General features: G+C 46.0%; 13 protein-coding genes, 1 long non-coding RNA gene, 1 other non-coding gene and 2 pseudogenes across 26 annotated transcripts; 10 read left to right on the forward strand and 7 right to left on the reverse strand.

The window, feature by feature from the left end:
• Nucleotides 1-7,609: 7,609 nt before the first annotated feature.
• Nucleotides 7,610-8,740, forward strand: LOC112892809 (annotated as a pseudogene).
• Nucleotides 8,741-11,055: 2,315 nt separating this feature from the next.
• LOC112894987 (AP2/ERF and B3 domain-containing protein Os01g0141000-like) lies at nt 11,056-12,627 on the forward strand. Its single transcript, XM_025962842.1, has one exon. The coding sequence runs from the start codon at nt 11,443-11,445 to the stop codon at nt 12,364-12,366; it is 924 nt and encodes a 307-aa protein (XP_025818627.1). The 5' UTR covers nt 11,056-11,442; the 3' UTR covers nt 12,367-12,627.
• Nucleotides 12,628-33,838: 21,211 nt separating this feature from the next.
• LOC112891635 (AP2/ERF and B3 domain-containing protein Os01g0141000-like) lies at nt 33,839-35,609 on the forward strand. Its single transcript, XM_025958542.1, has one exon. It carries the CDS (start codon nt 34,212-34,214, stop codon nt 35,325-35,327), a length of 1,116 nt encoding a protein of 371 aa, XP_025814327.1. The 5' UTR covers nt 33,839-34,211; the 3' UTR covers nt 35,328-35,609.
• Nucleotides 35,610-44,249: 8,640 nt separating this feature from the next.
• LOC112893564 (protein SUPPRESSOR OF K(+) TRANSPORT GROWTH DEFECT 1) lies at nt 44,250-50,004 on the reverse strand. The gene is made up of 8 exons (XM_025960965.1): nt 49,299-50,004; nt 48,396-48,501; nt 46,453-46,651; nt 45,404-45,472; nt 45,212-45,286; nt 45,018-45,116; nt 44,786-44,941; nt 44,250-44,698 (listed from the first exon to the last, which is right to left on the reverse strand). Exons 1-8 carry the CDS (start codon nt 49,774-49,776, stop codon nt 44,573-44,575), a joined length of 1,308 nt encoding a protein of 435 aa, XP_025816750.1. The 5' UTR covers nt 49,777-50,004; the 3' UTR covers nt 44,250-44,572.
• A 3,187-nt stretch (nt 50,005-53,191) lies between these two features.
• Nucleotides 53,192-54,454, reverse strand: LOC112891855 (protein SGT1 homolog). Its single transcript, XM_025958844.1, has one exon. It carries the CDS (start codon nt 54,359-54,361, stop codon nt 53,303-53,305), a length of 1,059 nt encoding a protein of 352 aa, XP_025814629.1. The 5' UTR covers nt 54,362-54,454; the 3' UTR covers nt 53,192-53,302.
• A 293-nt stretch (nt 54,455-54,747) lies between these two features.
• LOC112891854 (protein root UVB sensitive 5) lies at nt 54,748-59,885 on the forward strand. 2 transcript variants are annotated; one of them, XM_025958842.1, is made up of 15 exons: nt 54,748-54,953; nt 55,048-55,098; nt 55,255-55,394; nt 55,835-55,935; nt 56,403-56,461; nt 56,769-56,815; nt 56,887-56,965; nt 57,074-57,146; nt 57,230-57,331; nt 57,633-57,692; nt 57,839-57,952; nt 58,137-58,197; nt 58,299-58,417; nt 59,120-59,215; nt 59,299-59,885. In XM_025958842.1, exons 1-15 carry the CDS (start codon nt 54,829-54,831, stop codon nt 59,536-59,538), a joined length of 1,467 nt encoding a protein of 488 aa, XP_025814627.1. In that variant the 5' UTR covers nt 54,748-54,828; the 3' UTR covers nt 59,539-59,885. The 2 variants fall into 2 exon arrangements, with proteins under 2 accessions (XP_025814627.1, XP_025814628.1); XM_025958843.1 differs by having other exon boundaries at nt 54,752-54,953; nt 57,242-57,331.
• Nucleotides 59,886-60,195: 310 nt separating this feature from the next.
• Nucleotides 60,196-64,418, reverse strand: LOC112891853 (DNA damage-binding protein 2). 2 transcript variants are annotated; one of them, XM_025958841.1, is made up of 12 exons: nt 63,982-64,112; nt 63,406-63,496; nt 63,284-63,327; nt 62,792-62,919; nt 62,545-62,667; nt 62,320-62,408; nt 62,118-62,238; nt 61,841-61,932; nt 61,451-61,580; nt 61,123-61,371; nt 60,830-61,026; nt 60,196-60,745 (listed from the first exon to the last, which is right to left on the reverse strand). In XM_025958841.1, the coding sequence occupies exons 1-12, from the start codon at nt 63,986-63,988 to the stop codon at nt 60,517-60,519; spliced, it is 1,500 nt and encodes a 499-aa protein (XP_025814626.1). In that variant the 5' UTR covers nt 63,989-64,112; the 3' UTR covers nt 60,196-60,516. The 2 variants fall into 2 exon arrangements, with proteins under 2 accessions (XP_025814626.1, XP_025814624.1); XM_025958839.1 differs by lacking the exon at nt 63,284-63,327 and having other exon boundaries at nt 63,982-64,418.
• Nucleotides 64,419-69,365: 4,947 nt separating this feature from the next.
• LOC112893533 (uncharacterized serine-rich protein C215.13) lies at nt 69,366-74,219 on the forward strand. 2 transcript variants are annotated; one of them, XM_025960917.1, is made up of 5 exons: nt 69,369-69,923; nt 70,047-70,155; nt 71,838-71,952; nt 72,448-73,581; nt 73,668-74,005. In XM_025960917.1, exons 1-5 carry the CDS (start codon nt 69,716-69,718, stop codon nt 73,908-73,910), a joined length of 1,809 nt encoding a protein of 602 aa, XP_025816702.1. In that variant the 5' UTR covers nt 69,369-69,715; the 3' UTR covers nt 73,911-74,005. The 2 variants fall into 2 exon arrangements, with proteins under 2 accessions (XP_025816701.1, XP_025816702.1); XM_025960916.1 differs by having other exon boundaries at nt 69,366-70,155; nt 73,668-74,219.
• A 159-nt stretch (nt 74,220-74,378) lies between these two features.
• LOC112893534 (probable zinc metalloprotease EGY2, chloroplastic) lies at nt 74,379-78,755 on the reverse strand. Of its 5 annotated transcripts, none has more exons than XM_025960922.1 (13): nt 78,539-78,755; nt 78,382-78,451; nt 78,067-78,162; nt 77,694-77,783; nt 77,550-77,603; nt 77,228-77,335; nt 76,897-76,971; nt 76,699-76,804; nt 76,524-76,617; nt 75,943-76,096; nt 75,385-75,592; nt 75,036-75,196; nt 74,379-74,923 (listed from the first exon to the last, which is right to left on the reverse strand). In XM_025960922.1, the coding sequence occupies exons 1-13, from the start codon at nt 78,694-78,696 to the stop codon at nt 74,663-74,665; spliced, it is 1,635 nt and encodes a 544-aa protein (XP_025816707.1). In that variant the 5' UTR covers nt 78,697-78,755; the 3' UTR covers nt 74,379-74,662. The 5 variants fall into 5 exon arrangements, with proteins under 5 accessions (XP_025816707.1, XP_025816706.1, XP_025816704.1 ...); XM_025960921.1 differs by having other exon boundaries at nt 77,694-77,786; XM_025960919.1 differs by having other exon boundaries at nt 77,977-78,162.
• An 87-nt stretch (nt 78,756-78,842) lies between these two features.
• Nucleotides 78,843-81,266, forward strand: LOC112893537 (EKC/KEOPS complex subunit TPRKB). Its single transcript, XM_025960924.1, has 6 exons — nt 78,843-79,052; nt 79,208-79,274; nt 79,388-79,510; nt 79,602-79,685; nt 80,679-80,765; nt 80,865-81,266. Exons 1-6 carry the CDS (start codon nt 78,982-78,984, stop codon nt 80,949-80,951), a joined length of 519 nt encoding a protein of 172 aa, XP_025816709.1. The 5' UTR covers nt 78,843-78,981; the 3' UTR covers nt 80,952-81,266.
• A 2,226-nt stretch (nt 81,267-83,492) lies between these two features.
• Nucleotides 83,493-87,642, forward strand: LOC112893536 (sulfoquinovosyl transferase SQD2-like). Its single transcript, XM_025960923.1, has 11 exons — nt 83,493-84,159; nt 84,651-84,717; nt 84,849-84,919; nt 85,433-85,550; nt 85,639-85,712; nt 85,803-85,858; nt 85,960-86,043; nt 86,148-86,235; nt 86,358-86,435; nt 86,602-86,658; nt 86,841-87,642. The coding sequence occupies exons 1-11, from the start codon at nt 84,044-84,046 to the stop codon at nt 87,343-87,345; spliced, it is 1,314 nt and encodes a 437-aa protein (XP_025816708.1). The 5' UTR covers nt 83,493-84,043; the 3' UTR covers nt 87,346-87,642.
• LOC112892810 lies at nt 87,616-89,301 on the reverse strand (annotated as a pseudogene).
• Nucleotides 89,302-90,199: 898 nt separating this feature from the next.
• TRNAD-GUC lies at nt 90,200-90,271 on the forward strand. The gene has a single exon. It is a non-coding gene; the product is annotated as a tRNA-Asp (tRNA).
• A 5,379-nt stretch (nt 90,272-95,650) lies between these two features.
• Nucleotides 95,651-98,191, reverse strand: LOC112894354 (transcription factor DIVARICATA-like). The gene is made up of 3 exons (XM_025962037.1): nt 97,951-98,191; nt 96,942-97,435; nt 95,651-96,592 (listed from the first exon to the last, which is right to left on the reverse strand). Exons 2-3 carry the CDS (start codon nt 97,388-97,390, stop codon nt 96,154-96,156), a joined length of 888 nt encoding a protein of 295 aa, XP_025817822.1. The 5' UTR covers nt 97,391-97,435; nt 97,951-98,191; the 3' UTR covers nt 95,651-96,153.
• Nucleotides 98,192-103,307: 5,116 nt separating this feature from the next.
• Nucleotides 103,308-108,160, forward strand: LOC112894401 (protein NRT1/ PTR FAMILY 8.1-like). Of its 5 annotated transcripts, none has more exons than XM_025962097.1 (4): nt 103,308-103,430; nt 105,924-106,085; nt 106,193-106,410; nt 106,514-108,160. In XM_025962097.1, exons 2-4 carry the CDS (start codon nt 105,977-105,979, stop codon nt 107,921-107,923), a joined length of 1,737 nt encoding a protein of 578 aa, XP_025817882.1. In that variant the 5' UTR covers nt 103,308-103,430; nt 105,924-105,976; the 3' UTR covers nt 107,924-108,160. The 5 variants fall into 5 exon arrangements, with proteins under 5 accessions (XP_025817882.1, XP_025817886.1, XP_025817884.1 ...); XM_025962101.1 differs by having other exon boundaries at nt 103,313-103,430; nt 105,929-106,085; XM_025962099.1 differs by lacking the exon at nt 103,308-103,430 and adding an exon at nt 104,853-105,306 and having other exon boundaries at nt 105,905-106,085.
• Nucleotides 108,161-115,741: 7,581 nt separating this feature from the next.
• On the reverse strand, nt 115,742-117,322 carry LOC112894603. The gene is made up of 2 exons (XR_003229010.1): nt 116,216-117,322; nt 115,742-116,105 (listed from the first exon to the last, which is right to left on the reverse strand). It is a non-coding gene; the product is annotated as an uncharacterized LOC112894603 (long non-coding RNA).
• A 3,846-nt stretch (nt 117,323-121,168) lies between these two features.
• LOC112892811 (classical arabinogalactan protein 9-like) lies at nt 121,169-121,690 on the forward strand. Its single transcript, XM_025959919.1, has one exon. It carries the CDS (start codon nt 121,169-121,171, stop codon nt 121,688-121,690), a length of 522 nt encoding a protein of 173 aa, XP_025815704.1.
• Nucleotides 121,691-121,994: the final 304 nt, after the last annotated feature.

Raw genomic sequence — 121,994 nt, forward strand, 5'->3', positions numbered from 1 at the left:
CAGCCACGAGTAGTTTTGCTAGCTCTTTCTTGATGGCCTCACTCTTGCCGAGGGTGAAGCGTCGTAGTCATCGGTTCTTCGGAGTGGCTTTAGGATCGACTTTTAGGCAATATTCAATAAACTCCTTGGGCAGCCCTGGCATATCCGCTGGTTTACACGGGAATATGTCTCAGTTGGCCCTAAGGAAGTTGATGAGCGTGCTTTCCTATTTGTCGCCTAAGCCGCCTCCGATCAAAGCAGTTTAGGATGGGTCGCCCTCTTGCAGCTGGATGGCCTTGATGCTGACGTCTCTAGGGTTTGGTTTAACCCTCAATTGGCTAGGACGCTGGCTGGAGATCTCCATCTCTGTGTTGGTCAGCTTCAATGCGGCCGCGAGTACTTCTGCAGATAGCTCTGGCACGCGTGAAGTCATGGCGTACTCGATCGCCTCCTAGTCGCAGTCGTATGACTTCTTCAGGTCACCACGTAGTGTGAGTATGCCTATCTTACTTGGCATCTTGAGTAGTAGGTAGACGTAGTGGGGCATGACCATAAATTTGGCTAGTGCCGGTCTGCCAAGGATGGCATGGTACGACGAATCGTAGTTCGCCACCTCAAATTTGATGTACTCGGTGCGGTAGTTGTCTTTTGTCCCAAAGGTGACTAGCAGAACCACTGAACCGAGTGGCGTAGCCGCAATACCCGGGACAATTATGTAGAAAGGAGCTTTGCTGGGAGTGAGCATCTTGGAGATGTCCAGTCCCATCTTCTTCAGAGTACTCGCGAAAAGCAGGTTGAGACCGCTCCCGCTAGCGATGGGTACTCTGGTGAGCTATGAGCCCACCACGACAGGGTCTAGGACGAGCGGGAATTTTCCCAGCTCGAAAAAGTTGGTCCATTGATGGTTCCTGGAAAAGGAGATCAAAACCTCGCTGTATCTCAGAGGCCTTGTCGTGGCCGGCTCCATGAAGAGTATTTTGCGCAAAGTTAGCTTCTGCGCGCGCTTGGAGGGGAATCCGCTGTCTCCGCCGAAGATGACATTAACGACGTTCTTCGGATCCTGAAATTCTTGAGCCCCCGACTTGTTACCTCCTTCATCATCCTCCTTGTCTTTTCGCTTTCCTTCTTGAGGGACGGGTGGTGCATTGAGTGATTTGCAGATGGTGATATAGTCGAAGAGCGTGTGCCGCGACTTTGGGTGTATCGGGCATTGTCTGGGCATGACTTTCTCATATTTCGAGTCGTTGTTCCCCGACTTCTTGCCACGCGGGTTGTGCTCGACAGCCGCGACTTCATGGTCTGGCTTGCACTTTTGGGTATTCTCCGATTAGTTCTGCTGGCTTTTGTCGAAGTGGCTGTTGCCATTGCCTTGCTTGTCGTGGTTACACTTGGGGAAGCGGTCGTTTTCCTCATCCTCCTGGTCAGCCCACCGTGCCATCATGCCACGCAGCTCCACGGCAGTAGTCGGACGGTTACGACCGAAGTTGTGGTACGTGTTCTTCGAGAAGAGGCCGTTTTGGAAGCAACGAATGATGTCCTCGTCGGTAATGTTGGCGATGGTGCCGCGCATCTCGAAGAAATATCATGTGTAGGACCTCAGGATCTCGTTCATCTCTAACTTCACCTAGGACAGGTCGTGGCGAGTGCCTGCCCTGATCATGGATCCCTGGAAGTTGTCGATGACGGCCTGCTTGAGGTCCTCCCACGAGTCGATGGAGTTTGGCTTGAGCCTTTTAAGCCACTTGAGGGGTGTGGACTCCAAAGCCACCGGAAAGTAGAGAGCTTTTATAGAGTTGGTTCCCCCTGAAACTTAAATGGCGATGGAGTAGCAACGAATCCACTAGCGTGAATCCACTGGCACGCGCCAGCTGTCGGTAATACCGCCACGCCCATCGAGGGATACCCCCGAGGTGGTGAGTTTGTAGGTAGTGTGTCGCTGAGATCAACAAGTCGAAGGTGCAAAGGAACACAAGGTTTTAGACAGGTTCGGACCGCTGAGTGCGTAATACCCTACGTCCTGTGTGGTTTGTATTGCCTTTGATGATGATTCTTCCTGAGGGGGTCCTGTCCACCCTTATATAATCTGAGGGATAGGTTTATATGGAAGTTCTAGTCGGGTACAAACTCACGATTCCTACCCGAGTACTTCTCGGGTAGTTTCCTACCGTGTCCGACTAGTCTAACTACTGTACGAGTAATCCTATTGCATTACGAATATTTACAACAGATGTAGGGCGTGTGCCATATCCCATCCCATATCCTAGTAGAAGTGTGCCACGTGGGCAGTCCCGTGTACCCGGGTTTGACAGCTAGGCTCTGACCATTCGTCAGCTAAGGCTGTGGAGAAGCAGCACCGCCAGCAGGATAATCATAATCTGAAGGAGGAAGAAGGACTTCATGTTTTTAAGCTGCCTCACGAGCTAAACGAGCCAGCTCAAGCTGGCAAACGAGCCGAGCCGAGCTCAACTTCTAGCTCGTTGCAATAATGAGCCGAGCCAAGCCAGCTCGCAATCTTATCGAGCCATCTCGAGCTGAGCCGAGCCGACCCAAGCTGGCTCGATATCCAGCCCTAGCCGGGGGTTGCTCGGGGTCGCAGGCGCGACTGCGACCGAGCGTGTCACAGAAGGCCCACCTGCGGGCCACGAGCAGCTCGCCCTCACCGCCGCCGGATCGGCCGCCAACCAACCGCCTCCGACGGCTTCTCACGCTCCCCCACCCAGTGCCTGGCCCACCAGTTATCTTTCCGACCACCGATGGCTGTGGCTTCTGCCGCCTCGCCGCGCCGCCCTCTCAACCCGCCACCGCCAGTCCGGCCACCCCCGACCTTCTTCTATGTCCGGCGGTGCCGGACTCCACACCCCCCGGCAGCCCCCTTCCCGAACCCGGTGGTTGTCGCGAGGAGGAAGATAAACACTGGTGTGGGGTCCACCTGCAGCGACGGGTGGACGCCTTCTGCGACGACTTCGCTGGCACCCACGCGCGTGACTCCCAGTATTTGCGCCCTAGCCTGCGAGCTGCGGCCCTCCCTTGTCTACACGCACGTGCTTCGCCCAAGGAACGCACATGGTGCACCGGCAGCTAGGCCCGTCGTCCGGGCTCGGAAGCATGAGCAGTAATACCATTTCTGTTTGACCTGAAACCCAGCCCATCCCAACCTAGCGCTGTTTGTCCGAGCCGGAACGCTCTGGCTCGTAGGCAGACATGCCTGTGGCGCGCGGCCCCTCCGGCTAGCTAGACAAGGTATGTGCCCTGCATCCTCGTGCCGGCCGGGCCCCCAGCCGCTGCGGCGCACGGGGCGCTATCAAATCTCCCTGCTGCCGGCCGGCACGGTGGCAGTGGGCAGGCACGTACACGGCGGCCGGCGATCAGGCCGGCCCACATGCTGCTCCGATCCTCTGTCAGTGTATGTATACACATGACACGCATCTGCGTGCTAGATCCTTTAGAGCATGGCTAATAAGCCAGCCGACCGCCGGCTGAGAACTTCTGCTACGTCACATGTAGCCTGTGAATATAACAAATTGGTTGAGAGGTTGGCTGTATCAAACATTAATATTTAATGTTTTGCATATGAACGGGAGATCGAGAAGGGAGAGAGGTGGGGAGCTGAGCGTCGATCTTATTGCCCGCAACCGGCTGGGAACGGGCGGTGTGGTGCGTCTCAGCCACCGGACGAAGAGTTTAGCGTCGGCCCATTCTCTCTCTTCTATTCTCTTGCTGCCACATCATCTTTTCTTTCAACGTGAACTCTATTTGGCCGGTTGAGTACTCTTATTTGGATTCTCATCGTCACTCCACTAGAACACGTAGGACACTGTCTACTGACTACAGTACGGTACAGTAAATCGTACGAGTCGTCGTCCAGAGGCCACGCAGGTGCAACTTGTTTCTGCTCTCAGCGAATCCTAGCTGACCATCGCCAGCGCAATCACGCGTAGCTGTGCAGGGACACTGCATCGATCACGTTACGTGTTGATTGATTGGCGTCATGCTCAGGGCCGGCCGGGACGTACCCTGACTCCCTGAGGATTTGGAACAGCCCCAGCCCGTACTAAATTCAGAGTTGGGTAGACGACTTTACTATACTTTGGGCTGGTTAATTGAAACTAGATCTCCGTTAATTACTGGCGTTATTCTGGCTGTTTAGTTATTGGTGGTTTGATTATTCGAAGCATGGACCAACTAACTTGCCCTAATTAAACAGATCGGCTCGTCACGCACGACATCAGATTGCCTTGTCATCTTCATTCCACTGAGATGATGGCACCATCCTGTTTATAGCAGGAACAACAAGGGTGAGGACGAGCATCCTATTCAGACCAAACACAAGCATACAGTTGGAGGAGCCAGCAAGTGGATAGCCACTTGGCTGTCCCGTCGATGGAGGGGGGCAGGAAAGCCATGGGCGACCTACGAGCTCAATGAATCGGAGGCAGCGAGCTAAGCTTACTATTAGTGCTAGTCCCTTAATGAGGACGATCGCTGTGACTGTGAGCCTGTGACCGTGCAGTGAGTGAGGCTGTGAGACCGGCCAGCTGCTAGCCGTACGGATCGGAGCGCCTCGAAAGCTACTCCGGCTACACCGCGGCGAGAAGATGCATGAACTGCGAGCGTGAAGGACCGCGCCGGCCATTAACGTCCCGATCTGCTCATTGGCCATCTGCCCGCAATTGGGTGCCGTAGTCACTGTGCGTGAGCGTCCCTGCCGAGACGACGGACGAGTGGAGGGGACGACAGCCCTGATCCCCGCTGGCCATTGGGGAGAAAGCAGCAGCAGGGTCATCATTTGTTAATGCTGTCAAATCGCCTGAAGGTTAGTTTTTAGGGCACGTACAACCCACGTCAATATGGCGTCTCTTAAGCCATCTACAGGGGGTTATTTGCAAAAAAACACAAGAGCCGTCTGCGGACGGAGCGACGTCTCTGGCTCTTTACCCAAGTAACAAGCGACGACACCCGTCTCCAATTGTACGATTTTACCGTCTGTTCTGGGATCCGGTGTTCCATCCTTTCTCCTCCCGATCGATCGCCTCCCTTTCTCCTCCGCCCCTCGTCCCTCCCTCCTCCATCGGGACATGGAACCGAAGAAGAACCAGGGCGGCACCCGTTCCTCCCATGGCGCCCATCGCCCCTCCGTCGGCCTTGCCCGGCCCTCCACCGGCGGTCGCATATCAACCGCGGCCGAAATCGATGGCGCCACCAGGATCCCCTATGCGATGTCCTCCCCTGGCAGCGGTGCAGTACCATCGGCCACCAGGTTCTCCACCGAACGGAGCTCTTCCCCTCGCAGCGGAGCGGTTCCCTCGGCCACTCGATTTGGCGCCGGCGCCCATATCCCATTCGGCAGTGCAGGTCGAAGCTCCTCCCCTGGCGGCATTGCTGCCTTTGCCTCATCCCCTGGCAGCACCCCACCCTTGTTTTCAGACTTGCTGCAAAGGTACTTTCTGAACCATGTCCGTGGAATCGATGCCGCCTAGCGTTAGTTCCTAATGCATTTGTCCTGATGCTTTTGTCTTGAACCATGTCCGTGGAATCGTCCTGAGATGAGAACTGGCTGGTACACTCCTACCACTAATCTAGAGCGGCAAGCAGGTCCTGATGCTTTGTCCTGTGGCTAGAGAAGCTAGTGAAAGCCAGTATAACTACTACTTGTTTACCGAGTTTTTTTTTAATCTGAACCATCGATTCTTTGTTGAGGAGTCACCCATTATTGAAATTAGACGTGCAGACTTAAAGTGTAAACACAAATTAAAATCACTTTGTACTAGTAAATTTAGTTTGATATAACTGAAGAATGACGAAATTTGTTGTTAAACTGAATTATTGTGTACTAGTAAAATCACTTTGTACTAGTAAATTTGCATGCCCATCTATGTTTTTTACTTCTGGAATCAATATTTCCTTGTTCTAAATTATCGTGCATGCCCATTTCAATAGGAGCAGTGATATATGTATTCATTCTTCTTTTTCAGCTCTGATAGTTTTATGAACTACATGGTGGGCTAGCAAGGTAATCTACCTGAGAATTCGTATTTTATGGGAAGAACATCACATTGCGCACCCGTGGACGAAGAACCTCACGTTGCACGCAACAACCCGGTTGACATCGATGGTGATGATGAAACTGAAGAAGTTAGGACCGAGGCAAGGTTAATATGGAAACCTGAAGAAGATGGGAGAGTGGTATTTCCGTAAACTATTTCCATGTACAATTGCATAGGTTGATTAAACTATTCACCGTCTTTTTATTTTTGAGCAGATGAGTGCTTGGCTCAAACATTCAATCGACTCAATTTCTGGAAATAATAAGAAGTCTGAGAAGTATTGGTTAAATGTGCAGAAAGAGTACAACCAAAGTACTCCAAAAATTAGATGGAGGACCACAAAGCAAGTTAAAGATAGTTGGCACAAGATCAATAGATTCACAAACTCGTTCAACGATTGTTGGTTGAAGGCTAGGAGGGTTTTCACGAGTGGATATTCAGATGAAATGTGGTTAGAAAAAGCGCATAAATTCTACGAGGAAGACAACCAGGGATCACGTTTTCAGCTTATGAATGTTTAGTACATGGTCCGTAATGAGGCGAAGTGGATGTGTTACAATGATCAGCTCCAGGGCAAGAACCAAAGCAAGAGAAAGGAGATGGACAGTACAGCTACACAAGGAGGAGGACTAGACGATATTGACCTTCCACGGCCAATGGGACAGAAGGCAGCTAAAAGGGCTGGATATGAAGGTAAAGGAAAATCTAAAGATAGTGCGATACATGTTGACGAGCTTGATAGATTTGAAAAAATTCAGAACAATGTCCAGGCCAATCGTCTTAAAGCTCTTGAAATGCAAGGAAAGATTAGCAATGACAAGATAAAGGCTTCTAAGATTGCTCTGCAAGCAGCTAAGGAAGAGAAGGAGGCTAAAATGTTTGAAACATATTCAAATCTACTCAAGCTAGATGTATCAGAAATGCCTGAAGATATTAGAGCTGAGCATGTTGCAGCTCTAAAATGTTTGAGGAGCAAATTGTTTCCAGTCTAACTATGCGTAATGCACTATGTGCTGGAACAAACTTTATTATAAACTATGTGTAATGAACTATGAAATATGTGGTGCCATTGTTCTGTCTATATGTTCTGTCGTGTTCCCTTGCTGCCGTGTGAAGTGATTTTATTCCCTTGCTGCCGTGTGAAATGATCAAGTTGCTGCCATGTGAAATGATCAAGTTACTGCCGTGTGAATGCCGCCTTGCTGTGTGAACTGAATGCCTATGCCGTGTGAACTGATCATAAACTTCCCTTGCTGCTGTGCCTATATATGTATAGAGACCACTTGATGTACCTCTCAATATACTCTCTCAATCCACCCTAAAATGGACGAGCCAAGTTCACCAGAAATGCAGGAGGATGACGAAGATGTGTACTGTGTAGATGACATGCTTGGAGAAGATGGTGAACTGCATCAGGATGATGAAGATGTGTACAGTGTAGATGGCATGCTAACTGAAGATGAGTTCCTCGATGGCTATCTTGGTCGCATTGGGGAGAACATCCTAGCCAATTTGGAAGCCCAATCGAGACAACATCGGTTCTTTCGTAGAAGGTATATTCCCAGGCCCGTGAAATCGCACATCAAGATCTATATGCTTGCTATTTTACCGAACCCCCAATCTACACCGACGAGATGTTTCGTCGGAGGTACCGGATGAGGCGACCGCTTTTCTTGCGGATCGTTGAAAAACTTCGTGAATGGTCAACTTACTTTGAACCCACAACCGACTGCTTTTAAAGACAGAGTCTGTCAGATATCCAAAAATGTACTGCTGCAATTCGTATGCTAGCATATGGTACTCTAGCTGACGAACTTGATGAGAACTTGAAACTTGCAGCAAGCACAGCTTTGGAGTGCCTATGAAAATTTACTGAATGAATTATTGAAGTTTTCGGTGAAGAATACTTACAGCCTCCAACGTGTGAAGAAGTGGATAAACTCCTTCAAATCGGAGAAGCTTGTGGTTTCCCTGGTATGCTTGGAAGTATAGATTGCATGCATTGGCAGTGGGAGAAATGCCCTATTGCATGGAGAGGCCAGTTCACCCGTGGAGACAAAGGTGTACCCACTATGATCCTTGAGGCGGTAGCATCAAAAGATCTTCGGATATGGCATGCTTTTTTTGGAACTGCTGGGTCAAACAATGACATTAATGTCTTAAATAGATCACCTTTGTTCATCCAAAAATTGAGAGGTGAAGCTCCTCAAGTCCAATATGTTGTGAATGGAAAGCCGTACAGTACGGGCTATTATCTTGCTGATGGAATTTATCCAGATTGGGCTGCCCTTATGAAATCAATACCAAGTCCCCTAAATGATAAAGATAGATATTTTGCAAAACGTCAAGAAAAAGAAAGGAAGGTTGTGGAGTGCTCATTTGGTGTGCTACAATCTAGATTTAATATCATTCGTTGGCTGGCACGCTTGTGGAAAAGAAAGGACGTGGTTAATATAATGATGGCATGTGTTATCTTGCACAACATGATAGTTGAAGATGAAAAAGAAGACGTTCAAGTCCATATTGACTTGAATGCTAACCCAGGAGTGTCCATTGCGCTGCCACCCGAAGTTAGCACAGAAGCTAATCCATGCTTTGCTGCCGTACTTCGAAGAAATAAAGAAATCCGGAGTAACTCAAAGCATAACGAGCTCAAGAAAGATTTGATTGAGCATATATGGCAGCGATATGGTAGAGAATTTCAAGCTCAAGAATAATTTAACATATTATATGCCTTATATATATTATATTTCATATAATATTATGAGTTTGTATTTCATATAAATATTATGAGTTTGAAGTTCATCAAAGTATTGTATATATGAATACAAAGTATGTACACACATTTGATCCAGCTTATGTTTAATTCAGCTACATTTATGCATTTATTAACGGACAGATGCTCACAAACACTCCATTGTATCAAACTGTCTCTTAGCTGTCTACTGTACTTGGAGAACCGTCCCGCTGTCTAAGGGTTGTACATGCCCTTACACGCACGAGACCCACTGCCACGCCCCCGTATTTGTTAACATTGCGTATATGAACCCATGCAAGTGCTCTAATCTAGGGTACGGGGCGATTTGTTTAACCCTGCTTGCATGATCAAGTGGCCCGGGACATTTGTCCTGGCTGCCTCTGGTTACTGTTTATTCATAGACGTTTCTGACCACCTTTGCCCCATTGTTCGTCCCCACATTAAACCTTCGTTTATTCTTCGCTTGAGGGCCTCTTTGAAACAAGATATTAATTGAGAAACACATGAATTGGAAATGCCGGCAATTAGGGTGTCTTAGCATATGCACCTCGAATCCTATGGAAATAAACATATAGTGAAACTCAGAAATGACCATTTTAATAGGGCAGGGGGGAATCAAAAGTGAGAGATAGTACAAAGAATTTTTTTCAAGAGGTTGGATATCATTTTACAATGCAAATATTCTAACTCCTATGTATGGAACAAGCATTCCGTAAGAGTTTAATTTAGAGGTTCAACATTTTGTTCCAAAGGTCTCAATTTGTTTTTGTAAATTATTCAAATCCTATGAAATCCCTCCATCTTTTACTTTGGTATAGAAAGGCCTAAATTTATGTAAAAAAAGTATATACAAAAATATCAAATGTATAAGACTATCTATTGCCCAATCAGCCGAATTCGCGATTGATTCTTAATCAAATAAACAACTCAATGCCCAAGCCACACCAACCCCAAACTTGATCTCTCGCCCTAGACAAGCAAACAATGCTGAAAGTACAAGCACATGTAAAGTTATATGGAAAAACATATGTTTGTCTGTAAAACTAACCTCCCACATGTTGGAATTTTCTCCATCCTATAATTTATTTTTAATTTATAGACCATCTTGCAAAACTAAATTCTGGTTCAATGATGAGAATGAAATGTGGCGCATGTTGGGTTATTTTTTCGCCCAACCAAATAACAACAACATTAACAAATAAAAAAAAACTGTGGCACATTACATGAACTATATAATTTTTTTGAACCCTGAAATGTAGGACTTACTAATTTAATTTTATGTAGAAGTTTTCCTGCACTATATTTAAATATACCAAATTGTAACTAGAAAATATCCAAAATTGGTACTCGAAGATAATCGCAGCTGGGTGAGGAGGCCAATTTAGGGGGATGAACCTAGTTGTTTTGTCCGGTCATTCTCATGCTCCCCACAGCATGCATCAATCTGCCGCCACTTGGCTAGCCATCTTTCTCGATCAGCATTTATGTGTACGCGCTCCATACCTCCACATGGAGAAGTAACATTAGTACAGTAAGAGCATTATGTAAAGTAAACAGTTAGTCAATTACCGTAACTATCTTAGATAACTCGACAACAAGAAGATGGGATCCAATCCAGATGAGCTTACACAAGAAACTTATGGACAAGTTGTTTGTATGAAATGAAGTCGAGATCTAGTTATAGGTTACACCGAAAGCCACAGCGTCGGGGTCAACAACAATTGGGGCTTTATTTTAAAGTTTTCTCCACACCGAAGGCTCTGAATTTGTCTATTTTTTTATTTCACATGCATCAAACACCTGTTTCAATAAAAGTACTAGCTATTTCCGCAAGAAGACATGCAGAAGTATATTCCCTTGGCGTCGACAAATTGGACTTCTCTTTGGTCACGTGCAAAACAGTTGAACTCACGCATACTATTTTGCGTTGATAATGTCACACTGAAAATGTATTATATATTCCACAAGCTGAACAAGGAAAAAATGCATCACCTCCAGAACTGTCAAACAAACAGAATCATTTGTATTTATGTCATGCATGGTCTGCACACTTGCGTATATATGGAGTGGTGTCAAGACATGTGGATGTGTGACTAGCTAGAACATAATGCATATAGTAGCCTTAAAGAGTACAAAATAAATATATATGTATTGTTAAAAAAAGAAATTTATGTTTATAAATATATATATATATATATATGAAAAAGGAGTAAGAACATATACTCCAATTACTCTACAAGTCTCCAAGAAACCAAGATACAGATGGAACCGATCGAAACAAAACTGCAGATATGTATACTGGAATTTGAGCAAGTACCAATGCAAGCAGTACTACCCAAATATCAAAGTCAATGCTGATGAAACAAAATCTCACAACATTAATTCAAATGCCAAATTGAAGGCCCCAATTAGCATGAAATACCAGTCCCTGCATCGATCTCTGTAAAATGCAAACACAGCGGTACCATAAATAAACACAAACAAACAAAGACGCAGTTCAAAAATAGAAACACCAATCTACTGAATATAAGCACACACAACCACCAAGCTAGACTCCATACAGAAGATAGAGATACCAAAATAGTAGAAACCATAAGCAGCATCCCGGTATAACCTTCTAGCGGAACTCCGCCGCGACGTTGACCGGCAAGCCAACACACGATGGATTATTCCGGCACCGAGGTGGCGCTCGCCGCCCCAATCTCGTCACAGCTGCAGTCAGGCGCCGACGAGCTGGCGGCGCTGCACCTGCTATCGCGCCAATCCTCGAGGTTCAAGGGCGTCGTGCCGCAGCCGAACGGGCGCTGGGGCGCGCAGATCTACGACCGCCACGCCCGGGTGTGGCTCGGCACGTTCCCCGACGAGGAGATCGCCGCGCGCGCCTACGACGTGGCCGCTGTCCGCTACCGCGGCCGCGAAGCCACCACCAACTTCCCGGGGGAGCGTGCGTCCGCGGGCGAGCTCGCCTTCCTGGCGGCGCACTCCAAGTCGGAGATCGTCGACATGCTCCGGAAGCACACCTACGCCGCCGAGCTGCGCCAGGGCCTGCGCCGCGGCCGCGGCATGGGCGCCCGCGCGCAGCCCACGCCGCTGTGGGCTCGGAAGCCGCTCTTCGAGAAGGTCGTGACGCCGAGCGACGTCGGCAAGCTCAACCGCCTCGTCGTGCCCAAGCAGCACGCGGAGAGGCACTTCCCGCTGAGGCGCGCGCCGGAGGAGACGGCCACCGGCAAGGGCGTGCTCCTCAACTTCGAGGACGACGAGGGCAAGGTGTGGCGGTTCCGGTACTCGTACTGGAACAGCAGCCAGAGCTACGTGCTGAGCAAGGGCTGGAGCCGCTTCGTCCGGGAGAAGGGCCTCCGAGCCGGCGACACCGTGGCTTTCTCCCAGTCAGTGTATGGGCAGGACAACAATCAGCTGCTCATCAACTACAGGAAGGCACCAAGGAAGCAGGGCGAAGGCCCGGACGACGCGAATCACGCGATTGCCGCTGAGGCCCGTAGCATCATCAAGCTGTTCGGCGTTGACATTGCCGGCGGAGGGCGAGAGGCTGGCGCCGAAGGGCACGGCGGATTCTTGGAGAGATAGCCCATGATGAACGAAGATGACAACTTCAGCGCCTTCTTGATCTTCCCTAGCTAGCTAGCTCTAGTGTGATCATGTATATATGGTATCTTCTCCAACTTTATTTTCTTGTTTCTTATCGATCCGGCCATTTGATGTTAACTTCAATTCTCCGCCATGTCATCAGCCTAGCTAGCTTATCTATCCTGCTAATAACATCAACTGCCATCTAGCTAGTGGATGATATATATATTGTGCTTGTTGTTGTCCTCAAAACTATGATTCCATCAAGGTTGATGTTCTACATACAGTGTGTACAGCTAGTTCCTATACCTGTTTGTGTTCCTTGCATTGTGAGCTCTGAAGCTCACCAAAGCAATAACTAATAGATAATTTTGCAGTATGGAGCGACCTATACCCGTAGGCATATGCTACATATGTAATTCACTTTTTTTTTTGCTTGGGCTGACCAAGCACATTTCAGTGCGAATCAGACTTCTCTGCACATTTTTGCTTCCGGCCGGATGCAAATGGGCTACCAATCCTGCCAACCTGAGCATTCAGGGAGGAGGTGAAGCAGCCCAATGCCATCTCTTCAGTTCCCTCTTCAGCAGGTATAGGACGAGCGAGATTGCGGAGCCTATTACAATTGGATGGGCAGGCTTCTCAGAGTTGAGAACCGAAAAGGCAATGCAAGTCTCTCCTATTCTAGATAGAATACGCTACTTATATCCTGAAGTCTTTCTTCCTCATCCGTGATAGGGTTCCTTGGCGCATATTCATTCTAGAATCCAGGCCCTCGTCGATGACGGGACGCCTCCTTTCAGGTATCCGTCAATGGTTAAACCCCCCCGGAGAGATTTAGGTATATGATGATATAGTTTGTTATATACTAGTACTAAGTTATAATTATAATATATTTAAAAAATAGGGGTGCTTTTGAAATTTTTGTATATATCATTTTGAAGTACCTTAGAAAGAATTAGTATACTTAAAGTGATAAATGAGTATGCAAACATACGCATAGTGGTATACTGATGGTGAGAATAACTGCACCCGCGTGTAGAATGTATTTTTTATATATATATACACACATCATGAGATCCATTGTACACGCGCTTGTAGCTAATCCTACATGTGTATCTCATGATGTAGGGCGTATCTGACCCAACAAAAATTATGTATGAGGTATATATGAGCATACTAGACCATCTATGATGGTACATAATGTGACCATACATGGAGTATATGGACATACTCATTTTTATATACTAGTACATGATATATTTAAAAAATAGAGATGCTTTTGAAATTTTTCGTACATATCCCTTTAAAATATCTTAAATATCTTAGAATTAGTATATCAACATACTCAAAGTGATAAATGAATATGTGGATATACGCACGGTGATATACTGATGGTAAAAGTAGCTACACACGAGCATAGATAAAACTCATCCTATATATGTATATATATATATACACACACACAATGGTACCATTGGTGGGCTGCCGGTGCTTGCGTCGTGCTGGTGAGTATATATATTAGCTTATTTTGTGGTTTAGTTACTTGGTGTTCACTATATATATGTTGTATGCAGCTTATTCTGAGGCCGTCGTCGGTGCTTGTGATTTACTAGTGAAATTTGAAAATATTTTTTTATATATTTACTGCTGATTTAATCTTACTAATTGGAGGCTCTTTTCGAAACCTCCACATAAAGCCACCTAGAATCTTAGATGGACACTCTAAAAAAAATTCTCATAAAAATTAGAAATATCCGGCCACATCAATCCGACAACTCTCTAATTATAATGGTTATGGCATCTATTATCTTTCCTAATAAATTATCCACCTCTACCTTTATGAAAATAGATTAAAGTAACCCCTCAAACATGTATCTAAATTACCCACCTCTAAATTACCACCTCTACCATTATAAAAAATCTAAAGTAACCCCCTAATCTTCGTATAAAATCACCGACCTATACCATTATAAAAATAATGCAAATAACCCCTTATTATTAAAAGTTAAAGTAACGCCTAAATTTGGATCTAAATTATATAATTATAACAAAATATTGAAGTGCACCAATATAAAATTCAAAATTACTATTTCTATCATTATTAATATATTATTTATATTATTGTTTATATAAAATACTACCCACGATATGTGTCGTTATGTATTCATGTATGATGGAAGAGATAGCAATACCAATTCACAGATAAATGCTTCAATTAAATATATATATCAAACACATATGGAGGTGTGATGCAAAATGAAATCTATTTCAACTAGATATGTATTTTAACTAGATAATAATAATTATGTATTTTAGAATACGTGTTAGAATATTTAATAGATGAAATCATGATACATCATACATGTACGGGACTTACGAACAGTCAGGCCAGTCTCAATGGGAGTTTTATGAAGAGTTTCATAGCATTAAATTCTATGTCACATCATCAATTTTGCTGACATGGCGAGGAGAGAGGAGCAGAAAGTTTCATAGAATGTGAGAGAAATTTCATTACCTAGTTTCCAGTTTTGATAATTGTACTATAAAACTATGCACTTGACACTGGTACGAAGGATGAGCCTTTGTTGTGTAGCACCGAATGTAGCACACGATCGACTAAAGCAACCACTTTCGTTTCCTAGCTTGGTGGCTAGAGGATCATAAGCAAGCACGGTACCATAGCAGTAGCAGGGTTCTGGATCCGTTTTATCGAGACCCGCATACACATTGGAGTGGACATCACATTACTATGGAAATTTTCATTTCAGAAAAAAAAATATTACTATGGAAATCGTTGTTCGTGGAGTCCTTTGCGTGATGTATGCATGACGCCAGTGTTTGCTGCGATGTTGCAGCCATCGTGGTCTCTTGATTCTCCAGCTTTTGTGGGTACATTAGGAGTTGCTCGACCTGCGGATGGGTACATTAGGAGCTTTTGTGGGTCCATGATTACCGGGCACACCCCCGCATATAAGGCTAATTACAATGGAGGGTTTCAAAGCTAACCAGTGTAATTAAATGCTAGTTGATCTAGTGTGGTATGTATATTTGTAACCAGTGTAATTATGTGTAATTAAATGCGCACGGGATCCCCCATGAAACAACGACGGCCACAGTGGTTGTTTCACGCCATTTCCAACGTCTCGGAAACGAGTTAGCAGAGTGTCGTGAGGATTTAACTGGTTCCTTCTCTTCCCTCATTAAATCAGTGCCACATTATAAAAATGCTGATGTATCATGGTAATTAATACCATAAAACTCGCCATGAAAACCCATTGTGATTAGTCTAATGCTCTCTCTGCAAGCTGTGAATAATCAATTTAAGTTATTGGGGGTGGTTAGCAGCAGTGACCAGTCTCAGCTGCACCAGCACGGCAGCACTCCATGCGCGGGCTCTCGTGTCATCATCCACAAACAATAATCCAACTTGCCATGAGCAACCATGCATGCATGGCCTCCTGACGAATGAGACCGAGAAACCGGAGGCGCGCTCGCCTGCAGTTGCTAAACGGACCCCGACCGTCCGGTCTCCGTTCCAGAGAACTAACCCACCGGCCGTGGTCGTTGCGTGGAACAACGACCACGATCAATCGGGGTTCGCCGCGGTGCATGGCCTGACCTGACCGGCCGCCGTGTCGTCTCCGAACCGCGTGCGCGCACGCCGGGAAGACGATCGAGTCCGCGCCGTTGATTTATTTGACCCCGGTCGGGGCTCGAAACAACGACCACCGCAGCATGCGCACGCCCGGGTTCAGGGATTGATTGGCACTTGCGCGTCCTGGTGGCTGGATAAGCTAGCTAGCTGAACGGGAGCGCGACCGATCGAACGACCTGCAGGGTCCTGGCAACCGATAGATCACCTCACTAGCTGAAAGCTCAACCTCGCGGCGCTCTGAAGGGATCGATCCATCGATAGAACTAGAACGACCTGCGCGCGCGCGCGCGTGGCCAGGGGACCTCAAGAGGTAGCTGCGCGCTCGACGTCGCGCATTCATGTCCGTCCGTTCTGCTGCCCGACCCGCCCTGGCCCAGCTTATATTAGCTGCGCGCCAGGGGCGGACAGGCCGTGCCGTGCCCGTGCGACATGAACGCCGGCCGGCCGGCGACCCGGCGCCTCCGGATTGGCTGGCTCCCTCGCCTCGCACTAACTAACCGAGGCTATGGCTATCCATCCATCAGCCATCATTGTGGAGCGATCGAGCTAGCTGCAGCGCTATAATTGGGCTTTATCGAAGGGCGAGCTCCCTGGCCGTCCGGCCTTGGTCCCGGCCATCCCCGCCTACTAAGGGCCTGTTCGTTTCCTCCTATCTAAACTTTAGACCCATCACATCAAAGAGAATCTTGCTATTTAGAAGTACTAAATAAAATCTGTTTATAAAACTTTTTGCACAGCTAGATGCTAATTCGCGAGACAAATTTAATGAGCCTAATTAATCCATAATTTGCCACAGTGATGCTACAGTAATTGTTCGCTAATCATGGACTAATATACCTCATTAGATTCGTCTCGCGAATTAGCACTAGGGTTCTGCAATTAGTTTTGTAATTAGACTTTATTTAATACTTCTAAATGATAAGATTCTCTTTGATGTGACCCCTCTAAAATTTAGATACCCGGAAACGAACACCCCCTAACTCTTCTGTTGGAGACCTGTCGAGCAATCATGGATGGCTCCGTCGTCGTAGGATGCGTTCGTTTGTTAGTGTCTAAAATTTAGAGCTGTCACGTCAAAGAAAATTTTATCATTTAGAAATATTAAATAAATTCTAATTACAAAACTAATTGCAGAACCTCAGGGCTAATTCGCGAGACGAATCTAATGAGTTATATTGGTCCATGATTAGCGGATGATTACTGTAGTATCACTGTGGCAAATTATGGATTAATTAGGCTTATTAAATTTGTCTCACGAATTAGCATCCATGTGTGCAAAAAGTTTTATAAACAGATTTTATTTAATACTTCTAAATAGTAAGATTCTCTTTGATGTGACGGGTCTAAACTTTAGAGGGGAGGAAACGAACGCACCCGTAGACTACTTTCCGGCACCTATCTATTGCTGCTTCATGCATGTATATGTTGACTTGATCTCGACCCGGATCGGTCCAACGACCGATCCGGAGTCCGTTACGCGCCCCGATCGGGGGCGCACAGCCAAGACGATGGCATGTGGGCCCCCGTCGCGCAGCGCCATATAAAAGAAAGGTGGGGGCCGGGGCACGCATGACGAGGTTCGCCGCCGTGCCTATTGCCCACCTAAAACCCTAGCACAATCCGATCTAAGTGCGGCGCTGAAGTGACGGGAAGCGCCGCCGCCTCTGCGTCCACGCCGCCATCTCTGCATCCACGCCGCCGCCTCTGCTGGACATCGCCGCCGGCTCTTCCTCACTCGTGTTCGACTACGGCACGCATTCTCCATCGCCATGGCAAGCAATGGCGATGCCGGCTCATCGTCTGGAGGTACGGCATCTTTTCCATCTCTCTCTCTCTCTCTCTCTCTCTCTCTCTCTCTCTCTGTTTCTCTCTGGATTAGACACAAATGCTATCTTGATTCCCTAATCACCGAGCTAACTGTTACTTAGTCGATTCCTAAGATCTAACAATGGTATCAGTAAGCCTAACTAAGTATAGTTAGGCTCGGGTAAGGATCTAGCAAAGCAATTAGAAGGAGGGGAAAGGCATTAACCCGAGAGAAATTGCAAGGCAAGAAAGAAGAGATCGAATCAAACCCTTCGGGGTGAAAGAACACACGCACCCCGAGCCAACCCGTGCACTAACCCGAACCCTAACCCTAACCCTAAACCCCACCGGCCAAGACAGGAGACCTTACCTCACCACCGGCAGCTCCCTGCTCCACGGGACAGCGCCGCCGCGGCCCAGGAACTCCAGCGCACCACCGTCGTCGATGGGCGCGGCGTCCCAAGCGTGCCGTCGCTCGGGGATCCCCACCGTGCCTCCCGCGCGGGCTAGCTCACCGCCTCGGGTCCACTCGACGGCGGTGCGCTCACGTACAGGCGAGCACGCTCGCCGGCGAGGAGACCCACGGCGGCGCCACGCCTTCGGTCGCCGTCGCGAGGAGGAGGCAGGGGAGGCCGGGGGGAGGAGCGGGCGAAGGAGAGGGAGAAATGCATCTAGGGTTTGCGGGGAGCGCGCGGCGGACCGGGGTTTTGACCCGGCCGCAACGGCCGGACGGCCGTCGGATCTGAGCCGACGGCCACAGAGAGATAAGGGGCGCGCGGGCCGCTTACGGCCCAGGCGGGGCGCCGCTTTCCCGGCCCAGGCCCAGGTTGCGGCCTGGTGCGCGGGTAAGCGCCCCGCGCGCGCGGTTGCCGCGTTGGGCCGGGCCAGTTTGGGCCGTTCTGGGCCGATTTGAGCCAGAAAAACAGTGAATCTTTTAATATTTTCTCAGAAACACTTTTTGACATTTCATGTATGGTTTAATCTCTGTTTTAATTTTCACCAACGTGATAATTTCTATAGAGAGACAGAAAGTTAGAATGTTTCTGAAAGTTAGCACTGTTTCTTTTTTCCGCTGCACATTTAATTAAGTTATATCCTTTAATTATTTTAGAACCAACCAGACATTATAATTAAAGGAGTCAGTTTTCAGTTTTTTCTTTCGTTATAATATTGTTATTTTCTGACCAACGTTGATAATAGCAATATTATAATTTTTAAGTAAGTTTTCATGCATTTGTTCTAATTCTGCCCAACGGTGATTTAGAATTAATGCAGCTAGTTACTTGTATGTCTTAATATTGACCAACGTTAAATTGAGATATACAATTATTGTTTTATAAAGCAGTTCTCACTTTTCTTGATTTAAATTTTAGGATCCAATGCAATGACTTTCATTAATGCTATACCGCCGTTGGATGGTTCCAACTACGGGATATGGGCACAAAAGGTAGAAGTGGCTCTCGCACTGTCAGATATCGACTTAGCCATCACCTCACCGTTTCCTGTTGGTCCCGAGGAACTGGTGAGGGACCCGGAAGAGACCTCTACTGTTTGGCAAGCTCGTCAAAGAGAACATGCAAATGTTCAAATGAGGTACGATCTTGAGAGAGCCAAATGGAACTCTTCCAACAGAAAGTGCTTGATGGTTATCAAGAGTTCCATCATAGACAGTATCAGGGGAGCAATCCCAGATTGCGCCACCGCAGTTGAGTACTTGAAGAAAGTTGAGAGTCAATTTGTTAGCTCTTCAAAAGCTTATGCACAAACTCTGATTCAGAGGTTAGTAAATGACAAGTACACTGGCGGTGGTGTGAGAGAGCACATACTGAAGATGAGTAACATGGCATCCAAGCTCAAACCTATGGACATGGAACTTCCCCATGCTTTCGTTGTCCACTTGGTTTTGGCTTTTCTGCCAAAAGAGTTTGAGACTTTTGTTGTTAACTACAACATCAGCCCAGAGACATGGGATCTAGAGAAGCTCATCGCAATGTGTGTGCAAGAAGAGGAAAGACTTAAAGCCTCGCATGGTGACACGCTCAACTATGTTAGGCACAACAAAAGAAACAACTCTTCTGACAAATACACGAGGCCACAAGGGAAACCTCAGTTCAAACGAGGTTCCACTTCTTCTTCTTCTTCGACTCACCCTGGCAAGGGTGCAAAGAAAGATCAACCACACATTGAAAAGGATCAATGCATGTGGTGTCACAAGACGGGACACTACAAGAAAGATTGCCCAGATTTTCTAAGGCATTTAATTAAGAAAGGTGAGGATATTATCACATTTATAGATGAGACCCTGTACGTAAGTTATTCTAAATCTACTTGGTGGATTGACTCAGGTGTAACTGTTCATATTGCTAATTCCTTGCAGGGTATAAGTACAAGGACGATGCTGCAAAGAGGGGATAGATGGCTGAAAGTCGCCAATGGAGTTAGAGCCGACGTTGAAGCAGTTTGTCAACTCACGTTAGAATTAGAGAACGGCTTTAAACTCCAGTTACACAATGTTCTTTATGTACCCTCTTTGTCTAGAAACTTAATTTCAGTATCATGTTTGGCAGATGATGGTTATAAGTGTCATTTTGGCAAAGAACAATGTGAGATCATATTTAAAAGTCAGTGTGTTGGCCTTGCCATCCGACAAGACAAACTTTACATGTTGCCTATGCATGAGACTGTGAATTCTGTTAGCAATACTACGAGTATTGAACGCACGACTAACGACGCAAGTCATAAGCGCAAACGATGCGACAATGAAAATTCAGCGAAATTATGGCACTGTCGTTTAGGCCATATTTCGAGGGGGAGAATTGAGAGATTAATTAAAGAAAATATTCTCCATCCGTTAGATTTTTCAGATGAAGAACATTGCATCGATTGCGTTAAAGGAAAGTACGTTAAGAAAATAAAGAAAAGAGCCAAACGCAGTTCAGGGGTTTTGGAGATAGTGCACACAGATATCTGTGGTCCATTTCCCATAAAGTCTGTTGACGGTTATGATTCGTTCATAACGTTTACGGATGATTATTCACGTTATGGCTATATTTATCCAATTAAAGAAAGATCAGAAGCGTTAGATAAATTCAAGATTTTTAAGGCTGAAGTAGAAAATCAGCAAAATCTTAAAATAAAAATAGTAAGATCTAACCGTGGAGGTGAGTACTACAGTAGACACACCCCGTATGGCCAAATTCCTGGACCTTTTGCGAGGTTTCTACAGGAAAATGGAATAGTAGCTCAGTACTCTACACCGGGCGAGCCTCAGCAAAATGGAGTCGCTGAAAGACGTAATCGTACCTTAATGGATATGGTGAGAAGTATGCTAAGCTATTCTACGTTACCGATTAATTTATGGATGGAGGCGTTAAAAACCGCTATTCATATTCTTAATCGCGTACCGAGTAAGTCGGTGCCTAAAACACCGTACGAGTTATGGACAGGGAGAAGACCCACACTAAACTATTTACATGTATGGGGCTGTCCAGCTGAGGCGAAAGTATTTAATCCAACTATTGGAAAGTTAGACCCTAAGACAGTAAGTTGCTATTTTATTGGCTATCCAGAAAAGTCGAAGGGTTATCGTTTCTACTGTCCTAACGGATATACAAAGTTCGTAGAAACGAGATACGCTTTCTTTTTGGAGGATCAGATGATGAGGGGGAGCACGGTAGCTCGAAAGATTGACCTTGAGGAGAAGCGGGTTTTCGTACCTACTCCGATGATCCAAGATCCATTTTTCGTGTTGCCTGTTGCTGCTTCACCTACGGTGTCAGCACCTGTTGTTAGTTCTTCACCAGTTGCTGCTTCATCTACGGTGCCAGCACCTGTTGTTAGTTCTCCAGCTGCGGCGACGAGTCAGAATCAGCAACCTGTTCTGCAGGATCCGACAGAACCGGTAGCCGCACACCAGGGGGAGCAACAGCAGCCCCAAGTAGAAGAAGTACCGATAGCTGAGGCACCGAGAAGGTCTCAAAGAACAAGAAAGCCCGCTATTTCGAGCGATTATCAAATCTATAATAGCGAGGAAATTCAGATGGAGGGTGACCCCACTTCATTTGAAGAAGCCATGAGAAGCGTTCATTCGTCTGAATGGTCGGAAGCCATGAAAGATGAAATGAAATCGATGAGTACCAACGATGTTTGAAATCTAGAAGAAATTCCTAAAGGAGCCAAAACAGTAGGTTGTAAATGGGTCTACAAGACAAAATGTGACTCCAAAGGAAATATAGAAAGATACAAAGCGCGACTTGTGGCGAAAGGTTTCACGCAACGAGAAGGGATAGATTACAATGAAACATTTTCTCCTGTTTCATGCAAGGATTCCTTTAGAATTATAATGGCACTAGTGGCACATTATAATTTAGAGTTACATCAGATGGATGTAAAGACGGCGTTCCTCAACGGGGATCTTTATGAGAATATTTACATGGCACAGCCAAAAGGTTTTGTCGTGGAAGGAAAAGAAAAGATGGGATGTCGCCTAAAGAAATCCATTTATGGATTAAAGCAAGCCTCCAGACAGTGGTATTTGAAATTCGATGAAACCGTAAGAAAGTTTGGTTTCAAAGAAAATGAGGAGGACAACTGCATTTACGCAAAATTTAAGAATGGAAAATTCATTTTTCTTATTCTGTATGTGGATGATATTCTGCTTGCTAGCAGTGATATTGATCTGCTATTAGAGATAAAGAAATTCTTGTTCTCAAAGTTCGATATGAAAGATTTAGGAGAAGCCTCATTCGTTTTAGGAATTGAGATTCACCGAGATAGAAACAAGGGGGTTTTAGGATTATCGCAGAAAGCATACCTAGAAAAGGTACTAAAGAAGTACGGTATGTATGCGAGTAAGCCAACACCTGCTCCTATAGTCAAGGGCGATAGTTATGGGAAATTTCAGTGTCCCAGAAATCAGTACGAAATCGATCAGATGAAAGCGGTACCATATGCTTCAGCTGTCGGAAGCCTACAGTATGCTCAAGTATGTACGCGCCCTGACTTAGCTTTTGTCACCGGGATATTTGGCAGATTCCAGAGTAATCCAGGGATAGAACACTGGAAAATGGTTAAGAAAGCTTTGCGTTATGTGCAAGGAACGAAAGACCTCATGCTAACATACAGGAGATCTGAATCTCTAGTGATAGAGGGTTATTCAGACTCAGACTTTGCGGGAGATAAGGATGATAGAAAATCCACTTCAGGCTATGTGTTTACTCTTGCAGGTGGAGCTATATCGTGGAAAAGCTCCAAACAAACAGTCACTGCATCGTCTACGATGTATGCAGAATTTATAGCTTGTTACGAGGCATCGGGGCAGGTTAAATGGCTAAAGAAATTTATACCCGGATTAAGAGTGGTTGACAGCATAGAAAAACCACTAAAGATGTACTGCGACAATGAGCCAGCAGTATTCTACGCTCACAACAACAAGTCAAGTGGAGCTGCCAAACACATTGACATAAAGTTTTATGTTGTTAAAGAGCAAATCCAGGATCATACAATCAGTCTTGAGTATTTGAGCACAAAGAAGATGTTAGTGGATCCGCTCACAAAAGGCTTACCGCCCAATGTGTTCAGAGAACACTTAGCCGGCATGGGTTTACAGGAAAGCCTATGATTCCTGGACAGTAAGGGCCTAAAAGTAGGGTTCTGTTTCAAACGGAAAGGTATGTTGTGGTTGTTAATCCAACGGTAATAACTGTTGAGACGAGGCATGCTCAATGTACTAATCTGAATGAAATCGGACGTAAGAAGTGAGTACGTTAGTAGAGATCAAAGGGGAGAATGTTGACTTGATCTCGACCCGGATCGGTCCAACGACCGATCCGGAGTCCGTTACGCGCCCCGATCGGGGGCGCACAGCCAAGACGATGGCATGTGGGCCCCCGTCGCGTAGCGCCATATAAAAGAAAGGTGGGGGCCGGGGCACGCATGACGAGGTTCGCCGCCGTGCCTATTGCCCACCTAAAACCCTAGCACAATCCGATCTAAGTGCGGCGCTGAAGTGACGGGAAGCACCGCCGCCTCTGCGTCCACGCCGCCATCTCTGCATCCACGCCGCCGCCTCTGCTGGACATCGCCGCCGGCTCTTCCGGCTCTTCCTCACTCGTGTTCGACTACGGCACGCATTCTCCATCGCCATGGCAAGCAATGGCGATGCCGGCTCATCGTCTGGAGGTACGGCATCTTTTCCATCTCTCTCTCTCTGTTTCTCTCAGGATTAGACACAAATGCTATCTTGATTCCCTAATCACCGAGCTAACTGTTACTTAGTCGATTCCTAAGATCTAACAGTATACACACAACTCATCCCGGGTGTTGCAGCAGCATGCACCTTGTTGCATTGCAGTCTGAAGTTCAGTAAACGCGTGATCGATCTGACGAATTAATTTGTTTCCTCCAACATAATAAGAAGGGTCTTTCTTATGCAGATACTAGATAGCAAAGTATACTGGAGATGAGATGAGATGAGATCAATGGTGCACGCACTATTATTCCTGCACAGCTAGCTGCTCGTGATGCACGCATTCAGATGCCTGTTGTCAGACAACGACATCCGGGACCGTGCCATGCCATCCATGTGGCGACGGTAGTAACTGATGGGGGCATGATGCAGATCGATCCCAGCTAAGCTACGACGAGGGCCAGGCTACAGTTCGTATGCACGCAGCTGCCCATTGAATTCGCATGGTCCAGGGAACGGCAGCTTAATACTGTCGTGTACCTGGACCTCAAGGCATGCTTGCTCTCCCGATCTCATGCATGCGGCGTCAGGGGTCGAGTACGCACTTATGGTGGTGGCGTTTAACGCCACCGGCCCGGCCGGACCGATGCCGTCGTCGTCGCAGATGATGAGATGAGATGATGCATTGTCGTCGAGGCTTCAAGTACGCATGTGCCGTGGCAGCGCCGGCTTGATGGCGCCAGGGACCGCCGCCGCTGGCGCGTCTTCTTGCTTCAATTCAGTTCCTATTGCCAGGGTCAATTTTGTTGGTGCATGAATTGCATATACTAGCTACCTTGTTATAGTTCTTGCAGTGTCCTCCTTTTTTATTTACATATTTCAATAGCAATAGGACTGTAGGAGGGTTGTTAGCCCATGGACCGTTAGGGAAGTCGCGTAGTAGACATGGACGGACCAACCAGCAATGGCTAACGAAAGTTGATTGAACTGATTGAGGTTTCTAAGAAACAAAATTGTGTTTCGGAAAAAGTCATGCGAAAATAATACGTTTCGGCTGCATAGGTATTAGAAAATAATAAGTACATACTACTCCCTCGGTTCCAAAACAACAAGTGAACTATGACCGCAGCCAGCTTCGATCTAGTTCAAAACATCAAAGTCTGCTTCTCGATGAAATTCTCACCGTTTCTAGAATCCACCTTACTTCCACTGACATGCAACCATTGGTGTCGTAGAAAGAGAGCAGCTAGGGTGAGTATTTATCAGGTGGTGATGTGGCAATGTTTACCGACAAGGTCGCAGCTCGCAAGCAAGGACGGATGCTAGCTTTGATGCTGTACCAAACGAGGTTTGGCCTGGAGGGCGCTAGCAAAAACCCAAATCAAACCAGGTTCTCAGTTTATTAGTTTCCTATATAGATAAGCGAGACACAATATCGCCGGTTTTATATTAGACAAATAACAAAAGTACTAACCGGACCAATGCGATGCCGGCCGGCCTTGTCCAACGACGACGCTGACCCTCTGCAGACAGAGAGGTGCCGCGCGCCTGGAAATGGTTGGGCTATCGGACACGGCCGACCTGACATCCACTTCAGGGTACCCTTAAATGCGACCTGCAGGCCGACTGCCGCACACCATCAACTGCTCAAACACTGTTCTGCTAGTAGCATAGTATGCCGTCTCTTGGACGGTGTGTTTGCTCGGTGGATCGAAGCAAGAGAGATACAACTCGCGAACAATTTAAAAACAAGCCATGATTGACACACTAATTATTACAGTTCTTGAATTCTAGCAACTAGATTTTTTTGGATACACTAATTGCATATAATACTGATCCATATAACACACGCGCACACCTCGTTCCTATAAAAATCCTTCAAAAACCTTAGGCTGATAGAATTTAAGATTGACGGAGTCACCACAACAAAGATTGATAATAGTGGTAAGTATATTTTTAATAGGAATAGGGATATTTTATTAATTTTTTGTAACGCCGGTGATGGATAATTTTGTACGTTTGTTCCTCTAACTGCGTGGCAGTACAGAGATATTTTGGATTAAATTGTTCATAATGGTAGTAATGAGGAATTTATAAATATATATGGGTCTATTAGGATATCGTCGTTTCCATTGGTGGTAATGGTAAGTAATTGGGACACTTTACTGAATTTTGTAGTGTCAGTGGTTGGTAATTTGTACATTTTGTTCCTATAAATGTACAAATCTAAAAGGACCCGCCGCGATCAGAGGGGGTAATAATTATTGACCTGTAAACCTGTAGAACATAGATGGCATCAAATAGCACGGACGCATATGTCCTCTAGTGCCGACACACCAAGAGACAAGGGCTAGCCAGCGGCCCTATGAGCGATCAGCCTGCTATCCTTTTCAAAAAAAAAAAAAGATCAGCCTGCTGTCTGCTGCAGCCACAATTGTCAGCTACCTCAGCTCCTCGTTGTGGGATCTAGCACATTACCTTTCTCCAGCACAGTACGGAACAATGCATGGCTTGGCATTGCTGCGGTTTTTCACTTCCTTTTTCAGACAGAAATAAAAGCTAGCATTGTCGCTTGGCAAGCAAGAAGCCAAGGCTCTACGAGTACCAAAACTAGCAACAGTATTGAACGAGATCGGGTACAGTTGCCCTATCTTGGCAGCAGCAGCACAGCAGCAGGATTGCATTGGCTGACACTATTCTCGTTTTGGTATCCTAGCTGCGTGGTTCGGCATTGGGGCGTCGTCCATGCATGCTTGCTACGAGTGGCAGGCAGGCATGCCCTGCAACACACTGTCTGAAGTCTGAACATTGCAACAGCTGAGTAAAGCCGCTGCTTGGCGCCGGGTCTCCGTTGATCGTTCTTCGGCCGGCCTGTGTACGTCCCTTGTCGTTTGTTCCAGGCTTGGCTTGGTACACCATCTCTCTCTTTCTGGGACCCCCATTTTTTGCTGCATTTACCTGCATGCAGCTGCACCTAGGTACCCTGCTGCTTTTCACGAAAGCAGATCAGAACGGCGCCGAAATAACGCCAGTGCTTTTTTTTCGTGAGATACAATGAATTGTAAGGCATGTGGTCTTTGGCGCATGAATGTACTGCATGTGCATGTGATGCCACCACGACTGTGTTGAGGTCAAGAGTCCAGTGCCCCTTCGAGTGCGCAGGCGACCTTAACTTGAAACCCAACCTAGCTAGACCAACAGGGGAATGCATGCAAAGGCCAACACATGTAGCCGGGGAAGATGTGAATGCCCAACACGGTTAAGGTTTCACCGATGCACGGTTATATGGTAACCCGTATTTTTTTTTGTGTCAAGCGACCAACGTTACAAAGTACTCCCAAGCAGGGTTAGGTCCGTGGTAGAGCTTAAGCACAATCTTAGGGGCCGGGGCAGGCAGTGCTAAAAACTGAGTGGACTAAGCTAAAATCTTCGCATGTTATAGTAAACATCAGCCTAGCTCTCCCTCGTAACTATCTATACATGGAGATAGAAAATGTCGTCAGGGGTCGCTGCCCAACTTGGCCTGTACGAAGCTCCACCTCCACTTGTCGGTTGATTTGCAATAGCGCTGAAGGCAAGCAATGTTACAAAAGCAAAGCAGCATTGGCGGCTTGATCAATACTACTCCCTTGAGTGACGAATAAGTAGTGATGTTTTGAACATCGGTACAGTCCTCAAAACACAACTGTTGCTATGATAATGTATTGATAAACCATAACAAGTTCAATGTTGTGAAAGTACAATTTTTTTTTTCAAACAAATCTGCTTGTGCCATGTTCCAATAATGGGAATTAACATATGAAAAGTTTTTTGTAATCCGCCCCCAGTTCAAAATTTTGACCGCAAGCAACCCAAAACGCCACTTGTCTCTGACCGGAGATCGATCGAGAATATTTACAAGATAGTAACGTCTTCTAAATTCTAAAACCCCTCAAATTACCGCCCATGTGCTGATTGACACACGGTCCTTTAATTTCTTAGCAGAACATTTTGATGCTGACAGTGACCGGTCTGTGCGATGTGCACCCACCAGTCGAAAAGGGAAAGGGTGGTTAACGATAGGCACCGCTGGTGGCATGCATGCTAAAAACGCCACGGTTATATCATTAGCCGCCGGTAGTTAAATATTTCCGGCCGGCTGCATGCATGAACATTAGAAAGTTCTGGACGTAATCATCACCACATGGTATTACAAAAATGAAGCGAGAGTTTGGCAGGGAGCGTGTGGGGCGAGCTGGACTTGACCTTGAATCTCTCGCGCCGTGGCGTGGGGATTTTGACACGAGCTAGTAGGAAAAAGCGACCGCTTCAACGTTATCTTTTTTTTTCTTTCCTTTTTGCTCCTCCCGTGTCCAATCAAGAGAAGAGGACGCCACTGTGCACACCCATACATGCATGCATCCGGAGAAAGTTACTGCGTCATCAGCTGCAGCATACAGCTGCTGCTAGTATAAGTATATTCTAACATGGGACGATTGGGAGTTACCCATAAAATAAACAGAAAATACGTGCATGATTCGGCACATGGGTGCATTACATGGACGTAGGTTGCCCATCTAGAAAGTCATCTCCCCGCATCCTTGTCATGCCCATCTGAATGGACCCGTTCGTGGACACCAACAACACAAGGCATTCATTCCGGTGGACGAGACCATCTCTTTTGTCCATGGCGCCACGGTGGACCACTCATCCACTACAGAAGTTATGCACCAGCTAACTTTCAACACCCGGGTTAATTTTTGAAGCTGTGTATGTCGTTCCATTTAATTTGTTTAATTACTATTACTAGTGCTGCAGTTTTGGCAGGAGAGAATGAAACCCTAGAGGGTACAACAGCTCCTAAAATAGTACATCTTCTGTCCTGAAATATAGCTATTTTTAGTTTTTTTAAATTATATATTTTAAACTTTAGCTATTGATTGTAAAAATTACAAAGATCGACAACATAAAATTAATTTTAATTAATTAAAAATTAAATCAACTATCATAACATTTAATCCTTTTTATTTAAAATTAATTATTTTTAAGATATTATTGGTCAAAGATGAAAATATTTGACTTTGACCAAGTCTAAAGTTGCTATATTTTGGAACTGAGGTAATAATAAAGATAAGAGGTGGCAGTAGCAATAGAATTATACACAAGAGAGTACAGTACGGTTAACTATGTTAACTACTCCCTCCGTCAGGGCGTAACCACTTTTTACTCAAATCCCATAATATAAGATGCACTCTCTCTATACATACGTCTATCGATGCAGTAATACTAGCGTTAACAGAGAGAATTAGATACGTTGCTTGGTCTTTGAATCAGAGGTGTGGTTACCTCTTATATAATAGGATAGAGGGAGTATTTCAGAAGTTTGACTCGGATCATATATGTAGAACAGGACGGAGGATCATATGCATCTCGTACACATATGGTCACCAAATTTTCTCCAACAATCGTAACATCGACATGTAACCGAACAGTTGATCAAACGGAAAACGTGCATGTAGCAGAAGCAGCAGCTGCATGCCGACTTGTTGCTCTCATCAGAAGAGAAGGGAAAGGAGAACCAGCTAGCGCCGAGAGAGGTAGAGAGATATGAAATGGTCGACCTGATTCGTTTTCAAGCTTGTTGCCAACAGGGACAAGTTGCGTCGCAAGAGGGGCTGATGAGTACCACGGAAAGGGGCGCTCCCTTTCGCATTCAGGCCCGCAGCGGCCTCTATGTGCCCCAGAGGCAGCGGCGACAAAACCATGCTTGCTAGTTGCTTGCTTGGGGACCTTCGCCCTCCTCCATCCCCAACTTTGTACGCCGATCCATTGCGTGATCAGTAGCTGCTGTACACGGTTTCTCAAACTCAATGGAAACCGCGCACGTTACGTCGTGTCCAAAACGAGAGAGAGCGACAGTGACACACTGTAGACGCAGACAGTGCAAACACAGGCAGCCGTGGTTTTGAGCTTTCTGCTAGCAGAGAGATGATTTCAGTGAAGGTTGGGAGGGTGGGTGGGGGGGGGGGGGGGGGGGGCGAGAGAGAGAGAGAGGAGGTTGCGTTGCCGTTGTTTTGCCCAAGTTGCTCATGCATATGGTTTTCTGCTGCGTGCTTTCAGAGTGTACGTTGATAGGTAGCAAAACACTGCTGTGCAGTTAGTTCATCGCACCTTTGTCTATGGACACGCCAAGAGCCTCCTTTTCTGTCAATATATACTTCTGGGCAAAATTAGAAGGGTACAGTGTTAAATATCATGATGATCCTACATGCTGATGATGATACATGCGATTTACAACAGATCGGAGCGGAGAAGACGGTACTGCGACTATGCTGTAAATAATGCAGTCTGTGCATGATCCGTTTTAGAGTTGATAGCCACTTCAGAGTTGAGTTCAATACTTCTTCGGTTTCAAATTATTAGTCGTTTTTTAATAAATATATAATTTTTACTATACATCTACATATATATATATTTATATCTAGATGTATAGCAAAGTTTATAAATCTAGAAAAGTTAATAAAATAACTAATATTTGTGACCGAGGGAGCGGTTCATAGAAATTTTAGAAAAAACACAGCTAGCTAGTAAATTTCGAAATCATGGAGGGAGGAGGGTTAAAGAGAGATAAGTTTATATATATACATATATGCTCTCCATCCCCCTGCCTGCGTAATACTACAAAGACACACTCACACGCATGCAATGGATTAATATATGGAAACTTCCAAGGAGGCAAGGCCGGAGCCAAGGAGCTTGTTTTTTTCCCCTCTAGCCAGAAAACGTCTCGGAAACAAAAAAAAAGGAGCCGTCCACGTGTACGGCAGCGCACGACGTGACTAGTAGGAACCGAAGCGATAAGCATCAGAAAATAGCAGCAAAGGGTCGATGGCAAGTCGCCCAAATGGGGCACGAGGCGACAAAGCAACGCTCATGCTGTAGAGGGAGGAGGTAGGGAGCACTGGGCCCGCCCGCCTTTACAGGGGAGCTGAACGAGCACCCTCTCTCTCTCTCTCTCTCTCTCTCGTTCGTGGGGCTCCTGTCACCTCCTGTGATTGCTGGAATGGCTCCTCCCCACCGCTCTCTCTCTCTCTCTCTCTCCCACTTGACCTGTTGCTCCGTTAAATGCTGGGCGCACACGCCCTACGCACCAAGGCGAATCCTAAGCTTGGGTTTGCAATCAGGTGCAATGCTTTTCTAGATCTTTTTCTGTCTATGTGATGTGAGCCAGGCGCGACCAAGAAAATTATTCATATTCAGATTTGGGTGTAGTTATTATTAGTTTGAAGCATTTTTGTTTCGCTAACATGCAGTAGGTAACTATCGAATTTCACCAGACAGCAACAGAAAATAGACCCTAATATTAGAAAAAAGAGGTTGACGGTACCTAACTGATATGGACTCAATGCTTCAGACAAATGTAATGGAGACACCTAAAGTAATATTGTTTTTGCTGAGTGGCGAGTCACCCAAATAGAGAAATTCCTATACTGATAGCTAAGTCTCCAAACCATAATCACTTGATGTTGAGAAACTACAGCTGTTCTCCGACCCTTTATTGCTTAACTTTTAGAAATTGTTTATTTAACTTTGTATGTTTGGAAATGCAAACTATTCTGAAGTTTAGTGATGAGTCACTGGTATTCGTTAGGAACTCATAGACATAGTTAACTATATAAAATATAAAAAAGTACATTTTTTCTGATTTTGTGTAAGGTGCACATATTGATGTCCTCGATATTACTGTGACACGTAGGCTCGCATAACTTAAGGCCATGAACAACACGAGCACCTTATCCTCCAGCTTCCTGAGAAATTTCCTACTGGATTATATATTAATCCATAAGCACAAAAGGAAGCCCGGTTGCCAAAATACTTGGCGCACCCTCGTTTCTAAGAATCTTCTTCTCTGTCACCCACCAAATTAGTCAGTTGACCTATGTCGCGTCTTTCTTCCATTCGCCGAATCCTGCGTGACCACACGGATTTTCCTATTGTTTCTCTCTCTCTCTTGTTTCTGAGCTAACTTGTATGTATTGCCCTAGCTAAAATCTCAGTTGGGTTTAATTACCTCGGTACCCAACAAATTTATTTAGTGTTTTTTTTTGCGAGTCCAGCATCATAATCAAGTTGCAATTTGCTCAACTTGCACAGAAAAAAGGATGACGTTGCGTGTGTATTTCCACATTGACGACACAGACGATGACTTTAATCTGTTCGTGCACGTGCACGTCAACAGCGATTATACTACATAATCGCACTTGGTCACGTCACTGTACTGGCTCTTGATTTTTATATGCTAACAAATTTACAAATGATCAGAAAGCATGCTACTTTGCCACGAAAAAAAATATCACATTTACTCCTACAAGATGGAGATCATGGCAAGGAAGGTTCTTTTGTTTTGCTTGAGTGGGCAAAGATGACCACATGACAGTTCTTGTCCCTGTCATGAACGTATTAGTACAGCAGGATCACACATCCATTCCCATCCCACCCACTCTTTAAACAAGTGGGGATTTACTGATTCAGCAGTGTTTTCTAGGGCAGGGATTTCTTGCATCGAGGCAGACAAGCACCCCCTGTATGTGGCCTAGCTTGGGATGCTGTAAACACACTCTTTTTTACTCAAGAATAAATAGGATAAATCAATAAGCCAATATAATACTTAGTTCGTATTTGTTCTTTCCAGACACAATTTAACTGCAAAAAAGTTTTTGAGTTCGAAGTTGATGTGCATAACTCTTGAAATTGGAAGTATATATATGTTCACCGTAGCACAACTTAATTTGGTGGGCAGTGTCCTCCCGAAGAGAAGTACGGTCTGAAGAAAAGTCCGTCTACTAATGTGAAAGCATGCCGCACCAGGACTTGCTGAAGATTGAAAGTCCTAGCTAGATAGACAGAAACGAGAGCGTGACTGGAGACCGAAACAGTGAAAGAAATCAAACTGCGTGTTTTGTCAAATTTATTTATTCGAAAACTAAATTAAACATAGCAGGCAGGTTGCCAAAACAAAAATACCAAAGAATGCTTCTTAGAAAAAGTTGCAAAAAAACACCCCGGCAAGTCATAAGGGGTTTCTAACAAGTACCCAAATACACATCCCCATTCCTTACAGTTTTACACCTATACATAACTTTTAGGTATATATAGCATCACCTGATGACTCGTCTCACATACCATGAGGAGATACCAGAGATTCTCCTGGAACGAATAATTCTGCCAAAGCTGGTTCGAGTAAGATAATCACATTATAGGAGTGATGGCACCCAAAGTCGAGCAAGTTGAGATCGATCGGCGCGTCAAATTCTAAGAAAACTATTTGCTAGCTTATTAAGATAAGCCAAATTATAAAAGGAGAGTATTTGAAAGCACACACATAAAGCCTACAATTACTAGACGACGTATTGTAAAGAATTGGGATGCGCAGGTCGGTAGTATTTGAGAACCCCCGGGCCTGCAAGTTGGTACTCTCAACTTTCACTATTTTTTATGTAAATTCATGGATACATACCAACTAGCTAGTAGCTTTTACTTATATATGTGTGTGATGTTTGATGCTAGCACGCTGCCTGTGCATGCATCAAGTACATTGGACCAGTCATCGACGTCCACATCCGCACCCCAAGCTGAGAAAATAACAGAGAGAAAAATCCACCCAACAACATGTGCCGTACAAAAAAATACATGTAATATATGTGGCCTTTTCAGTTCCGCAGGGTGCAGACAAGCAAGCAAAAAAAAATAAAAAAAATCACACACCCAGAGCCAGACCTTGCAAGAAGCATAAATTGAATGAGCTAGGTAGCTAGTACATACTAGTCTCAGTATGTATAGATATGTATATCTATATATGCGTGTGTGTATCTGCACACATGTGCATGCGTCCAAAATAGAAACATACCGTTCGCTATATATAGGCCGCGCGCGCCACGCCCCACTCCATCATCGATCTATCGTTCTATCTAAGCATCTAGTACTAGTATAGCAACACAAGCCTGCTTGCCCCAGCCCTAGCAAGGCTAGAACACAGACTACTACACAGTAAACTCTTGTCAATAATTCCACACTGTTTCTAGCTAGCGGCGATTACTATCACAGGCCGCAGAGGCTGCTGCAGGGAGCACAGAAGCAAGCACACACGCCAAGAAACCAAAGCGAGCGAGGAAAGCAGCCAGAGACACCAGGGGAGCACCGAAGCTGTAGCTCATCATGGGGATCGAGAGCACGAGCCCCACGGCGGCGGAGGGCTCCTCCGCCTCCGCCTCCTCCTCCTCGCGCTCCACCGGCGCGTCCACGGCCACCACGGTGTCCGGCGCCGCGCAGCAGCAGCTAGCCGCAGCGCCGACCGGCGGGGACGAGGTCTCGCCGGCGGACGAGCAGGCCGTCACGTCGCAGCCGTCGGCGGCGGCGGTGGCGCAGGGGTCCTCGCGGTACAAGGGCGTCGTGCCGCAGCCCAACGGGCGCTGGGGCGCGCAGATCTACGAGCGCCACGCGCGGGTGTGGCTCGGCACGTTCCCCGACGAGGAGGCCGCCGCGCGCGCCTACGACGTCGCCGCGCTCCGCTACCGCGGCCGCGAGGCCGCCACCAACTTCCCGGGGGCCGGGGCGTCGGCGCCCGAGCTCGCCTTCCTGCTCGCGCACTCCAAGGCGGAGATCGTCGACATGCTCCGGAAGCACACCTACGCCGACGAGCTCCGCCAGGGCCTGCGCCGCGGCCGCGGCATGGGCGCCCGCGCGCAGCCCACGCCGGCCTGGGCGCGCGCGCTGCTGTTCGAGAAGGCCGTCACGCCCAGCGACGTCGGCAAGCTCAACCGCCTCGTCGTGCCCAAGCAGCACGCCGAGAAGCACTTCCCGCTCAAGCGCTCGCCGGAGGCCGCCACCGGCAAGGGCGTGCTCCTCAACTTCGAGGACGGCGAGGGCAAGGTGTGGCGGTTCCGGTACTCGTACTGGAACAGCAGCCAGAGCTATGTGCTCACCAAGGGATGGAGCCGCTTCGTCCGGGAGAAGGGCCTCCGAGCCGGGGACACCATCGTCTTCTCCCACTCCACATACGGCCCGGAGAAGCAGCTCTTCATCGACTGCAAGAAGACCAAGACGACGGCCGCCACCGACGCGGCGCCGGCGCCGGTGCCGGCCGCCGCAACAGCGGAGAAACCAAAGGAAGCCGCCCGTGTAGTCAGGCTGTTCGGCGTGGACATCGCCGGAGACGGGTGCCAGAAGAGGGCACGGCCGGTGGAGATGGCGTTCGAGCAAGGCCAGGGGTTCTTGAAGAAGCAATGCGTGGCTCATCACCGCTCTCCTGCCCTAGGTGCCTTCTTGTTATAGCAGCGATCATATGCATAGTATTCTAGTTCTTCCCCTTTTCTTGCTTCGCCTGTTTGATCTCAATCGAATCCAAATTCTAGTGTCTGTTCTTCGTCTTTGCAAAGAACTTGTTATGTCAGACTGCGGCAAGACGAGTTGTATGTACACCACCATTGTTAGGAAGTCTTGAGATGGTAGTAGTAGTAACCCTACAAGATCATGCAAGTTTGTGCCATCATCGATCGAGTACAGCAATAATAAGTTTATTTCGATATGCTAGATGTCGAAGATGTGATTTCTTCCTGTTTTGCTCATAGATTCACTCTTGCTCGGCAACACATCTAGCATGGTTAGCTTTGCTGTAGCAGTTCGTCATGAATAATTAGTTGATGTTGCTGCACATTTGTACTGGGTTTGGGGTGTTATTAACTAATTAAACAATCGAAGTTAAAGATGCAGAAACCTCATCATTTGCATAATGGAGAAAAATAAGTCTTGGATTCAGAGTTTTACATATATAGCAACATTTGAATATCTTGAATTTTGCGTCAGTTTCCATTTTAATTGTGCGAGATTGATGTGCTTAATTCATCACAGTGACTACCAATTGTTCGCTGCTGTTCAGTTGATTCAAAAGGATGGCGAGTCTGCGTATTTATTCGTCTTGTTTGAACTAATAGCTGGGTATGATTGAACTAAATATCGCCCTATCAAGTTTGTTTCAACTTCATTTTCTTTCATGATCGTAGCGGGTACTCCAGAAGGATACATCAGCTTTTTCTGCAAAAGAGAATATAGCCCAAAAACTCAAATGCTGTTTATTATTTTCTTTCTTTGTATATAACTTTCTTGTATCGTATGTCAGATATCCTTTTGATTCAATTTGTTTCAAGCTTTTAATGGATTTCTGTGTGCAAAATCATGTGCCATTTGATCATACATCGTTTGTATACCCCCCATAAAACACAAAGCTACAGTAATATTTCTGTGTTATGCTCCATTGTTTATTTATCACATCATTCCCCATTCGTGTGGTTAATTTGAATTATCGGATAATGTATATATGACTTCAATCTCTCTTTTGATTCCAAACTTTTTAAAGAAGATATATTTCTGTATTGGAATTTCTGCGGGGACGACCACGGTGAAATGCTTATGTCGGTGTATATAAGGGGGGCATTTGTGAGGGTGAACTATATCGGTTTATCCCATGGATATGTATACATACATCTATTTATGTCTAAGTGATAAATGAGAGAGATTTTCTTCCCTCTTCCATTTTTTAAATGTTTAGGAGAAGTAATTTGCTCTTCACTGTTTTTTTTACAAAACACAGTACAGATGCAGATGCTCACATACACGTGCGTACACTCACGATGTAAAAACATGCACGCAACCCTATCCCTATGAGTACCTGCGAGAGACCGGGCTGACTGATTCTCGAGATTGATGAAGTCACCACAGGTGCCTCACTATCGATAAGCACGTTGCCTGCCGTTGAAAGAATAACGCCGGTTAAATTCTAGAATAAATCCAGAAAAATACGAGAATCCGTGCCGGGTCGGCGGGTTCCACCACAAGAAATCTTACCGTTGTAAGAGATGTATTGCATCATTATATAGACTTCTTGGCCTCGTACCGAGGACAAATATTTGCATTAAAGCATCTCTCTAAACAAAAAAGTGACCGCCTTTAATTTTGCGAATAGTCCAGTAACAGTCTGTACATTCCCAAAGTCCTAGCTAGTTACAAGTTATAACTTGCACTTTCAACTATACTTTTGAAGCTATCTACGTTATGTATATCGCAACTCTTGATGCCACTTTCTGTTCTGATGGTGCCTATAGTATCCATTTTTCATGCATTTCTTAAGCTCTAACAGGCAGGAAGATACAAAATAAAGAAAGCACCAAAAATACTCCTATTTATCCTTCAACATTCATTAGATGGACTGCTTGTCTTCTTTGTAGATTCCGAACTCATCATAACTGAATTCTACTAATTTCCACTCAAAATATTAAATTTTGAGAAATTAATCATTTTGATCTTTACCCTTTGGACTGGCTAGCAGTCTACATGATGGGAAGATTTATTCAGTTTTTGCTGACAAACTTTTCTGGCTCCTCACTTTCTCATCATTGTGGCATCAAGCCTCTTTAGCTTTGCCGTGCTAGCTGCAGATGCATATATCTATAATAGCTATGATCGGTTTAATTTCCTCTAGACATGCAAAACCACATTACGCACAAGTTCACAATCACAAATCCAAGAAGTAAAACTCGAGATTTCACGGAAGACACCTCAAATCAAAATGAGGATATATAGATAGAAGATAGTGTGCAATCTAATGCTGTTTAATTGCAGTATTTGCACATATTAGCTTAGTTGATTAAGTTCTTTACGGTGGAACCTATTCACCTGGATGAGTTCTATACTAAACACGAGTGCTCCTATCTTCCTAATTTATTTTAGAAATTAAATGCAATATTCTTGTAGTGGTAGGCGACACATCTGCCAACAACAAGCTGCCTATGGTGACTTTATCAATGTCAAAATTTATTATCCTAATATCTTGGAGGTGTTCATAGGGGTAGCGTGTGCATGATGTGTGCATTTGTAGGCATGAGTATGCATGCGTGTATGAGTACCTGCATCTAAACTGTGTTTCACATATGGCATATTTGGACGACTGTCCAAGGCATGCTTTGGCTAATAATTAGTCTAACAATGTTGGTATTATTGGATTTGGATTCAAGAGCACTTTCCAATTATTATTATTTTGTAACTATTAATAAAACATTGTAGAAAGAATTTGCTGTAAAACATCAATTTTGGTCAGTCAAAATTATGGCTTGTAAAAAATAAACAAAGGGGCAGGCACTAGTAGTTTTAATTTGCAGAAAAGTTTACTAAATTGAATATGACTGGCTTAAAGATCGATATAAGTCTTCCTAATTAATGCCTTACTTGTCAGATAAACTTCCAGGGTTGTCCTTAATCTCAGCGGACAAAATGCTGTTGACATATATGAGGGCAAAACGACAAGGTCCACTCACATCTAAAAATGGGCATTTCATTATTAGTGTCATTCATAGCAGAGGTGTATGTGTTCTACGCATTTATGTAGGAGCTAGCATGCTCCTGGCATTTCAAGTTTCTTTTTTGTCAAAAATCTCAATTATATAACGTGCGATTTTATGACTTCTGTAATCTAAACTGACTAGGCTAGCTGAGTTTATTAGGATTCTGCAGCTTTATTATTCTAATAGTTCTAATTCCATGGTTCCAAACTTTCGATCTTACCCATAAGGCTCTGATCCTTTTTTTGTTGTTTGGATGGAAGCTATATATGATCTGAATTAATTAGAATATGCCATTTGGGGAACCACAAACCAGCTGCCATGATAGCTTTGGGTGACCACTAGGGTTGCAGAATTGGGAGTCACTATTCTGGTCCATATAGCTCGTCAAATTTGGTGAGAGGTAGCCCTGGTATGCTTGTCACTGCTGAGAAACACGCCCTCCAGTGTATCACTTACTATAGCTGTAGCATAAAAATTTGTCACTCGGTCGAAGTATTCAACCTTATTATTAGCTTATTTCTTGTTTTAATTGTAGTAATCGTAAAAATGAAAAAGACCGAAGCAATAATATGTGTGTAGTAGTACGTTCTCTAGATACGTTCGCCGAGTAAATCGATCAACACGACAGTGAGCATCATTTCACATTCATCCATCACTACTTGCAAGTGATGCCACTTGCAACCATTATATACCCTGCAGCTAGCTAGCTAGCCAGCCAGGCCAATGCAACTTGCACAAATAGCACGAGATGGCTGGCTGGCTAGGTTCATCGCACCGATCGAGTACATTAATTGAATATTTCAGTCCTGTTAAACTGCTGGCCAACTTCCTTCCTTCCTGCAGTATTTGCCATGTCCAGTTCTGTAGTACGAGTGTCGCATCAACATTAAACTCCTTGCCGTCTGGAATAATAATTAAGATTGATGCATATATGTAAGATCAGAATATGAACATATATGTGGTACCAACTTGCTTTTTGATCCAGAATCCAGATTATGATAGTTCGTTTTTCTACGGACTTCGAGGGAGAAGAGAGCATCTCTGCTTGTCATCTTTCAAACAAAGCAGCCTGAACTTGTGACAATAGTCTACTGTGCATATCCACATGTTGCTCATTTGAAAATGCATCTCTTTTTCAAATGGTTTCGAAGAACAGGCAGGGTTCTTTTTTTTTCTTTTGAATTATTGCCATAGCTGTCCAAAGCACCAACCAATTGATACTCCATGTTGAAAAGTCCAAGGATCTCGAAGACGCGCGGCGACCATCTCAGAACATTCCTCAGGTGACGCAGGCCCAGCTGATGATGAAGACGAATACCTACGAGGAAATGTGCTTAATTATACGGTTATACCAACATGGAATATTAAAACACAATGTATAGATCAAACCAATACGAATATACGCGTACATGTACAGACACACACTAGACTGCGTGTATATATACGCAGCTAGCTGTTGTCGATCGTGTACTGACAAAATTACTAATGACACATCAGCTAAGTGCCTGCGCCTGGACTGCAAGCCAATGCAAGTGTTTTTTCTTTTTTGAAAAGAAACGTACCAATGCAAGTGTTTGCAGTGTGCAGTGCCAGTGCATCTGGACACGCATGCACTCTCGCTCGCGTTTTAACATGGCCTTCTGCAAGTGCGAACGGCCGGAGCTTTCTCCACACACACACATGCACACACACTTGTAGTCACCTCCGAGCCGAGAGGATACGACAACGCTGCAAATGTAGGGCAACGCATGGGTCCTTTCGCTCCTTGTTTTTAGCAGCGGCAACTAGCTCGCCAAGTTGAGAGACGAAGAAGGAAGATGGCGAGACTTTTCCACCATAGTCGTCGTTGCTGCGTTCGTTGTTGTTGCGTTCTTCTTTCTTCTTCCTCTCGTCCCGCTGCGCCTCTTTTGCAAGTTGATCGATCAAAGAGCACGCGAGTGAATGGCGCCGTCCACGCCGTCTTCTGTTCATTCAGCCACCATGACATTCTGGCGCGGTCAATGGTCAATGTTCATAGGAATGGCATGTGCTCGTGGCAAATTGCAGCGCCGGTAGTCTAGCGAGAAATTGAATAGTAGGTTAAGTAACCTGCAGCTTGCCCTACTAGTTTCTTTTTTTCAATTACAAGATCACACACACTCGCTAAGTGCGTATTTAATTATCACGCGCCTACAAAATAGGATATCATCACTAAATTAGACCACTTGTGTAATATAAGTAAATTTATGTGGCACACTACAATTTGAGTCCTGGTGAGTAGAGTCGTCGTACCCTCACGTCTTCGCCACTATATTTTTCTTCTAAGAAAATGTAAAAGGTTAGTCCGTTCAAGCTTTATGTGCTTTGTTCATTTCTAGTCTTAATTACCTTTACATCACAAATTTCATTAAAGAAATGTAGCTTCTAGAACAGGGGGATAAAGCAAGTCTGTCAAACAGGAAAGGAATAAGGGCGCACATGCACACAAAGACTGCGGTCATGCATGGATGACGTGTACAGATGCTCCCGTGAACTGTAGTAAACGGTTATATGCTCGATCAACGTGTGACTCGTCAAACACGGCTACCATGCATGAACACGAGGTGAGATGAAGATTTCATCATTTTGAAAATAAATACATGTATACGAATTCAAAAAACAGGCATTTTTCCCCTCCAGTGTTGATATGTGTTTGTTGATTTCCACATTAATTAGTTTGTACCCAAGATTAGTTGATAGCTAGAGTGTTTAATTGATCAACTTGTAGGAAGTCGAACTTGAAAACTAATTTGCACAACTGCTACGAGCCGACATTCAAATATATATGGGTTTTATTTATTATTTGTGCCACCAAACTCAATTTAGTATTGAATTTACTACATATCCCCCTACCTTTTGCCTTCCATTTGAAACTATAAGGCTTATTTTGTCATTAGGATTAGCAATTACTCCAATATATTATTTTTGTAACATAAAGTTGATATGAGTATGTTCATATTAAAAATATTGTCTTGTGAGTATAGTTTTTTTATCAAACAAGTGAAATATTAATAGCAATGCCTTGTCATAACGAAATGAAAATACATCTTGTAGTAGCAAAATGGAGGGAGTAGATCACTTGCTGTCTCGACCCAACAATGAATTTATCTTGTCATTATACAGAATGTGACACTTGAAGCGCGCTCAGGCAGTAGGGAACACTCATCTGGCACCCCAACTACGAGCACATCCCCTAGCCTTTCCACAATACCGCGGTCTGACCGCACGAGAGAACCAAAGGATTCAATCCACATCAGAAAATTCGAGTTGGACTAGGCAATCAGAATGCATGCATGGCTGAACAGGCATTCAAAGGCAATGTGGATAACCACACAAGCCAGCCAGCCAGTGTTGCAACTTGGGCATCCCCTTTCCAAGGGTGAAAAGAGAACCTAGACCAGCATGGCTGGTTTGGCCCGGCAGGACACGCGCGGAGCACACGGTTTCCGACCGGCAGCGGGAGCCGGCCGGCGCCAACAAGTGGCCAAGTGACCGGCCGGCCGGCCGGGGCCGCGGCGGCGGCGGCTCAGGTTTCCATCCGGCAGGCCCTCTTGCATGCTGCGCCTTGCAACTGAGCATGCAACTTGGACTGAGGACTGGTAGCTACTGGGCAGTGGGCACCCCTAGCCTATCTTGTCCCTAGCGCTACAACCTGCTGCTGCTGCTTCCCTGGCCTTGTGTTGCATAAAGTTGGATGGTTCAAAGAACGCAGGATGCCACTTGCACATACAGATGTGTAAGTGTGCAATGTTTACAAGGTTCAAGGGATCTGGCTCGTTGGCTGGACCTGATCCACGTCAGAGTGTACATGCATGTCATTTCTGTAGTCGATGGCGTACGCCATCTCGATCGCTTCACTGCTGGCATGGATAAGCATTGTGCGCGCCAAAATATAATGAATGAATTTACACGAGCGTTTTGCAGGAACGTGTGTGCAGCCCTAGGTAGCTTTGCTCGTCAGAGGAAAACTCTGCTAGCTGTTCAATGCATTGGTGGTTACGAAGTTCCATGCATGCATATGTAGTAGTACTAGTAGTGGTCCAGGGCACGGAAACCACCAGACACCAGAGAGAGGACAATGTAGCTTCGGAAGGAGGACTGGACTGTAAGATCTCCGTTTAGGAAGTGACTTCTCCTGGCCGGCTTGTCTTTGTCCTGCGCACATGTAGCCCGTGCATTTGTTTTCATCTATTTTAATATATATATATAAAAACATATATATAAATATAAATAATGGCGGCATTTCTCGGTGATGCATCATGTATGAGAGCGATCGCCAAACCACAGATCTTGAATTCCTGAGACAGACGGCCGGGCAGTAGTCGCTTGGTGGAAAACATTATCATGCATGTACTTTTATGATTATTCTTTATATAGACCATGTACTTTATTGTCATTCCGTGGGCAATGCATGCATGCTATGGTGAGACCGATCATTCTCTCTGCGATTTGTTTATCATGCAGCACCAATCTGGAGCATGTCACCACGGCGGCTGAGCCTATTTTGGCGCACGTTGTGGAATTCGGAAAAGAATATGAAGCGTAAAGTCCAGATGTTTTCCACGATACGAGACTTGTTAACTTTGTTAGGGTTTTAGACCTACTTGTTGTTATTAGTTTCTGACAAAGATGAAGTCCGGGAAGATGCATGACCACCAGCTGCGATGTAATCTATCCATGTTGACTCTCCTTTTTAAAACGAGTCAGTGACAAGGATGCATGTCTCTATCTCTCGATCTCTCTCCTCGGCACCAACTTGACGATCAAGGTGCATGAACCACTTCTTGATGCAGGCTGCCTGTTCATTTCATCTCCTTTCTGTCAATCCTTAAAAATATTAAATTTGTAAAGTTGCGAGCTGATTTATGTGGAAGCTACATATTTTGCTGGTCCCAACCTGCAGGCTGAAACAGCTTTAGGGTGCGTGTCATCAGTCCAAAAAGGATCAAGAAACTGAGCCGGCAATTTGCCTTCTTTTATTTTGTTGGGTTGATTACCTATTTTATTTACCTTGCATTGTCACTATCGATCCATCTTTTTCTAGCTTCTGCTCACTGACACGAATTTTCCGGTGGGCAAGGCTTTCGTCCTCTGGGTTCTTTCATTCTGGGAGCCTCAGCTTGCATCTGTGTACTGCGAGTCTGCAACTGCACCATCACGGACATCGATGCGTCCGGACCGTGCCGGCACACGCCCTGGACGAACCAGCAGGAATCCAACAAGTTTTCACCAGATCTCATTACTACTACATCGACTCAGCGTTGTCCGGAGGTACTCCAATTACTTTCGAACATGTTTCAGAACAGAAAAGAGTACCAATTACTTTCGAACCCGTAATCATAAATGGGTATCCAACAGGAAAGTCTGCGTGGTGTCAGACAAAGAGGGTAAAGTTCCTGCAAACAGAACTATTATTACTATGCAAGCTATGTATGGCACACAAGGAAAAGGCAACAGCGGACATAACGATAAGAAAAACGATGTCAGGGAGTGCGGGAGTTCAATTCCTCACCTTGCAACCACAGCAACTCACATAATATCATGTGCTGTACAAGATTTTAGAACATAGCACTTGATCTCAAACCCTACATGTATGCTCAAAACAAGGCAGCCTTACGATTCCAGATTCCAGTTACAGAACTACGGTAGCAGTCAGATTAGGGAAATAGATTCTGATCATTCAGAACTGATGAGGCTGGTCTATGAGAGCCATGCCTGGGATGTGCAGATAAGCAGATTCAAGCTGAGCTAGGCACCTCAAATAAACGCCAGAGAATTAAAAAAAACAAACTGACCTTCGCTTTATACCTCTAATAAAATGGCCTAGTAAGTAAAATCAAACTAACAAGAAACTCGCGGAAAATATCCGACCATTAAGAAAACAGCTGTACATACAGACTGCACCACAAGGACTCCACGTTAAGAATTATTATTTCTTAATACACCTGTGGAAAAATTCCAAGTATGTGTAAAATCAAAATAAGATGACAACAGACGCACATCGATAACCCAACACATGATAAAGCCGCAGCCATGATCAACCTTAGTTGGGCTACCCAATGTACAATCCTGTGAATCCAACTTGCATGCAGAACAATCAAAGTCATAAACAATATACATTTCTGTGGTGCAGCTGTGCATGGGTGAGTGTTCGCGAGCTGTGTATCAGCCCTCCTCGCCAAACTCCTTGGTGAACCTCTCGTGCACCTCCAGGTCCTTCTTGCTAACTGTCGGCCTCTGCCTCGAGAGGACCTTCTCAAAATCCGTCCTGGAGATCGGTGGTGGAAGAATCTACAAAACACAGCAACTTACCTCAGTAATTCAACAGGGAGGGCATCTCTAACGAGACAATGGAAGAACCGGCATTTTGTTTGTTACCTTTGCAGCGAGGCCCTTGGATGCAAGCTCCTGCATGGTGGTCTGGATGGCACCCGGTTGTTTTGGTCCACAGGGCATCCACATGTCACCATCTGCCTTAAAGAAGAACATGGCATCCTGTGTTTTGCGGACAGGTTCAAATAACACATCCTTCACCTGTTGATGAAACATAACATAAGATTCCATCCCATGATACTATGGACAGATGTGAGAATTGTTGAAAGATACTTACACAAACAGCAATATCTGAACCAGAAAACCCATCTGTTCGACGGGCCAAGTTCTCAAAATCACTTTCTGTTAAGCTGTGGGGTGTATCCCCAAGATGGACCTGTACAAATTGAAGGTTCAAGATGTTAGCAAACAATATTCACAATTGTAACAGGACAAATTTAGTTACGTGGCATTGGACAACTGTGTGTTAACCTTAAACATATGCTGCCTTGCTTTCGTGTCAGGTAGCGGAATGTAGATACGCTTGTCAAATCTTCGCCGCACAGCCTGCAGCAATGAACGTGTTAAAGAACCAAGTAGTGCTTCAAAAGATAATGGGAAAATTCTTTTTCTGTTGTAAATCTGTAATCAGGCAAAATTGTATCTCGTAAGTTTTTTGGTTACCTGGTCCAGAGCATACGGTGTATTTGTAGCAGCAAGAACGAGAACTTTATCATCATTATGACCAACACCCTGGAAATTTAGTAGAGACAAATGATAGCATCAGTTTCACATTAAAAATGCATAGAATAAAGTTCTGAGATAAAGAAAACAAAATCTCTAAAGAAACAGGGGCAGTGACCTTTAAGATGATTTCAGTTCTTTTTTTAATATTTTATAAAAATCTTGACTACAGCAGAAGGCTATCAAAATCACAGGTAAATTACATGGCTAGATAGTGTACTAATAACAGCAAATCATTTGGAGTTTCATCAGGTAGGTAGTATACACTCATTGGATACACAATTATATTTTCTGTTGAAAAATTGACATAATGTTGTGTGCTAGGATCAATCTTAATACACAGTATGGGAGTATACAGCATTCAAGCTAAAATGTGTGTTTGAATCTGGGCAATTGAAATAGCTTAGATAATTAGATTCATTTGAAAGTGAAATTTTGGGTCCAGCTGACTGTATCAAAATCATCTGTGTCCCTAGTTAGCACCAATAAGACGCATTAAATTTGTGCCAAAATCCCCAAAACCGATGATGCTTCTCACTACTCAGTATTTAGCACCATTATCCACCACTGTTAAAACATAAAAGGTGGTAGCTGACTATCAAATTCTCCATATGACCCAATGAGCTTGATATAGGTGACCAAAAAAAAGGAATGCCAGTTTCTCCCTTTTTGCTTTTATTTCACCATGTAACAGTGAAGGTAAACTGCAATATGATTGATCACCCGTAACTCTAGAAATTGGCAGGTATAACAATCTACATACAGCTCCCACAGACTTGGTCGGTTACTTGCAAAATCTTTTTTCCCCATCATTTCATATACCTATACTCATTGGTTTACGGGAAACTGCACAGATTTCATATTCTCCATGTCTGAACTTTTATCGACGGAACCACTCTATGCAGAACATGCCGAGCTAAGATGGCATGTCTCAGCAGTAGCTACTTATGCATCCCACTCAAAAACAGTTTGCAATATTAGCTAGTCACCTGCATTTGCACAAGAAGTTCAGTCTTGATTCTCCTAGAAGCTTCACTTTCATTGCCTTCTCCACGTTGACCACATAAAGAATCAATTTCATCGATAAAGATAATTGAAGGGGCATTTTCACGAGCCATTTGGAAAAGGTTCGCAACTAATTTCTCACTTTCACCCATCCACTTTGAAACCAGATCTGATGAAGATATACTGCAGGTTGAGCATTAAAGTGTGAAATATCACAATGAATACCGTGTGAAGGACAAATTATAGTGAGACATCAGTATTGCAAACATCCATAGATCAATCAAGTACAAAAAACAAAAATGCAAGTTCGATCAAACTTATTTACATCGTATTTGTAAACATGCAAACGAACATTCCACTTCCTTTTTAATAAATTCAAATGTGTTAATAATAAGCCTTTGTTTCAAATATAATGCACATAGGACCCCCCCCCCCCCCCCCAAATCTTCAATCAAAATATAAGGTGACATTTCTCTCTTTTGTTCAATTGCCCTCCTTCTCAAGGTTTATTAATAACCATTCATAATAATAATGACTACTATTATCCAAGGCATTAACACCAGGGATATATAGTCCTTTACTTCCATCCTTCTCTCAAATCAGCTAACACATGTGTTATGTCAAAATACATCTTATACGAAAAAATGGAGGGAGCAAAAACATTTTTCATCCAGTTTAAATAATGAATGTCTCTGGCTACGGTAAATACTAAGAATATTTGATCCTTGTACAAGGAACATATCACCAACTACACCATAGGAAGTGGATAACCACCAATTTCTGTAGATTCCATATCACTGTGATAACGTCATAATCATAAAACCATTATACATTTAAAAGATGGGTGATGTGCCTTCAATGTTCAAGCATCATGAGTGCATGACATATTGGTCACCTATAATCGCATGCCATGTTTTGGCTATGATGTTCAAGATTGAGCTACAGTACTATGTGTCATCAAGAAACATAGCCAGCAGGTCTAGGTCAAGATATTTAACAGTTTATTCAGACAAGCAATGCTACAAATGGTATTAATTAAAATACCCAAAAAGGATACAAAACCAAGAAAACAACAATGTTAGCGGGACATCAATACAACTAATTCTACCATAAGGTCAGCACTGGCAGTATATCACAGAAACCACAAGTGATGTTATAGAGTTGTAGCCCATTTTATTCCCTTTCAAACAACCATACATTGTTGCACTTATCAAATTGTAGACACCTTTGAGCATACCATAAATCAATATTCTAAGGATATGACCAACACATCAAACGTATGCTCAAAAAGTGTAAGCTCTCTTGACCTTCAGGGTGATGATGAAGGTACTCAAGCTACATATATAAATAAACTCAAAACAAATATATGAACTGATATCATAAGGCACACCTTTCAAGAGACAACTTTCATATTTTTGCAAAAGTTAGTTGTTTTTAAACTAGAAGCTCTCTTGCCTGCATCAAGCACCAACATGCAATTTTCAGGAAGAAGGCATTTGGGTCGAAACAATCTTGTATATATATGATTATACGGTGTTAATTTAACAACATGCCATCAAGAGCTGACTCTTAAAGTGCAATATGCTGCAAATGAAAGAATTATTCAATGACTCTAGGTACAGAAGAAATAGGTAAAGGATGCCAAATTAGTAATCCAAGCACAGACACTCTAATAGGCATACAGCCAGTAGCGCTGAGGCATAGGGTAGAAGACAGTTAGAATTCACGAGTCAAAATTCAGTTGTCACTGACATGTAGGTGAACATGTAAGATCAAGATAAATAGTCAAAGGAAGCATAGCAAGAGATGCACCAAAAGCCTCTAATGGTTTAAATTTCAACTCAAAAACATAACAAAATAACGTCTCACAAAGAACAAATTAAAGGGAACCAGCAAAGCAATGAATATACAATTATGAATTGTCTACCTGAAAAATGTTGAATCAGCCTCGGTTGCAACAGCTTTTGCCAAATAAGACTTTCCTGTTCCAGGGGGGCCATACAAAAGAAAAGCCCTCCAAGGCCTCCGCTTGCCTACAGGATAGCACTCTGCATTAGTTGACAACACAAAGATATCTAGACTTCGTATGAGTTCATACTTCATGCACACGATATTTTCATCATTGTGTATCACATAAACAAGAAGGATACACCAGTTAACAGTAATTGACAGAAACAGGTACTGAGAAAATGCCCCTGGTTAAAACAAAAAAGCATGTGCAAAGGCAAATGACAAACAAGCAAACAAAGAGTTCAAAATTGAAAATAAATTTTATTAGATCAAGCAATTCTAGATTTGAATCGAGTAGTCTGAACATTTGTTGTATCTCAGGAACTCTGCTACATAATTAGCAGGGTAATCATACGAATGCATATATTTGCAAAATAACATATTTGATCCCTCTTGAATTGAAAATCATCTTTCAATTCACACTTTTAATATAAAAGGTATTGCAATTTTACTAATGATTGATTGTGGTGTAGGCAATTGAGGAAGAATTGAGCAAACAAAAAAAGTAATGATATAATTTGCCAAACTTCACTTCAGGCACTGCCTTTAGAAGTGGTCCTGGAAAATGTCAACAACCTAAATCATCATCTAAAAATGAAAACCTATCCGTAGCACCTTTGTCCATCAATATTCAATAATCTCTATCGACAGCAACCAACCATACTACCTAACAATGCATAATTGGATCAACCCTAGGTCACCGAACCATTTTAATCAGGATAAAGATCTGCGAAGCCTATGCGGCTCTGTAGCGATTGCAATCGCCAAATTTTTATCAGGAGCAAAGATAAAACTAGCGCTTTTAGGTGCAGCCACTCACCCGTGAAGAACTGCGGGAACTTGACGGGCAATATGACGGCCTCCTGCAGCGCCTGCTTGGCGCTCTCGAGGCCGGCGACGTCGTTCCACTTGACGTTCGGCTTCTCGGTGATGATGGCGGAGTTGAGCCCCGCCCTCAGCTTGGACTGCTCGGAGTCGTCCCCGCCGTTGCCGCCGTCCCCGTCCTTGCCCTTGGTCTTGGGGCGCGTGGCGACGGCCGCGTCACCGCCGTTGGCCCCGGGGCCCGCACCGCCCTCATCGAGGACGGCCCGGATCTCCTCCGCGCGGCGGAGGTACTCGGTGAACTTGGCGGTGATTGCCTCCTTGATCTTGGGGTTCTTCTCGTACTTGAGGTGGGTCTTGAAGTACTCGAGCGCGTTCATGTAGAGCGGGAACGCCTTGACATAGTTGCCGGCATTGTCCTCCTGGACCGCCTGCTTGACATACTCGATCGCCTGCTCCTTGAAGTTGCTATACATCGGGGGAGGCCCAAAGGCGCCGCCTTTGCGGCGGGCACCCGCGGATCGGAGGGGGGATCGGCCGGATTAGGCACCGCGGCGGAAGATTCGGGAGGGGAGGGGAGGGGCGGCGGGACGGTTGCTTGGTGCTGGGGTTTGACGCGGTGAGGAGAAGACGGGATGCGGAGGAGGAAAGGGGAACGAAGACGAGACGAGTTGGGCAAAGGAAAAGAAGGGAGATTGGGAGAAGCGTGTTTGGGCTGCGATTTTTATTTTCCATTTATTTTTCTAGCTTATTGTGGAGGAAAAAGGAAGCTGTTGGTATTTTTTCACTTAGGTCCCTTTCTTGCTTGGTTTTATGAGATAACTTCTTTCTTGATGGTTGTAACTTCTGTTGGAGGCTTGGAGCCAATAATTTAGTTTTTCTTGTTAAAATTAAGCTGGATAAAATCCCAGGAGAAAAGTGATAGATGACAACAGTATTCTAATTCATTTTTTATGACAATATTTTGATATATGACAACAGGTATTTGATAAAAAAAGGAAAGCTATTGTATTCTAATTCATTTTTATTAAAATAGCCATGCAACCTCGTACGTGTTTATCATTTTTTTAATAGCTCATGTCCATAAAAATGATTGATTAAAAAGTTGTTAACTTTCCAAGGTAGGTTGGCATAAGAATGGCCTTATGCTAATGGTTTTTGGGCCCTAAACGTTAACATGATTTCTTATATACTAATAAGTGGTCATCATCCGAGTTTTAAGTTTCGAACTTTGAAAAATCAAACGTTCGAAATGAAAGCTGACTCTTAAAATCCAACTCCAGATGTTGGTGACCAACAAGGCTAAAAATGGTATGCCTGTGGTCATTTATGGTAGTTCTTGCCTTGCTTTTAAGATGGATGTTTTTTGAACAACAGTTTTTAAGATGGATTTGTGATTGTATAGCGTGCTTTTAATGGCTCCATGACACATGGGCTTTATTTAGGTTTTGCACCTAGCTTATCCAAAAGCAAAAAGAAACTCAATAACCAAGCTAGCAAAATGCCTAAGGGTGTGTTTAGTTGGGCTGTGGTTTTTGCAAAAGCTGCTATGAGCTGTGGGCTGTGAAAAAGCTGCTGTGAAAAATCTGTTGTGGGAAAAGTAGAAGACCGTTTGGTTAGAGTAGCTGTGAGCAGTGGAAAACTGTGTGCTGTGGGTGAAATACCTGTAATACTTCTGAAGGTTTGTGGGACTGTCTATATACCAAAATACTCGTACAACATAATATGTTCACTATTTAAATGTATCTTTTGGAAAGGAAAATATTAAATTTTCTAAGTTTTCATCCATATGGTCCACATAAATAGAATTATAGCAATTACACAAGATAAATGGTGATATATGTCAACATAAACTTAGTGTTTGGCAATTCTGATTATTTTCGACCGATTCTCTTATTGAGTGTTAAGATGTCTGAAGTGCCCCCCGAGACTGACGATATCTTATTTTTTTACTAAATACAAGGAGATGTCTATACTTTCTTTATTTTTTATCTTGAATAGATATACAATATATTTACAAGAAATTAAAATAATAATTAGCAGTCAATCCATACATCAACTTTACACTAATAATTCATTAACATATCTAAAATCTAATGAATCTTTACAACACCAATAAATTGCAATAATCGCATCACAATATTGCTTGTATTGTCTGTTCAGGGAGGAGCAGCCAAGACGTGTCGGTGTTCAGAGGATGAGCGGGCACAGCAGGGCTGGGAGAAAGTATCTGGGCATGGCGGCGCTGGGGCTGGCGGGCGGGGCGACGACGGGCTGGGGCGGGGCAATGCGGGGCGGCGCCATGGCGGGGCGGCGCGGCGGCGACGAGGCGGGGCGGCGACGGACCGGGGCGGGGTGGTGTCGGGCCGCCGGGGCGGGGCGGCGTCGGGGCAAGCTGGGCGGGGCTGCACCGGGGCGGTGACGAGCGGGGCGTCGGACGGGGTGGGGCGGGAGGGGGGGGATGGGGACGGGAGTCAGACAGGTTGGAGAGATTAGAACAACCGTTTTTTTATAACCAGTGGCAGGTGGGTAATTTTTTACCCCAAAAGTCACTGAAAGCAGGGAGATATGTGCTTTTGCATTTATACTACGGTAAAACCTGCTTTTGGGTAAAAGCACCTGGAGCATTTAAGTCTTTTGGTTGGCTTTTGACTTTTGCAAAAGCAAAAGCACGTTGGAAAGCCTAACTAAATACACCCTAACAATGCTTGGCTTTTTTTAGGTGATAGTTACCGCAGGCCCAGTAGTTCCAGCTAGCCATTCAACTCTACATCATTCCAGAGTCCTTCCTCACTACAAAACTACACGAATGCGGCAAGATTTGACATGCCTCATTTGCTAGTCGTTGTTGCTTTATCTCCCTCGATAATGCACCTCTCCCTTGCTCTAAGGTTCCTACATGTTACACATATTGGTGCCGCCACCACGTGCGCTCACCCTCGTCTCGCAAATTTTTCGTAGTTTTGGCATCAATATTTGTAATAGCTAGCCCTCAACCCATCCAAAAGCAAGGCTGCTCAATGACCTTTATCTTTTGCGAAAGCATCTAAAACAGGTGTGACAAAACAAATGAGGTTCTGCAGAAAAAGCTACGACATGTTTAATTTTCCAAAAAAAAACTTTTGCAAGAGCCACGGCGGAGATAGACATGCGTGTGGTGTTGCCACAGGAACAGTTTTACGTAGTGTCAGAAAAACAATTTGAGTCTCTACCTGTATCCACGATCGGAAGTAATCCACTTAAATAGCATCCTTATCAGAGTGCTAAACGAGCTGAGAACTAAACTACTGGGGGGCATCATTGGAATGCTGGACAATAGGAGGTGCGAGAATGCAAAACAGGAAAGAATCCTCCACCGTGAACGTGCCCACACCGGTGGCCTTCCAAACCAGTCAAATTGTCAAAACAAGACCTCCAATAATTAGGCCCGTCGAATTAGGACCCGCTGGTGGGCCTCGTTTGCCGTGTCAGCGAGCGACGCCGCATCGGAAGAACACCGGCGGCCGCGCGATCACGACGGTGGCACACGGACCCGGCCCCGCCCGCGCTGGCGGGTGGGGCGATCGAGCCGCCACGGTGTTGCCGCGGCACGACCCTGCGCAGAGCAGCCGTGCCCCCGTTGTCGCCGCGTTGGCTAGTGCTGGCGCCTCACGCCATCACTCGAGCCGTGACGCGACAACCACGGGCTGCGCGCCGAGGCAGGCAGGACCGACTGCTGAACTCCGTCGCGATGCCGTCGTGCCGAACTAACCTCATAGCATCATGCATACCTAATTGCCTACGCTCTGTTTATTTTTTCATACCTAAATCGTAAAAAAACTGTAGGATCATAGAGCGTTAGAGGCTACTAAGTACTAACAAGAATTATGGAGTTAGTGCAATTGATCAGAGTTGAAACGAAGAGTTCAAACATCATAATATAGAACTGATATCCTAATAAATGATACGATATACTATGAGCTACTAGTAGTAATTAGCATGCTTGCACGATCATCAATCTTGTCAGTACTCCCACTTGCGCAGATCCATGCCCTCCGGCGGGCTGGGCTCGATCTTCTTGGAGCCGACGTCCTCCCAGTTGGTCGACAGCACCGTGCCGTTGGACTCCTGGAACGACTTGGTCATGGCCCGCCGCATGTCCTCGTCCGCGCTGCTGAAGATGTCCTGGAAGAACTTGTTGGCCGCCGCGTCGCCGTCCAGCTTCTCCTCCTTCTCCGCCCTCTTCACCTCCGCCTCGATCTTGTCCCAGTCCTTCCGGCCCCTGGACGACGGGTAGCTCGGCCTCTGGGCAATGCCGCCGGCGGAGGGGCTGCTCCCGCGCGGTGGCGCCGCGGCCACGAACCTGGGCTTGTCGGTGAACTCCAGCGACGTCCACGTCGTCCCCGGCTCGGCCTTGGCGAGGCGGACCTCGATCTTGGTGGAGAGGACGGCGAAACGGCACCTCTCGGGGACGATCTTGCCAAACAGCCGGGGCTGCAGGTGGTACGACGCCTCGCCGGGGACCTCGACGGAGACGCTCAGCAGCTGCTCGCCGAAATCCACCGCGACGTGCTCGGGGGGCACACCCTTGGCGAACACGGTCACCACCACCTCCGCCGCGCTGTTGTAGTAGTCGTGCCTGTACTTGGGCTTTTCAGCAGGAGCGGGCGCGGGCGCGGTGGTGGCGACGGCGGCGCTCGCCTCGATCTCCATCGGGGGCGCCTTGGCGTCGATCTCCCTCATCAGCTGGGCGAACCGCGCGTCGCCGGGGGCCAGGGCGGCGCCGGCTTCGACGGCGGCCCGGGCAGCGTCGTACTGCTCCAGCTTGACGCAGGCGTGGGCCCTGCGGAGGTGCGCCCGGGGCATGGCGGGGTCGAGCTCGGCGGCGCGGGCGGCGTCCGCGGCGGCCGCGGTGAAATCTCCCATCTTGGTGTAGACCTGGGCGCGATCGGCGTAGAGCGCCGCGGAGGGGGGACCCGCGGTAATGGCCTCCGCGTAGAGCGCGGCGGCGAGGTCGAAGTCGTCGTCGAAGAAGGCCTCCTTCGCCTTGAGCTCCAGCTCGGAGGGCGTCGGCGTCGCCATGGCTGCGGATGCGGCGGCGAAGTCGGCGAGGCGTGATCAGGGACGATTTGGTAGGCCGCGTGTTTCCCGAGATTTTGTTGGTCGATGAGGTCACGGGCTCGTGACCACGACGTCGCGTATTTGTAGCCTGCAGGCGCCCACGGGTTTGGTTCGTGCACGATAGGAACACACGCGTCCGGGTATCACCTTCGACTCGAATTCTTGCCAACTTCAGCTCGTCATCGCAAATTTCTTTCCCTTTTTTTCCTGCAAATTTAATAATCAGTAGAAAAGGGAAATACTTTGGTTTATGGAAAGGGGTAAAAAAAGATCAATTTCGAGAAAAATCCGCTCTGTTGTGGATGCCAACCTGGCAACCTTCGCACCAGTGGACGGTAAGCGCCTCAGCGGAGCATATCCAGGTATCCGTTCCATGTTCCATCTCAGGAGTCAGGACACGCCCTCACATCGCGCCCGAACTCCGGAGCATGCTCTCCCCACCCGCCGCCGGCGGGCGCTTCCGCGTGGGGGGAGCTATCCCCTGGAGGCTCCGTCCGCGCTCCTGCCTGGCGTCGCCGCCGGCCTCCAGCGGCGGCGGCGGCGGCGAGCCTGAGTACGTTTCTGAACTTCGCTTTCTTTTCCCTGAATCTTCAGGCTGCTCTTTTCTTTTTACTTTTTTAGTGATGAGTACGTGTATGCTGCTGCAGAAAGGCGAGGCCTTTGCTCGTGGAGCGGTACCGGGACGGCGTCACCAAGAGGTTCTTCACTCCTGAATTCTAGATTTTGAGAATGCTATCTGATTTCCCTATTGTACATCCGAACTTGCAAAGACATTGTCAAGTGCATTTTGAGTCGAAGACAATAAATTGGACAATTATGCCAAATTTCTTATGTTTAATCGACGTGGTGGGTAGATATATGTCGGATGGCAATTCTAAGCTGCAAATTCGTTTGGAGAAGCATGAATCTTCGGTGAACGCAGTGGAAAATGAGCATGCGGATTCTTTGATCCCCCAGGCTGTTAGGGACTTTGTACTTCCAGCGGGGTTTCCAGGTGATCCTTGACATCTCTCTGTGCCAATTGTTTCGCTGAAAAATGATTTTGAACAGCTAGAGGAACTAGCCACTGGAGTAAATTGTTATTTTCTGTTCTAGTTTTGTAAACTGTTTTGGTTGGGAGCTTTGCATGCCAGTTTCGTCAATTCAGTGCATTCTGAGACAAAGATACATCACCATTGTCGTCAAAAGTAAGAAACATAATGACAAATGCCGGTATTCTGGTAACATGTTATGGCTCAGTTTTGCCTAAATTCTGTTGGTAGCTTCAAAATTTTGCACAAGTTTTAGATGTACCATAACACAAAGCATTTGGGCGGCAACCTAATGAGCTGACATCTGTACCTGCTGCTCCTGGCCCGTAACATAAACTATATCTAGATATGAAACTGTACCACCTGGTAAAGTGACTTTTTGTTCTTTGTTTCTTTATTTTAGAATCTGTTACGGTTGACTACCTGGAGTATATGCTATTGCAGTTCCCAACAAATGTGACAGGATGGATCTGTCATGTACTAGTTACATCAAGTCTGCTGAAGGTAATTCTTAAATTGTTAGTCAAGTGGTCCAATTACGTAAATCATGTTTTGTCAGTGAAACCATGCTCCTATTACCAAAGAACGAAGAAAATTGAACTTACTACAGTTATCTTATTTCACATGTGATAATCAGACTTCATTATTAGATAGTTCACAAAATAAGGTAGACAATATGGTTATGATTTCCTAAACGAAGGGGGGAAGAACTCCAGTTTCAAAATGGCCTTACTTTCCAGTCAGATTTTGATGGTGAACCTTATTTTCTATGTGCTTTAATGAGCAAAATTACAATGAAACGTGTTGCCTAATTTTGATATTGTTGTATTGTTGGCAATAAATTAGTTTTAGAGTCATGCTTGTTTTCCAACTCACGCGTTTTAACCAATATGTTACATATTTTCAAAATATACTCTTCAATCATAGCCTTCTGTCACCATCACTGATTAGCTAATTGTAGATTGGTACAGGCTGTAGGTGTGGGGTCCTTTACAGGAACTTCGGCAGCTGCATCTGCTGCTGCTATCAGGTCATAATCATCTTTTCTATTTACACCATTATGTATGTTATTGAAAAGTTGAAACATCGGGGTCATTTGTTGGGGAAGAAAAAAAATATTACATTAATTTTAGATTCCTTCTCTTCTATTCTTGTTTGGTTATGTTAATTATACTCCTATAGACGAGGAGAATTATCTGTGTCATGAGTCATGACCACATAGGAGAGACATATCACATATAAGCACATGAAAACTTGTGATGCGAATGTGAGTAGGTCATTTCATCTTATGAGCACAAGTGCATAACTAACTTGAACATCTTGTTGATTCAAGTTAGATGGGTATCGAAGGATGGCATAGGAGCCTTTGGGCGTCTTCTCATTGGTACGGTTATTACATTTTGCCATCATTTTAGAATGTACTGTCCAAGAAGACTTATGGATGGCAATATTTAGGTGGACGCTTTGGAACACTTTTTGATGATGACCCAAAGAAGTGGCGGATGTATGCCGATTTCATTGGAAGTGCTGGAAGGTTGGCACAAAGTCTTGTAAAACAATAAAGCAGATCTTTAAAATCAAGTTCAGATAGTCTAATGGAGAAACAAAATTCACTCCTTACATTGTCTGCAACATTTTGCAGCATCTTTGAGCTCATCACTCCGCTGTATCCAGGTTACTTCCTCCCACTTGCATCATTGGGGAATCTTGCAAAGGTGTTCTGAAAATATATTGCTCTCTTGCATTAGTTGGTCAGTAGCAGACATCTCCTATTGGCCAGTAAGACCATTGATTCCAGATTTTTAAGCAGGCTGTAGCAAGAGGATTTAAAGACCCTTCCTTTCGTGTGATCCAAAATCACTTTGCAGAATCTGGAAATCTAGGGGAGGTTGCTGCAAAGGTACCTACGGCATTGCGATACTTTTCTGATAGTTAGCTGTGTCCTAATATCTTCTTAAACTGCAGCATTGATGCTGTGACAGCCTCTGATCTGAGTTAATCAATTTTGTATAATGTTACTTTCTCTATGGATAACGGAAAAAATATTACAATCACCAAAAAGTTCCTTTAAACCTAAGGATAAAAATGCCTTAAAAACTCTTCTGGCTATGCACTACATTTTTTCTGTTCAGGGTATCAGCAGATCTTGCAAGAATATTTTTTGCAAAATTTCTTTTTAAGAAACAATGATGTATTTTCAGGAGGAAGTATGGGAAGTAGGAGCCCAGCTGATAGGCCTTTCGATCGGAGTACTTATAATGGTATATAGATTATTTAAGTTTTACCTTTTGTTTATATTAAACTCCCTTTCAATACGTCAACCTTATCGATCAGTTCTGTTATTGCACCAAAGGAGACACATGCCATTATTTTTTTTGATCCATTTACAGTTGCTGTTTAATACCAGGATACATCAGGTGTAAAGTCATCATACTTAACTCTTACTCTAACATGGCTGAGTATTCGTCTTCTACATCTCTGGCTGCGCTATCAGTCCCTATCAGTTCTCAAGTTCCGCACAGTAAGGTGCTTGACCCAAATTGTGTTTTGCTTCATGAAATGAAATAATTTAGATAGCCATTGAAGATTTCCATGTTTTAACTACATTTTCCATATACATTAATGCATTGTAGACAGGATAGCCCCAGTGAGTATTTTATTGATCACCTATTTTCCGTTTTCCCTCTTCATGGTAATTTTGGTAGATAAATCTAAAACGTGGTCGGATACTTGTGAGATCACATGTCGCACAACATACAGTTCCTGGTGACATTTTCTTCTCTGGACTGTTTTGACATTTTCTTGGTCATTTTTTAAGCAGTTCTAGTAACTTCTTATTAGCTGGTGTTTTTGTCTTACTATTTTAGGTTATGTTGTTTGCAATGAGGAAGAAAACATTTTAACATGGGAGAGATTCTTGCATCCGCAAATTTCTTTTGGCGTGCCCATGGAAAGAATGCTTGGCGGTGAGGAATCCAGTGACATGGTATGAATAGTTTGATTCCGCTTAGTTCAGTAGATTCATTTTCCCCATCCTTAGCTTTATGGTCTGTAGTTGTGCTTCCTTGGGAAGGAACCTGGGGAGTTAAAATTAATGGGGGTGACAAGACATTATGTCTGATTGAATGTCTGCTCGGTCATAGTTAATGTTTTAAGACTCACTTTAGAGCTCAGTTAGCATCAAAATATGGTATCTTCGTTTCTTTTCTTACCCCAGCCTCGCTCCTGATTGACATCTTCTTCTTCTTTTTTTGCCTCGGATGGTGTTTCTAATTACGTTTTCGCTTTCCGCGCATTCCAGGTTTCATTGGTCTAACCTTGAATCAACTAGAAAGTGGTCAGAACATGCCATTTTTTGATGAAAATGTGTGGTTCACTCAGCAACTTTTTCATCATTGGATCATAGTAATATGTTTCTGCGAAAGAATGATTTTAATGTTGGTGAATGCCAACAAGAACCAGTAGCTTGTCTGTAACTTAGTCTAAGTTGAAATCATCAGTAGTTGTTACTGGTAAGCCATAAGCTATCCAGTAATTTAGGGTTACAGCCTGTTGCATAATCCAACTAATGGATTTTTGGTATCACTTGGTCATGCATTTTCTAAACCTGTTCACTCTTGAATCTGCAATTATGTCTTCACCATGTTATTTAAGTTTCTCGGTACAAATCTTCTGAACTCTTGGACAGGTGGATAGATTATTGAAGTTGTACAAGAATGAGAAGTATGTCCTCTTTGTTGAGCAGTTTGGATCAAGGGAACCAAAATTTCTTGTTGCGTTCAAGGTGTTCTACTGCTGAAATTGCATATAAATAGCTGTGCATCAGATCAAGAATGCATATCATGTGTCTGCTTCACTTATTTTCAGGAATCGGCTACCAGCATTTCAGTCCTAAGAAGCCTCTGGCAGGCACATTGGCTTCAAAAAAATCTGCAAAACCAGGATGATGTTTTCTCGTGGTTAGAGGATAGCATTCTTGCATTAGAGCATGGATTTACGGACTTCCTTGAGCAAATGGAAAGAGCTGGCTGGGATCAGAACCAAATCATTTTGAAAGTGCCAAAAGAACCAGTTTTGGTGTCAGAATACCTGAACCAAGATGTTTAAGATACTACTGTTGCTTAGTAATTCCCTCCTGACATACTCTCCGGCGGCAGCCAACTTGTTCCTTTTAGTGGTTTTAGGGTTCAGCCGGTGCTAACCTAGAGACGATATTGAAATTTCTTTTCCAAAGCATGATCTTGACCTGCTGAATCAATTGCAACTGCCAACTGAACATTGGATATTTGGATATCAGCCAAGATTCTCATGTGGGTGATGCTTAGTGATCTAACAATCCATATTGTAAGAAACTATGTTTGGCATATGACCAGATGTTTACAGTTTACGGTGTGAAAAATGGAAATGCCATCATTAACGCATAGCTGCTTGTGTGCTGTGCAAAGGCCCTCCAACATCGCCTATATCCATGACTATTTGATATCTTATCATTCAATATGATGCATAGATTATCCTGTCATTCGCATGATATTACGTGGTTCTTCACTGAAGGATTTTTCGTTTTTTAGAGAAGCGGACTGTGTTATTAATTACTTGTTACTTTGCTTAAAATTCATTTTATGTACCCTATGGCTTCTCTATGCCCACAGGGATAAAATAGTCGCCCTTTAAATTTCAGTTCATCATTCATCAGCATGGGTAATAAATGACGACAGATAAAAAAAATGAGAGCACCAACAAGAATTTTTATGAACATAAACTGCATCCAGCCAACTGTATAGGAGCACTTATATATTTATATTGAATAGACCGTTAAAAGCCCACTCTGATCAATGCCCATAAGCATGTCAGGATTCAAAAGCATCAGAAACCTATTTAACAAGATCCAAAAACATCAGAAACCTATTTATAGAGCTAAATCCTTGGGGCATGGCTGCAGCCTGCAGTAGACCACTATGGGTCTTCTGCATCTTAGCTAGGGCCTAGGGGTCAAGATGGTACAAAAGATTTCTTGTGGATCTTAGGTAGGGCTGGTAAATGGCTGAATTCTTGTCAAAATTGCTGCTGCAAGAAGTACACCAAGTATCAGACTTTGGATTTGCCTTTTCCCTTTGTGATACAAGTGAAACGAGTCTTCTTTGTTTTTTTGTTCTTTCTGCCAGAATCCCCATCTGAATCGTCATCACTACTATTGTCATGCTTACCATTTGTTTTCTTCCGGGAACCTGATCCATATACGTATTCCTTGGCCTTCTGCTTGGTCCTTTCTTCTGTAAGTTCATCTTCAGTCTTTGGTTTCCAAATGAAAATGGACCTGCAAGGACCACCTCATTAGTTGTGTGAGGAAGGATCTAGCATTGGATAGTGATGCTGACTACTAATACATCGACAGGTATACCTTGAGCTTCCTGTCGCCAGGATATCATCTTGCGGATGTAGCTTATTTACTGGGCTGATTGTTGTTATGTCAGGGTCCATCACCTCAGCTAGAAGCTTCCCAGAACTGGTATCTATGAAATCAATTGGATGCAAAGCAACACCGTTGTAGTTCTCACTTATGTAACGACCAACGACCGCAACAGTTTCTGTGTAATCCTGCAGAACATTATCACCCCATTTCAAAATTGGGTGCATCTTAGTGAAATAATAATAAAATTCAAAAATGAAAGGAAGTTTTAGTTAAACTGAAACCTTTGGGTCCCATTCAGCTTTGAAGGGAGTCAGGTGACGGTTGAAATCATGACTGTGTACAATTTCTCTACTTGGGGATTGCAGATCACCGAAAATATAGTCCCATACACGAATCCGGTTGTCCTGACATGTTGTCAAGATCTTATTCCCACTTTGTGGAGAAAAATATCCTGAATTAACAACCCGTCCATGAGCAAGGCTGGCAAGGGGTGAGTTGGCTTCAAGCTTTCTTGTATCCCAAATACGGGCCTAATAATCACAGAGATGTGGAAATATTAAATATAAATTAAATAAGAAGGGATATTGTACATATGCACGACACACTCACATAGTGATCATTTCCACTGCTCAGAAGAACTTCAGGATGTGCAGGGCTGCAATGAAGGGTGGTTACCTTGCTACCCTTTTTATGTATGAGAATAGGATGTCCAATTCTTGTCTTTGATCGTCTATCCAGGCTACAAGAATTAAGAATAGCTTACAACAGAATGCCAAGGCATATTTCATACATGCAAGTTTTACAACAATATCTCTGAATTCAAATATAAAATAATCACTGATGACAAACTGTTTGAATTGAGCTAGCAACCAAATGCATCAGATGCATCACAGCAACAATTCAACCAATTATTTCAAAGGAATCTGCATATAAAGCCACATTCTGCACTGTAAGGTATAAATCTCAGAAATGAACCACCCACTTCCTAGAGATACTCACAAGTAAAGAAAACCGAAGTTATCTGCCACCAAAATAAGACCTTTGTCAGTGTTTAAGTCCATCCCATATATCATGCGCCAAGAGCTCGGACCCTGTTGTGACCAACAAACAAGGACCGGGGTTCATTAAAAACATGCCCACAATTGATGCAAATCAATTCAGATCAATGCTATCTAATTACAGTACAAGATGCTCGTATATAGACTGAAAAATAACATCTTTATAACTTCTTTTCGACAGTGTAATCCATAGAAGCTTGACTCAAAAGCAAACTTACATTCCAACCATTCGGGTTGAGATTTAACAAGGGGGAGCCAATGCCAGTATCCAAGTCTGTGCAACTGATAGTACCATCAGAGGAAGCTGTATATAGTATCCCATCATTGGCGTTATCAATCCTGAACAAGGTCAAATCAAGTTGCAACATTTTCATCCTTGCAAGAGAGAGACTGATAACAACTATCAAGGAATATTCTTACTTCATACTGTTCAGAATGCAGGAGTGCACAGAATCGTATGTAATCTTCTCATGCAACTTAACATAATCCCAAATACCCAGAAGACCTTTCTGTGTGGAAATAAAAAAGATCCATTAGTACTTGGCTACATGTTCCTGCAATATAGCCATTTTTGCACACACGCAATGCAGAATATTTGTAAGGAATTTTAGAGGGCAACAAGGTTCAACAGTAGGAGTGCAATACCTTGTCTCCTGATAAAAGAACATTGTTCCTAGTTGGATGAAATTCCAAGCAAGTCACACGCCTCTGATGAAATTTTATGTTTCCACACTCTAGTTGGTTGGGTATCAGAAATTTGGGCTTAACCTAGCATTGCAAAGAGGAGAATACTGACAAATGTGGTACTAGAAAAAAAGAGCAATATGAAATATTGCAATTGACAACAATAAGAATACAGAAGATTAGGCATTAGTCAAATCTCACTTAGTACCATGGAAATCTTGCCCTTGACTTGGCTCTGAAAGACATAATCTAATGAAGTGTTTATATTCCTTCTAGGGGCTGGGATAACACCATGCTCCATTGCTACTCTATGTGGGCAAGTCAAGGTTGTATGACCTGTTTATGAGGAAAACATAGGGTAAGTGACTCAAATAGAAAACCAACATTCATGTCATTTCATCTAAGGATACGTGATCTCTAACAGATGTGGCACCCTCATACTCCAAGATTGATTTGGTACTGTTGATAAAGCTTCTGAATCGTAAGTGAAACATGTAAACGGCCATGAGGCATCCAAAGGGAGCAGCTTTAAATTTTCTGCCAGCAGAAACACAACGAAATACTATGTGCTGGTTCATCCGTGCAACTTCTTTAAGATTTCTTTAAAAACAAATAATGCCTAACCTACTTTCATGAGCATGAGTTACTTAGACAAGAGTCCTTCAAAAAAGATATTTCCGCATGTAACACGAACACTAACTCATAAACAATAATCCTTGACAGCCCCATCCGCACTGCAAAAAACTGTTTGTTCACCCAAAATTAGTGACTCTTGTACTCCAAAAGCACAACGAGATAACACGCAGACATAGATATGAGAACCTGGCATCTTGCATAGGAAGCAGGGCTTCATGGGGCAGTCGATGTACACGGCCCCCTTGAACCCTGCCTCGTGCCCTGTCCTTTTGCACACCTGCAACCAGACACAACAAAGAATACATGAGTTCCCCAGCACGGGAAATGAATAAAAAAGGGTACCACACCACCACAGACACCATAAAAGGAAAGTTTTCCAACAACGAAGCACAAATAATTTCTGAATTCAGCAGAAAAGAAGACACATTTACATGCCAAGACCATAAACAAATTAGTTTAAAACGATTGGAAAATGTAACAGCCATTTCCCTGTTATTAGACCCAAGTAGTCCAACGGGTTAGCAGCGGACCGACTTAACATCCCCAAATCCCAATTTTGCGCCGAGGACGAGAGGCAACATCCACTCTCAAAGACGGCCACAGCGAGCGAAAGAAATAGCTTTCTCGCTCCAAAATTCTAACTTAGGCTCCAAGCATCAGCGGGTATCATCTTTCTGAACATAAATGGAAAAGGACATAGCAGAAATACGAGGGAAAAGAGCAAGAAAATCCTGATATTACATTTGTTGCACAGACCCGTACCTTGCATACTTTCTTGAGGCTGATGGTGATCCGGCCCTTCCTCCCGCCCCTCTTCTCCCCCGCCGCCGCCGCTGCGGGATGCTCCTTGGCCGCGGCCTCGACAACAGCCGCCTCCTCTTCGACCTCCTCGTCGTCGTCGTCGTCGTCAGCGACTTCTTCTCCGGATGCTTCCGCTTCGTCTTCCTCGTCGGAGGATGAGGAGGAACTGTCCTGCCGCTGCTCCTCTTCGTCGGAGGCCTCCTCGACGGCGTGCCGCCCGCCGCTGCGGCGGCGGCGGCGGTTGTAGACGAACTGGGCGCGGGTGGTGGGGCCCATGTGTCGGCGACAGGGGCGTGGCCTCGGCAGGCGGGAAGGGGGAGGTGTGGTGGGGAACGGGGAGACGAGGCGGTTGGTTGTGGGTTTGGGGTTTATGGGTTGGCCAGGGATTGCTGCTACTTTGCTTTGATGTTGGTGCGACCAAATGGAAATGAAGCAAGGAAGGAGGTCAGATTTTATTTTCCTGCCCGAGTTTTCTTTTGGATCAATGCGCAACGAGCTGTCTAAATTTAGCTGTTAGGATCTAAACAATCCAGCTACCGTTTTAACATAACTAAGCTAAATTTTAGCTGGATCTATTAGCTGCAGATCCAAACATCCATCCCAGCTAAAATTTAGCTAGGGGACTTTTAGCTGATTAAAGTTTGCTTCTAAAATTTTAGCTAGCTAAATTTTAGTTGGGTGGACCCTAAAGATCAGTTTGGTAGGAACGGCTCCGGCCATAGTTTCTCCCGTGGAATATCTTTTTCTTCGGATTTTCTGATTGGCAAAATGTTTGATAAAACAGCTTTTCCAGTTGTTTAAAATGGTAAAATATCCATATTACCCTTGTATTTTTTATTTTTCTTTTCACTTTCTATTTCTTTTTCTTTCCTTTTTCTTCTCATTCTCTCTCCTCCTTATCCATTCGGCCATCAGCCATTCCCAATCCCTGTCAGGCTCCCGCAGTGGTGGCGGGGGCGAGGCTGGAGCGAGGTGCGAGGCGGAGCTAACCGAGTAGCAGCGACAGGACGAGGCCGCGGAGATCAAGTGCCGAGGACCACAAGGAGGCAGAGCGCGTGAAGAGGTCCACATGTGAGGAGGCAGAGCGCAGGGGCAAATATAGCAAGCGAGGTGGAGGAGCCGCAGTGAGTTTGTTTTTTTTCTCCTCCTCCGTTTTTCGGCTCCTCTCAATGGGAAATTCAAAGTTCCCTCGACGGAGCCATTTGCTTCCACCTTGTTTGGTAGGGCTCTAGTATAAGCTTTTGAGAGAGCTGGAGCTGGAGCCCTGCCAAAAAAATCTAAGAGATTAGGTTCATAGGCTACAAATTCACGTACTTTAAATGGATTAATTAATAACTCTGTCCTTACTTATTTTATGAGCATGCCACGGAGCGATCCTCCTCTTTCCTTTTGTTGAAAATATTTTCCCGTATATTCAATCTCAAGAACTACATCTATATAAACCCTCGCCTCTAATTATTCGATTACTTGCTTAATTTTATTAAAAAATTGCCTTGTTTAAGAGTCCAATTGTCCAAACTATATGAGTATGTATTGTGGTATAACCCAATATATCCTTCGGGTCAACATAATTGTCATGCAAGTCTCTTCTACTATCATCAAAATGCGTATCATGCTACGATTTTTAGGCAACTCAGTTCCATCTCTCTTTAATTTATAAATATTTACCATATATGTCTAATTTTCAGCGCAGTTTTTAGCTAAGTAGTCATGCACCTATCATTAATATGCATGGTATATTTTACAGAAGCACTAAATGAGGTTGAGATAATCATCTGTAACTTATTAGTTTCGGTTGCAACTCCAGTGCTGCTCTATTCTATTTTGAAAAGGATTATTCAAAAAGAGACATCTCACACTAGTATGGTTTTAATGCTGCGACAAAGATTAAAGACACTCCAGTGAACTGAATGGTGCAGCTTATTGCCACGACCAGCAGCTGCGCACCGCAGGAATGAACACACGGTCAACAAGTCAGGAGCCGTGAAAACCATATTATTGATGTGGTCCATAGTAGTATTGATGTGGTCAGCTCAATACAGACATTGTGGTTTACATGGGCCTAAAGAACTAATCTTTGTGTTGCAAGTCCTTTTTTCAATACGTAGGTCTAAATAAATTTCCTTATGCTCTAAAAGTTATCTTTCTTTAACTTTTCATTCACATTGTGGTCTCATCTCAGCACAAACTCTTTAAGATAACAAAAAGAACCTCGAAGTTTTTGGCTGAAAAAGTATGAGTGGTGGATCCACCCCTGTTCATGTAATCTAGTTTTCAAAAAGAATATGAATCTTTTTAGAATGCATGGTTCGTTAGAAGCATGAACATGAAAACATAGGATTGAAGTGCCTCCCCTTTCCAAATACTATGTATGGAAAAGACAACAATTGCTCATTAGGTTCTTGGATGCTTTATAGAAGAAAAACACGAGAATGGTAGATGTAGAAATAATAAGAGAGGAGATGGAGACAAGACACATTCTAACACTTGGATAAACTACTATAAATCCCCCTTCATCGTTTCTTTGCTGCCAAGGAGACTCAGTTTCTTGCATAACTAGCTACGTAGATAAAAAAATCATCTCTAACTAGGTTGTGGAGGAGTATGAGTTTCATTGTCTGATTTAAATTCCAGTGTCCTTGTGAACTGAGCGTAGAGCTGGTAATATTTTTTTTAGAATCTGCTTACCTAGTTTTGAGTCCTCAACTTAGGGTGTGTTCGTTTTCTACTCTCTAGACTTTAAACCCGTCACATCAAAGAGAATCTTGTCATTTAGAAGTATTAAATAAAGTCTAATTATAAAACTTTTTGCACAGATGGATGCTAATTCGCGAGACAAATTTAATGAGCCTAATTAATCCATAATTTGCCACAGTGATGCTACAGTAACCATCCGCTAATCATGGTCTAATATACCTCATTAGATTCGTCTCGCGAATTAGCCCTGAGGTTCTGCAATTAGTTTTATAATTAGACTTTATTTAATACTTCTAAATGACAAGATTCTCTTTGATGTGACGGGTCTAAACTCTACACCCTAGCAAACGAACCCACGTGTGCTTATATTTTTTAATTTGTTTAAAAAATTAACCATCGCTATTTTTTCAGCCAGCGCGTGTATGATCTGTAGCGATGAATTGACGGTACATGCGTGCCTCTATAGTATAGTCTATATAGTACATGTAGTTCAGAAAAAAAAAGGCCATCCAAAATAATGTCCGAACTCGGCAAACGGGGTCAGGATTCAGAATGGACAGTTCACCGGCCATTGGATAGCACGTACACGTACCCCGACGGTACCAGGGGATGTCGCCAGGCGCACAGCGCACTGCGCATGACACCAGACCGTCCAGACGTACCCTATCCTCTGACAGTGGACCATCCCGGTGCTACCGTATCCACATCCGAGCGGGTCGCCCGACTATATACGGTACAGATAAGCCGGGGCCCAGGGCAAGGCGGTGACGTCACGGGTAGGCCCGCCACGGCGTTTCATGTCGCCTCGGCTGCCTTGCCAAGGGAAGCGAGGCGACACGTGAGCGCCGCAGCTTGCGGGGAGACGCGTCTCGGGCCCGCGCGTCAGTGGACGGAGTATCGTCGCTGCATGTCTATGGGTTGAGTGTAACGTTTCCTACTGGTGCTGAGGCCTGAGGGGACTCCTCCAAGTCCTACGACCATGGAAAGGCAGATCGCTTCTTCGTCCACGCACTGACGTCCAGACTACAGGTCTACAGCTGACAATGATCTTAAAATATAATTATTAATATCTAGTAGATGTTGTCTTCTATAATTTAAAGTTAGGACATGCTATCTGTCTATTTAAGCAATCAGATCCAATCACAAATAACTGGCTTTTTGAACATTGATAGTCTTCAAAATACAATTTTTAACTAGCATTATTTTTTACTACAAAATATTTAGAAAATATAAGAAAAAAATATAGTTTCATAGTTTTAAATTAAATCTAATTGCATCGCTTTTAAATATTCAAACTCAATACGTAGAAAAATAGTATGCAAAGTATAAAATAATTGACTTAAGACGACCATAGAACATCACTTATTTATTTGTGGCGAATATATCCCTGCACGTTATTCTGTTGATTAATCTTTCTTTGAAAATTCTTGCTCTTGGCCTCACCGAGTATATTACTAGTCTCGCTATTAGTAGTGTACTTTTCTTATGTACTAGTTTAAGAACATCAAGTATAAGAATAAACAATGTGAGTTATTTTTTTGTTAACAAGTACAATAAAAGAGTTATCTCGCATGATTGGCTGCATCTTCAAGTTTCATACTAACATGGTTTGTTTCGGGCTCTTCTGCAAAAGAAATAAATGGCCTTATCCTATATGAGACAGGAAATGAGTTAGTACGAAATATGGCATACTTCTTGCTAACTTGGACTAGGGAACCATTAGTTGTTGATTGGATCAAGATCATTGTATTCTTGCCGCTTTTGTCCACAATGTCAGTAGTTCTAACCACCATTTGCATATAGTTTTATTGAGTGATTAGAAAATATTAATTCTCCAATCTATCCGTATTCCAACATAATGAAAGAACACACGAATAGCCGTTGTATATTTGTATGATTCTAATACAACACAATATTGTTTCCACCCCATTTTATAAAGCAAGGGACATCATCACCATTAAATTCACCAATTTAGAGGACCAGCTAGACTTTCTTCCAAAAATAAAATATTTTTCTTCTACCACACTCAAACAATTTCTCTGCATATTGCGTTTACCCTATCATGTATCTATCTACTGCTCTATATCTCCCCAAATATAAGGAATTCTATAAACTCAACTAGAGTTTGGATTGTTCATTGCTAGTTCTGCCAACTTTTTGGCACGAGTGATAACGGTTTGCTCGTGTATCGGTGGGAAAAAGATAGCTTGGGCGTGCCACACTAGGATCGATCCAAATACCTATTAAAGGAGGGCCGAGGTAAACTTAAATAACCCCTTACTCCATATGATTGTAAGACAATTTGCACACCAAAAGCTCGCCTATGTCCGCTTGACCTATGTCTTTAATATTTCATGCCTTTTATTATCTCTTTTACTTTGATTGTGCTGGTGGTAGCCCCGCCAAATCTTTGGATAACGGTTCGCCCGTTAATCGGCCAGAAAGTGACAAGAGCATAGCAGCTACCAAAAGGAGCCGGCTATGCTAGACAGTTTGCTTACCGAAAGCTCAGCCGTGTCCACAACGCCTGTACCTATAGCATTTTACGCCTATATGGTCATGCCATTTACTAACTCTGCCTCGGCCCGCAATAAAAAAACAAGAGCGCACATAGACAGAGACAGACAGCAGTCCTCCCCCAAATCCCCCATTTCAAAATTCCACCCGATTCAATTTCAAACCACAATCCCCCCTTCCTTCCTCTTCACAGCTCCGTCCATCCTCCTCCATCTCCATCGCCATCCCCAATCCTGAGCTGAAAGCAAGGCCAGGGGCATCATAGCAGTAGCAGCCCCGCACCAGGCGAGGCACACAGGCCACCACCACGAGACAGGGACACGGGCGCCAATCCCCATCCACCACCACCACCACCCTCCCAGCTTCCGTTTGCTTCACTCCCACTGCTGCTCCTCACTCGGCCGCTGCACCGCCCGCCGCGACAGATCTCGCCCGCCGGGACCCTAATGCCGCCGGCGGCCGCGCTGGGGGACTGACGCCGATGCAGCGCCTGGCGGGCATGGCGGACGGCGAGGCCAGGGGGCGGACTCTCGGCGCCGTCATCAAGGAGAAGGATGAGGAGCTCGCGCTCTTCCTCGAGATGCGCCGCCGCGAGAAGGAGCGTGGCGCCGCCGCGGACCAGCTCCTTCTCTCCGGCGGCGCCGCGGCGGGGGACGGGATGCTGCAACTCGACCCGCCGCCACCCGCCGGTGAGAGCTTCGTTTGGGCCTCTTCTTCGGGCCTCCCGCGGCCGTTTCTCGGCAATTTTGGTCCTGTTTTGACGGAAACCCTAGATTACTCTGATTTGAGCTTCTGGTTCCGTGGGGTCGTAGAGCCCAAGCCGGCGGCGTACAAGGTGGCCGGTGGCGGATTCAGGAGGGCGCCGGGCGGAGCGGACGACTTCCTCAATGCGGACGCCGGCGACAAGAACGATTACGACTGGTGGGTGCATAGTTCCGGGCTTTTACTGGTATTAGCTAGTAAATTCTAAATTTCCGTGTTTTCGCTGCGGGCATCATAACCATTGCGAGGATGCTTCTAGCTTATTCTGAGTGTAGCATTTTGTGAGCTTCAGTTCTGTTCGGTTCTATTCTAGTTAAGGCACGAGGTTGGGAGCTTTGTGGGGGGTTTTAGATGTGTTATTTTTGGTGCGGGTTCATCTTGATCTCCCATCCTTCTTGCTAAATGCAAATCTGCTATGTTGTGTTGCACCCACGGGAAATAGAAAACTGTGACCTTTAGGGACTGAGAAATTTCAGTTGATTGTCTTTGGGTTCTAGCCTCCTAGTTGTTCGCATCTGATGCATCATTCTTCAGCTGAATGGTGATTATCGTAGTGCCAAGCTCCAATTTTTCTCTAATTTTTTCCTTTGGTTTCATCCAGCTCAATCTGCTCGTGCTTTCATCTGTTAAATTGTTGACAGCGTACCATAAAGTCTGTCTTCTGTGAAAATTTAGTGATGTTAGTTAGAATTCAGCTGTTGTTGCTTGAAAGGTTGGGTGATGGTGGTTGTTGGAGGTAACAGTTGGATCTCTTGTCATCCCTGGTTGCTGCTTCTTTCTTCCATTGCTTGCCTAGTTAATGCACGCTCATAAAGTTGTGCTATCTGTTTCTGGAGTTATGAATCGATTAAGTTTCAATTGGCTTTGTTCCTTCTCTTTGCTTTCTGGTTGGTTAGCTAGCTAACGTGTCTCTAGCTAGCCATGTTTCCTGTGAATTTGGTGCTTTTGCGGTAGATGCAATAGTTCTGTATTGGACACATTTCGACATCGGATGCCTTAAGTCATATGACCTACTAGCTACCTATCTTGGCCCTAGCTGATTTGAAATGTATTTAGTTGGTGCTGTTTAACTTGCATGCTAAATATCTGTCGTTACTGTGGGTTCTATTAGCAGGTGTGAGAAACTTAGATGACTTGGGGATAATGACACATATTACTTTGTATTGGTTTAATAATTTTTTTTCTAGTTAATAGGGTATAGATTTCTTAGTATTTAAATTATAGGTGGCCCATGTTAACACATGAAGACAATTTCTTTTTTTCAAGAGTTTGAATATTGGTTTCCTTGGTTATATGTGGTTGGTAGGGGGCAGGTGGACTATGTGACAAATTCACAGGATGTTTTCTTTTTTGTTCTTGCGTGGTTTGTAGAAGTGCTGGGTTAGTTAATTGATTTGGTTAGGGTGAAGTTAATCTAAGCGGGTGGGGAAGGGAGTTAAAGTGACCGATTAAATGGTTTTGTGTTTGTGCTGATTAAGTCAGATCTCAGCTGTACAATTATTTACTCCATCCAGAGTGTACAATATCAGACTATACAGGATAATTAATTATTCTGGGACTTGACTGTGTCTCTGGATCAGTAAAGTGATACCTTATTATTCTCATTACTATATATTGATATCACTCTTATGCTATGTTTACCAAACACCATTTTAATGATCTCCGATCTCATCTCAGGCTCAGGTGGTATTCCGCATATTTTTTATACTTTTGTTCCTTGTATTCTCGATATCCAATTTAAATTCATTCTGCTGCATCCTAAATTTTATTGGAGGCGACTTCTGATCTGCAGCTTTGAAGTTATTGTATAACTGTCTCATAACAAAGTTGTTTACTTTCAGGCTTCTGACACCACCAGGAACTCCACTTTTCCCATCTCTAGATGTTGAGTCAAAAAGGTCCCCAGTGAGCCAAGTTGGAACGCCAAAGACTCGTCCAACTGCCTTAAAATCAAGGGTGGGTCATTTGGACATAAGCTGCACTTTGGTTCTTAGGAGTACAATATTATTGCAAAGCAATATTTCTTAGCAGCACACCTGAATTTGCAAAATTTCACCTCTTGGTGGACATGGAACATACTTTCTAGAGAGTAACATAACAGGGTACTTTTAAGTTATTTCAGATTCCGTATGACAGGCAAGCTCCCCAAAGATGATCCATCGTCTGCTGGGCCTCACATAACATTAACTGCAACGATACCATTTTTATTTTTGTTTGTTGTGTACTCCTATCTGACATGAAGCTTGCTTTTATGTGGGCCTCTCTTGTCTAAAGAGAGTTTTATTTGGAAGGTTCAGCGATGAATCCTATATCGCGTTGGTAACTTATGTCTTACTAGAAATTCTTTCAGTAACCTAGGTGTTACCTACTTTCCGTAAGTATACTAACTACTACTTCATGTTTATTACTTCCTGTTATATGATTATATCTTCTCATAATTTATTATTTCAGTTGGCCAATCATCAAGATCCTCCATCAAGAACCAACCTCCCATTAAGAACAGCATCATCGAACAGCTTGAACTCAGCTGCTACAACCCGTCGACCATCATCATCTGGAGGGCTTACATCTAATTCATCAAGGCCTTCAACACCAACTGGACGCCCTGCATTGGCAGCTAATTCCAAAGGTTCGAGACCTTCAACCCCTACTTCCCGGGCAACTGTACCTGCCAAAACTGGAGCTTCTGCCCCAAGATCATCGACACCAACTTCAAGGTCAACGCTTCCTTCAACCAGGTCAACCACCCCTTCAAGCAGGGCAGCTGGCCCTGCTAGCAGGAATCCAGCTTCTACAGGCAGAGCATCTGCGCCTGCTAGTAGGTCATCAACACCTACTTCAAGATCATCAATACCTGCTACCACTACTTCAAGATCATCAATACCTGCTACCAGGTCGACAACACCTTCATCCAGGCCCTCCATACCAGCACAAAGCAAGCCTACATCAAGGGCATCAACCCCAACAAGGCGACCTTCTGCCCCTTCGTCCCAACATGGTAACTTGGCTGCACCAGTTAGATCGTCCTCAATCTCCAAATCAGGTTCCACAATGCCCAAAGGTTCTTCCCCAGCAAAATCAACAGCGCATACACCTTCAAGAGGCAGCTCACCTACTGTCAAATCAAGACCATGGAAACCATCTGAAATGCCTGGCTTCTCTCTTGATGCGCCTCCAAACCTAAGGACATCTCTACCAGAAAGACCAACCTCTGCCACCCGGGGCAGACCTGGGGCACCTAGTTCAAGGTCTTCCTCTGTTGAGAGTGGGCCAGCTGCTCGACCAAGACGGCAGTCTTGCTCTCCGTCCAGAGGAAGGACTCTGAGTGGCAGCGTGCCTTCAGGGAGCTCCATGCCAGCAGTGAGAAGATCACATCTCAATGGAGGTGACACTGTGAACCCAGTTCAAATGGGTAATAAGATGGTTGAAAGGGTTGTGCACATGAGAAGGCTAGTTCCTCCAAAGCATGATGATCAAAGATCCAGCCTCAACAGTATGTCTGGTAAATCGTCAAATTCTCCAGATAGCTCGGGCTTTGGTAGGACATTGTCAAAAAAATCACTGGATATGGCACTAAGGCATATGGTATGTTTTACATTCCCTCAGTTTAGCTAATAGCAACGTTTCTATATTCAATGAATTGAACTTGAGGTGTAATTTGTTTTTTACAGGACATAAGGCGCAGCATTCCAAACAATTTACGGCCTCTTATGACAAGCATCCCAGCATCATCTGTTCATAGCGCACGATCAGGATCCACAAGGAGCAGACCAATGAGCGTTTCGGACTCACCTCTTGCAACAAGCAGCAATGCCAGCTCTGAGCCGAGCGTCAACAACAACCTGATGTGCCTGGATAGTATTGATATTGATGATGAGTTGAGCAGCGATAGAGCAGGAACCTATGGACGGTGATTCACTTATTTGAAAAAAAAGCATAAAGGCATGATTCTGATGGAATTATTTGGATACAGAATATTTAGAGCGGCAGGGTAGAAGATCTTCTCCAAGACGATCGGAGTATCCAACGAGCCTTATTATTCTGTTATATGTAGGTTCTTTGAATGTCCAATATTTATATCCAGTTCATTCGTGTCATGTCATGCGCTGCTCCATGTGCAATTGCAACCCCGGACCTTTATATGCTATTGAAAAGTGTCCTTTATGTGATAAATTTCTTGAGCACTGTACCATCTTGGATATGCATTGTGCTTCATGATTTTACCCTGGTGGTGGAACATGCCCTACTGGCTGAAACTGTTTTGTATGTGTCCTACGGAATTTTGTGGCTGTCTGCTTGACAGTGTAGTTACTGACATAGAACGTAAACGGCCATGGCCTTCCAGGTCTGCTCATAGCTAAAATGATGCAGAACCTCGCGCATGACTCCAATAATATCATACCCTGGCAAGGTATCGATTGTTGATATGCCACAACTAGACGGGTGACAGTTACAGTCAAAATAACGGACTCTTATACTGTTCTACTCTGACCAACCGACACACAACAGACAAGCTACCACAACAAAGGCTCCTGCTTTTATTTGCTACTACAAGAGCAATGGAGCAAAGATGGCACAACAGAATACCGAGCCAGTAGATTACATCTCAGAGATACAGTTGGGGGATGAGAAGCCGGTGAGGTGCGTCTACTTTTTTGTCCTTTTTTCACAAGTCAAAATCGATATCGGTCAATTGTGATGGGTCAAAGGGGAATGGGTAGGGCAGGCAGACCAGAAGCCCAAAGAGCAAAATAGCGATGCCGATGCCGATGTAGTTGTTTTCAGGGTCTGTTATTTCCTCGGAGAGAGGAGCGATTGGGCCTCTCTGCAGGAAGAAGATCAGCACCACCCAGTAGAAGGCTACGTCATTGAAGAGAGCTGCGAGCCCGAGCAGTCCAATGGTGAGGCTGCTGAGTCGAGACGATACCTGGTACAATTTCAAGTTTGGGTTCTCAGAAGCGCCAATGATGAGCTAAAATATAAGCCCTTCTCAGATACAAGCCTACAAGTAAGGAGGAAATGCTTTTAATAGCAACAACCTTTCTTCCCCACATTGCAAGTGCTATTCGGCCACCATCAAGCTCTCCAGCAGGAATGCTATTGATAGCGTTGATCAGTAGACCAGCCCACGCCCATAAAACAAGTGGGTTTATTGATAGCTGTGTTCCTTCTTTCACAGCATCCCCAAGAAGAAGCTTTGCTGTACCAAGGAAAGATTGATCTTTTAACAAAATATTATATTATTATGCATACTTCAACTAAAAGCTGCTTATGTGCAGAGTCTAATATATTCTTGCAAAATAAGTGGAGTGCAGACAAGTACTAATGAACATCCAGAAAGAATTTCTTGAGTAGCTATGAGCTTAAGAATTGTGATTAAATACCTACCGAGACCACCAACAAGAAACGACTCATGAAATACAGTTGGATCTATCACAAGGCCAAGGCCATCACTTGGAGGTAAGATGAAACCCAACAACAAAAGAACAAATCCAAGGGAGAACCCTGCAAGTGGTCCAGCGGCTGCTAGCTTCAATAGGTCCTCACGGTTGCGGACAATGTTGACAATCCTGGTAATGGCACCAAAAGATCCTATCTACAGTAACAGAATAACACAAAACTCGTTATGGCAAGAGATAGTACCAAGCTACATGACAAAGTAACAAAGCAAACATGGATGTTATATTCATGGCCTAAACTCTGGTCTGTGCAGAAAAGCACATACAAGATTAAACATTGCTTTAATATTCATAATAACTCTGAAACAAAGCTAAACTTAAAAGGTTCAACAAAGCTCTCGTAAATTTATTTCTAGTAATTTCATGAAGCATTCACTTTTAAAGATGGAACTAATTTGTGATAATTAGATGATTTATTCTTATTCATCAAGTTGTAGTCTTGTAGACAAGTTTCATAAAAGATTTTGTAGACAAGCAATCTCTTTACCTGCCAGCTAGGAACAAAATATGGTACTCCAAGCTTGACTCCACTTTCCCTGGCAGCAAGGATATGCCCAATTTCATGGACCCCTATTATTAGCCCGGTTACCAGGGCACCAGATAATCCATCTTTTAACAGTTCAAGGTTGTCGAACGTTGATCTGGAAGATAAAGACTTATGAGCAGGTGTCAATTGTCATAGATAAATGTTTTGAGTTAATATATGACAAGGTATTTCGGAAATATATGTATTCCTTCAAACAGGGGAAACTCACAGTAATCCGTGGCTAAAGACATGGCAGTAAAAGCATACAATCATTCACATGAATCAGAATACAGAACTAATGGAATGCGAAATATAGTCACATGTATTAACAAGCCAATACAGAGCACAAGCTTTAGCATCCTGCTTAGTGTCTGGAGGGGTGCACTCTTTGGCCCCACATAAGCATTTGTAGCAATTCAACGATGATGCAAGCTAGAGATACAAGGAAAGTTATCGCCTTAATTTATTTGGCAAATAGAAACGAACAATCTAAAATAATATAGAATGATGGAAAGTGGTTAAATGGAAGAGGAACCTCGTACAGCAAATTGTCCTGCAAAACAGGTACATTCCGAAGCAGCAAAGTGAAGATGGTAACTAATCCAAATGATGCCGCAGCAAACCATTCTGGGACAGCTGAACATTTAATTAAAGTAAAATATTAGGCCCCTCTAAGAACTACCAATTGCATTGAAGGTTGGAATAAATTTTTGTTACCTGTAGTTTGAGGCTGTAATGTCTGTCTGGGTATAACTACTGCAACTGGCTTCTCATCCTCTGGGTTAACGAGAAGAAAAAGCTTATATTGATCACCAAATTTGTTCTGTTGATAACAAGGAGTCAACATCATCAAGATACTAACAGATTTCGAGAAGCACAAACTTCTGAGGGCCAGCTTTGCAAGCATCTGATTACCTGTAGCCGATTTGTGATTTTCTCATAACTCTTGGCAGGTTTACCACGCAAATTCCCTTTGAACAATACTCCACCCTTATGCAGACATGTGAAGGTAAATAACATTTAGTCATTCCAAATCGGAGTATAAATAAAATACACAGTTACTTTAAAAGCTTAGGCATATTCTGTAATAGCAGTCTTAGTTAGTCCAAGAGCAGGCCTGCTAGTAACAGCATGCATCAATTGAGTGCAAAACTGCAAATGGAGTTCTATAAACACAATTGAATAAGAAACTATTTATAAACTCTGATTTGTAGAGATGGAAAACCATGAGTTCCCAGCTATTCACCTCATAAGGCTCCTGACTTGTCACAAAAAATGTGTCAAACCCAAAAACTTGATCCTTCAGAATGTCTATTGTAGCTTTAGGAATCCTTTCAGCATCATCAAGCTGTTGCTGAAGATCATTCGTAGTAAAAAAAAAAAGACTATCAGCACCCCCTCGTACTGTGGAGTTCAGAGATATGAAATGGCAAAATAAAATAATATATTTTATCTATTCATATTGACTCTACTATTGAAGTAATGGTGAAAAAGCAGGAAGCAGGATCCATATTTCAATTTCAGCTCCCACTCAACTGATGAACATGTCGAACGACTAAAATAATTACCTTCATTCCAGGCAAAGGAGAGCCGCTAGCGACTTCAACAACTTCCACATTCTCCTATATTTAACAGATTATTAGATATGTCATGATTATATTCTAAAATGTCCAATAAGACATTAAGTTGGTGGGCATAAATTTAAAGCATACCTGCGTATCATTGGTAGTAGTGGCATCTCCATCAGTGTTCTGAACTGCATCGCTGGATGTCAGCAGTTCTGCATTCGTGGTTTCATCTTTCTTCTGGTGAGTCATGGGAAAGCTAAATATTATAGTTCAGTTACACGTTCATAGCAAGGTCTAAAAGGTAATAGGGAAGTTACTGCACTACTTTAAGTACAGGGCAACTGAGTCCCAGCACACAAGGGAAACCTACTTTTGCTGTTATGCATAATACAGAACTAATTTGACCAACTGCAAGCAAGGAGCTTACATTGTCTATATTGGAGTAACTTTCTGCAGGCCCATTTACTTCTGCAACACTATCAGCCGAAGGTGATGAAGCATCATCTCCAGACACTACATTGTCTATATTGGAGTCACTTTCTGCAGGCCCATTTACTTCTGCAACACTATCAACCGAAGGTGATGAAGCATCATCTCCAAACACTTCTTTCTCCTGGAAAGAAAGGCCAAAAATATTAATCCCTGAATTACTGCAAGATTCTGGCTTCATCAGTAACTCTAGATTTTATCAAGAGGAGCTTCTTTGCTCTTAGTGAAACTAAACGGGAGGTTGAAAATCTAAGCCTCAGTATGCTACAATAAAAATGTGATACATTGCTCATATGTGCCTGCTGAATTCAAGAAGCCGAAAGAGGGAAAAGCTAGTATGCACCTCATCGTCGCCATTGCCTTCGGGATCGGTCTCCGTCATCGCTTGGCACGCAATCCTTCGACTCCTCGGCCTTCACAAATGGATTGGAAACAAACTAATTAGGCTAGCTCAGTTGAAGGTTCCCCGCTCCCACGCAATACTACTAAAAGCAGCGGACCTGTGCCCGGCAATCGGGAGGCAGCGGAGCGCAATCGTGAGGCTTCGTGCGCGCTCGGAGCACCCGCTCCTCGCCGGAACAGTGGTCGAAGCGAGCAGGAAGCGGTGGAAGCACCCGTACGCCGCGGCGGATGCCCGCGACGGCGGCGAGGAACTCATGGCGGGCAGGCGGTGGTGGGAGTGGAGGACAGGAGAGCGCGCGCGGCGCGACCTTATCTCATCCTCGTAGGAGGGAAAATCGAAATTCTTTTATGCGGTGAGGATTTCACGCCGCACGAATGTTGAAGCATGGGCCACCACGTAGTTTTGCCCGTCCACAGGGGCATTCTTGGTAATCGCCCCCTTAGGCCTTAGCTGCCGAACACGACGAGAGGAATAGGGTTGCTCCGCCGCCGCCCGCCGGACCAGGAAGAGACCACTCGCTCCCCCATCGCTGCGAGCGGGATGAAGAGCTTCCCGGTGGCCGGAGGCCGCAGCGTCTCCCTCGCCCTCTACTCCGACGTCTCGAACAGCCGGTACGGATACGCTTCTGCCGCTCCCCGTTCCTCCTGTCCTCTTTCGTCGTCACTTGCCATGCCGTAATCATCAGCCGTGCGGAGTTTTTACTTTTATTATGGGTGAAATGAGCGGTTACGAACTCGCTGAAGATCTCTGGTGTTGAACATCTCAGGGAGCTGCTCGACTTGATGCAATCAGGGAAGCTGGAGCCGGAGGTCGCGTTCCTCAACGCATCACTGGTGAGTTACCATCTACTTACTTCGGTTGTGTTCAACCTCAACAATTTCCTAGTCGGAGTTTATGAATCAAGAAGTTCGAGGCGTGCTCTTTATTTCTTTCTGACCAATTCTAGGTGCCGGATGTGTTCCCTGTTCTTGCAGCGGCGCACAAGGCGCTGCTGTCAAAGGCGAGGGAGTCACTGACCACAAGGACTCTGCACTCTGAGCTCGTCTACAACTACTCCGGGTCGAAGCATGTGATTCATCTAGCAGCTTTTTCTTGCTTTTGCATTGTGAAGTTGGTCCAATGCAGTATGTTGACGATTTGTTGGTGATTATTGGTTACAGATTACAGAATCCCTGAAACGATGCGGGATCTCTGATGACACGACGTACATCCTTGCAGCTCGTTTTGATGCTTCAGACGAGGAGGTATGATTTAGGATGAAAGTCTTAACTTACTGAATTATGGTTTGCAAACAGATCAGTTGCATGCTGCTATGATAATTTGGAATTTAGAGCCTGTTGTAAGCTGTACCCAATCCTGAAACAAACCTGTAATGGTTGGCATTGACCTTGTGTTTGGTTCATATACTTGTGATCATGAGCGGGCAAATTGGACTCTAGTTGAAGTGTTAATTACTCCAGTGTTCAGGCTCTACCCCGAATTAGATTTACATGGATGGATTTGCAATATGTCTATCACCCCGCTTAATGAGAAATCACAAATTAAATTCTCATGTGCTGCTGGTTGCTGTAACTCTGTATAAAGTAAAACAGGTAAGTGTTTGAACCATGATTAATATTTCTTCCTCCAGAAACCCCAAGCTTCTTTGCACTCTATTTGTTGTGCCTTCAGTTGAGAGCTTCTGGTGTTGACTTAAAAGTTTTCAATGAACTTCAAACTTCATAGTCTTTAAAGTACTTATTACTAAGTACCGACTGTTACCATAGCTGCAAACACTGACATTTTTCATCAAACGAAAATGCTGTAAGAAGTTTTCCCTATATTCTACAAAATGGAAATAGCAAAAACAAATCGGTACAGTATGAACATGTGTGCTTACTGTTACCTTACAGAGATTTGTTCATAATAATACCGAAATTACCTGTCCTGTTAGTAGCAGAGCTGCAGAAGCTAGCTGCAGGGCTTTCTTGAAGAGCTGGAGTAGCACATGTCCCTTTCAATTCATATCACTATAAATCTTCTGTAAATGGTATGTAAAAGAATCGAACTACATAGTGTACAATTTGTACCTTGCAGTGCTCTCTAAATAAGGTACTGCTGTATGCAACCTTGAATTTGGCTGTGCATGCTCCCTTTAGTTCCATGTCAGTTTTTTTTCTTGTGCTTGTATCTGTGAGTTAGTTGTTATCCTTCTGAATGGAGGAATAATTACTGAAGCGACATTCGCATCATGGCAGATGAAAGCAGTGGAGAAACTCATCAGTGGCACCAAGATTGATTTAGGAGAACTAGAAAGTAGAGCAAAGCAGCCACAGATCCTGAAGGTTTGTTAATGAACTTGATCGTATCTTATGGACCGTATGGTTCTTATAACAACTATACATTCTAACTGAGATCATATTGGTCTTTACTTCTATTGGCAGCATTACAAGATACCTCCCCAAGAACTATTGATATCTACACTGCCCGACGCAATTGTATGCAGGATTGCTGCTCGAGATGCTCTCTGAGGCCTCAACGATTATTGTGACGATCCCAGCACTGAAGTTTGAGCTCGATCTCTGCGCCTTGGCATTCATAAGATAATGTAGTTTGGAGAAACGAGAGATGTGTCAGCTCTCAACCACATGTATGGCTGCACCGCTAGAGTTGGATATCTGTAATGCCATTTTATTCACATCCCTGAAAGCACCCTGGAAGCATACCGTGCCCCCCGCCTACTCTCCTCTTCCTGTACACTGTACGCCACGATCAAGACACATGGCCCTGGCAGGCTTGGCTACGAATTGTGTGGCTCCATGTATTTCATGGCTGGATTCTACATATATATGTCCCAATCAGGTCTAGGTGAGATGTACGTATATCAGTACCCACACGTAGTATAGAGCAGAGCAATGATGTTACAGCCTTCGTCGTCACCTGCGGCAGGTGTGGAGGGAGAATTTGTCCACTGGGCCCATAGGCAACAGAATGCTGTGTGACAAGCTGTTCATAGGGGCCTCACGACATGTACGGAATCAGGCGAGTTCTTTGATCCGAATTGTAAACAGCCACACAGGCGAGTCCTTCGATCCGAATCAGATTTTCTTTGAAGGATCGGAATCAGATTGTTTGGTGTACCTACTTAAGGGCATAAGGGAGTATCTGTCTGGTACATGCAGCATTTTTGATAATACGGAGGAGAGAGAGGAGAAAATGAGGTCGCTGTTTCACGAAACAGCCATCTCACAAGCTAAAACCGTCTCATTGGCTTCATAAAGCTAAAATTGTCTCATAAACTAAAGTTGCACGAGTTGTTTTTGTTGTCGTACTATTTATAATATTTTGTTTTTCATTCATAAATTAAGTGATATGGTATATTATGAGGAAAAAAGAACAATTTATTTGTAGAGGTTGTCTATTAAATCATCTCGAGATGATGTGTTGTTGTATGAGACCGTCTATTAGACGACTTTAATGTACTTGCTCTAAGTGTGATTGTGCATGCGCCGTTGTGTCATCGTGTGTTATGATCGTCACTTCAACAAAATCAGATGTAACATTTGTTCGCATGCTTACCCTCGTCGCGTCGACAAAAGAAAATGGAGGACCTGACAGGCGGACACTACCAATCTAGCCCGGAAAATGGCATGTACGTGTCAAAAGGATAAAAAGGGCCTGTTTTAGAAAAGAAAACCCTACAGTTGCGTTTGTCTTTTGTCATAGACTGGGCCAAAAACAAATGGGCCCTTCTGTTAAGTATATTCGGCCTTCTCAATTGTACTTTTTAGAACGTGGGCTCTTATGGGCTGTACAGTATTTTTTTTTTTTACCCCTCTCAGTTTTCTTTTTGTTTTTTTGAAGTTTGTGTGTTCCACTTCCACAAGCCTTGATGCGCTTAGCATACATTATGCCGATTTTCCTGTATAATTTATTGGCAGATTAAACATTCAGGGCCATAATAGAAAAGGTATGGTTGTATGGTACAGTTGTAAGCTTGGTTAGATGCCGCGCTACATGATGTCATCAACTCGTTACGATACATAAACATATGCCATACTATTCCTTTGTTATTTTTCCTCCTAAAATCACATCCTTTCCAGTAATATTCCTTCATTTTGTTTTCATGTTATCATTTCGCTCGAATTGGTTACCACCTCGATTCTGCAATAGATTATAGAATCCAAGCTTGCAAACTACAAAGTGCAGAACTGCAAGCAAACTTCATTGAAGTTTCTGCTGCTGGCTTGGTTTTCTTTATACCCCCTCCATCCTAAAATATATAATATAATTAATTTAATAATATTTATTTTATAATATAAATATTAGTAATTTTTTATAGATTTGATCAAGTTTGAAATTGTTTTGCTTCTTGCAAAGTGAGAGTTGCGTTCACTTTTGGACGGAGGAAGCAGGACATAGGAGTATTTTACTACTACTCAGCATCGAAAGACATCCTGGGAATATACCCTCCTCGACATACGCACGCCACACAAATAAATATTTTTAGCAAGATTCTTCTCCCCTGGGGCGATAAAAAAGACTCAATGATGAGCTCTTGACCATGCCGACTAAAACAAAATCGCTTTCTTGTATGAGCATTATGTCTGTAAATAATTTCTTACAGCATTTTTTTTATCAACTATGACCACCCGTCTAGTTGGAAGTTGTGCATTCTTGGACATCTTGGTTGATAAAAAAAAAGCCCAGGGGTCAAACTCTACGATTCGAGAAGTTTTAAAGAATGTTTAATTTGCAAGGTACGTATCAAATCAATAATCCATAATCTTATTCCCTACCTATATTTTGATGGGTATAGGAATTGCCTATCAAATCTTCTTTTGATTTCACCATAACACCTTTTGGCAAAACTGTCTATCCTCGTATTGACTCTGTCCTGAAATATAAGAGCACGGGGCAGTAGCTTTCAAACGCTGTAAAACTTATCATCCAGCCTTGTATTGAGTTGGTTCATCTTTTGTGTCGGATTAAACATGTTTTTCTCTACCAATATTCACAGCCAGATTTCACTAGCAGCCTCGCATTTGCATGGAGGACAGAGTTTGTTGCTGTTGGCTGTTGCCCAGGAGTGGCGTTGACCTTATCTTTCTCTTCCTGCAACAGCTCAAGTTTCCAAGAATTTCCCCAAAAGTGAGGCACTCAGGTCCCTATATTTAGAAATGTGGTCAGTATTAAACCAGGCACAATTTCAGCTCCACACTTGCCCATCACTGAAGATTGTGTGCGCAAGAGCTCAAAGATCACCTGATCCCCCGTCCCCCCACAGTTATTGCAAAAAAAAATTGCAATTTGGCCGCCGGAAACCACTCGCTCATCAAGGCGAGGAGGAGATGAGATCTTGCAGCAGAGAGCATATGCCTCGCAAAGTTCCCAGCCCCGCCGCTTCCCTCCAATATTCCCCTCCGCCGATGGAATATCCCCGCAATTCCAACCCAAACCTGTCTTCTTCGTTTTTACTCCTCCCGCTTATATACGCAACGGCGAGCTCGCCCTCTCCCACGCTGCGACGCATCATTACGCAGCTGGGCCGTGCACGCTTGCGCAAACCGGAGGATTGCCGCTCTGTTCTTGGTCTCCTCCTCGGGTGCTGGCGGCGGGAGCAATGGCGATTGGCGGGAAGCAGATCAAGGAGGACCTGGAGGAGGCGCCGCCACTGCTCCTGGACGAGGCCGCGCGCCCGCGCCGCGTCGCGCTCTTCGTCGAGCCATCGCCGTTCGCGTAAGTCCCCCCCTCGCCGGACTCTGCTCTGTTACTACAGCATTTTCTTTTCTTAGTTGGGTTATATCATTATATGGGGGTTAGTTCTTGACCCTGTGCACATTATTGGCTGGATCCATGAGATTGTCCCCGGAAACGCTGAAAGATTTCGCTTTGAGTCAGCTCTGACGCTATGTCCTTCCTAGCTCTTCTTGGTTTGGGGAAAAAGTTTGGGTCTTTCTTGGGGTTCGTGAAGACAGTATATTTGTGGTTTAAGATTTCATCAATTTAATGTCACGATTAAGAAAGAAAATAGTTGGGCTTAGTGGGATTCATCAAGAACGGCGAAGGAAACCTCAGTGAATCGCAATACAAAATCAGTTATAGTGCCTATCAGAAAAGGAATTTGTGCTTTGTTAAATACTCCACTTAAAGTCTTAAGACATCTAGGCTGAATTTTCATGAAAATGTTCTCACTATCGGAACTAACTCTGCATCTTTCATGTTTGCAGCTATATCTCTGGGTATAAGAACCGGTTCCAGAACTTCATCAAACACTTGCGTGAAATGGGAGATGAGGTACGGTTTTGCTTTCCTTGCCATTTGGTGGGGGTAGAAATGAAGTCATGGTTTTCAGGACAAAATCAGAAGGGTTAAGGATAGCAGATTAGTATGTGTAGCTCAATTTGGTTTTGTTGTGCATTGCGCAGGTCATTGTTGTGACCAACCATGAAGGAGTTCCCGAAGAATTTCATGGTGCCAAGGTTATTGGCTCATGGAGGTAAGCTTTTGAGGATGTTTGTATGAACTTCTCTCTTAAATATCATTAGCAATTAGGCTATGGAGACCAAGTTATTCTTGCTGTTGTTCAAAAAAAATGAAACAGGAACACCTAACAAAGCTACAATAAGAAACATTAGCATCTGTATGAAGTGGAGAATTAGTCCAAGCATGGAGCATTTGTAGGCTATGCTTTTCCTGAAAATATATACGCTTGGGAACCATTTTTTATACTACTGCATTCAGGTTGTGTGGTTTTGGACATATTCAATTAGTTATAACTGAACCGATAAGTGACGACAGGTACAGGTACAATAACTCACCTATTGGTTACACAATAAATTATGTTAAAAAACAAACCTGAACTTGTTGCATTATTGAACAATAATACTCAATCATGCTGCCATGCTGGTTAGATTGGAAGCATTTTATTATTTTTTTATTGAATACATGACCTGTAGTGCCTTTTAGTGGCAGAACCTTATGCTTACAGATGTGTTCTCATCCTTGGCAGCTTCCCATGTCCCATGTATGGAAAAGTCCCGCTTTCGCTGGCACTCAGTCCTAGGATCATTTCGGAGGTTGCAAAGTTCAAACCTGACATTATTCATGCATCTTCGCCTGGAATTATGGTAGCTTTATTTCGAGAATCAATCATTAATTATCGAACCTTTCCAATTATTTGTTGCTGAATATGACTAAAGTCCATCTCTCTTTCAGGTTTTTGGAGCTCTTGCTATTGCTAAGCTTCTCAGCGTGCCCCTAGTCATGTCCTACCACACCCATGTCCCAGTGTAAGCTAACTACGAATTTTACTGCATACAAACAGAGGTCCAGGTTAATTTGCATGTCCGCTGAATCATATTTATGTTTTTCGCATGCAGATACATACCGAGATATACATTTAGCTGGCTTGTCGAGCCCATGTGGCAAGTCATAAGTAAGCATTCTAGTCACACGTCACCTCTGCTTTCCTGAGGAGCCAGCCTGTATGTCAGTATGCGAAAAGAATACTGATTTAGTCCTGTTATTCTCAAATAGGATTCCTTCACAGAGCTGCTGATTTAACCCTGGTACCATCTGCTGCTATCAGCAAGGATTTTGAAACTGCTCAGGTTATATCAGGTTGGTTGCTGTCTGTACGAGTCATGTTTGGTGTTCACATGCTTGTATTCCCTGATTCCTTCTCATCTTATGTTGTTAACAATGTGCTTTCCCTCCTAATCCAGCTAACAGAATACGCCTTTGGAACAAAGGTGTTGATTCTGCAAGCTTCCATCCCAGATTTCACAGTCACGAGATGCGAATTAGGCTAAGGTGATCCCCTTTATCATTCCTTCCTGAACTTGTTTGAAGCGAGCGTTTCTTCCTGAATGTTCTATATACAGCAGGTCGATATAAATTGTTGACGCTTATGTTCATATGATGCATTCTTTCAGTGATGGGGAGCCTGAAAAACCACTCATAATTCACGTCGGGCGTTTTGGGCGTGAGAAAAATTTGGATTTTGTGAAGATGTAAGCTATCGTCTTAATTTGTTTTTTTTTTGCTTTTTTATATTTGATTGTTAACAAACATGATGCATCTGAGTAAACTGGATACAGATACCACATTTATTCTCTTTTGCCTTGCATCATATTCATTGGCTACTACTTGGAACTAATTCGTGTTATGATTGATCAGGGTAATGGATAGGTTGCCTGGAGCAAGAATTGCATTTATCGGAGATGGACCATACAGGTATAACCAATGCGAAGTCTGTTGCTTTTATTCCTCTCTGATGTTTTCGTCCAGTTCATGTGTCTCAGCCTCAGTCAGCATGTGTGCTGCTCATGCTGTAACTGGCTCAGTCTTTAAGCTAATTTACATAGGTGAGGCTTTAAGACAAATTTGTTGATATGTTTTCTGCAATTACTCAACAGGACGGAGCTAGAGAAGATGTTTGAGGGGATGCCAGCAGTGTTCACCGGAATGATGCAAGGCGAGGAGCTCTCTCAGGCATACGCCAGCGGCGACGTTTTCATCATGCCATCAGAGTCTGAAACGCTCGGCCAAGTGGTCCTTGAGTCCATGTCATCGGGAGTCCCCGTCGTTGCAGCCCGTGCTGGTGGGATCCCCGACATAATCCCGGAAGATCAGGAGGGCAAGACCAGCTTCCTCTTCACCCCGGGCGACCTGGACGACTGCGTGGGCAAAGTCCAGCTGCTGCTGACGAACAGGGAGTTCAGAGACAACATGGGGCGGACGGCCAGGGCCGAGATGGAGAAATGCGACTGGCGGGCGGCGTCGAAGACGATCCGCAACGAGTTCTACAATGCCGCCATCTGGTACTGGCGGAAGAAGCGTGCGGATATGGTGCCGCCGCTGCAGTGGCTGGCGCAGATGTTCCTGCCGGCGCCGGAGGTCCGCCGCATCACACAGTGCTGATGCCTCCTCTTGCAGCCATGATCCAGACATGGATGGAAGGACAGATGCATATGCATTCCTTGTAAATTTCATATATATAGTGCAGTGCCGATAGGTGAGATAGTTCATCGTTTTTTATGGAAATTGGAGTTGCTTAGACTGTGATTGGTGTGGCAAGGCCATCGGTTGCATGTGTGTTTGTGTAGTAGCAAAACAAAAATCAGAAATGTGCTATCTTGATGGACATTGTAGATTGTACTTCACATGTAAAGATCATGATCACGCCATCAATGCATGAAGATGCTGTTGTGCGGTATAGCAGCTGATTGCTTTTTTAGATGATTTGCAGTTCATTGTGTTGTGTCGAATGCATTTCATCTACAAGGTTAACAGGTATGTATATATATTTCCTCTGCAGAATTTTGTTCTACTAATGAGCAAGGATTGGTTTAGTATCTTGGGATGATGCAAGCTCGGAGCGGATGCTTCATGACGGTGGTGAGATCCACGGTATCCGCCATGTCGACGGCCTCCCCATCCGCCGCCGGCAGCCACTCGATCTCGCTTACCATCCTCGCCACGACGAAGTAGTAGGCGTGGTGCGTGCCCAGCGCGTACCCGGGGCACATCCTCCTGCCGGCGCCGAAAGGCATCATCCTGATCTCCCTGCTCCCCGTGATGTCCACGCCGCACCCCTCGCCGCCGTCCAGGAACCTCTCCGGCCGGAACTCGCCCGCGGCCGTCCACACCGCCTCGTCGCGGCCGATCTCCGCCACCATGAAGTTCACCTCCGCGGCTTTAGGCACCGTGTAGCCGCCGATCTCCGCGTCGCTTCGCATGCCGTGAGGGATGAGGAAGTGGGCCGGGGGGGTGCAGGCGCAGGCCCTCGAGCACGACGGCCTTCAGGTACGGGAGCGCCTGGAGGTTGTCGGCGACGTCGAGCTCGGGGTTGCCTCCGGTCACCTCCTCGTATACCTTGGCCTGGACGCCGGGGTTGTTCACCAGCTCGGCCATGATCCACTCCACCAGGGTCACCGTCGTGTCCGTCCCGGCGTTGAGGAACTCGGAGCAGAGGCTGACCATCTCGGCGTCCGTGAGCGGCCGGTCGCCCTCGTCGGCCACCCGCAGCGCGAGGAGGGACTCGGCGTAGCACGGCGGGCGGTCCTCCTGGCCGCGCCGGCGCGCGGCGTGGATCAGCGGGGTGAATATCTTCTCATCCAACCTCCTTCGCACGGCCACGTGCGCCGCCCACCGCTTTCGGAAGAGCCTCTTGATGAGCGGCGGGAAGAACGCGAAGACCGGGAAGGCGGTGAAGGAGGCGAGCACGTGCCTCTTGATGAACCGCGCGCCGAAGCACATGTACACGAGCAGCTCGAACATGGCGCGCCGCAGGAAGGCCTGACCGTGACGGCGCCCGCCTCCTCCGAGGAGCCATCTCCTTGGCCGCGCGCGGCGCGGAGGAGCCTGGCGACGAGCGAATCGCCGGCCCACCGCCTCGCCGGCGCGAAGAGGCCGACGCGGGCGCGGTACAGCGCGTTGGCGGCGAGGTTGCGGTGGACGAGGCGCCAGTAGGGCCCGTAGGGAGCGGTGTTGATGTCGCCGGCGCTGAAGAGCGGGTCCGGATCGACGAGCGGCGGGCGGTCGGCGATGGTGGCGCCGTCGCGGACGAGGACGCGGTGCGCGAGGCAGCGGTCGGCGACGAAGACGAGCGTGCCGAAGAGGCGGATGGAGATGACGGGCCCGTGGCGCGCGTGCAGGTCCCGCAGCAGCGGGGCCAGGTCGAAGATGGATCGCCGCAGCGCCAAGAAGTTGGCCAGGAAGACCAGCGCCGGCGGGCCTGGAGGGAGCCGGGCCTTACCGCTGACCGCTGAGTCGTCGCTGCGGCCACGGCGGCAGCGAAGCTAGAAAAGGAGCGAGACGGAGAGGGCGATGAGGCAGCAGAGGAGGGGTGCGCGAGGCCAAGCCTACGACCTCCATGGCCGGCTGCCGTTAGTTGCACCTGCTCGGCTGTGAGCCTTTAACTTTGGGCGAAGCTAGAGCTGAAACCAGGGGTGCACTACTACACACTATATTACATATACCAGTTTTGATGTTGATCCTCACAATCTTGGTCTCCTGAGTGCTGTCCGCGGTACAATCTGAAAAAACAAGAATCAATAATAACCTACAACTCAGCGAGCGTGAGGATGACAGATTTACCATTATATCAAGCAGTCGTAACCATAACTGCCTCCACCACCAGCTTTGGGATGTCGCTGCAGCCAGGGTGGAGCTAGAGCTGAAACGAGAGGTGCACTACTTCACCATTCTCACGTTGCCACGCTGGGCGCCGGGGGTGCACACATAGTCAATGTCGGATGGTCAGCACATAATTTTTCTTTTCTTTTTTTTTTTTTGCCATGGGTGCATATGCACCCTCTACGGGCCACGTAGCTTCGCCCCTGCTTTGACTCCACGGAGCTCCGGCGTGTCATCACTGTCAGTGCTGCAGATGGATCAGCTCATCTTGAGCTCAAATGGCATGATCTTTTGTTCTAAAGCACTGAACTGCAATATGTAGTTTTTTAAAAAATATTGGCACCATTCAGCTGTCGTGAACTGCAATGTGATGGATCGATCATCTATGAGTCGCTGACTCGCTATCATAATTTACACCAATTGCATGTTACATTGGCCAAATCAGATAAATATTAATAAGGATTAGGAAGTCTCACCCTGAAACTGAGATTTAGCTATAGTGGCTTTAGGATAAGCATCTCCCTAGTACATACAGTTCATTCAAAAACTTCATAGCAGAATGAACAAGGAATCCAAACTTGCACGCAGAGTAAAGGTAAGGAATAAATAATCGTAAGCTGAAGCAGTTTTCAGCGAAGTCGTTGTAGTATAGTGGTGAGTATTCCCGCCTGTCACGCGGGCGACCCGGGTTCGATCCCCGGCAACGGCGAATGTTTTTTTGTCCTTCTTTTTTTCTTTCCTTTTTGAACGTTTTTGTTCATAGCCATGGATACTTGCGCGCCGTAACCGAACACCACTGGGCTGTGGAAGCCCAAGTTTTTTGAGGGCCTGCTTATTATCAGCCCACGTAGCAACTAAACCAGCAACTATATATATTATGTGGTGAGGAATTGTCCTGTTGTGCTCGAGGAGATGGAAGTGTGCGGCGTTCCTCGTCTCATTGGAGAAACTAGGCCCACAGGAACGCTTAGAAGCAGGGTGAAGGAATGGTGCTCCACATCATTTATATGGAGGGGACGAGAAGGAAGCACACACTCACTATGTTTCAAAATATAGTTATGTTCAGATTATCCTAAATCAAATAATTTCATATCATGCCAAGATCGAGAAGGCTCATGGAAGTAAGCAGAGGATCACGCTTTGAGAAGCTTGCGAGATGATGTTTGGTTTAAACCCAATATTATACATGTTATGTTTGGTTTAAACCTAATATTATCACACCTAAGTTCGATTGTACTGTAAAGTACTTCTCCATTCCAAATTATAAGCCATGTTAGGTTTTTGAGACTAGACGCATAGTTAAATAGAAAACCAAAATAACAATTTTAAACAGAGGGAACATTAGACAAGTCACGCTCTCACTAACCTTAGTTATAACAAAGCTAATGCCAATCTTCGCCACAAAGCACAACTTTGGATCAAAACTCCTAGGACCTGGCTGTTGCTTCGTTTCCCCTTGCCATGACAAAGGTTGCTTACTTGGTATACCTTTGCAAGCCCTAATTTCTGAGCGTGCCCGTTCGCTGTCGTTGTTCGGAATCCCGACCACTCGATCGACCAGGGTTCTCAACTGCCACCCCCTTTCGGCACGCCCTGCGTCCGCTGGCCATCTCCTCATCTGACGATGAGAACTCGGCTTCCAAAACCTGCAGGAGCACTTCCCTTTTTCTCCTCCTCGACGATTCCTTCTTCCTGCCACACGCAAAGTCTGACCAGCACATGACGTTTTGCGATCAGACATTAGCCACGCGCATCAAATTTCCTTTTCGACACACAAAGTCCCTGCTCAATCACAATCAGCTCGAAGTGCATGCTTATGGCCTGACACTTGCAAAAGCTTCATTAGGTTATGCTCTGCTGCTTGATCGCGTCTCCCAGCTCAATCAGGCAACATTGCTGGCTGGTGTGAAAGTGTGAACTCGCCCTCTGGCGGTTTGCTTGGCCTTTCCCGATAAGGTTAACCTCGAGAGGTCCAAACTATGGCCTTCCAAGTTGCCCCATCTCCTCTCCTGGCCATAGGGACATGTGACGTCAGCCAGCTCCTCCCAGCAAATCCATCTGCTAGCTTTGCTCAATCATGCGTCGCCACTAGTACATGATATCAAAAATCCATCTGCTAGCTTTTCTGTACTTGGTTGATGCTGAAATCAGGCTAGATGGATGGATGGATGGCAAAGAGGAAGCACGACGTCTGTGTCTGGTGTGTGTGTGATCTCTTGTCGGAGTAGCTGTGCCCGGGCTTTGGCTGTGGAATCACTTTCTCCGTGCTGTAGATCGTGTTGGTGTCTGTTCATCGCCGACGGAGGGAAGCGGGAACAGGGACTGTCGAGGGTCAAGGACCAAAAGAAATGTTGCCCTGAAGAGTGGAAGCAGGAACAAGGGCTGTAGATAACACTGTACACAACATGGAGTCATGAACTAAGATGATGTACTGAATTCTGGATGCACAAGGTTCATTCTGGCATTGCAACGAACTGACGAACCGCGCTCTCCTAGCGACACGACGGTGACTATTCACTCTTGGGGAACTACTGTAATTGTAGCACAGCCTACTCCAACTGCTGTGAAATACTAACCAACTCTCTTATAGTTCATTCTTTTTTTAATTACACAGTATAACTTATACACTCACAACACACGCACACTCATCCCTATGAACACACGTACGTAAACTCTACCCCTATGCAGTGGCGGAACTAAGGGGGCTGGCAGGGGCCATGGTAAACTTAAAAAATAGAAAATCAATGCATAGTATATAATTAGTTGATGATGTTAGATCAAATTTCTATAGAAAATCAATGCAAAACTAAAAGAAAGACCGATTTTTCTTTGGTAGAATAGACTATTTCGTTCCCGAGCTTTTAGTTAAGGGTCAACTTCATCGCTAAACTTTTTAAAATGACTGTTTCAGCATGCAGCTTAATTTAGTCCTTCATTCTACGTGTCTGGCCATGTTAGCATACCATATCAGCATCCAAGTGTTCCTATTTGTGTAGCAGCAACATATATTGGTTCACACATACTTAAGATACCTCTGTATGTTTGTACGCGTAAATATATTCGGATCAATTCCTGTCGGTATATACGGACAGGGGTACCTCCTGCTAAGGTGTCCAGACCCTTAGCGTCTCACTGTCGCCTCACAGGAGGGCGCGATGGTGTCAGGCTCCGGCGTGTGCGCCAAGCGTATCATGGTGGACGCGCGCCACCATATGCTCGACCGCCTATCCTCCATCATCGTCAAGGAACTGCTCAACGGCCAGAAGGCCATTGTAGTCCACTACGAGGAGATCTGCCTCTCTGCGGGCCTAGCCCGCCAGAAAGTCATCTGACAGACTGTCCACCCTGGTGGACAGAGGGTTTTCCAAGCCCACACCCTTATCCTTTGGGAGTCGGGGCATGCGGTCCGGACCTGGCAGCTGGGAACGTGGTCTCCAGACCTCCCCCCTAATCTCATATAGGTCCGACGCCCCCCACGTGCCCATGAGGGCAAGGTACTTGGGGATGGCCTCCACAGACCCGTCCGGCGCCGCCACGTGTGGGAGCCAGACCCCTATGGGTCTGTCTCTCCAGCTGGCCTCGGGGGCCCGGGCCCCCCTATTTCCTCCGGGAAGCGGTCCGGCGCCCCCACGTGCCACCAAGGTGGCAACTCCTGGGTCGGCCCTACCATGTGCCCGTGGCAGAAGGCCCTCCGCGGGACGCCAGCCCAACAACCGCATTAAATGCGGGTAAGTGGGCTGTGCGTGCCCAAGTCAAAGCATGGTCTGCCCAACTGATACCACGATAAGCCCGTCTATTACCGAGACGGCGCGTCACTGCTCCGCGCGCGGGCAGACGGCGTGTAGTCCCATCACGGCACCGCGCGCGTAAGTAATGATGGCCTGCTGCAGGTGAGCTGAGGCGTGCGCTGTAACAGAGCACGCGGAGGCGACGGCGCGGCAGGGTCAGCGCAGCTTCTACATCTGTCAGAGAGTCCTGACCCAACAATGGCAGCACGGCTTCCACTGTTAGGTAACACTGACAGCAGTCACTGTGCCGGCAAGGCGGCACACGGCCATATCTTGGCTGTAGATACGCACATCAACTTCCCGACAGCGAGGACTACGGAGAGGAGCTGGAGATGAAGATCTCCATATCTCTTGTAGAATAGGCTCCTGTTGGCCGAGCCCACCTGTCGGGGCCCTGCACTGTGTAAGCGCTCCGTTTAGTCTATAAAAGGGAGAGTGTACTCGTTAGAAAGGATGATCTTAGACACACCTGAACATACATCCTAGATTCACAAGCTTTCCCAAGCTCCCACAATCAATACAGCACCCAAGTGGACGTCGGCCCAAACCACTCTAAAATCCTTGTGTCTTTCTTGCACTCATCCGCCCATTGATCAAGCGCTCCTAAGTTCCCTCCAAACCCATCCTTAATTAGGATTAGGCGGGTGCATTCCGCCACCCGGCTGGAGATTTCCTCCGACAATTCCTTTCCTTAAAAATCGTACATTATTTTAGTTTCGTCAAGATGAAAATTCTATAATGACCAAATTTATGAAAATGTTAATTTTTTTATGAACCATAGCTGACTAGATATGACGAGACGTGCCAATATAGCATGCCATATAGGATAAAGGATTCAATTGAGTCTCATGGATAAATTTGATCACGGAAATAGTCATTTGGAAGTTTAGGGACGAAATTAAGCTTCGGTTGAAAATTTGAGAATAAAATTGACTATTCTATTCTATTCTACTCTATATATTTGTCCGGTCCCCCTTAAATTTTCTCTCCAGTTCCGCCACTGCCCCTATGAGCATTTTCGAAGACTGGGCCAGCAAATCCTCGAGATTGATGAACCACAGGCGCCTTGCTCTTGACGGAAACGTCGTATACCACTAAAAGCATAATCCGTTAAATCCAAAAAAAATTCGCTTCCACGGGAAGTCGAATTCAGAACATAAGGTGCTACTAAGACTCCTGTAACCATTAGTCTACGGACCCTTTCGTCTCAAAGGCTCCTGTAACCATACGGACCCTTTCGTCTCAAATAGTTCATTCAATCCTTGGATTTATTAGATGAATAAAAGTTATGCCGTTTTCGTTAGGTATAGATGTTTCACTTACGCTTTCACAACGTAGCCGGGGAAATTTACCGACTCCAGAGCAGTTTCTTATGAGCGGCCAACTGGCCAAGACTGCGACGGCTGAAAAGAACCTGAAAACTTACCGGTTAAGTGTCTGCAAACAACAAAAAGGATGTGGACTCTAAAGTCCCTTCCAACTGAATCAACACCAAGGGATGTTCGGCACGGCGTCTCCCAGCCCTCTTCTTAGTTCCGTAACACTCAAGCTGCTCGTAAACGACAGATTACATCGCCTGGAGCACTTGCAATACGGTCAAAAAAATCACCATCAAAAGTTTATTCCGTCGACGAGAAAAAAAAAGGCATTTTGGCTGTTCATATCAATAAACTGGATTGTTCACCAAATCGGGTGAAGTGAGCCATCAGAAGCTCTGAAAGTGACATTAAGTGCCAACTTGCCTGAAGTTCAGACTTCAAGCTCAGCAAGCCAGGAAATAGCCACATCACACCAGAAGCTTCTGTGCAGCAGTGCCTCCATCATCAGTGAGTGCCCTCTGCTCTGCAACTTGCAAAGGGTAGGGGCACCAAGGCACAGAAAAGCACAGGCACCCAGAAGCTGGCTGCATTTGGCTTGGCTTCAGAGAGCAATCCTGTCAAGGATCTGCTTCATATCTGTGGATGCCTTTCCGAACAAGGGAAACAACAGGGCCAAAAAGAAATTGCAAAAGCTAATGCAAAAGATGGGACGGAAAAAGCATGAGATGCCAAGGTAGTGGAACTCTGACTCATTGCCAATCTCATACCGGGGTTTGGTGGAGCTAGCATCATCAATAGAAAATATCACATAGGATTGAATTGCACACAAACAATGCAGGGTCAATCCACAGATAAAAAAAAGTTAGTTCCTAAAAAATAATGAATCTGCCAAGCAAAAGTTGACTAGATGAGCAAGACAAGTAGTAATGCTGAATGACTCATTGCAAACTAAGTTCCGTTTATCCGAGAAAACAAAACTCATCCAAACACAAATTTGGGCGGGCACCAATAGGTAAATTGATTACTGTGGATAAACATGTCTGGAGTACAGAATGATCTGAATCCTCAAACCCTCAATATAAGGCATCAGTTCAGAAATTCAGAATCAGATGTCACCAAAGGTTACCGATACATCAGCTGACCAGACGAATCTAGAACTCGGTTCTGCTCATCCATCTCGAGCAAAAGCAGGATCCATGATTGAATGCAGTCCACTTCATAAGCATGTATGACCTCTGCTCAGCAGTCAGCACTACCACTCAAGTAACCTTCTGAACATATCAAGGCATCAAATTCCTTGTTGAAGTTCTTTTCGTTACATTCTCAGTATCACCAACAATTATGGACCACCATAGCACGAAGATCCCCTTTCTGTTATGCTCCGAACAATTCCCACGACTAATTACTTCAATACAGGTACTGAAGCTACAGAAAGACCGTATTATACACTAGACATCTGATCCATGGTGCGCAGTGGATTGCTCCTAAAACAGCATGCTCTGGTTGCCAACCAGCTGATCATGTAGAGGGCCACACTGCAGACCTTGATCTTGCAAACCCATCCCGAAAGTTGGCATCACAGGAGTCCGGCTTGGTGAATTGAAGGGCAAATTCGCAGTGCTATGCTGCTTGACGTCTGCTGTCAATGAGAACTGGCCAACTGCTGTGGTTGGAGCTGATGTGTTCGACTGGTTGGTGATCAGAGAGGATTGTGATGGCGAGGGAGGCCGGTCATCCGTCAAGTTAACAGTTGTGATGTCATGAATGCTTGATCTCCTCTTATCCTTGCCTCCGGAGTTGAGCCTGATGAAGTACTTCTGCGCATGACTGGCAACTTGAGTAGGTGTCCTGGTCTGAACGAAGTTGCGGGATATGTTCCTCCAATCCCCCTTGCCATACTTCTTGAGGCCCAAGAGAAACAACCTGACCAAAGAACAAACATGATCTTGTTCAGTAACTTTTTGATTAATTCTTTGCTTCACCTTGTTGGAAGTATACTAGCTACTGGTAAGGCCTAAGGCCATCTTACATCAAGCTACATGACTGTCGAAGAGAGTCAGATCCTACTCGAAAAATAAAATTCTCCGGATTAAATGCAATTAACTGTTGACAGTTGAATAATTGCAAGTTGCAAATCTACCATGACCAGCCAATGATGTAAAGCCTATTGAATGATGGTGAATTCAACTATTCAAGAAGGACAATCTCGCTAGTCTTCTGCATGACGCAGAGCAATCGCTCTCGGAAACACAGAAGTCGTCTTTATACTCACTTGTGCTCCTCCTCGGTCCATGGCACGCCCTTCTTCCTCTCCTGCTCCGGCGTGCGGCCGGGGTGCCGCTTCCCGCAGCCTCCGCCGAACCGGTACCCGTGCCTGAAGTCCCCGGGGCCGCCGCCGCCATTACCGTCCCACTGCAGGGTGAACGAGCCGGCGGCGCCGCCGCCGCCGTAGAACGGGAAGGGCACCATGCCGTTCTCGATCTGCTGGACGTCGACCTCGAGGCTCTTGAAGTGATGGACGACCTCGCGGACCGTTCTGCCGGGGATGGCCCGCGCCACCTGCTCCCAGTCCGGGCAGCGCAGGTCGAGCCCGGCGAGCGCCCGCTCGAACTGCTTGTTCTCCTCCGCCGTCCAGATGCGCACAGCCGGATGATACCAGCTGTTCCGCGAGGCTATGTGGTCCATCGGCGGCAGCACCTCCATATACGTTTCGCGCATCATCTCCTCTTCTTCTCCTCCTTCCTGGCCGCAGCTCAGCTCAGATCACTGTAGGAATCACAGGACTCAAAGGTGAGCTTTCTTTTTTGCTTTTTTCGGGCATCTCGGAACAAGATAAAGATTCCAAGAGCACTGTAACAATTAAAGGATTTCTTCTCTCTCTCTCTGAACAGGAATTCTTGTCGATGCAAATCAAAAAAGATGAACATGAGATTCGAGGAGATATCGGGGTAAAAGGTGGAATCTTTATGAGCGAAAACTGGAATCAATTACGAATAGCTTGATTCTCGTCCTTGAAAAAAAGTGCCTTTAAGACCAAATTAGATTGGACTCAAGAACACCTTTGAACCGACCCCCAAACACAATCAGAATCGTGATTCCTGCGACCCCAAATCACATATCCCTGAACAATTCGATCACCCGCAGCCAAAAATTAACGAAACCCCCGCACCTAATCCAACAAAACAGCTAATAATTTCCAACAAACCCCACACCAAACTGCTTCGCCAAACGGCACAAGAAAACGCCAGACCCCAAGCAAAGCAAAAGAAGCAAAATTTCACCTGGATAGCGCCTCTTCTTGATCTCCCGTGGTAGGCTAGCCCCTGGCAGGAGGACAAAAAGCGATCCGCCTCGGTTCTTGCTCAACCTCTCTGAGGATTTGTTTTTCCTTCTCCCAGCTCTCGAGCTAGCTTTCCCTGAGCACTAGAAAAGGGATAGCGATCCAGAGGGGGAGGGAGGCAGGTTCTTGAGAGTGTCAGCCGGCGATTGGGCCGTGGCTTGGAGCTTGTGGCCGACTTTTGCAGTATTTATATACTACCACCACTAGGATACCCGTGTAGCTAGGCCGCATATATGTGCGTGCGCACATACACGCATGCACACTTGGAGTTGTTCTTGGCTTCCCTCGCCTTTTACCTCCACTACCGCCTACTTGGCCCAAATTCTTTCCCTCTAATTGGACCTTCTTTGTTTCATAGTATTTCTTACTACACTTTTGCTTATGATAAAAAGCATATATACAAAAAAAGGATTTGCACAACCATAGATGGCTAGTGTCGACGCCAAATGGTAAAGGAAAACACAAAAGCTCAAGAGACTTGATATGCATACGCCGGGCTGGTGTGTCAGTGACTTCCACTAGTGTTCTCTCAGAGCCATTTTTTAAAATCTAAGAATAGCTGTTTGTTCAGCTAAAAAAATACATACAATTATAGTTCATTGCTGTGCGCTTTAGTTGCTTGTGCCATTTTGATTAGTTGGGGGCGTGGAAGTGGTCGAGTTGTGGCATTATTCTGTTGTTGTTTGTGCAGAAGGAGATGGGGATGATCGGTCGCCGTTGACAAGTAGCCATGGCTTTCAGCGTTTCATTCACCTGTTGCCATCGGCCGTTTGGTAACGCCCGCGCATGATTTGCTGGCCGGGGATTGGGCGGTCATTGTTTTATTGCAGCCGGGACGAAAGCAAAGCCGCTGGCAGCTGGTGTGCGCTTCTGCTTGGTCTATCTAAACTTCGTCAGGCTCGAATTGACCTGAATGATTGGTGCTGCACGCCGCGCCACAACCATCTCACCTGATCGCCTCGCGCATGACATCTGCTCCATGATGAGGCCATATTGCAACTGTTCAAATGTTCATAAAGATACATCAAAATAAAGCCTGGGATGCACAAAGTTAATCGAGTTCATCTAGGCGGGTTTACGAAATTGTGAGAAAATTTGAGGCAATGGTTTTGGTGGTTGAGGTGAGCAGCGTGGTTTGGCGAACTAGGGGCTCAATTTGCTTTAGGAATTGTGCTTTTACATTTGGTAGAGCACTCAAGATCTGCTTTTGCTACATCACCCTACGTCACTAGGTTGGGTTCAAATTACCCCTTTTGCTTTCACGCATGTTCAACACATGAGGAATGAACCTTTTTTTTTTACTATGTTATTGGATTCCTTTCTTAGAGCTGATGTTTATATAACCTTCTTAATCATGTCATTTTTGGATGAATGATTTCACTATTCTACTACTCTACTCATCCAATCATCCTTCTAAATCCTAAATGTTCTGGAATGAAGTAGCCTCCTTTCTTTCTTTCTTTCTTTCTTTCATATGGTGTATTAGGACCTGAAAAGTATTTGAAGGTATTCTCGGACCATTTGTTTCATTTTAGATACATTATAAATTCCTACACAAGCAATATCACATTAGAAGATTTTGAAATACCAGTGTAACAATACTAGTTCTTTTTGCACAAAACCTGCATATAATGTGACTAACTTTTGCTCAAAACATACAGAATTTGATGTTTTCAGATCCTAACTAGAATGGCCTATAAAAAAGAGGAGGGGGAATTGCTTTAACAACTTCGTACTAGCATAGTTTGATGCTGATGTTTGCCTGCTTTTGCTTTCACAAAGGGGATCGCAAGTGAAAAAAATCTGAAAGTTATACGGCACCCTCGTGCTGTAGACTTGACTGAAGAATCTCTTCAAGTGGCATCTTTCTTGAAAGCAAGGGAAGAAGACAACGGAGTGAAGGAAAGTTGTGCTCCACTGTTTTTGACAAGCTATTTTCATTGGATTCTACATCAGGGTGGAAAGGGAAAAAAGATTGTTTTCCTTGACTAATCATAACAACGCCCCTGTAATTTATTCGTATTCAAGTTCAATTTGCACCAGAAGAGAGCTCATTAGCATACTATTTTTCTATTTCTTCCGTATGTTATTTTGTGGCACATGGTTGTTGCTTGACTGCAAAACCTGATGAGATCGCCACAAAAGCAGGAACAGAGAACCATAAAAAAGACCGCCAAAGTACAGCGGAAGCAGGGGAGCTTTCTGCATCTGGTGAACAAGCCCTCATCAGGCAGGTCCAGGTCTGCATCCCACGTAGCAAAAAAGGAGGAGGAACCTGCACATCTGAACTAAACAAAACCGCCTCGCTTGGAATTCAAGCAAGGCTGTCAGGAAGCTACTAGCAACCCAAAAGTTTAATACTACCGGTCACCTGAGAGAGCTCTGACCAATCATGCATACACGCAGCATGATGGATGGCCAGGAGAAACGCTGTGGAAACAGGGAGGAAAGGGACACGGAATTGGAAATGGTTATTTTCCCCGTGTTATTTGTCGCTCCAGTTTTATGGGATGTATGAAAGGGACTGATATATTAGATTGAAAGTTTCTAATTAGCTTCCCAATGTTTATATGTCTGTTTTCTTTTGTTTAACCGGTTAGGTCTTGCTTGTCATGCATGAACAAAAATTATTGCATCATCTGCTCTTTGCAACTTGCGGTCGATTATTATTCGTTTGCGCCCATCTTTCATTAAGAGCATAAAGGAAACTTGAATTTAAATAATCCATACATGCTTTTAAAAGGGGGGAGTTTCTTCTTTCTTGTGTGACCTATATACATGAATAATGAGGCGGGGCTGCAGAGAATTGTACGGAATAAACTGTTATATCCATGGTATATGCATCTGCATTGGCTTACTTTAAGGGGAAAAAAAGCAGTTCTGTTTGACTCGCAAACATAATTTATCTTCAAGTCAACTGTGGTGGCATATATAAACTACCATCACTCAAATAAATTATAAATCACAATTATTCAAGAACAGTACGCGTAGTTATGTTGGTACGACTTGAAACCGTAGGAACACACATGGTGCAGGGGTCAGACAAACAGCATAGGGGCATTTTCTAGGGGAGGAGCTAAGCACTGGGGTTGGAGGGATCAGCAAGGAACGTGGCGGCCCTTCCCCGCACCATGAGCCACTGCATGCTGGTTGCTGGCTGTTGAACGCTTGAATTGGCAGAGGGTTTTGTTTCCCTGGTCTCATCATCTCACGTTTGGTCCTGCGCAGCTGCACATGTCCACGGCACCTTTCGGGTCATCGTGTCCACTTTTTAATCTTTTTTTCTAATGCGACTGTGTTCTCCCTTGCGCTCCAAGAACGCGGCAGGAGCTGTTTCTTTTTCAGCATTGCTTGCTGCTGCTTCGCTGCGTTGTCAGTGTCCGTGGATTCGTTGTTACGTCCAATTAGCATTCTCTTTTTTTTTTTTCGTATTGTTGTTACGCACTTTGAATGAAGGTTTGCCCTGGAAGCGAGATCGCGTGTTGGTCGCCTTAGACTAATTAAATCCGTAATAAGGAGGAGAGGAGGACGTACGCAATACTACTTGATAAATCGCGCAGCACCTAAAAGTAAAAATGTTATACAACCCGTTGCCACAGAACATCGTTGCGTTGTTTTTTTCAGATGAATCCGGAGCTGACTGCGGCAGAAGTACATTCCCATCACCATTGGTGATGAGTAGTGATACTCGACGACCACCCTTCCCTGATAACAAGTAGATGCGAAAATGTTGCGTTGCAGTTTTGCAGAGTCTGGTTGGCTACCAAAATTTGTCATGTGGTGGGCCACGCATGCTGGGCCCGGCCTCATGTGGTGGTGGAGCGGCGAGAAGATGCAGCCCGCCGCCACACCCCCCCCCCCCCGCCGCCCCCCCCCCCCCCCCCCCCCCCCGGCGCCGCCGCGGGGTCTGGGGCAAGGCGACTGGCGGGGCGGGAGGCGTCAGCTCACCGCCAGCGGGCCGGGAGAAAAGTCATGTCACGGGGAGGGAACCCCGACCCCGACACGTGACGCACGGAGTGCTCGCAGAGCCGATCGGACGGGCGGCGGCGGGCCAGCCCGAGGGAGTGGCCGGGGACGTGTCGGCTCCTGCGCAGGCCGCCGTGCCGTGGCCGCAGCCGCAAGCGCGCTGCTGGCCCGTGTCCGGGAGCCCGGACCCTACCGCCGGCTACCGCGTCGGTGGGGCACGGGCGGGGGTCCCCGTGCCCGTGGTTGGTCCTGCGGATCGCTGTCGCTCCGCTCCCCGCCGGTTCCGATCAGCCGCCCGGCGCTGCGGCGGCCTGCGGGCTCCGGCTGTCGGCGCCCAAAAGGGAAATGAAGATGACGGCCTCTTCCGCCGATGGTTCCTCGTCTTGTTCCCATTCATCTTGGGCGTTCAAGAATCACGCGTGAGTATCAGCAGAGATCTGAGTGGGGATGGCATTTGATTCCACCGGGCCACCACAGAGCGAGCCACCCGATGGGCTTGGTTGGACGCGGCCCGAGTTGTAATACATTGGGCCTGAGGTGCGCCACACGGCCCATCATCATAGTGCTCTCCCCCTCCTTTTTTCGTTCCCGTCATCGTCTGGGCTTGGGTGTATGATGGTGATGGGCTTCCTTAAGGTCCACGTCGGGCCACATGATTCCTTTTTTCTTTTAACACGAAAGGTATATTAGTTCGTTTTACATCTTGCATCGACCCGTGCCAAAAAGGTTCTAACCACGATTCCTGACCGATCTTCAATTTCCGATAGTCGATGCATTTCAGCATTTGCACGTACGGCAAGTTGTCGCGTCCACTGTATTGGCTGCCTACCTATCAATGCCATCAGAGCGATTGGCGCATGCGTGAGAAGGCGTGCCGCCGGCGGGCGATAACGTTCGGGCAGTAGGCTAGGCTAGGCCGATACAGGAATTGAAGCGAGGGGGTCTCCCGATTGGTTCGCCCCAGGTCCCGATCAGCTACGGCCCAGCCAGCCCATCCGGCCCTTTAATTTGCGCCCCACATCCCAACGAGAGGAGCGAATAGCAATCCTAAGATAGCGACGGCGGCGTAGCGTCCACGCCCGCCCATCCACAGCAACCAGACGCCCATCGCCGACCGTTCGCCATCCACCGCTAGCGCTAGCTGCGCGCCTCGCCTCGGAAATATTCGGCCGATCGCGTTCCCTCCCCCGTGACGTAACGGAACGGAACCCAACCGACCTGTACACACGGAAATATTCGGCGGTTTGGGCCTGGCCGGCCGGGTCGGAATCTGCCGTGCAGCCGGCCCGTGCCTATAAATACGGGGTCAAAGGAAGGCGGTTGCTCTCGTCGCGCTCCTCCCGGCCGCCTGCCCTCTTCCCTCGTCTCGCGGCCAGAGAGATACCGCGACCGGCAGTTGCGATACGGGTGGCGCCAGCAGCGCCGCCGCCGCTCTCCTCCGGCTCTCCAGTCCAGGTACGCGGCCAGTCCCCTACTCCCCTGCCCCGGCTCCGGTCCGTCCATGCTCGCTCCTGACGACGGCGCTAGCGGAACCGATCGGTTCTCCCGTCCCCCACGCACGGTAGGGGTAGGACTCTGTGCGCGCTGGATATTCAAAGATCCCGGCGTTACATTCATCCAGCTGTCCATCAACTGCTACTAGTACGGTCAAGGCAGCAGTGAGTGAGGGTGCACGCGAGCGGCCAGCAGGTTCTCGTCCAGGTTCCACGAACCTGGCCGCCCTGCCTATTGTTCGTTCCGATCATTTGGTCTGCTGCTAGGACTCCTGTATGGGAACTAGAACGCGTGCTGCTGTGCTCGGTTCGGCGCCGCCGCCGTTCCCGTCAATATCGATTGATACAGCCGAAGATTCCCTCCTCCGTCAGCGTACTAGCAGCTAGTATATACTTTTTTTTTAAAAAAAATTGATTACATAAAAGGAAAGAAAAGAAAGATTTTCTTAATCCTCCCCCCTTTCAGACGAGGCCAGGTTGTTTTCTTGGAAGGTCCACCCCATGATCATAGGTCAGTTACATCCGAATCCGACAACCAATGTAAGAACTCCTTTCAGAAAAAAAAAGGGTATAGTATTCGTAATCCCACATCATGTGAGACGCCACCCCGATGTTGATCCGGATCCGGCGTCGCGTCAGGCCGTTTGGATGTTGCCATACCAGAGGAAGGATTTTCCAAGCAAAGATTCCCGGCGAGTCACAGTCCCAAGTCCATCGTTTTCCGAGGGCACGCAGAAGGCCGAACCTGTCCTTCTCGCGGTGGGAACGAAAGCTGCGTTGTTCCTCTCGATCTCTTGGGCGTCGTTGTCGCGTGATCGTCCAGCGTGCCGCATCCATCTGCAGCAGTAGTTGACCGCTCCTTGTATAAGAAAACCAACCACGCTGCTGACAGATGCCTACAATTCAAAATTGCTAGTTCCGTGCATTTGGGGAAAAAAAAAGGAAAACAATAGGACTTGGCATTTTGAGCGTTCTCACAGTCTGAACTCTGATCCTCTGAAGCCTGAACAATAATACAAATAGACCATCAGTCAAACTGTCAAAGCCACTGCACACCCAAAGTATGTCTCTGCCTAAAGTATCTCTGCCCCGTCAAAAAAAAAAGTATGTCCCTGCCAAGGAATTGTGCTCCCAGATAGAAAAGATCCACAGGGTGAAGAGATGCTACTGGTCCACGTGCATCGCAGGAGGCCAACCATCAGTTCACCCTCAAACTGAGTAGCACTGAATCCCTACTTTCAAAAAACTGAATCCTTTTCCCCTCTCGTGAACACGAGCTGAAAAAACCCTTTCGAAAAACTGAATCCTTTTCCCCTCTCGTGAACACGAGCTGAAAAAACCGAGGAAGCAGCACTGAAGAGTCAAAAACCGTGACAGAAACAAGAGGTGGAGGATTCCAAATCCACAGACCCCACGCCCCAGCGAGCGCCACGCCGCGCCTCCTGGTCCTACGCCACCACCAAAAGAGTCCGGTGCACGTGCTGGCTCGTCTCTGTCAGTCGACTCCACCAGTCCGCCACCCCTCGGCCCTCGCCACACCCGTCGCCATTGCCGCTGGGGCTGAGGAGAAGTCTGGCCTGCGCGGCTAAGGCCACCGTCGATGCCCCTCCTTTAGTTTAGTGGACTGGGAAAGTAGGAAGCGGCCATCAAAAGAATCCCTTTGGGGCTGGGGGCTTGGCCCCCCCTGAGTTCTTTGGTGGCCTAGCTGGATTGGATATTATGGCTGGATGAGTGCTCGTCTTGGCCGCCTACCTCGTCCGCCTCGTTGGCTCCTTACGCCTGCATCTCTCTGGAGACGAGGGCAAGCCGCGAGCTTCTCTGCGTAGTCCTTCGAGCAGGTACGAGCGGCCTCCTCCTCGTCCTCTTGATTCTGTCGTGGCATCTGCAGCAGCAGAGGGGTGGAGATTCCGGAGGCTCTGAATCCTCTTGTTTCTGTGCTTTGTGAGTTTGATTGGTGGTGGCGTCCGGTTGCCATTGGTGTGCATTAGTCAGCTTCGAATTCCTAGCTGTACTTGGCACTTCCGCTTGCTAGTGGCCACTATGCTGAAAAATTGGGCGAGCCTTTAGTGTTCAATTGTTCATAGCTCGATGACCAGTTCCCCTAGGAGTTAGGTCTGGCTCAAGTTCAGATCCCCCCCCCCCCCACATTGTTTGTGTGGATTAATGAAGCGGACAATAAATTGAGCAATTTATCCATTTTCCCATCAACTAACTTGTGACAACAAAAGATGTTTTTTCTTGAAGAAATTTGATGTATGTATCTGAGTCGTTAAATTGATCCCGTTTACATGTTTTTTCTGTTCTGATGCAAATTCACGCCTAATTATACTGGAATTTTACGCCTAATCATCCTGGACAATAATTCAAGACTTCTTGTGCAGACATTTGCTCCGTTTATTGGCATCTAGGACGATCTCACTGAATCTTCAGTAACAGGATTGTTATATGCTCGCAGGACAGGAGGCCTCTGTTCTGGCTCTCTGAGCGGCACACCATCTGAGCGACGCCATGGGAGAGGTCGCAGACATGTACACCCAGGACGGGACCGTCGACATGAAGGGGAACCCGGCCGTGAAGAAGGGCACCGGCAACTGGCGGGCCTGCCCCTACATCCTCGGTCAGTACACTCCTCTGTTCCTTGCTCGCCCTGCTCCATCGCTCTGCTTTCTCTGCTTATTGTCCATTGATGGTGGCAACTGATCTGATGCACCCATGGTTCTTCAGCGAATGAGTGCTGCGAGAGGCTGGCGTACTACGGCATGAGCACCAACCTGGTGAACTACATGAAGACCCGACTCGGCCAGGGGAACTCCGTCGCCGCCAACAATGTCACCAACTGGAGCGGAACGTGCTACATCACGCCACTCATCGGCGCATTCTTGGCTGATGCCTACATGGGGAGATACTGGACAATTGCCAGCTTCATGATCATCTACATCATTGTAAGTGTTCTACCGGAGTGATGGATGGATCATGGATTCATGGTTTCTTTACCGTTACCACTTCCAGCAAGATGATCATTTTGTGCATGACTGATTGGAACAGGGCCTGGCGTTGCTGACGATGGCGTCGTCAGTAAAGGGGCTGGTGCCGTCGTGCGACGGCAGCGGGACGTGCCACCCGACGGAGCCGCAGACGGCGGCAGTGTTCGTGGCGCTGTACCTCATCGCGCTGGGCACGGGCGGGATCAAGCCCTGCGTGTCGTCCTTCGGCGCCGATCAGTTCGACGAGAACGACGAGAGGGAGCAGAAGAGCAAGAGCTCCTTCTTCAACTGGTTCTACTTCTCCATCAACATCGGCGCGCTGGTGGCGTCGACGGTGCTGGTGTACGTGCAGACGCACGTCGGCTGGGGCTGGGGCTTCGGCATCCCCGCCGTGGTGATGGCCATCGCCGTCGTCAGCTTCTTCATCGGCACGCCGCTGTACCGGCACCAGCGCCCCGGGGGCAGCCCGATCACGCGCATCGCGCAGGTGCTCGTCGCGTCGGCGCGCAAGTGGAGCGTGGCCGTGCCCGCGGACAAGGCGCAGCTGCACGAGACGCTGGACAAGGAGTCCGGCATCGAGGGTAGCCGCAAGCTCGAGCACACCGACCAGTTCGGCTGCCTCGACAAGGCGGCCGTGGTGACGGCCGAGGACAGCGCGGCGGCGAGCCCGTGGCGGCTGTGTACGGTGACCCAGGTGGAGGAGCTCAAGAGCGTGGTGCGGCTGCTGCCCATCTGGGCGACCGGGATCGTGTTCGCGGCGGTGTACGGGCAGATGAGCACCATGTTCGTGCTGCAGGGCAACACCTTGGACCAGCGCATGGGCCCCAGGTTCAGCATCCCCTCGGCGACGCTCTCCATGGTCGACACCATCAGCGTCATCATCTGGGTCCCCATCTACGACCGCGTCATCGTGCCCGCGGTGCGCTCCGTGACGGGGCGCCCGCGCGGGTTCACGCAGCTGCAGCGCATGGGCATCGGCCTCGTCATCTCCATCTTCTCCATGGTGGCCGCGGGCGTGCTGGACATCGTGCGGCTGCGCGCCGTGGCGCGGCACGGGCTGTACGGCGACAAGGACACGGTGCCCATCTCCATCTTCTGGCAGGTCCCGCAGTACTTCATCATCGGGTGCGCGGAGGTGTTCACCTTCGTGGGGCAGCTGGAGTTCTTCTACGACCAGGCGCCCGACGCCATGCGGAGCCTGTGCTCGGCGCTGTCGCTCACCACCGTGGCGCTGGGCAACTACCTCAGCACGGTGCTGGTGACCATCGTGACGCGCATCACCACCAGGCACGGCAGGCTCGGGTGGATCCCGGACAACCTCAACCGCGGCCACCTCGACTACTTCTTCTGGCTGCTCGCCGTGCTCAGCCTCCTCAACTTCCTTGTCTACCTGCTCATGGCCAAGTGGTACAGGTACAAGAAGACGGCGGAATACCCGGACGCCAAAGGGGAGCGCAACCAAGAGCACTGATGGCATGAAGCGGTGCAGGGCTACAGGCTGACTGGACGGAGAAGAAGAAAACGAAGTGGTTTCTCTGTGTGGTTGGCTTTCGGTTGGTTTGTGACTTGTGAGAGTTCGCGTGTTTAAACGTAGTTCACTGTAGGTGACTGGGGCGAATGAATTGTTTAGTATGTCATGTGTCAGTAATATGTTCAATGCTTGATCCCAATTATCAGTATCTATAAAATAAGTTCAGCTCCTACTGAAGCCGCGGATTATGCTGAATCTAACAGAGCAGTGAAACCAGGCCTCCTTGAAATAATCAACTCTAGTAATCCCTCAATCCAACGCTACAAATCAGAGCACACTGTAGCAATTATCCTATCCATTAGGATGGACGACGCTCCACGGCTAACAAATACTTCCTTCAGAGTTGTCCTACTAAAACTTTGTGTCGAGATGTCAACTCATCTCTGTCACTCTGTCATCACTCACCAAGCCACACCGATCGCCATAGCTGCTGGACCGAGAAGAAAATCCCTCAAGGCCTGACCCGTGCACGAGCTGATGCTTTCTGAATTCTGATGGCTTCGTCTTCCCATTAACATGCAGTAGCTGGATTAGTGGAGGATGAACTGATTCCAAATCTTCTCTCTCCTATGCTTCGGGTGTTCAGTAGCCTAGTGGAGTTGTGATTGTTTGCATCTTGCTCTTCATGATGCACCAAGCGGTTTTCTCAATTGTAATTAGTTGTTGCTCAAGAATGTTGAAGCTGGAGTCCTGGCCTAGGCTGTTCTTTACATGCTGTACTTCTCACCTCCAAAGCCAGTAACTCTTCGATGCAGGTTTAGCTCAATTTTTTTAGCTTCTCATTGTTGAGTGTGATAATTTAAGTGCCACACACAGTGAGAAGTTCAGCAATTCATTCCTTTGCCCCTACCCTTAAGTGGGCTACATAGCCTGTAGCAGCTCTCCTTGAGATTTTTTTTGAACGAACGAACTATCTGTATATTGTAGTCGGTATTTAATTTGATTCATCAGTGGATTCCAGTTTTAGTCTGAACTCTGAAGAACCAGGCTGATGCAATTTCTATTTCAGATGCGTTAACCAGCTGTTCTCAAAGCGAGACAAGAACCATCCTCTTGGCCTTGTGTTAAACATCAACACAGATTCCATCTTTCCCGGAGCTATTCCTTTGACAGCCAACTCGATCAGACTATTTATCCCATTGAATGTTTTCAGCAGAAGAAAAGCTTTACATCTTTGAAGGAGGTCATCGGTGCAGCGTCATGGCAGGGTTCACAGACGCGTACACCCAAGACGGACCGTGGACATGAAGGGGAACCCCGCCGGCCGCCGTGACCATCTACATCTTCGTAAGCTTGTTGCCTTGGCGCCATGCTGTGGACGGAGTCGTCCGCCGTCCTGTCTCTCTTCTACCACTACTTCCACTCGCTCGCGGACTTCCCGTCGGACAAGGCCGGAGCATACGCGCCGGTCGCCGTCCCCGGGCTACCAACGATGGCCGCCGGCGATCTGACGGTCCTGATTCACGCGCCCGAGCAGTTCGTCTGGCGCCAAGCGCTCGTCGCCGACCTCCGCAGCCTCCGTGAGACAGTGTCTTGGCTTCTTGTCAACACCTTTCGACGGGCCGGAGGCGGCGGCGAGGCGCGCGAGGGCTGGGAAATGGAAGGCCGAGGCGAGCGCGGCGCTGGCCACCGGGCGGGTAATTCTGTACTGTCACTAGGAGCTGGTAGTACCGTTGAATCCATCGGTGGCCAACATGCTTGTGTCAAAAGACCCATTAATGCAGTCGTAGTCTTTTTTTTTAACGGACTGGTTGGAGAGCTGCCTCTTCCTGTTGTATTAATTAGAGAGGAAAAAGTCAGACGGCCACAGAACGAACCCGGAGTCTATGAAAAAAACTGTACAAGCACGCGGGGGTGCAGAAATAAAAAACTCCACCACCAGTTTCAAAGCTGAAAGAGTGCATGAAGATGTTTAGCACCGGCAGACGCCCACAAGCTAGCCTCGTCCTTAATTTTGCTCCGAACTCGGAACCCTGGCATCTCTTTATGCTCGAAGATTCTAGCATTCCGCTCCTTCCATACCTCCCAACATGCTAGAAGAATGAGGGATCGTTGGCCTTTCGACGAAGTGGTTGGTGATGAGGCCGAATCCGTCCACCAGTCATGAACTGAGCCACTGTTACTCCAGCTGCTTGGATGAAGCCCAGCAGCGGCTGTCCAGGTTGCCACCTCTTCCCAGATTTTTTTTTTGTGAAGCGGCACTCCTTGAAAAGGTAGACAGCTGATTCCGGTGAATTCCGACAGAGTGGGCAGACTCCATTGTTTGGCCATCCCCGTGCAGCTAATCTGTCGGAGGTCCAGAGCCAATTTTGCAAGGTTAACCAACCGAAGTATTTACATTTTGGCGGTGCCTAGGTTCTCCATAATAGCCAACTGAAATTGTTTGTGGTCGATCCTAGAAATTGTGCCTGATAGGCGGATTTAGTCGAGTATTCCCCATTGTTGGTTAGCTTCCAGTTGACACTATCTGGAAGATTTGGTTGCAAGTTCACCTGCTGGACCGCACACCAACATTACCAGGAAAGAGGTGAAGCTGGTGGAGGTAGAAAAAGTAGCTTCACCGCCTCCGGCTATGGGGTGCTACAGTAGTCAGTAGCGCAACAGTACACTACAATACATGGAGCCGGAGCATCCCGGAGCTCTCCCAAACAGACCTATGTACTTATTGAAATGTTGAACTGTGAACCGTGGGTATCACAAGTTTAGATCCCGAATCCAGTTGTTATTACGCAGCGCATCCTCTAGTTTCCTACAGTATTCTTTTTCCTCGAAATGGTGAAGTGGTTGGGTGCCATGTCTATGGGCCGCTGTCCATGTACCCAGGTTGGGTGACATTGAGTGAGGTCACTGCCGCAAAGAGGGGTTTGTCTGTGCTGTTAGGTAGCGTTTGGTTTCAGAGCCAGGTGGGACGGAGCGGCTCCATCCCAGATTCTGGAACGGAGCCGCTCCGTCCCGTGTTTGGTAAACTGGAACCGAGCCGCTCCGTTTTTTGTTTGGTTGCAGAGTAACTGGAATGGAGCCGTTCCGTTTTTTGTTTGGTTGCAGAGTGACTGAAATGGAGCGGCTCCATCCAGTGTTTGGTTCAGTGTTTGGTCACTGTAAAATTTACACAAGACAGAGAGGGTGAGACAGGAGGCGGCGGAGGCAGGGGGCCGGGGGCGCGCGTGGGCAGGGCATGGCCGTGGACGCGCGGCGCGGGGGGCGGGCGCGGCCGTGGGCAGCGCACGGCCATGGGCAGGGGGCAGAGGCAGGGGCGCGCTCGGCCGTGGGACGGAGCGGAGGCAGGGGCAGGGGCACGCGCGCGGCCACGGGCAGGGCGCGCTCGGCCGTGGGCAGGGGCGCGCGCGCGGCCAGGGACGGGGCGCGCTCGGCCGTAGCGGAGGCAGGGGCAGGACGGAGCGGAGGCAGGGGCAGGGGCGTGCGCGCGGCCAGGGGCGCGCGGGGCCGGGCGCGGCCGCCGGGCGCGGAGGGCGGCGGGTCCGGGCGCGGCGGCCGGGGGCGGGGGCGGCCGCAGCCGCCGGGGGGCGGGGGGCGGCGGGGCCGGGCGCGGCGGCCGGGGCGGGGGCGGCCGCGGCCGCCGGGGGGCGGGGGGCGGCGGGGCCGGGCGCGGCGGCCGGGGGCGGGGGCGGGGGCGCCAGCGCCAGGGGGCGCGCGGCCGGGGGCGGGGCCGGCGGCGCCGGGCGCGGCCGCCGTGGGCGGGGGCGGGGGCGACGGGAGGACCGCCGGGGGCGGGGGCGGCGGCGGGGAGCAGGGGACGGGGGCGGGGATGGGGGAGGCGTACCTGATCCGTTCGAACGAGAGCGGGGGTGGGGAGCGCGTGGCTCGCGAGCGGCTCCGTCCGCCAGAAAAATTGGAGCCTCCCCATCCCGAATCTGAGGGGAATATTCCCTAGGTGGGATGGCTCCGTTCCACTGATTCGCGAACCAAACACCCCCAAAACGTGAATGGAATAGCTCCGTTCCACTTCGCTCTTGAACCAAACGCTACCTTACATGGAGTGTCGGACCCATCCCAAAGCTTCTGGTCCTTCCTTTAAAGATGCTCCTCTCTTTAATATAATTAGCAGCTCTTCTGCCACTTCGTTTCAAAAAAAAAAATCCCAAAGCTTCTGCTCAGAATTCCAATCCTTCCATAACCACCGCAGCCTGAGCGCTCTTGCAAATTTGCCAAGGTGGAGGATGCCGAGTCCTCCGTAGTTTGTCGGCCTAGCTGAGCGTGGCCAGTTCACCTTGCATTTACCACCCGTGAGCGCTTCCGTTCCCGCCCAAAGGAAATGTTTCCTTTCACTATCGATCTCGTGTAGTGTCTGTTTGGGAGCTCGCAGAGAAGTGAGGAAGTAGACAGCTTGTGATGTGAGCACTGATTTAACAAGTGTCAAACGCCCAGCCTGGTTGATGTTCTTCCCATTCCGATGTGTGAGTTTTTTCACCATTTTGTCTACAAGAGGATTAAAATCAACGCGCCGCAGCCTCCTTGTGGTTAGGGGCAGACCCAAATATTTGATGGGGAAGTGAGACCTTATGGCTGGCAGGTCAGAGAGTATGTCATCCAAATTGAGGCCGTCACAACGGATTGGTACAACTGTTGATTTTTGCAAGTTCGTCAGTTAGTCCTGCCTCTTCAAGATTGTCAAGCAGCTCTGCCAGGTTAGAGACATCCAATCACACCATCGTTGGGGGAACCCCAAATTACTCATCAGGTTGAGGAGGTACTCCCAGCGCACGGAGTCGAAAGCCTTTGCAATGTCCAACTTAAAGAACAAGGTCGGCATCTGGGTTCTGTGATAACGTCTGGCCGCATTGCGCACCGACATGAAGTTACCGTGGATGCTACGCTTCTTGATGAAAACACCTTGCTAGAACTTTTGCAATTATTTTGGCGAAGGAATGTATGTATCAAACTGATGGGCCTAAAATCTCCAATTAAGCTTGCTCCTTCTTTTTCGGTAAAAGGACAATGTTTGCCGAGTTTAGTAGTGCCAGACTTGTGGAATGCGTTTGCTGCATTGACTATGTCCTTTTTTATTATATCCCAGCACTCTTTGAAGAAAAATCCCGTGAATCCATCTGAGCCTGGAGCTTTTTAGGATGGCATTTGTTGTATGGCCATTTTGATCTCTTCTTCTGTAAATGGAACCTCAAGGGCGTGGAGTTCATGAGTTTTTAAGCTCAGTTGATCCCAGTTGATATCCGTCGCACGCTGTGCTCTTGATTTTGTCTTCGATTGGAAGTCTGCCGTGTCCTTTTCTCGATCTTTAAAAGCACGAGGCAATTAGTCCTCCCAATTGCTTGCCTAGAGCTCACACAGTAACTGATAAGGTATCTTGAATTCTAGATTGAAAACATTTTTTACTTCCTCCGTTTGAAATATTGCGTTTCGTTAGAACAAAATTTGACCAAACCCATTAATATACTGTTTTTACAACATAAATCTGATGTCATTAGATTCGCATTTAAAAGTATTTGGCTTATGGTGATCATGATTTTGTATCACATAAATTACATTAGTCATGTAATTGTTGGTTAAAACTTTGTCCTAACCAAAAAAAAATACGCCTCATAATTTCAAACAGGGAGGGTAACTATTAGGTCTCATATGCACAGTTATTCTTTTACGCTATATTTTATCTAATTTTAACTGTTTTAATTTGAGTTTTGTTACATGTATATGTTCTTTACATATTTATGATTATGTTAAAGTTTACACAGCACACTTACTATATTGTTTGTGGATATTTTGTAAATATAAAATTACCAAGATCCTTTTTTAGAGGAAAAAGTTATCAAGATCGAAGATCCTAATATGAATGACTTGTGGTTTGGCTGTTGATATAGGGGTCGTTGTTGAATATTTAAGTCTTTGGTTTTCAAGTTGATTTATGAAAAATGAGCATGATCCAGCTATCTCTGTCCGTAGTATTGACTGTTTTTTTTTGATAAATCTAAAATGATCATCTTAGTATGCTCAACTCTTGGATCGTTAACTGAAAGGATTCTTCAGTTACAAGCATCTTTTGGTCCCATTCTTCAGTTGATTTTTGATAGGTGGGCCGAATTTTGCTGATGTCTGCATCCTTATTGGATCTTACTTAATTAAATTAGCCTTTTGGCAAATATGCCTTAGTATCCTTATATTATTAGTTGGCCTAAGCCTGTTTCGTTCTATTTGTTGTGATTCAATATTAATATGGGCCCATCAAAACCAAGGACCAAATATTTTATTTTTTAAAACAATTTCAATATTGACTGTTGTTAGCTGGATCACAAAAATGATACTACCTTTCATACATCTACTTTTCTTCAAAGTTGAACATATTCACCAGGCTTATACGAGATAATAGCAAGTTCTTCGCGTTCCAGAGTTTTAGATTAAATTCCATATTGAGCTGATATCTCTAGATTCGCTCCACTTCGAGGTCTTCGCTTTATTAATATCATTCTAATGTCTTTGCTACTGTAATACGCGCGTGGCCATTTATTTGTTGTAAATCTAATTGGAATATGCTTCCATCTTTTCAAAGGTTTTGTTTTATTTATTGCCCGCAGCTTGGATGAATCATACAATCTTAGTTTTTAAATCAGGGAAAAAACTGTAAAGAAAGTAAGCAAGACAGCTATGCAATAGTGAGCAAAGCAAACTAAGAATATGTCAGATTCGTTTGGCCAAGTTTATATATGTGATCCTTTCTAACAAACCATATTATCTTATCTTATTATCACTAATCCAGGATCCCTTTTGAAGCTTTCACATTAATCCTCGTGTTAGAAAAAGATAAACTCTAAAAATATCCATAAAAATTAAAAATATCGTTTCATCAATTCGGTAGACTCTAATCATCATTGATGATAATCGCCATTGTATCTATCATTTTTCTTTAAAAAATTGCCCAACTCTACCATTATTAGATTGTCCAAAGTAACATATAAAAATATCTGAGTTACCCATCCCTGTCAATATAATAAACTAAAGTAACTCCTAATCTTCATCTAAATTATCCACCTATGCTATTATAAAATAATCTAAACTAATCGTCAAATTTATATTAGATTGCCCACGTTCGATCTTAATAAAAATAATCTAAAGTAGCCTTAAATCTACATCTAAATTACTACCTACGACCTGCCATTATAAATAGGATATCCTAAATTACACCAATATATGATTCTAAAATTACCTTTCTATGTCATTTTTAATATAGAAAAATACTAACTTAAGGTACACATGCATGCATGATGTACCACCATGTAGACCGTGTATACATGTATGCATGAAGTGATGAGAATACTGATTTTCATATTAAACACAGCTCAAAAAAAATTTAGGGCAATTAAACACATGTCAAATACATATGGAGAGGTTCGTTGCAAAATGAAAAATTATGAGAGTGTGTGTGTGTGTGTGTGTGTGAGAGAGAGAGAGAGAGAGAGAGAGAGAGAGAGAGAGAGATGGGTGGGATAAGGAATTTGATTATTAGCTACGAGTCCAAATTTTTCCATGTATGACATTCATAATTACTAATCCGTACGGAAGCACAGGTAGAGAGACTAGTTAGCATCACCGTACATAGATCACGTTCACTCAAACCATTAGACCTAAGGAATCAAGCCTGGCGCCTACCTTGGCAAGCGTTGCCTATAACAGTGTAAATTGGAAGTATATATTCTGATGAAATCTTATCCCGAGGATCCAAATACAGCTTTAATTTGCTCACGTAAATGGCGATTCACTGCCAAGCATTTCATCCTCACCATGGAACAATTTCAATCAAGTTGGGTTTATTACACATAACTAGAATTTAGAAGTTTCTGTTACATAAATTCCAAAGCATGCATGTAGTTCTAGCATATATTATAATCTGAAGTCCTTAACTACATTTACACATATGTAAAAAGAACTTAACAGGGGAAGGCTGTACGAACTGAAACTGCCTGTATAGGATTGCATCAACAACGGCGTCCATGTCGGCGACCTTGCAGGCAGCAGGCCGGAGACCGGGATCTTCCTCGTCAGCGGCGCCGTTCCTGCATTGCATTGCTTGCTCCTGATCGATGTGCATGCACATGCTGTGTGCGAGGAGACTGGATCTCGAGCGAGTCAAAGGGCATCTTTGGCAGCGCCGCGACTGTACAGGCAGGCAGCATCGATCCGGTATTTTTGTTAGCTAACTGACTAACTGTATGTGCGTAGGTCATGTGATGAGCACAAGATCTATCTGTTGGCGTAGCTGCTTACCTAACAATTTAATGTTAAATAGTACGATTAGGGCCTGCATGCATCTGATGATCAGCTAGGAGAGTCCTTTCAGTCACTAGTTTATTCCAGTGCATCTGAAGTTTTTATATATGCTCCACACTATAACAAAATTAATTAAATACGGCAGTAATTGAAGGATACATATGTTCCTGAATCTACCACAACACATGCCTGGGAAGCTGTGAATTGCCAACCTTTTTCTCAAAGAACTGAAGAAGTGATGCTTTGATTGCCCTTAGCCCCTAAAATGCAAAGCTGACAAGCAATTTCTGATTGCAACATACACTACAGAACATACTTATATAAGTATGGAAATACTTGAAGATGCATGATTCACAATGTTTATTCAATGATTGTCGTACCATCTGCGCTAATTATAGATTCTTATATTAATAGCAAGTATTTGGAATGTTTTCCTAAAATAATATTCGGAAGGTGTGTAACTGTGGCATCCATAAACGGTCACCTTTCTTCTTTTTTTTTTTACCACGCACCTAAGTATCCAACAACATGCTTTGGCTTTGCTTAGCAAATCTTTCAATCACTTGTAGAGGACAAGAATACACACTAGGTGGTGCAGCCTCCATGTACAGCTTGTCTACATATATAGATGCTGATCTTCAACATGCATGTAATATATACCCAAAGCTCTGATCATTTTTCTAGCAGGAACAAGCGAAAACGTAATCGCAAAAAGAAGAAGAAAAGGAACAAGCATAGCAACGAATAAATCGTCAAACTACCCAAAATCTCACTAAGCACAGCCCTGCAAGACCAATTAACTGCATACCTTCTTCTGATGGCAAGCGCGGAAAGATTCAGAGACGGGAAGGATGCAGCTCTTGATCATCATCCGGTAAGGATGATGAAGCCAATCAAGCAAGCAGTAGCGAGTGATTACCAAGATGGAGTAATGGCTAGAGGAAGCCTCCAAAAGGATCGCATGATCCGTCAAGCCGTGCTTGTTAGACGATGCGCACCATGGAAGGATGGAAGGAATGATGGATCAATGCGATCCCTTTGGATGCTTCCCCCAGGCATTGTTGCCTCTCTCTCTCTCTCTCTCTCTCTCTCTCTCTCTCTCTCTCTCCCTCTCCCTCTCCCTCTCCCTCTCCCTCTCTCGCTCGCTCCCTCCCTCCCTCCCTCCCTCCACTTAAAAGAAGCATGAGAGTGGTGTTGTGCAAGAAAGCTCCTGTGAGGTCCTTATATATAGCTACACAACCATCCTTTGCCCATCATTGTTGCTTTTCTTTCCTCCCAAAACGGATGTATAGTTTTATATATATTTTTTTAAATCTCACCCATTCTTCAGTTAAGTTTTCAACGCATGGTATACGGAATTCCGAACTATATTGGCACCTACAGCTACAGGTAATGATTCTCCTCCTCTGAAAACTTATAATTAACCCTGATCCCAACTTTGGCCACATTATAAATCGCATATATAGTGATATATTATAAAAACATCTAGATCTAGTAGCGCAGTATGCAGTTCATTACTTATGGTGTTCAGCTTTGTGGACATTCATTCAGAAATCTGCTCGCACCTAGCATTTTAGATCAAATTTGCGCACTTTCAGGAGGGCGCATAAGCATTTGCTTGATAGCATTGTTAATTAGCATATGCTAATGGTTCCTTTACGCTTTAATCAATTATGGTTCCATCATTAGCTGAAGCGTAAACTGTGGCTTCTTCTCCCCAGATGCCCTCGCCTTTCCCCAATTTTAATGTACTAGCTTGCGAAATCGGCTTTACAAGCAACACCCACATGATAGATTATGGACGCTAGGGGAGCTGGATGACTGTATCAGCACCTGCAGGATCATCTGGTGATTGGGAGTCGGTTTTCTTAGGGTAGATTAGAGATGCATGTGGGCCTGGGAACAATTAATTGCAGCCATTCAATCATTAAAATGCATCCATTACTGTGATTCCCCCTAACCGCCTTTCTAGCAGCTATGCTTTCAGCAGTTGGGAGGCTGCTTAAGCATCTTTGCCTCTATCTTAATGACAAGTGCTTAGTAGTCTTTTGCATTGTAGCTAGGCTAGATAAAATAACCAAAAGTCCTAGATTTTGCAAGTGCCAGGACAAATGTCCTGCAGATCTGAGTACCAATCAAGCCATATATATCAATGCGCAGTACATTCTTCTTTTGCAATGTTACCGAGGTTGATACAGTGTTGTAACATGCATCAACAATATCCCTCTGTCCTGCTGCTGCTGCTGCTTAGCTGGTTTTGCTGCAGTGCTGTAACATGCATCCAGGCTTCACATAATCTAGCTGATCCATTGAAGTTACAGACCAACAACCACACATAAGAGCTACGGATTCGGCATTTTTGTTTTCGCGTACACACAACCTTATTAGAGTGGTATATTGGCACACACCACAATTCTCTAGTACAGAGAACTTCCGTACTAGTATTTGATTTAGGCATGAGAGCTGAAAGCGTTAGACCGCCCCAGCTACAGCTTGGTGCAATAGAAAATTGTTCAGGAAAAGAGGGTTATGTGAGGATCCCCAAACTTGGACCAACAGATACAGTGCTAACCATGTAGACACTATAGTGGATTTTCTTCTTCTGTACTCTTCCTGTCTGTAGTCTGTACACAACATCAAGATGTACGTAGCCTTGTCTCACTACGGAGAAAGCCTAGCAATAATCAAGTCCTTAATACTGCTTTATTGAACTGTCTGTGAGGCAGATGACAGTCATCAGGCATGCATTTTGCACTATCAAGGAGCATGCACAAAACCTATTCCCAAGTGCAGCTTACTTATTAGGTTACTGGTTAATAAGTGGGTGGAAAAGTTCATCTCAATGCAAGAGGAATGAAGAACTATATGCTTATTCGGAAGAGATCATGTCATGATTGGACCGGTCGGCACGTACTTAGCTTTTGATCTCCCAGTGACACTGGTGGCATGCATACAGTACATGTTGCCGGAAGAAGACGATGAATCTGGGCAGTAACTAAAAGGCGTTTGCGCCCACGATGCCGCGTGTGTGGCTTCCATGGCATCTAGCGCTGCTGATTTGCTCGCCTAGGGCTCTTTGCCGGTCGATGCCGAGAGCCGGAAGAGATATGAACACATGATCTGCCATGTGCATCCCTATGATTCCTCCTGACAATGCCCAAACATTCTTTTTGCGCGCTCGATCAGTCACAGTTGATCTCCCCCCAGATGCAATCTTATCGTAGCTGCTAGCTCATCAGCACCTTCTAGGACGCCGCTCACATGTCCGCAATCCAAGCTCGTCTCCAGTCTCCTCCTGGTCCTCGCCGCTCCACCCGAACGAGGTGAATTTTCAATGCTGCCGCCTGCTTCGGCTAGCAGCAGCGTGCATGTACGCAAGCCATGCCACTCACATGTCAAGATCGATCCATACCACTCGCGTCACATGCCCGGCGTACACGCCCATGTTGCATGCGGCTTCTTCTTCCACCCATTACGTTTACGCTGTGTGAACCGTGAACACCGTTGCGTGGAAGGAAGATGGAAGGTATCGCTGTCGCCGTGCGCTGAAACGTACGCTCCTCCTCGACGGAAGCAACAATGATTGGAGAAATTCAGGTGAGATGTCAAGTGGGGATCGGACGCGCTGGTACTCAAAGTCTGAAGCACTGTTCATTCTGAACTGAAGGTGTGTCCTTGCCTTTATTTATGAGCGTACAGTGAATTGAGATGTTGACACTGATCCTTGATCCTCCAGACCATCAGTAAAGAAGCATTAACTGCTAAACTGAGGAAGCCACCTCTGCAGATGCCTCCAAGGAATCGTTGGGGGGATCCCGTTGGCCGTTTGGAAAAACAAAGATTTGGCTCACCTAAAAGGCCGGGTGGGCACGGCGCGCGTCTCAGAGATGATTGCCGGAACGCCACCGTCCTCACATGCCGTCCGACGAGCTGCGCTACGCTCGCCTCTCGCCCCTGTCGCTTGTTTCCTGGGCACATGCCACTGGAGGGACCGGAGCGCCGCCGCCGAGCACAGGCGCGTCATGGCCAGCGCCGCCCCTTTCTCCTTCTTCTTCCTCAATGATTGAGGAGTGCACGCCACAGCAAGATCGATCGATCGGTCGATCGCCGCCCAGATTTGGTTGGTTGGGTCAGAGAGAGATTGTATTTCTTGCTTGCTTTCTTGGATCAGTCAAGCAAGCTCATGAGCTTTAAGCAACATCACCACTTCACCAGAGACGGTAGTGGAGTAGCGGTGGCCTGATCTGACGGGTTTAGACGGACAGCGCTAGCGAGCGGCGGCCCAATCATTCGCGACGATGATGTTCCAATCATTAGTGGGTGGTGCTTCGTGAATCGTGATCGTGTCATGTGCGTGCGTGCCCCAAGTGGGCAACTGGCCATGCAATGCAAGCACGAGGGCCTCTGTAAGTCTGTATGCTCATCCTTCCTGTTGGTTTTCTGGCGGCACGCTTCGATTTTGAGAGGATTGAGCTGTTTTCTTTGTTCACTTCAGAAGGTTAAGAAGGCGGCGATTCTCCGATGCTAGTGCCAGCTAATCGAAAATGTCAACGGCAAGGATTTTTGGAGGTGAATTCTTTGTTTAAATATTATTACCGGCCTTGATCAGGTTGCTTTGGCCCACCAATCAATAATATTCATTTCTGTTGTTGGAGATAGCAAGCCCGTTGCACGGCCCACATGCCCTGCCCCTTCTCGAAAATAAACTGGGCTGTTATTGGGCCAGATTGACGAAACGAATCTCGTAAGATTTTTTATTTTAACCAATGGTAGGAGCTCTGACGCTCAATTAAGACGAAAGGAAGAATTTATGTATAACAAGATAGATGCCCATGGAGCACCTGAGTGGCTAACCACCCCACGCAATATAGTTGAGCATAAACATGATGCACTGCCATGGATCATCGTTGCCAAGCATGGAAGCAAAGCTACCAGCATATCTGACTTCCGATGGCAGGCCACCCACGAGCCACCAACCGACGAGTCCAAAGCACGAGGCCGCAGCTGGTCATCGTTGCCAAGCTCAAACCAGAGCACCTCCGATTTCCAGTCACCAACCCCCACCTCGCCCCCGACGGATGCAGAGCCCCTGCACAACTGCGTCGACCGCCACCCCCTCTGTTCGGGCAACCCGTAGAGCCGGACCTAACTCCACCACCAGCGAACACCACGCACGTCGAGATCGTCGACGACCGCCAACGTCGGCATTGGCACCTGCCACCATCGCTGCCGCCCTTCGCTAGAAGCCACGAGGCGCGTGTCCCACCATGTCGGGCGCCGCCCCACGCCCTGAGGGCGCCAGATCCAGCCACGAACCTGGCGCCCCAGGCAAACGCCCCCGCCTCCATCCTCGACAGCCCGGGCCACCGCGAGCAGGTAAGCCAGGCCGAGAGCCCCGCCGCCGCCCCGCGCCTACACGGGCTTCAGCTGCTGCTGCCCCAGCCACCGCCGCCCGCCACGCCTCCTGGCTAGGATGAGCCGGATCTAGCCGCCGGGGCACCAGATCTGGCCACCGGGCCACAGATCCGGCAGCTAGGGCAGCCTAGGCCGGCGACATGCCGCCAGCGAAGGAAGAGGTGAGGGGAAGGCGGAGGAGGAAGCTCCACTGCTAAAAGCGCCTGCCTAGGCCCTAGTTGGCGCCGTAGGAGCAGCCTAGCCGAGCTTCACGCAGCCTGGGCTCGGCCCCGCCCCCGCTGGACCGCCACCACCCGAGAAGAGGCCCCGCCGCCGCCATCCCGGCGAGCCACGCGGCGGCATAGCAGGAGAGGGGGAAGGA

Source organism: Panicum hallii, chromosome 5 (genome assembly GCF_002211085.1).
Source record: "Panicum hallii strain FIL2 chromosome 5, PHallii_v3.1, whole genome shotgun sequence".
NCBI classification, from domain to species: domain Eukaryota; kingdom Viridiplantae; phylum Streptophyta; class Magnoliopsida; order Poales; family Poaceae; genus Panicum; species Panicum hallii.

Excerpts from the sequence above, each read along its gene's own strand:
- LOC112894987 (XM_025962842.1), top strand. The coding sequence starts at position 11,443 with ATGGATTATTCCGGCACCGAGGTGGCGCTCGCCGCCCCAATCTCGTCA.
- LOC112893537 (XM_025960924.1), top strand. The coding sequence starts at position 78,982 with ATGAAGAGCTTCCCGGTGGCCGGAGGCCGCAGCGTCTCCCTCGCCCTC. Across the intron at positions 79,275-79,387 it reads CGTTCCTCAACGCATCACTG|GTGCCGGATGTGTTCCCTGT; the intron begins GTGAGTTACCAT and ends GACCAATTCTAG. Across the intron at positions 79,686-80,678 it reads TTGATGCTTCAGACGAGGAG|ATGAAAGCAGTGGAGAAACT; the intron begins GTATGATTTAGG and ends GCATCATGGCAG.
- LOC112891854 (XM_025958842.1), top strand. The coding sequence starts at position 54,829 with ATGCTCTCCCCACCCGCCGCCGGCGGGCGCTTCCGCGTGGGGGGAGCT. Across the intron at positions 55,936-56,402 it reads TTACATCAAGTCTGCTGAAG|GCTGTAGGTGTGGGGTCCTT; the intron begins GTAATTCTTAAA and ends AGATTGGTACAG. Across the intron at positions 56,966-57,073 it reads TTCATTGGAAGTGCTGGAAG|CATCTTTGAGCTCATCACTC; the intron begins GTTGGCACAAAG and ends AACATTTTGCAG.
- LOC112894401 (XM_025962097.1), top strand. The coding sequence starts at position 105,977 with ATGGGAGAGGTCGCAGACATGTACACCCAGGACGGGACCGTCGACATG. Across the intron at positions 106,086-106,192 it reads GGCCTGCCCCTACATCCTCG|CGAATGAGTGCTGCGAGAGG; the intron begins GTCAGTACACTC and ends ATGGTTCTTCAG. Across the intron at positions 106,411-106,513 it reads TCATGATCATCTACATCATT|GGCCTGGCGTTGCTGACGAT; the intron begins GTAAGTGTTCTA and ends TGATTGGAACAG.
- LOC112893534 (XM_025960918.1), bottom strand. The coding sequence starts at position 78,696 with ATGAGTTCCTCGCCGCCGTCGCGGGCATCCGCCGCGGCGTACGGGTGC. Across the intron at positions 76,618-76,698 it reads ATTACAGCCTCAAACTACAG|CTGTCCCAGAATGGTTTGCT; the intron begins GTAACAAAAATT and ends TTAAATGTTCAG. Across the intron at positions 75,593-75,942 it reads ATTTTGTTCCTAGCTGGCAG|ATAGGATCTTTTGGTGCCAT; the intron begins GTAAAGAGATTG and ends CTGTTACTGTAG.
- LOC112891855 (XM_025958844.1), bottom strand. The coding sequence starts at position 54,361 with ATGGCGACGCCGACGCCCTCCGAGCTGGAGCTCAAGGCGAAGGAGGCC.
- LOC112893533 (XM_025960916.1), top strand. The coding sequence starts at position 69,716 with ATGCAGCGCCTGGCGGGCATGGCGGACGGCGAGGCCAGGGGGCGGACT. Across the intron at positions 70,156-71,837 it reads GACAAGAACGATTACGACTG|GCTTCTGACACCACCAGGAA; the intron begins GTGGGTGCATAG and ends GTTTACTTTCAG. Across the intron at positions 71,953-72,447 it reads CAACTGCCTTAAAATCAAGG|TTGGCCAATCATCAAGATCC; the intron begins GTGGGTCATTTG and ends TTATTATTTCAG.
- LOC112891853 (XM_025958839.1), bottom strand. The coding sequence starts at position 64,296 with ATGGGCCCCACCACCCGCGCCCAGTTCGTCTACAACCGCCGCCGCCGC. Across the intron at positions 62,668-62,791 it reads TCAAGGGCAAGATTTCCATG|GTTAAGCCCAAATTTCTGAT; the intron begins GTACTAAGTGAG and ends TTGCAATGCTAG. Across the intron at positions 61,581-61,840 it reads AACTTCGGTTTTCTTTACTT|CCTGGATAGACGATCAAAGA; the intron begins GTGAGTATCTCT and ends TAATTCTTGTAG.
- LOC112893536 (XM_025960923.1), top strand. The coding sequence starts at position 84,044 with ATGGCGATTGGCGGGAAGCAGATCAAGGAGGACCTGGAGGAGGCGCCG. Across the intron at positions 84,718-84,848 it reads TGCGTGAAATGGGAGATGAG|GTCATTGTTGTGACCAACCA; the intron begins GTACGGTTTTGC and ends TGCATTGCGCAG. Across the intron at positions 86,436-86,601 it reads AATTTGGATTTTGTGAAGAT|GGTAATGGATAGGTTGCCTG; the intron begins GTAAGCTATCGT and ends ATGATTGATCAG.
- LOC112892811 (XM_025959919.1), top strand. The coding sequence starts at position 121,169 with ATGGCAGGCCACCCACGAGCCACCAACCGACGAGTCCAAAGCACGAGG.
- LOC112891635 (XM_025958542.1), top strand. The coding sequence starts at position 34,212 with ATGGGGATCGAGAGCACGAGCCCCACGGCGGCGGAGGGCTCCTCCGCC.
- LOC112893564 (XM_025960965.1), bottom strand. The coding sequence starts at position 49,776 with ATGTATAGCAACTTCAAGGAGCAGGCGATCGAGTATGTCAAGCAGGCG. Across the intron at positions 45,473-46,452 it reads AACTTCTTGTGCAAATGCAG|GGTGTTGGTCATAATGATGA; the intron begins GTGACTAGCTAA and ends CTAAATTTCCAG. Across the intron at positions 45,117-45,211 it reads CAAGGCAGCATATGTTTAAG|GTCCATCTTGGGGATACACC; the intron begins GTTAACACACAG and ends CAATTTGTACAG.
- LOC112894354 (XM_025962037.1), bottom strand. The coding sequence starts at position 97,390 with ATGATGCGCGAAACGTATATGGAGGTGCTGCCGCCGATGGACCACATA. Across the intron at positions 96,593-96,941 it reads TGGACCGAGGAGGAGCACAA|GTTGTTTCTCTTGGGCCTCA; the intron begins GTGAGTATAAAG and ends TTCTTTGGTCAG.